Source organism: Lithobates pipiens, unplaced genomic scaffold (assembly GCF_037356315.1).
Source record: "Lithobates pipiens isolate NorthernLeopardFrog02 unplaced genomic scaffold, aLitPip1_a1.2 Scaffold_25, whole genome shotgun sequence".
Taxonomy (NCBI): Eukaryota; Metazoa; Chordata; class Amphibia; order Anura; family Ranidae; genus Lithobates; species Lithobates pipiens.
The window spans coordinates 143,623,136-143,767,314 of NW_027507787.1; the positions used below are offsets into that span (position 1 = coordinate 143,623,136).

Here is a 144,179-nt window from a genome sequence, read left to right on the forward strand (position 1 = left end):
AAGTATTCATGTACAGGATTGGAGAAAATCTTTTTGCCTAGGCATGTCAGGTACACTCAGCAATAGTAAACAGCCCAGAGCAAGAAGTAATTGAAGATGAATTCTCAAGTGTCTCACCGGTATCAGTGAAGTTTTCTCTTTGTTATATAACCTACCTGGATGTCAACCTTTCAACAAGATTAATTCAGCAATCCTTTCAGCGTGTCATTTAAAATAAATGAGGATTGGATACTTTTAAATCCCATGCATGCTAATAGTTAGTTAGGATAAAAATAGGCTTTTCTTTCACCTAAACAAATATGCACAAATTTTCCTAACACAACCACATGAACTCACACCATAATCCCCTTCCGGCAGCTATTTATTCGAAGCAGGTATATTGTGGCATCTGCTTTTACTAATGTGGCGCTCAAGGCCAATAACAGAGTTAAAGTGTTAATTTCACAAACCTGGACAATTTAAATATGTTTTGAATTTCACAGGTTTACTTTAAAGTTTATCAAAACCCAAAAACGGAAATGTAATATATTGCAGCTTACCGGCCCTTAGATGTGCTAGTTGCATTAACTCAATTTTGTAGACATTTTGCACTTTATTTAAACCTAGTAATCCTGCAAATGCCGCGCTTCCTGTCTGTCGGTGGTTATACTCACTCTTATGCTGTGTCTTTGAAGGGAGCCATGATTGCCCTTCACACTCGACATTAAAGCGGAGTTCCACCCATTTAAAAGTCAGCAGCTACAAAAAGTGTAGACAATCAGACACCAGGGGCGGACTGACCATTCGGCCACTCGGGCACTGCCCAGGGGCCCCATCAGGGTTGCCAGCCTCAGTAAAACCAGGGACAGTATGTAAAAATCTGTTTTTTTTTTTTACATCTGTCTCTGAAATGTCCCTTACCGACATCCTTTTGGTCTAAAAATCCAGAGATTATAGCTGCCTCACCTCTCCAGTACCTTCTCAGCCAAAAGAAACATGTCTCTGTATACTGTGTGATTGTATACTGTGTGGCCCCATAATCTCTGATTGCCTGGGGGCCCCATAATCTCCTATTGCCCGGGGGCCCCATGAGTTGTCAGTCCGCCCTTGTCAGACACTCACCTGTCCCATGGTCCAGCGATGTGGGCGCATGAAGGCCCGCTCCTCTTCCCTTCCTCTCAGTGGCGCGTCACAGCCGGGTGTGCACTGTGCATGCACAAGCCACTGACTTTGAATGGCCGGGCAATCTTCTGGGACCTGTGACGTGTCCCAGAACATTACAGGGAGGAAGAGGTGATCTTCCTTGCAGCGTCAGCTGGGTACCCACTCCCCCCCCCAAAAAAATGGCGCCAGCTGAGTACCTGCTCCCCCCCAAAAATATTACATGCCAAATGTGCCATGTCAAGGGGTCTCCAGTACTTAAAGCAGAAGTTCCATTTTGGGTGGAACTCCACTTTAACATGTCTGCCCCTTTGTTCATCTCCTTGGGGGCTAGACCAGGGGTCTCCAAACTTTCTAAAAAAAAAAGCCAGTTTACTGTCCTTCAGAGTTCACGGGGGCCAGATTGTGCCCAGTGGAAAAAACATTGCCAGATCTAGAGAAATAGTGTTGTTGGGAGGAATAGTGCCCCATTTTTGTTGTCAGTGGAAGGAATTATGCCCCATCATTGGTGTCAGTGGAAGGAATTATACCCCATGGTTGGTGTCAGTGGAAGGAGTAGTGCTCCATTTTTGGTGTCAGAGGAAGGAGTAGTGCTCCATTGTTGGTGTCAGTGGAAGGAGTAGTGCTCCATTGTTGGTGTCGGTGGCAGGAAAAATGATGCCTCAGGGGCCTGATAAAGGTAAGCAAAGGGCTGCAACCGGCCCCAGGGCCACAGTTTGTAGATCACAGAGTTGGACGAACAAAAATAAGATTGTTTTTGCTATCTCTTCTGCTCACAGGAAAGACAATGAATTTCTGGCAAAATCAGCTGATAATTGTATTTACTGAACAGAATATAAATCTGAAAAATGGAAAGTAATGCATCTACAGTATATTTAATCACTAATAAGTTGCAATATTTTTTTTTTCTTTTTAGTTAGGTTATCCTTTAAAGATACTTGTGTAGTGGTACCAAATATTGTGCATATACATTTACAAAAATAATAGGCAAACCTTTGTCTTTATAAGTTTTCAGGGCCATTGTCCCCAATATTAATCATTTATTATAGGAACAATAATTACATATTTTTTTGCTTTTAGGCCTTGTGATGTGGTTATAGTTGGTAAGGTTAAATAAAGACAACAGTCCATCCTTTGTGTGTGTGTTTGTACATGTCCCTACCATTTTTGAATATATCCCTAAAAAATGCATATATTAATTAATTATTCTAACACATTAGTTTATCAACAAAGCCTGCTGACACCACTAACTGTGGAAAGGGGTTCTACTTCGTTACTGCCTTAATGCCGCGTACAAACGATCAGAATTATGGTTGGAAAAAGCTTTGATGGTTTTCCCAACGGAATTCCGACGGGATTTCGCTCAAGCTGTCTTGCATACACACGGTCACACCAAATTCCAGTCAGGAATGCAGTGACGTACAAAACGCACGACGGGGCTAGAAAAAAGAAATTCAATAGCCAGTAGCCAACAGCTTCCTTCTCGTAGTTGAATCTGAGCATACGTGAGTTTTTGCACATCAGAATTGCATACACACGAACGCATTTTCGGTTAGGAACTTTTTCCGACCGAAAAATTGAGAACATGTTCTCAATCTTTTGCTGGCCGAAATTCGGGCAGCAAAAGTCAGATGGAGGAGAAAAAGAAAATAGAGGTAGGTGTGGCGCTGTTCATTTAAATAGCTTAAATAATTAGTGATATGACGTGCCTAGTACAATTAATTATAATAGCTTGTGAAAAAGAAATAATTTTTCAAGTCAGATGGAGCATACACATGATCTCTCATTGGTCTTTTGCTGCCCGAATTTCCGATCGTGTGTACACAGCATAACAGCAAAGAACCTCTTTACGCAGTTTAACCACTTTCAGACCGGACCATTTTGCTGGTAAATGACCAGAGGTCTTTTTACAATTTCGCACTGCGCTGCTTTAACTGGTAATTGCGCGGTCATGCAATGTTGTACCCAAACAAAATTTGCGTCCTTTTCTTCCCACAAATAGAGCTTTCTTTTGATGGTATTTGATTGCCTCTGCGATTTTTATTTTTTGCGATATAAATGGAAAAAGACCGCAAATTTTGAAAAAAAATGATATTTTCTACTTTTTGTTATTAGAAAAATCCAATAAATTCAATTTTAGTCATACATTTAGGCCAAAATGTATTCAGCCACATGTCTTTGGTAAAAAAAAAGTCAATAACTGTATATTTATTGGTTTGCGCAAAAGTTGTCACATCTACAAACTAAGGTACGTTTTCTGGAATTTACGCAGCTTTTAGTTTACGACTGCCTATCTCAGTTCTTGAGGTGCTAAAATGGCAGGGCAGTACAAAACCCCCCCAAATGACCCCATTTTGGAAAGTAGACCCCCTAAGGAAATTGATAAGTGGCATGTTGAGCCCATCGAATATTTTATTTTTTTGCCTCAAGCGATTGAATAATGACAAAAATATATATATTTTTTTTTTTTACACAAAGTTGACACTAAATGATATATTGCTCACACATGCTATGGGCATATGTGAAATGACACCCCAAAATAAATTCTGCTGCTTCTCCTGAGTACGGGGATACCACACGTGTGGGATTTTTTGGGAGCCTAGCCGCGTACGGGGCCCCGAAAGCCAAGAACCGCCTTCAGGTTTTCTAAGGGCGTAAATATTTGACTTCACTCCTCACTACCTATTACAGTTTTGAAGGCCATAAAATGCCAAGATGGCACAAAACCCCCACAAATGACCCCATTTTAGAAAGTAGACACCCCAAGCTATTTGCTGAGAGGCATTTTGAGTCCATGGAATATTTTATATTTTGCCACAAGTTGCGGGAAAATTACAAACTTTAATTTTTTTTTATTTTTTTTTCACAAAGTTGTCACTAAATGATATATTGCTCACACATGCTATGGGCATATGTGAAATGACACCCCAAAATAAATTCTGCTGCTTCTCCTGAGTACGGGGATACCACATATGTGGGACTTTTTGGGAGCCTAGCCACGTACGGGGCCCCGAAAACCAAGAACCGCCTTCAGGTTTTCTAAGGGCGTAAATATTTGACTTCACTCCTCACTACCTATTACAGTTTTGAAGGCCATAAAATGCCAAGATGGCACAAAACCCCCACAAATGACCCCATTTTAGAAAGTAGACACCCCAAGCTATTTGCTGAGAGGCATGTTGAGTCCATGGAATATTTTATATTTTGCCACAAGTTGCGGGAAAATTACAAACTTTTTTTTTTTTTTTCACAAAGTTGTCACTAAATGATATATTGCTCACGCATGCAATGGGCATATGTGAAATGACACCCCAAAATAAATTCTGCTGCTTCTCCTGAGTACGGGGATACCACATATGTGGGACTTTTTGGGAGCCTAGCCGCGTACGGGGCCCCGAAAACCAAGCACCGCCTTCAGGCTTTCTAAGGGCGTTACAGTTTTGAAGGCCATAAAATGCCAAGATGGCACAAACCCCCCCCAAATGACCCCATTTTGGAAAGTAGACACCCCTAAATTTAGGGGTACACTAGGTAATAAATGGCGGGTGCCCTGAAACTATAAAAAAAATAACTAACCAACCAGCGTCACCTGTAACAGTTATATGGTGATCACTGGTGAAAGGGTTAACTAGGGGGCAATCAGGGGGCTTTATGCGGTAGTATATGGGGGTCCCTGGCGCTATAAAAAGCTGCGGCGAACCTAAATACCTACCTGCCTAACTAGCGTCACCTGTGACACTAATACAGTGATCAGAAAAACGATCGCTTATTAGGCTGGGTTCACACTGGAGCGATGCGGGAACGCCACGAATGCGCGGCGGGTTCCCGCATCACATGCCTCCCGGCGGCAGTTCACACTGCCCTATGCGAACTGCTGGGAGTGTCAGTGAAATGTTAATGACACCCCCAGATCAGTTCGCATATCGCAGTGCGATCTGCAAACTCGGATCGCATGGTGTGAACACCCATGCGATCCGATTCTGCTGCGGACCAAAAAAAGGGTCCCGTGCGAGTTTGCGGCGGGTGCGACACGAATTCAGCCATACTATCTGTATGGCTGAACTCGAATCGCACAGAGATCGGATGTGATTTGCACTGCAGTGCGGTGCGAATCACATCCGTTCTCATAAACCGCTGCAATGTGAACCCAGCCTTAGTGACACTGGCGACGGGGGGTGATCACGGGGTTAAACCTTTATTGGGGGGGTTAGGGGGGTACCTTAGAACTAAAGGGGGCTAACCCTAACTGCCCTAACAGTTATTACAGTCACAAATGACACCCGCCGGGTGATCAGGGGGTTAAACCTTTATTAGGTAATAAATGGCGGGTGCCCTGAAACTATAAAAAAATAACTAACCAACCAGCGTCACCTGTAACAGTTATATGGTGATCACTGGTGAAAGGGTTAACTAGGGGGCAATCAGGGGGCTTTATGCGGTAGTATATGGGGGTCCCTGGCGCTATAAAAAGTTGCGGCGAACCTAAATACCTACCTGCCTAACTAGCGTCACCTGTGACACTAATACAGCGATCAGAAAAATGATCGCTTATTAGGCTGGGTTCACACTGGAGCGATGCGGGAACGCCACGAATCCGCGGCGGGTTCCCGCATCGCATGCCTCCCGGCGGCAGTTCACACTGCCCTATGCGAACTGCTGGGAGTGTCAGTGAAATGTTAATGACACCCCCAGATCAGTTCGCATATCGCAGTGCGATCTGCAAACTCGGATCGCATGGTGTGAACACCCATGCGATCCGATTCTGCTGCGGACCAAAAAAAGGGTCCCGTGCGAGTTTGCGACTATCTGTATGGCTGAACTCGAATCGCACAGAGATCGGATGTGATTTGCACTGCAGTGCGGTGCGAATCACATCCGTTCTCAAACCGCTGCAATGTGAACCCAGCCTTAGTGACACTGGCGACGGGGGGTGATCACGGGGTTAAACCTTTATTGGGGGGGTTAGGGGGGCACATTAGAACTAAAGGGGGCTAACCCTAACTGCCCTAACAGTTATTACAGTCACAAATGACACCAATGCAAAAAAAAAAAAAAAAAAAAAGCAATTGGTGTCACTGTGACTGGGGGGGCAGGGGTAATTGGGGGGGTGATCGGGGGGTAAAGGGGGGGTGTGAGTGTGCCTGGCATGTTCTACTGTATGTGTGGTGTGTTGGTGCAACTCACCGAACCTCTCTCCTCGGTGCCGGAACGAAAAATACCGACACGGAGGAAAGAATACATCACTTCCTCTCCTGTGTTTACATTACAGGAGAGGAAGTGATGTCACGGAGGATTTCCATTCGTCGAGAGCGATCGCGAGGGGGTGGCCATGAATGGATGGCCGCCCCCTCATCCCGAATCGCTCTCGAAGGAATGCCGACCGCCGCTGGCACCGGGGGGGGGCCCGATCGGGCCCCCCACCCGCGGGCAGGCAGGGACTTATATATACGCCCATATGCCTGCCCGTGCCATTCTGCCGACGTATATCGTCGTGCGGCGGTCGGCAAGTGGTTAAGATTCAACCTTAATTGAGTGTCTTCTTTACTGACCTTAGGTTAAATAGTTTTCTATGGATACTAGAGTCATCATTCACAGATTTGTATATTTCGCTATATTTCCCCTCTTAAAAGAGAATTACAGCCAAAGCTTGTTTGGCTGTACTTTCCTGTGGATCACAGGGGTGTAGTTTTGTTTTGCACTCCTGTGACCTGTTTTCAGCAGACAGTGAACGTCAAAGAGCAGCTCCAGGCTTGGGAAGGATGGCGACTATGCTGTCGGGATCCGCCCACATACCTGGACCAGCACCCACCTCTCAGTTTCCGCCCTTTCCACAGCCCAGCACTCCAGTGAGCGCAGCGGGGCAGAAAGCTGTGAGAACCGAGCAATCAGCAATGTTTGATCGCTCAGTTCTCGTTCGTAGAGTTGGCGGGGGACAGATGCAGCATCGGACTGATGCTGCATCCACCTAGATAAATATGATTCACAAAATGTGAATCTCATACTCCTCTTTTAGGTGTCTTTTTTTTTTCCAGGGAGAATAAGTTTAATGTTTGTTGTGGTTCTTCATATATAGCTTTGTTGCCCTTCTCTGGATTCGCTTCAGTTCAAGGACATCCTTCCTGAGGATTGAGTGGTATTGGTAGAATTATAGTTTTATCTGTAAATACCCTTTTTAATGCATGCTTGCTGCAACCTGGAATTGCATTATATTGCTGAGTCTGTGATCTACTAGAATGCTACCCACAAATCCCCCATGGATGGCGCTGTACATCTGCTGGAGGCTTAGTGGACTGTCTGTTGCAGTGGGTCAGCTTAAAGCGGGAGTCCACCGGGACTCCGCGTTTTTTTTTTTTTTTTTTTTTTAAAAGCCAGCAGCTACAAATACTGCAGCTGCTGACTTTTAAATAGTGACACTTACCTGTCCAGCGCGCCCGCGATGTCGGCACCCGAAGCCGATCGCTCGCTCGTGCCGCCGCCATCTTGGGTATGGGAATCAGGAAATGGAGCCTTTCGGCTTAATTTCCCGGTTCCCTACTGCGCATGCGCGAGCCGCGTGGCGCAATCCGGACGGTCCCCGCTGCCTCTGGGAGCTGTGTGTTTCCCAGCAGGCAGCGGGGCACTTGCTGAAGGGGGCGGGCGCTTGCAGAAAGGGGCGTAACGTACGCCCCTTTCCGCAGAGAGCTAGCCCGGAAGTGGGTGCAGTTACCTGGATTATCCAGGTAACTGCACTCCCCTCCCCCCTGAAAGGTGCCGATTGTGGCGCCGGAGGGGGGGGGGGATTCCGATGAGCGGAGGTCCATTTTAGGGTGGACCTCCGCTTTAACATATGAAGAGATACATAGTTACCATCTAGCATCGAGGTGCTGTATATCTTTTGGAGTGTTTCTATTGATCATGCTTTTTGTTATCAGCTTTGCAAATATGTACCTAGAGGAATAACTAGTTTCTAAAACAGAATCTGTCGCTGGTTACGGTTGGTACCATTAAGCCAGGTTACAATAATCTGTATTGGATTAAATATTCTGATACCATGATCCGGTTCCAGTGCTGATTTTCTCCTCTGTGATCCATTTGATTGGCGTATGCCAAATTTTCTTTGCGGTCAAGATATTAAGGTCCTGAAGAAGCAATGTTGGTGAAACGCGTCAAACTCTTGAAATATTAGCAAAGGAATATTGTTGGGTGTAATTATATGACCTGCATTATCCAAAAATGAGCATTGACCTTATGATTTTATGAATAAAATGCTTACATATTTTACGTTTTTGTAATAAATATATACTTTTTTATGAATTTCTGTGTTACAGTCCTTCTCTGGTACCAGTAAAGTCCACAAGGTTCTATATACATTCTTTAACCACTTCCCGTCCAGCCTATAGCAGAATGACGGCCAGGCGGTGGTTCAGTTATCCTGACTGGGCATCATATGATGCCCAGCAGGACAACTGCCAGTGCGACCATGGGGGCACGTATCGTGGCGATCGGTGGTGCGGCATGTCAGTCTGACTCACTGCTACACCGATCTCGGTAAAGAGCCTCTGACGGAAGCTCTTTACCATGTGATCAGCCGTGTCCCACCAGGGAAGCCCCCCAACAGACAGAAGGCCAAGTATGTCCCCCATGGCCACCAGGGATGCCACAGTGTGCCCAATATATGCCAGTGGCCACAAATTGTGCCAGTCAGTGCCCATTATGAATGCCTGCCAGATCAGTGATGCCCAGCAGTGCCACCCATGCTACCTATCAGTTCCACCCATAAGTACCCATCAGGGCAGCCTTTCAGTGCCACCTATCCACGCCCATCAGTGCTGCATACCAGTGCCACCTCATTGGAGCCACCTTATCAGTGCTCATCAGTGATGCCTTATCAGTGTCCATCACTGAAGGAGGAAACGTACTTATTTACAACATTTTATGACGGAAACAAAGAAAAACATATTTTTTTCAACATTTTCTGTCTTTTTTTTTTATTTGTTGTGCAAATAAAAACCCCAGCAGTGATAAAATACCACCAAAAGAAAGCTCTATTTGTGGTGACAAAATATTAAAAAATGTGTTTGGGTACAGTGTAGTATGACTGCGCAATTGTCATTCAAAGTGTGACAGCGCTGAAAGCAAAAAAAAATTGGCTTGGGCAGGAAGGGGGTGTACTTACATTGAAGTGTAATGGTATTGAAGTGGTTAAAGTGGTTGCAAACCCTTACATACCACTTTTACCTACAGCGAAGCCTATAATAATGCTTACCTGCAGGTACTGTAAATATCTCCTAAACCTGCACAGTTTAGGAGATATTTACCATACGAAGAAAGGGCACGATCGTGGCGTTCCTACAGGACCCGTGCCGTGACCGTTGGCTCCCATGTGCGGGAGTGACATCATGCGACTCCAGACAGTCACAGAGCCAGGGTCCACGGCCTCGGAAGGAAGAGGGGTGAAGATGGACGTGGCTACCAGTGGGGACATCGCAGGCTTCGTTTGCAGGTAAGTGGCACATAATGGGCTAGTATGCAATGCATAGTAGCCCATTATGCTTTTACTTTGCAGGAAACAAAAGAGGAAGTAAAACCCATCAGGGTTTACTTTCTCTTTAAGTGGACCAGAAAGACTTTAACTGCAGTTCAGACTGGCATGACTCATTAAGGCACTCGCCACTGAGCTAACAATTCTCTATATCACAGTACTAGTCATAATACTACATGAAATGGCTAACATTTGGCCAACTCAATTTTAGTCTTTGTCAGTGGCGGTGCGTCTATAGAGGGTGCAAGAGCGCCACCCCCTCCTCTCCTGCACCGCTCTGTCACCAATAGATAGATTCATGCATTGCATGAATCTATCTATTGTCGCCGCTGCCGCCCCCTATTCAGGTGTCCGGCCCCTTGTCGGGTGCCGTGCATCTGAATTACAGCGGCAGGGTTTCTTTAGAAGTGCCTGATTAGAGCTGTCGGTTCTGATAGGCGTCCTGATTAGAGCCGTGGGCTCTAATAGGCTTCCAAAAGGGTAAACAGCGGGCGCGCTGCCGTGCGTTCACTGTTTACACAGTGTTGTGTTAGAGAACCAAATACATTGCTTCCCTAACACTGACCCGCCTCTCAGCCAATCAGGTTGCCGGGTCTGTGTTACCTGTCACCTGATTAGCTGAGATCCCAGGCGCTGTGATTGGACACCTACCAGGCGTCCAATCATTGCAGAAGGCAAGAGGAGGAGCGCGGGAGAAGACATCGGGGCCTGATTTGGAGGACAACGGACATCGCTCGCCGCCTGCTGCCTTCACTCACTGCACAGTAAAGACAAGGTAAGTGCAGCACACACGGGGCACAGTGGCAACATTTGGGGTACAGTGGCAGCACACAAGGGGCACAGTGGCAACATTTGGGGCACAGTGGCTGTGTTTGATGGGCAAAGTGAGGCTGCAATTGATAGGGGTTTTTTTGTTTGTTTGTGCCCCCCCAAAAATCTTGAGCACCAGCCGCTACTGGTCTTTATAACATAACTATAGACATGCAACAAATTCCTAACGTGCAGAAACTGAGCTTCAAAACAAGTCCTCACTTAGCCCTGTACATGAAGACATTGTGGAAGATCAATTATATACCATGCCACTCATATTGTAATTCACAGAGTATGCTAATAAGTGTCAAAAATGTTTCTTTATTGCAATGTCACTGGCATGGTTTACAGGAAAACTGTTTATTCAGACATTGTTATGGCATATACAATTGCTACATAAGCCACGTTGTAATTAAATTTGATTATAAATTACCTTTTTATTTCAGTCTGCATCAACTATATTTCTCCAATACTGCCCATAAATTCAAGTGTACCCACAGTGACCTAGGGGCATTTTGTATACTGCTTGTAGAAAATGCCTCAAAAAATGAAATTGTCTACACGTGTGATTGGTTAACCTCTTTTCCTTGCAGTTTGAGGTCAAATTACAGGCATCCCCTGCAATAATTGTGGTTAAATCACCAGGGTGGCATTACACGTGGATGACAATCAAATCTTAAAAGGAGGCCATTCAATTAGACTAACCAGTCCTAAACAGGCACAGGGGTCAGTGACACCGTCTGTCACCCAGACCCAGGATTCAACATTACAGAACAAATTCTGTTGACTTGTAATACCATATACCACTGTATTTCTGATACAGCAAATGGTCATTCTAAAAGCTGGGTAAAAACTACACACTTGTGTTTGTTGCAAAGCTTACATCAAATTCCAAGTTTCATGATTTAGTATTAAAGTGGTACGAAAGGCAGAAGTTTTCTTTTCATATTAAAGTGTTACTAAACCCTCAACAGTAAAAATCGGTCTGTATATGCAGTGAAGCATGCTTGTTATACTCACTGTGGAACCTAAGGGGTTAATGATCTACATTGTGTAAAAAAGCTGTGGGATCCCCTTCTTCCACAGTCTCCAATCCTTTGCTGATAGCACAGAGCCTTGGAGGCACTCTGCACATGCTCAGTTTAGTGTGTATTTTCTAGAGGGTACATGTGATCAGAACAGGGCCAATCAGCACTGTCCAGTGTCAGGCAGCCTCAGAGAAGAATAAAAATGTCTCCTACAAGCTTTAACCAGTGCTTGGCCAGACACTGATAGAAGTCACAAGACTGCTATATATATACTGCTGATGAGAAAAAATATTTCATAGTTTATATTTACTATAATAATTGCATTTCCATGATTTGTGTGCTGTGGAAGACCAGATCTAGTGAATGCAGGGTCGAGGGTTTAGTAACACTTCAATGCATTCTATGTATTAAATTAAAAAACTGTCTGCATGCAGCTTCCCATCGAGTCCCTCATAAATACTTGCTTGAGCCTGATCCAGCGATGTGCACAAGAACAGAGGCTCTCTCTCTTTTCTCTCTCTCCTCATTGGACAGAGACAGCAGTGGGAGCCAATGGCTCCCGCTGCAGTCAATCACAGCTCGTGAGGAGTGAGAGGGGGCAGGCCAAGCCATGCTCTGTTCATCAATGTACACACAGCGTCGGTTGAGAGCGAGCATGCACGGATGCCCCTGAAGTAAGAGGCTTGCTCTGTGTGGGCACTTTGCTGGGAGGAGGGGCCAGGAGCACTGGTGGGGAATCCGAGAAGAGGAGGACCAAAACCAATGCACAGAGCAGGTACCGTATATACTCGAGTATAAGCCGAGATTTTCAGCCTCTTTTTTGAGGCTGAAAGTGCCCCCCTCGGCTTATACTCGAGTCATCGCTGTCTGCCCGCTCGATCAGCGTGTCGAGCAGACAGACAGCGGCCATTCTATTCAAAAGCCGCGCCTCCGGCTCCGCCTTCGCCTGTGATAGGCGGAACACTGAATTTCCCAGCAGCCTGTGTTCCGCCTATCACGGACATCGTATCATCCTCGTACTACGGACGAGGATGATACGACGTCTGTGATAGGCGGAACACAGGCTGCTGGGAAATTCAGTGTTCCGCCTATCACAGGCGAAGGCGGCGGCGCAGCTTTTGAACTTTACAATGGCCGCCGACGAAGAGGGCACGGGACGGCACGGCACGGGACGGGACGGGACGGGGGCAAGGCAAGGCACGACAGATGGATGCACGGATGCAAGGAGGCATGGACGGATGCAAGGAGGCAAGGCACGGCACGGGACGGAGGCAAGGCACGGGACGGAGGCTCGGGACAAAGGTAGGCTGGACACACACACACACACACACACACACACACACACACATGGATGGAGACACACACAGGGATGGATGGATGGATGGATGGAGACACACACACACAGGGATGGATGGATGGATGGATGGAGACACACACACACAGGGATGGATGGATGGATGGATGGAGACACACACACACAGGGATGGATGGATGGATGGACACACACACACACAGGGATGGATGGACGGACACACAGGGATGGACGGACACACAGGGATGGACGGACACACAGGGATGGACGGACACACAGGGATGGACGGACACACACACAGGGATGGACAGGCATGTCTCACCCTCGGCTTATACACGAGTCAATAAGTTTGCCAGTTTTTTTGGGGGTAAATTGGGGGCCTCGGCTTATATTCGGGTCGGCCTATACTCGAGTATATACGGTAAGTATAACATGTTTATTTTACAAAAAAAAATGTGCCTTTATAATCACTTTAAATCGGTATCTAAACCCTAAACCCTTGTTGCTCGATTTTGGACCTTTAAATATACCATTAAAATCACTGCATTGTATATTTAATGAGTGCAAAAATACCCATTGGCTGTGTCGAAAAATTCCGATCTGTCCTGTGCCTGGTGCACAATTTCTGGGTCATCTCAATGACTCCAATTAGCCTTCTTAGTTCTCATCTTGGACTACAGAACAATTATTACCTATGTTGTGGAGATGAAAGGGGGAGGTATTTAGAATTTAATCAAAAGACAACTGGGCAGGGCTGACATCATTCAGTCCATAAAAGTGTTTTCAAGCCTCCCCAAAAAATGGCAGACCAACATTTATTATTATACAGGATTTATATAGCGCCAACAGTTTACAACTTGAGGGTAGACAGTACAAATACAATACACTTTAATACAGTAGGAATCAGAGGGCCCTGCTATATATCTTCTGTACTTGCAGTTCATTAAACATAGGGAAATGTGCATTTATTGCTTAGATACACTACATATATATTTTTATATATTGCCCTGACATACATGTTAAAGCAGAGTTCCACCCAAAAGTGGAACTTCCGTTTTTGCACTCCTTGCCCCCGGACATGCCCCATCTGGCATGGAATTTTTTTGGGGGGTAGGGGTTCCTAGTTTTAACAGGTACTCAGCTCCCACTTCCTGCTTGGATTGCCTCGCCCCCTAGGCGACTCCTCCTCTCCCTCCCTCTCTCTGCAATCTTCTGGAACACATCACAGGTCCCAATAGATTGCCTGCCCACTAAAAGAGCGTAGCGTAACTAGCGCATGCGCACCCAGCTCTGAAGCCGCAAGCTGTCACAGCCTGGTGCCCAAACTTGCAATGCCGGTGTTTTGTCACAGTCGGCGATCCATCACATTTTGCGGGAGTGTGCATGTGAGACGCCACCATATGCGTTCCAACGCTGTTGTAAGACCGCTTTGCCACAGGGCCCCTCTCGGGCTCGCTTCGCTCGCCACGCTTCGGGCACGGCCTCACTTCGCTTGGAATAATTATAATCTGACTTTATGTTCAGTTGGATGGTGGGACTTGAACCTGGACTCAGTGGTGTGGCCACAAAATTCTGGAAAAAGAAAAAAAATTGGAACGCATATGGTGACGTCACGTGGTCCAGCAGGCAGCCATATGTGACGGGTCGCCATATGTGACGAAACACTGGTACTGGAGAGAGAAGGGGGAGAGGAGCGGGGCTCCGGGCGCCCGCATCGCTGGACCATAGTACAGGTGAATGTCTTTTTATTAAAAGTCAGCAGCTACACTTTTTGTAGCTGCTGACTTTTAATAAACGTATAAACGAGTGGAACTCCACTTTATTCTAAAATTGACATGCCAATGCATGAAAACGCCAAGGCTCTGTAACCTAACTTAATGTGCACTGTACAATAAATACAGTTGCAGCAGATGGTTATGTAATTTTGCCATGTTTTGGATTATTCTTTGGAGAAAGCCGCTTCAGATTCCGGGGCTGCTGATATGGCACTACCTCTATACCCTTGCATAAGGGCTGGAGTGGCATGTATTTTTCTACTCTATATTATAAATAGCCAGCACTTCCATCTTCAGATCTCATCCAGCTTGCCTGGCGTGACATTTGAAGATATTTGGAAGTGTGCACGGTTGTAAATTTCAGCTGTAGTAGATAAAAAAAATAGGTAGTGTTTTCACATGCCCTCCAAACCCATCATCCCTATCATTAAAAAAAAAAAAATCCCCCAAGTTATCAATCATCTTTGTGTTGTCGTAATATAAGATACTGGAATATCACAGCTGAACCTCGTTCCAAGTCTAGCATTCCACAAACAGGACTATTTAGTAAGCAAATACAAAGAAAGACGATAATGCAAAAACTGTCATTTTTGTCAGCAGCCAATCAGAAATCCTTTAAATGGACTATAGCAAACAGAAATCTGATTAATATGGGTTTTTGCATTTTTCACATTATCATTGTTCTCTACACTGCCTAATAAAAAAAAAAAGAAAAAAAAAAAAGAAAATTATAGTCAGCAGAAAAATAAATAACATCTGTAAATTATTGTTCCACACAGAACATCATGTAAAGACAGGCCAAGGGGGCCACAGTTTAACGACTGCTGCTCTCAGTGGCAGCTTCCACGCCTTTAATGGGATCCTGACTGCTTGATCTTCTTAGCAGCTTCAAGTATAGCCGTCAAGTTTGCCTTATCTCCAAATTCCTTCTCACGATGCTCCAGAAGAATTCCCTGGAAATAGTGAAACAAAATGTTATAAGAAACACAATCGTGCTATTTCAAGTATTTCTCCTTGAAGCCGTACACTCCGTCAGCTGCGTTTGCATTGAAATGATAATAATAAGCTCAATTCTCAAATGTTAAAGCAGAAATTAGTCACCAAGGATCCTTTTGTTAAAGCGGCTTTCAACACCTTTGGTAAACAAGATTGTGCCTTGAGGACAAGGAAAGCATGGAATGTTTGTGGGTGATCTTCCTCAAAATAGTCTGAACCCAACCTAAATATAAACTATTGTAGCAACAGTATCTAATGTATTTTTGTTACTACCAATAATGATGCGAATACGCTATTGAGGAGTAGTAGGTAGGGCTTTACTACATCTTGATGAGCACAACTTTCCATCTACCGAGTTTATAAAACCAAACAGAAAATGAAAGACTAAAATAATACACATTTGTTTAAGCAAGCATAAAACAATTCCTAAATTATATTTTTGTAACTCCCACCCACCTCATTGCATCGGCTGATTTTGGGTGTCAGCCTACAGTTCCACCATTAGTGGGTGCCACAGTGGTGTAGTGGTTAGCACTCTTGCCCAGCAGTAAGAAGGGTCGATGGTTCAAATCCCAAACACGACACTCCCTGTGCCTGCATGGGTTTCCTCTGGGTACTCCGGTTTCCTCCCCCACTCCAAAGACATGCAGGTAGGTTAATTGGCTTCTGTCCAAAATTGACCCTAGTATATGAATGGGGACCTGGCATTGTGGGCTCCTTGAGGGTAGGGACTGATGTGAGTGTGCAATGTACAGGGATAGGAACAATTGTAGACACTCACTCAGGTTGAACTGGATGGACTGGTGTCTTTGTTCAACCTTACTATGTAACGAGCTCAGGGGCAGACTGACCATTCGGGCACTGTCCGAGGGACCCATCAAGGTTGACAGCCTCAGTAAAACCAGGGACAGTATGTTAAAATCTGTGTTTTTTTTTTTACATCTGTCTCTGAAATGTCCTGAAATTATAGCTGCCCCACCTCTCCGGTACCTTCTCAGCCAATAGAAACAAGTCTGTGCATACTGTGTGTACATGAATGTATATACAGTGATTGTTTACTGTGCATGTATACTGTGTGGCCCCATAATCTGATTGCCAGGGGCCCCATAATCTCCTATTGCCTGGGGGCCTCATGAGTTGTCAGTCCGTCCCTGTATGAGCTATTGAGAAATTCTAGCTGACAACTCCCAGTACTATATTTATTATTTTATTCATTGTCAGTCACCTTGGCCTGACAGTACCCAGACCCATACAGAAGTGGCTTACAATTTTATGCCCCTACCATATATACAGTTCTAACAAGATGCCCTCAATGATAGTAGCCTATTAAATGTCCCGTAAGTTTTGAATTGTGCCCAGAAACATCAAATCAAAAAAGAAAATATGCAGACTCCATCCAGACTCCAAATTCCCGTTGCGATTTGAATTCAGGACCCCTGTACTAAAAACCCCCAGGGCTAATCACAACACCACACAGGAATTTGAAACTATTTTCAGTAGGTGCTCAACTTGAGTTAATATTGTAAAGAGAACAAAGTCATATTAATTTGATTTTCCGATTTTTCGCTTGATTTGAGATAGGGATCGATTTACTAAAACAGGAAAGTGCCAAATCGGGTGCAACTGTGCATGGTAGCCAATCAGCTTCTAACTTCAGCTTGTTCAAGCTTTGACAAAAAAAAAAAAAAAAAAAAAAAAAAAATCTAGAAACGTATTGGTTTCTATGTACAGCTGGGCCATATTTTGTACTCTCCAGTTTTAGTAAATCAACCCCATAGTACTGTAATTAAACAAAAAACTGTGGCAGCACAGTGGTGTAGTGGGTAGCTCTCTCGCTTAGCAGTAAGAAGGGTTGCTGGTTCAAATCCCAACCACAACACTACCTGCCTGGAGTTTGCATGTTCTCCCTGTACCTGCGTGGGCTTCGCCTGGGTACTCCGGTTTCCTCCCACAATCCAAAGACACGCAGGTAGGTTAATTGGCTTCTGTCCAAAATTGGTGAGGACCTTGGATTGTTGGCTCTTTGAGGGTAGGGACTGATGTGAGTGTGCAATGTACAGGGATAGGGACAATTGTAGACACTCACTAGGGTTGAACTGGATGGACTGGTATTCAACCTTACTAAATATGAAACTATGAATACTTTTTTGGTTCTGGCTGTGTTGGATATCTCTATGTAAGACAATACTATCAGCGTCTATCTAAGACACCCATTAGAATTTAGATGTGCCTCCACACGATAAATGTTGGTGCAGGGGACAAATTCATGTATCTGTTGTAAACCGGTACATAAATCTTGGGGGAATTCACATGCCCTAGTTCCCCATCAGGTCTGCTTCCCTTGTGACCAACATCAGGCAGTTAACAGATCCATAGCTAACAGACAGCCTGCTATTGGCTATAGAATCTGCCCAATGCATGTTATCACTCAAAAGGAGAGAGTAGACCTGATAAGAATTAGTGTGTGAGCTTTTCCACCAAGCTCCACCCACTGCCAGCATCCTTGGCTGCTTGGAGGCTGTTGGCTGTGAAGTCGACAGCATCCTTAACCCCTTCTCGCTGCCACCTCTCAGCCCTTCGGATGGAGGCGGGCATTTGGTTGGCTGTCACAGAAGTCACATAAAAAGTCACAGAAAGCTCCGTTTCCGTAACTGTGCTGGGAGAGCGCACAGCGCACGCTGTCAGCACGTAAAAGTGTTTACATAGGACTGCATATATGCTGTTTCTATGTTAAAGGGAAGAGGTTAACAAGTGACAGGTGGGGAGGGTAGTGGTGGCAAAAAAAACCATTAAAAAAATGGTACTCCGTCTGTCACTGTACGCCAACAAAAGACCAGTACACACATACCAAAATTCGGCAAGTTCAGCAGGAACTGGACGAGTATCAGTATGCGGTGTAACAACCGGCTTCTGATGAACATTCTTACTCCTCTTGTAAGAAGTGTACTTGAAAGAGAAACATCATGGTTGAAATTTTAAGAAAGGTTACCCTGGGGCTCTTTTTCTTTTTTTACAATCAATAAATAACACAACTCATTCCTGTGTAAAGCTATCTTCATGAGTGTTGGCCAAGAGCTGCACCAGCCTTTAGTCCAGTGTTGCTTTTCTGTCCCCTTCATCAGAAGAAAAAGTGCACAGTATAAAGCCACCCATGACTTTTGGTCAAGAGATGAGAAGAAGGCACAATCTTCATGCTAAAAATGTAAACAGGCATATTCACGATGCGCTGACATAGTCATCGTGGGATGGCTTACACGTTTTGACTATTGCACAGAAAAACATAAGCATGACCTATTCTCTTAACTGTATTATAATTAAACAAGCAACAGTTCATTAGTAGGATTTATTTACACTAGTTAGTCACCTGATTTCCAGAGCCAATCACAAACACCCCTCCAAGGATAAGACCTTCCCCTTCAAGGTTCCCTTCAAATCCAGCTTTCCAGGCCCTGCGGAAATTCTGCCAAACTCCCAATCGGATCAGTCCCAGGAACATCATCTTCCTCTTCTGAGGCCCATAGAATCTTTTCTGCAGAACACCAGAAAAAAAGATCTTAAGTTTTAAATAAAAAAATAAATAAAATGAATAATTGATATGTATTGCTTCTCTATCCAGCAGAACACAGAATGAATTCAAGTATTTATTAGTCAGCTGTTGGGGTCAATCTTGCCAACCAATTTGAGAACCTTCAGACATACCAATGTACAACAATTATTGTCTTCCAATACCTACACACAGACACTGGGACCAGCAGCATGTCTATTGATAAAGCCAACTTTTTGCCCAGATGGCTACAAAGAGCATGGTTTCCCATTGGGAAGAATAGCTGTGTGTAAGGTCACCTAAGAGCAGGTGACAGATGCACTCCGTAGGAATCGGAAGAGCACCGCTAAGATAGTGGACCCTAGGACTGACTGCTGCGGATTGTACCCAGGTAGATTCAGGAAGGAGGTCTACTGGATCACTAACACAGATCCCAGTGGGAGCTGGAGCATAGATTTCGCAGGGCGCGGAGTCTAAGAGCCAGCAGGTGTTCACCAGGGCCTCCAGTGGTGAGGATGGACTTTGCTGCAGTCTAGCTCCAGGTCGTGGCCCCTAAGGTCTTACAGCTCACGGTAGATTACAGGAGAAGGAAACAGCAGGTTGGAACAACAAGGATAGTAAAGGGATAAGGCAGAGGTCAGGGCAACTAGCAGACAGGAACAACAGAGTACACGCCAAAGGTTCAGGGTCACAGGCAGACAGGGATAGTCGGGGACATTCCAAAAAGGTCAAGGTCACAAGCAGACAGGAATAGTCGAGAACACGCCAAGGTTGGTAGCAGAGACAAACGTAGAGCACACGGCAAGCAGGAAATAGGAAGCCAAACATAGTGAATACACAATGGTTGATCAGCACCGCTGGCTTGCAGTGCACAGGTTAATATAGGGTTCCCTGATAGGGCCTGGGGTGGAGCCATGCTTAGAGGAGAGGTTATAAAAAACCACCAGGTGGAAGTGGCTGGCCTCTTAGTCTGAACACATGAGGAGAGGTAAGCAGACAGAGGAAGATTACTGCATAACCATGACACTGTGGTGTTAAAATTGAACTAAACTATATTAACAAACTGAAAATTCCATTTAATTAATTTTTAATATTCAAAGCAAACTCATCCATCCATGTCTCCATGCTCTATTTGTTGAGAAATCACTTTGAAAAATACCCCCCTCGCATTTCTAGCTCCTGCCATCTTGAGGGCAGAAGTCATAGCATTTACTTCCTGGAAGCCATCCCTTAGACCAGACCTGCATCCAGGACGGTGTGTTTAGCTGAGAAAATCCCTCCTCCTCTCCTCCAGATGAAAGAAACAAAAAAATGGCAATAAGACTTATGGGATGTAGGAGAACCTTTTTGACCTAGGCTAGAAACCAGGAAGCAACTGAAGAAATGTACAAAAAAAGTTTAACACAAGTAAATTTAAAGTGGAACGTTACAATTAAAATTAAGTCCAAGCTGGGTCTTTTCAGGCTGGCCCCTTTTGTTGGTATATCTATGTAAAACATTAAAAATAAGCACCTATGTGGTTTAAAATTCAATAATACAATGTCTCACCCCGCTCTGCACATGCTCAGTTGCTCTCTGTTTTTTGGCACTGTGGTGAATTTGTAGAGGCTGATCTACTGACAGCCTAAAGATTTTCTGCTGTTTAGGGGCTCTGGGCTTCTGCAAAATGGCAGCCTCTAGCAAGAAGAAACAGGAGCAATGCTGGAGGCACTTTACAGCACACATTAATTTTGGTAGCATAATTATTAACATGGAATGCATCTCAAAAAGAGAAGGTCAACCAAACTGATAAGCAGCATGGAGGAGCTCAGCTATGAGGAAAGATTAGAGGAACTCGATTTACTCACTCTTGAGAAGAGGAGATTAAGGGGGGATATGATCAACATGTACAAATATATAAGTGGTCCATATAGTGAACTTGGTGTTGAGTTATTCACTTTAAGGTCATCACAGAGGACAAGAGAGCACTCTTTACGTCTAGAGGAAAAGAGATTTCATCTCCAAATACGGAAAGGTTTCTTCACAGTAAGAGCTGTGAAAATGTGGAATAGACTCCCGCCAGAGGTGGTTCTGGCCAGCTCAGTAGATTGCTTTAACCACTTTCAGACCGGACCATTTTGCTGGTAAATGACCAGAGGTCTTTTTACACTTTGGCACTGCGCTGCTTTAACTGGTAATTGCGCGGTCATGCAATGTTGTACCCAAACAAAATTTGCGTCCTTTTCTTCCCACAAATAGAGCTTTCTTTTGATGGTATTTGATTGCCTCTGCGATTTTTATTTTTTGCGATATAAACGTAAAAAGACCGCAAATTTTGAAAAAAAATGATATTTTCTACTTTTTGTTATTAGAAAAATCCAATAAACTCAATTTTAGTCATACATTTAGGCCAAAATGTATTCAGCCACATGTCTTTGGTAAAAAAAAAGTCAATAATTGTATATTTATTGGTTTGCGCAAAAGTTGTCACATCTACAAACTAAGGTACGTTTTCTGGAATTTACGCAGCTTTTAGTTTACGACTGCCTATCTCATTTCTTGAGGTGCTAAAATGGCAGGGCAGTACAAAACCCCCCCAAATGACCCCATTTTGGAAAGTAGACCCCCTAAGGAAAATAATAAGAGGCATGTTGAGCCCATTGAATATTTTATTTTTTTGCCTCAAGCGATTGAATAATGACAAAAAAAAAAAATATTTTTTTTTTTTTTACACAAAGTTGTCACTAAATGATATATTGCTCACACATGCTATGGGCGTATGTGAAATGACACCCCAAAATAAATTCTGCTGCTTCTCCTGAGTACGGGGATACCACATATGTGGGACTTTTTGGGAGCCTAGCCGCGTACGGGGCCCCGAAAACCAAGCACCGCCTTCAGGCTTTCTAAGGGCGTAAATTTTTGAGTTCACTTCTCACTACCTATTACAGTTTTGAAGGCCATAAAATGCCAAGATGGCACAAAACCCCCACAAATGACCCCATTTTAGAAAGTAGACACCCCAAGCTATTTGCTGAGAGGCATGTTGAGTTCATGGCTTATTTTATATTTTGCCACAAGTTGCGGGAAAATTACAAACTTTTTTTTTTTTTTTTTTTTTTTCACAAAGTTGTCACTAAATGATATATTGCTCATGCATGCCATGGGCATATGTGAAATGACACCCCAAAATAAATTCTGCTGCTTCTCCTGAGTACGGGGATACCACATATGTGGGACTTTTTGGGAGCCTAGCCTTGTACGGGGCCCCGAAAACCAAGCACCGCCTTCAGGCTTTCTAAGGGCGTAAATTTTTGAGTTCACTTCTCACTACCTATTACAGTTTTGAAGGCCATAAAATGCCAAGATGGCACAAAACCCCCACAAATGACCCCATTTTAGAAAGTAGACACCCCAAGCTATTTGCTGAGAGGCATGTTGAGTCCATGGAATATTTTATATTTTGCCACAAGTTGCGGGAAAATTACAAACTTTTTTTTTTTTTTTCACAAAGTTGTCACTAAATGATATATTGCTCACGCATGCCATGTGCATATGTGAAATGACACCCCAAAATAAATTCTGCTGCTTCTCCAGAGTACGGGGATACCACATATGTGGGACTTTTTGGGAGCCTAGCCGCGTACGGGGCCCCGAAAACCAAGCACCGCCTTCAGGCTTTCTAAGGGCGTAAATTTTTGAGTTCACTTCTCACTACCTATTACAGTTTTGAAGGCCATAAAATGCCAAGATGGCACAAAACCCCCACAAATGACCCCATTTTAGAAAGTAGACACCCCAAGCTATTTGCTGAGAGGCATGTTGAGTTCATGGCTTATTTTATATTTTGCCACAAGTTGCGGGAAAATTACAAACTTTTTTTTTTTTTTTTTTTTTTTCACAAAGTTGTCACTAAATGATATATTGCTCATGCATGCCATGGGCATATGTGAAATGACACCCCAAAATAAATTCTGCTGCTTCTCCTGAGTACGGGGATACCACATATGTGGGACTTTTTGGGAGCCTAGCCGCGTACGGGGCCCCGAAAACCAAGCACCGCCTTCAGGCTTTCTAAGGGCGTAAATTTTTGAGTTCACTTCTCACTACCTATTACAGTTTTGAAGGCCATAAAATGCCAAGATGGCACAAAACCCCCACAAATGACCCCATTTTAGAAAGTAGACACCCCAAGCTATTTGCTGAGAGGCATGTTGAGTCCATGGAATATTTTATATTTTGCCACAAGTTGCGGGAAAATTACAAACTTTTTTTTTTTTTTTTCACAAAGTTGTCACTAAATGATATATTGCTCACGCATGCCATGGGCATATGTGAAATGACACCCCAAAATAAATTCTGCTGCTTCTCCAGAGTACGGGGATACCACATATGTGGGACTTTTTGGGAGCCTAGCCGCGTACGGGGCCCCGAAAACCAAGCACCGCCTTCAGGCTTTCTAAGGGCGTTACAGTTTTGAAGGCCATAAAATGCCAAGATGGCACAAACCCCCCCCAAATGACCCCATTTTGGAAAGTAGACACCCCTAAATTTAGGGGTACACTAGTGAGACTAGGTAATAAATGGCGGGTGCCCTGAAACTATAAAAAAATAACTAACCAACCAGCGTCACCTGTAACAGTTATATGGTGATCACTGGTGAAAGGGTTAACTAGGGGGCAATCAGGGGGCTTTATGCGGTAGTATATGGGGGTCCCTGGCGCTATAAAAAGCTGCAGCGAACCTAAATACCTACCTGCCTAACTAGCGTCACCTGTGACACTAATACAGCGATCAGAAAAACGATCGCTTATTAGGCTGGGTTCACACTGGAGCGATGCGGGAACGCCACAAATGCGCGGCGGGTTCCCGCATCGCATGCCTCCCGGCGGCAGTTCACACTGCCCTATGCGAACTGCTGGGAGTGTCGGTGAAATGTTACTGACACCCCCAGATCAGTTTGCATATCGCAGTGCGATCTGCAAACTCGGATCGCATGGTGTGAACACCCATGCGATCCGATTCTGCTGCGGGCCAAAAAAAGGGTCCCGTGCGAATTTGCGGCGGGTGCGGCGAATGGCTGAACTCGAATCGCACAGAGATCGGATGTGATTTGCACTGCAGTGCGGTGCGAATCACATCCGTTCTCATAAACCGCTGCAATGTGAACCCAGCCTTAGTGACACTGGCGATGGGGGGTGATCACGGGGTTAAACCTTTATTGGGGGGGTTAGGGGGGTACCTTAGAACTAAAGGGGGCTAACCCTAACTGCCCTAACAGTTATTAGTCACAAATGACACCCGCCGGGTGATCAGGGGGTTAAACCTTTATTAGGTAATAAATGGCGGGTGCCCTGAAACTATAAAAAAATAACTAACCAACCAGCGTCACCTGTAACAGTTATATGGTGATCACTGGTGAAAGGGTTAACTAGGGGGCAATCAGGGGGCTTTATGCGGTAGTATATGGGGGTCCCTGGCGCTATAAAAAGCTGCGGCGAACCTAAATACCTACCTGCCTAACTAGCGTCACCTGTGACACTAATACGGCGATCAGAAAAATGATCGCTTATTAGGCTGGGTTCACACTGGAGCGATGCGGAAACGCCGCGAATCCGCGGCGGGTTCCCGCATCGCATGCCTCCCGGCGGCAGTTCACACTGCCCTATGCGAACTGCTGGGAGTGTCAGTGAAATGTTACTGACACCCCCAGATCAGTTCGCATATCGCAGTGCGATCTGCAAACTCGGATCGCATGGTGTGAACACCCATGCGATCCGATTCTGCTGCGGGCCAAAAAAAGGGTCCCGTGCGAATTTGCGGCGGGTGCGGCGGTGTGGCGGGTGCGGCGAATGGCTGAATTCGAATCGCACAGAGATCGGATGTGATTTGCACTGCAGTGCGGTGCGAATCACATTCGTTCTCATAAACTGCTGCAATGTGAACCCAGCCTTAGTGACACTGGCGACGGGGGGTGATCACGGGGTTAAACCTTTATTGGGGGGGTTAGGGGGGTACATTAGAACTAAAGGGGGCTAACTCTAACTGCCCTAACAGTTATTACAGTCACAAATGACACCAATGCAAAAAAATAAAAAAATGACATTGGTGTCACTGTGACTGGGGGGCAGGGGTAATTGGGGGGGTGATCGGGGGGTAAAGGGGGGGTGTGAGTGTGCCTGGCATGTTCTACTGTGTGTGTAGAGTGTTGGTGCAACTCACCGATCCGCTCTCCTCCGTGTCGGAACGAAAAATACCGACACGGAGGAGAGAATACATCACTTCCTCTCCTGTGTTTACATTACAGGAGAGGAAGTGATGTCACGGGGGATTTCTATTCGTCGGGAGCGATCGCGAGGGGGTGGCCATGAATGAATGGCCGCCCCCTCGTCCCGGACGAAAACCGACCGCCGCAGGCACCGCGGGAGGCAAGGGACGTACATGTAAGTCCTTATGCCTGCCCGTGCCATTCTGCCGACGTACATCGGCGTGCGGCGGTCGGCAACTGGTTAAAAAGCACTGGATTCTTTCCTAGGTGTACATAATATAACTGGGAACTAACATTTATAGGTAAAGTTGATCCAGGGAATATCCGATTGGCTCTCCAGGGATCAGGAAGGAATTTTCTTCCCCTGCTGTAGCAAATTGGATCATGGCTTTGCTGGGTTTTTTTGCCTTCCTCTAGACCAACTGTGGGTATAGGATTGTGTATATGGAATTGTATGGTTGTTTTTTTTTTTTTTTTGGTTAAACTAGATGGACTTGTGTCTTTTCAACCCCACTATGTTTCTTGCTGTTGATATGGGTAAAGTTCCACTTTAATATACCTATCTATTTACTAATAAAAATAGTTATTGTTGATTGAGAGAGTTTAGTTCTGCTTTAGAACGCAAATTCTGTTGTGAACTACCAATACTTATCTACCCATCTTGGCTTGGCGATCAGATATGTGCAGTTCCTTTTTCAACAAAAAGAATTAAACATTCTTTGTGCAACCACAAAGATTTTCCTTGGTTGGAAAACATCTCCAGGTGATAATGAACACTTCCACTATTTACAAAGACTAACTGTTTCTTGGCTTAACTGTCAATAATTATACTCGAAAGGGTCAGAATGGATTCAAGAATTGTATGACTAATTTTAGTTTTACCAAGGTTATCTATGATCATTTTGTGGTACACAATACATTGCCAGGGGCGGACTGACCATTCGGGCACTCAGGCACTGCCCGAGGGCCCCATGCCACTAAGGGGCCCCCATCAGGGTTGCCAGCCTCAATAAAACCAGGGACAGTATGTAAAAATCTGTGTGTGTGTGTGTGTGTGTGTGTACTGTGTGGCTCCATAATCTATTTCCTGGGGGCCCCATAATCTCCTATTGCCCGGGGGCACCATAATCTTCTTCTCCTATTGCCCGGGAGCCCCATGAGTTGTCAGTCCGCCCCTGTACATTGCTAGTTTATTGTGTGAATGTCATCAAACTGTTCAGACAGGAATTTATTCTTTTAGTTTTTGTAACTTAAATATTACAAACTAACCACCCAAAACATGTTTTATAAAGCAGTTTGTTACAAAGTACTTAATGCCAGGAATCACCCCTGTGCCACAACTTTCATTAACAGTCTAATCAGTCCATGTTTTAGCTACAATTTCCTAGAAACAGATCCTGTTATTGTGGGAAAAAGATTGTGTATAATGATTTCAACTCACTGTGTTTCCATTTGGAAGGTTATATGGCTCTGCTGTGTTCTGTTAGCCTTACAGTTATACAGAATAGCTAATAAGACATTTATCATATACAATATAATCAACTAGAGATAGCAGAGAAGCACCGGAATTCACAACACAGGGACTTTGACACATAAATTTGAATGCAGAAAGTGACGATTGTGGATAACTTCCTAGTCCTCTGTATAGTGTATTCAGATTTGAAAACATTTTCAGAGGGGCTGGAAATTGCTCCAACAGTTCAACACAGGGGCCCAATGAATGCAGTTGGGAACATTGGCAAAATGTGAACATTTGAAGGGATTTCTTAGATGTGCTTCATGCATGGCGACAATTATATCATAACAAAAATGTTATTGCCCCTGCTACGAAGGGGGATAGATATATATATGCCTTGCGGCTTCACTTCCCGATACCCTACTGCGCATGCGAGTCGCGCAGCACAATGAGAATGGTCCGCACTGTCTCTGGGACCTGTGTGTGTCCCAGCAAATAGCGCAGCCGGACAGGAAGAGGCAGAGACTCCCATGGAAGTCTAGGTTATTGAACAAACTATACTATACATGTACCTTGTCATCAAGGAAAATCTCCCCTTTAAAGTAGGGCTGAAATTCTTCTACTTCAGTTCCAATCTTTTCCTTCACCACAGCATATAGCGGGATTTCAAGCTGGTCAAGATCTGACTTAAGTGACGACAACCCTGCAGCCTCCTGTAATGACACAAAAGCAATAAAAAAAAAAAAAAAAAAAAAGGTACATGAACAAAACATACTAAATTATTATGATAATAAACCATAACTGCTTCCCCTATGACAAATAATTACACATTCCTTAACTAAACTATGACATATAGGAAAAGGGGGGGGCGGGGGGGGCGACAATCGATCGCACCCGCTCCTGAACCATACCAAGCCACATGCCCTCAACATGGGGGGGTGCTTAGGGGCAAAGGCGGCTCTGCCCCCGAAACCACCTTGTCCCCTTGTTGATGTTGACAAGGGCCTCTTCCCCACAAACCTGGCCGGCAGTTGTGGGGGTCTTCAGGAAGGGGGCTTACCGGAATCTGGAAACCCGATACCCAGTCCACATGCCCTCAATATGGGCCCCCAACCCCACCCCAAAGCACCCTGTCCCCATGTTGATGGGAAACAAGGGCCCCTTCCTGACAACCCTGGCAGTGGTTGTGGGAGTCTGCCAGCAGGGGGCTTATCAGAATCTGGAAACAAGGGGGCCCCCAGATCCTGGACCCCCACCCTATGCGAATGAGATTGTACCCCTACCCATTCAACCCAAAAAAGTTAAAAAAAATAAATAAAACCAGTACACAGGTTTTTGAGTCCTTTATTAAAGTAGCTCCTGCATGTCTTCTCACTCAGATTTCTTCTCCCTTCGGTTCTTCTTCCTTTGCCAGTTCTTTTTCTGGTTCAACTGTCTCTGGCGTTTTTTCTTGGCACAGGATTTTTCCACAAAATCCATACCAGACCCGAAGGGTCATCATCTAAACTGATCTGACGTTGATGTGCTACTTGTACTCTGAGGATCTTGAAGGGGAACCCCACGCCATTATTTTTTCATTTATTTTGGCTTGGGGCTCCCCTTCAAGATCCTCGGAGCACAAGTAGCACACCAAAGTCGGATCAGCTTAGCTGATGATCTGACATTGATCCAACTTCAATGATGTTGAATGTGTTGAAGTCGGACCAAAGTTGGATCAAAGTAGTGCAGGAACCACTGTTAGCCTGGGTTCACACTAGCGTGATCTCAAAGAACGCATGTGATTGGCGCCAATCACATGCGATCTCTGAGCAATGCGAGTTCAGCCATACAGTTGTATGGCTGAACTCGCATTGGATTCCCACAGAAAATAGGGCAGGGACTTGTTTTTCCCCACACTAGAATCAGATCACATGGGTGTTTTCATCTATGCAAACCGATTCCTGTGCGAGTTCACAGTTCGCACTGCGATCTGTGAACCGATCTGGGATTGTCATTAACAATGTAATAACCATAGCGGTTCGCAGAAGGCAGTGTGAACTGCCTGCAGGAGAGGAGCGATGTGGGAACCAATGCTGTAATTGCGCTGGTTCCGGCATCGCATCAGTGTGAACCCAGTGTTAAAGTCAGACCAACTGATGTCGGATCAGTTAAAGTGGACCTTCAGTCATTTTGTTCAACTTTCCATCCATTAAATCTTCTGCCCTTGTTGTTTAAATAGTAATAGTATGAACAAAAAATAATTCTGCCAGTAAATACCTTATACACTTCCTCTTTCTTGTCTGGTCATTAGGCTAGGCTTAAGACATCATGCACAGCTCTCTCTCTCACTCTCCTGAGAGTTTGCCAGGAAGGGAGGGGCATGATTCATAAGAGGGCCAATGAGAGCCGCAGGGGCCGGGCTGCAGAGCTGGAGGTGCGCCTCTGTGTGTCTTTGTAAATCCAGGAAGTGAACAGGCAGCAGCTTCAGCTGCCCACAGTTAAAATGGTTGCAGCCAGACTCAGGGGAGGGAGATTTCTGCAGCATATTTGGCAAGTACAGAATCACAGTATATATAAAATAATATGCAAAGTGGTTGGAGGGGAAGCTTCAGAATGGCAAAGATGTTTTTTTTTTTTTTTACATATTAAGTAAATTAAGTGAGCAGACTGCAGTTCTTCTTTAAGACGGCTCTCTTAGCCCTTGTACACACGGTCGGAGATTCCGACAACCAAATCCATCGGATTTTGTCCGTATCCGACGGATTTTGTCCGAAACTGTTGCATACACACGGTCGGACAAAGTTGTCGAAAAATCTGACGTGATGACGTTATTTCGTTACGACGGGACTACGTTCACGCTAGTAGCCAATAGCTTTGGTGTAGGAATTTGATCTGAGCATGCGTGGCACTTTGTCCGATCGGAATTCTCTACACACGATCGGAGTATGTCCGATTGGAACATTGTCGGAAAATTTTACCAACAAGTTGGAAAACTTGGTCCGTCGGATACTCCGACGGAAACAGTCCGATGTAGACCACACACAGTCGGAATATCCGACAAAACGGTCCGATCGGACACATTCCGTCGGAATCTCCGACCGTGTGTACAAGGGCTAAGGGAACCCTTGATTTATACACGTCATGCGACATGTGCTCCCAAAGCCGGAGAGTATGTCGCACCAGTGTGAACTGGGCCTAAGCAAATCAACCCCATGGTCTTTACAAGTTTAATCTACTACAAAAAAAGTACTTTTTTCAAGCACAGTAAATCACCATTATGTTTTATCCTTTGCTGACTTACTATTTTGTACCCCTAAAGCCGCGTACACACGGGCGGACTGTCTGGCCTACTTAGTCCGCCGAAACACATTTCAGCGGACAGTCCGCTCGTGTGTGGGCTTCAGCTGACTTTTTCAGCGTGCAGTCTGGCGGACTAAGTATTTCAGAATTTCCGTAATACAGTCCGTCGGACTCGCATTTGGCCGGACAATCCGCCCGTGTGTGTGCCAGTCCGCTGTACTTTTAAAATAAGCGGGTATCCAGGTAGGCGGGGCCCGTGAAGGAGACGTCGCTGGCCCCGCCGCCTGGTTTGGACTTAAAGGGGAACCCCAACGCCGAAAAAAATCGGCGTGGGGGTCCCCCCAAGTCCACAACAGACCCTTGTCCGAGCACGCTACCCGGCCGGCCAGGAAAGGGGGGCGAGCGAGCGCCCCCCCCTCCTGAGCCGTACCAGGACGCGTGCCCTCAACATGGGGGGTGCATTGGGGAAGGGGGGGCCGCGCGGCCCCCCCACCCCAAAGCACCTTGTCCCCATGTTGATGAGGACAAGGGCCTCTTCCCGACAACCCTGGCCGTTGGTTGTTGGGGTCTGTGGGCGGGGGGCTTATCGAATCCGGGAGCCCCCTTTAATAAGGGGGCCCCCGGGTACCGGCCCCCCACCCTATGTGAATGAGTATGGGGTACAATGTACCCCTACCCATTCACCTGTGAAAAAAAGTACAAAAAAAACACAACACAGGGTTAAAATATTTTATTGCACAGCTCCGGGGGTCTTCCGTCTTCGGGGGTCTTCTCGCCGGACTCCTCCGCTATCTTCTTGTAGCTCTTCTGCTAGCGGAGGAGTCTGGCTTTCTTCCTCGCCGCCGGCCTCTTCTCCCGACTTCGGGGGTCTTGTCCCCCTCTTCGGTTCTTCTGCCGGGCCACCGCGCCTTCTTATAGCTCTTTTACAGGCGGTGGCCCGGTCTTCTGTCGCCGCCGCCTTGCGTTCTTCTTCTTCTTCCTCTCCAGGAGATGTTGCCTCGACGATCTCTCCGGCCGGAATGCCAGGGACGCACTGCGCGGCCACTTATATAGGGACAATGGGGCGGTGTCACATGGCTTTATGTCACATGGGTTGGTCACATGGTGACCCCGCCCCCTTACGATGTCATAGTCCCCATGTGACATCAACCCATGTGACCAACCCATGTGACATAAAGCCATGTGACACCGCCCCATTGTCCCTATATAAGTGGCCGCGCAGTGCATCCCTGGCATTCCGGCCGGAGAGATTGTCGAGGCAACATCTCCTGGAGGAGGAGAAGAAGAAGAAGAAGAAGAAGAACGCAAGGCGGCGGCGACGACAGAAGACCGGGCCACCGCCTGTAAAAGAGCTATAAGAAGGCGCGGTGGCCCGGCAGAAGAACCGAAGAGGGGGACAAGACCCCCGAAGTCGGGAGAAGAGGCCGGCGGCGAGGAAGAAAGCCGGAATCCTCCGCTAGCAAAAGAGCTACAAGAAGATAGCGGAGGAGTCCGGCGAGAAGACCCCCGAAGACGGAAGACCCCCGGAGCTGTGCAATAAAATATTTTAACCCTGTGCTGTGTTTTTTTTGTACTTTTTTTCACAGGTGAATGGGTAGGGGTACATTGTACCCCATACTCATTCACATAGGGTGGGGGGCCGGTATCCGGGGGCCCCCTCATTAAAGGGGGCTCCCGGATTCGATAAGCCCCCTGCCCGCAGACCCCGACAACCAACGGCCAGGGTTGTCGGGAAGAGGCCCTTGTCCTCATCAACATGGGGACAAGGTGCTTTGGGGTGGGGGGGCCGCGCGGCCCCCCCTTCCCCAATGCACCCCCCATGTTGAGGGCACGCGGCCTGGTACGGCTCAGGAGGGGGGGGGGGGCGCTCTCTCGCCCCCCTTTCCTGGCCGGCCGGGTAGCGTGCTCGGACAAGGGTCTGTTGTGGACTTGGGGGGGACCCCCACGCCGATTTTTTTCGGCAATGGGGTTCCCCTTTAAGTCCATTCCAGGCGGCGGGGTCAGCGACGTCTCCTTCGCGGGCCCCGCCTACCTGGAGACGCGCTCTAAATGAGCGGACTTTCCTCCGCGTGTGTGGGCGAGTCCGTTCATTTCAAAAGTAGGGCGGATAGTATGGCGGACTTAGTACACCGTATTAGTCCGCTCAAAAAGTGCCGTGTGTGGGCAAGTCCGTTCATTCGAAAGTATGACGGACTGTCCGTAGGAATGTCTGATGGACTAAGTTGGCCAGACAGTCCGCCCCGTGTGTACGCGGCTTTACTGTACATAAACTGTGTTCAAGGTTTTTTGCTTTAAATGCTTTTTTTTTTTTTTTTTTTTTTTTTTATACACATACAACATAGTTAAATAAAGCCTACAAAACAAGAATCCCTGTTTTGTTGAGCTACCTTCACAGAACTAGACGTAAGAAGTTCACCCCAGGTTACTAAGTTAAGAATTTACTAGCGGATCGTTTACCAAGTTCCCTCTGAATGAGCAGATTTCTGACATGCTTTTTCCTGACGTGCCTTTTTGTTGTCATAATCTCAGGTCTTTAGAGTAATAAAGGAGAAACACCGGTAATATCTTGCACAGTTCTTAAAATAAATCTCTTTCAGAATGTAATTTTTCTGGCATGTAAGCTATAAAGGGAACTCATAGTACCTGTTCTAGATGCCGCTCAAGGAAATCAACTGCTAGTAGGATAACCCAAATTGCCATGGTATAAATTGTTATGCCCTGTACACACGATAGGATTTTACGACAACAAAATCCATTTTTGTTTTTTTTCTGACGCATGTTGGCAACTTGTCTTGCATACACACGTTCACACAAATCTTGTCGCAAATTCTGAACGCCAAGAACGCGGTGACGTACAAGATATAAGATGAGCCGAGAAAAATTAAGTTCAATAGTCAGTGCAGCTCTGCTGCTTGATTGATTCTGAGCATGCGTAGAACTTTGTGCGTAGGAATTGTGTACACACGATCGGAATTTACGAGAAAGGGTTTTGTTGTCAGAAAATTTGAGATCCAGATCAATTTTGGGCGTCGGAAATTCCGATGGAAAATGTCCGATGGAGCCTACACATGGTCTGAATTTTCGGCAACAAGCTCCCATCGAACATTTTCCTTTGGAAAATCCGACTGTGTGTATGGGACATAAGTCTGAGCAGAGTTCGAGCCCTTTTACATTGTACAGTATGTACAGATTTGTCAATCTGCATGGAAAATATTCATATTTTATCAATGTTATGATTAACTTCAGGCATCGTTAAAAGCCTTTTGGATACAAATGCCATGAGTAAATTCTTGGTCAGGAGGTGCAAGAGCATAACTTAAGGACCGTTTACACCAGCAGCTGCATTAGAGCCTGGTGCGTGGGCAGCAGAGCTGCATCACACTGTTTACTTTTGTTGGGGGGAACTTTATTAAAAATGGCCCCAATGTGGTACAGTGGATTGCGTGGATTTTTCTACAGCTGCACTGCAATAGTGTTGTACTAGCAGATATTGGGGGGGTGGGGGATCATCTCCACGTGGGGCTGGAGCATCGTCTCGATGTTGGGGTGGAGGATCGTCTCGACGTTGGGGTGGAGGATCGTCTCTCTTTTTTTTTTCCCCTTTCTTCTTTCTTTACTTTGTGGAAGTAAATGTTGGGGGATATTCCCCATAAGGAAAGACATTATGGATAGAGGGCATAAGTGCATAACCTACATTTGGAAGCCCTAAAAATTGTATATAATATAACGGCTATATATATATATATATATATATATATATATATTTTTTTTTTAAAGTAATACACATTTTAATAATAAAATAATAAAGTCCATTTCAAACTAAATGAAAGATTATCCTATGAGTGAGACAATGCTGCGGTGTGATTTCAGTGCAATCCTAACAGCAATGTCAGTTGCAGTAGAGCTTCTCGCATTGCATTTGACTGGGGAAACAGAGGCTTTAATCCTCAAAATACTGACCCACACTGAACTGCATGCATTGCGCAATACTGCACAGTAGTTGGTGTCAAAGGGAAAAATCAGTATAAGCTGGGCAGAGGGCTAGCATTTAAAGAGGAGTTCCGCCCCCCCAGCAAATTAAGTCAGCAGCTACATACTGCATAGCTGCTGACTTATAATATTAGAACACTCCTGTAATCCAGCGATGTAAGCACCCCAGCCAATGCTCTCGGGTGCTGCCGCCGCCATTTGTAGTAAGGGATCCCTACTGCAAATGCGCAAAGCGCGCCGCGCTTTCTGAATGGCCCGATGGCGGGAAAAGGAGCCAAACTTCCGAGTGATCTCACTGCGTCAAGGTTTTGTTTGGGGACAGGTACCTGTCAAAAAGAGGTACCTGCCGCCCCCCTCCCCCCAAGGAGGAGGCTGCTAAGCAGAGCTTCCACTTTTGGGTGGAACTCCGCTTTAAGTACACATTGCTTTGCTCTGCATGGGACTTTAATATCCCTACATTGTAGTGTACACAGCACAATATTCCTATTATAATATTAGATTATAATGAACACAGGTAAGTAATGAATACAAAAGTATGATATGTAACTTGTGTTACTAGTCATTTACCTCTCTGCACAAAAAACACCCAGGTCTTCGTACAGCCATTATCACGGCTCCATTCCTCTCCCACAGTTCTTTAGCTTTGAAAGTCCTTGATTCTGCAGAGAAATGGGCAAGTTTAAGTTCCATTGTCTATCAATCATTTTAAAAGAGTTTCTATGGTCAAAATGTAAAGTCACATATTCATTTCCACATTGTATTTCACCGATTTCTAACCTACTCCTATTAATCGGACTCATCTTTAAATGAGTAAACTTACTTTGTGAAGAACCCCCACACACATTTACTTAAACTTCCTTGACTTCTGGGAGACGTAGTCACTATGCCCTGTGAGTAGGCACTGCTGTGTCACACATTTCAGAGACCTTCCATGTTGAATTATGAGTAGGACCTTGATAGGCTGGAACGCATTAGTGTTGGCTCTGTTTGGAACATGTGTACTTCTTGGATGAAATAAAGATACATTTTATTCAACTTCACCTGGTTGCCGACTTTATACACATGGAGGGACTCTTGTCTTGGGTGAAAACTGCAAGTCAAGCATGGTGAGTGGAAACAAAGAGCTCTTGCTGGCCCTGACTGCATTATTGGGTTGCAGTGCCATTATCTTGTATACAAATCTCACAGAGCCTGCCTTTTGAACTAGGAGCTGAGAGGAGGTGTCTCAGGAGGCGGAGTCAGTGAAGGAATCATGGCTTGCAGGTAGCAAGGTACCATGGGATGTGTAGTCCATAGAAATTGAAAGTAAACAGCAGAGGAGAAGCTGTATAGCATGCAATTCCAGGAGCTTGTGGAAAGAGAGGCCCAGCAGACAGGAGGAACTTACAACATTAAAAGGCATTTTCCCAAGTAGATTTATGTTGGCTTATCAAATATATATAATAATAATAATAATAATAATATAACAAATGTTTGTATTGCTATTATGCAGATGTTATAAAATGAAAGTGTATGCTCGATATTGCTGCGTGCTATTGTACCTCGTCTCCCCCAAACCCACATCGCCATCTTGCCTAGTAGATGCCAACAGGGACTGGCTTCTTCCAGTGGCTGGCTTCTTTGCGCCACAGCAATGTATAAACAATGTCAGGGCCACAAGTATTATGAAGTGACCCCATGGGATTGCGAGCCCCTAGGACAGTTTGGTAAAATTAATTAAAGCCCATTTTAGTTGTTGCTAGAGTTTTTGTACAGGGCAGTTTCTTGGCTTTCCTGTCGTCTGCTTCAGGTTACCCCTTTCCTGTATCCAGGCATGATTTCAGCTTACAGCTGTCGCTAGGCATATGAGCTAATTGCTCATCTTCCTTGGATTGGCTATGGTCTTTTGGAAGGAAACCTGTCACCCAATCTGGATTCTCATTCAAATTTAAATATCTACTTCCTGAGATCATTTTCAACAGATAGATCTTCAATCAAGACCAGGTCTCCTGGTTTCCCTTAGTCACAGCTATACTTTTTGGGGATAATGGCGCCCATTATATTAACCACTTTACTGCCAGAATATATACCCCCCTTAATGACCAGGCCATTTTTTGCTTTTTGGCACTGAGTTACTTTAGCTAACAATGCATTGTCATGCAATGCTGTACACAAATTAAATTTATAAAAAAATTTTTTTCCACAAATAGAACTTTCTTTTGTGGTATTTGATCATCGCTGTTTTTTTTTTTTTTGCACTATAAACTACAAAAAAACAAAAAATATGGAGAAAAAAAAATATTTTTTTTTTACTTTTTGCTTTTTGCTATAAAACATATCCAATAAAAAAAAAAAAAAAAAAAAAAAAAAAGGAAGTTCTTCCTAATACCTAGTACCAAGTATGTACAGTGCATCCGGAAAGTATTCACAGCACTTCCCTTTTTCCACATTTTGTTATGTTACAGCCTTATTCCAAAATGGATTAAATTCAATTATTTATATGAAAGAAGTTTGTTTGAAATCTTTGCAAATTTATAAACAAAAAAAAAAAAATCACATGTTCTTAAGTATTTACAGCCTTTGCCATGACGCTCAAACTTGAGCTCAGGTGCATCCTGTTTCCACTGATCATCCTTAAGATGTTTCTACAACTTGATTGGAGTCCACCGGTGGTAAATTCAGTCGATTGGACATGATTTGGAAAGGCACACACCTGTCTATATAAGGTCCCACAGTTAACAGTGCAAGCCAAGCCATGAAGTCCAAGGAATTGTCTGTAGACCTCTGAGACAGGATTGTTGTATCGAGGCACAGATCTGGGGAAGGATACAGAAAAATGTCTGCACCATTGAAGGTCCTAGTGAGCACAATGGCCTCCATCAGTTGGCCTGCATCAGATGGAAGAAGTTTGGAACCACTTCCTAGAGTAGGCCGTCTGGCTATACTGAGCGATCGCGGAAGAAGGGCCTTAGCCAGGGAGGTGACCAAGAACCTGATTGTCACTCTTACAGAGCTCCAGCATTTCTCTGTGGAGAGAGGAGAAACTTCCAGAAGAACAACCATCTCTGCAGCATTCCACCATCAGGCCAGTATGGTAGAGTGGCCAGATTGAAGCCACTCCTCAGTAAGGCACATGACAACCCGTCTGGAGTTTGCCAAAAAGGCACCTGAAGGACTCTCAGACCACGAGAAACAAAATCCTCTGGTCTGATGAAAAAAAGATTGAAATCTTTGGCCTGAATGGCAAGTGTCATGTCTTGAGGAAACCAGGCACCACTCATCACCTGGCCAATACCATCCCTACAGTGAAGCACGATGGCGGCAGAATCATGCTGTGGGAATGTTTTTTTAGCAGCAGGAACTGGGAGATTAGTCAGGATTCAGAGAAAGATGAATGCTGCAATTTACAGAAACATCCTTGATGAAAACCTGCTCTAGAGCCCTCTGGACCTCAGACTGTGGCGACGGTTCATCTTCCAACAGGACAACAAGCCTTCGCATACAGCCAAGATAACAAAGGAGTGGCTACAGCACAACTCTGTGAATGTCCAACTCTGTGAATGTCCTTGAGTGGCCCAGCCAGAGCCTAGACTTGAACCCAATTGAACATCTCTGGAGAAATCTGACAATGGCTGTGCATTGACGCTCCCCATCCAAACTGATGTAGCTTGAGAGGTCCTGCAAAGAAGAATGGGAAAAACTGCCCAAAAATAGCATCGTACTCAAAAAGACTTGATGCTGCAATTGGTCCAAAAGGTGCTTCTACAAAGTATTGAACAAAGGCTGTGAATACTTATGTTCATGGGATTTTTTTTTTTAAGTTTTTTTTAAATTTGCAAAGATTTCAAAACAAACTTCTTTCCCATTGTCCTTATGGGGTATTGTTGGTAGAATTTTGAGGAAAATAATGTAATCCATTGTGGAATAAGGTTGTAACATAACAAAATGTGAAAAAAGTGAAGCGCCGTGAATACTTTCTGGAAGCGCTGTATTCTGCTACAAATTTATGGTAAAAGAAAGCCTGAATAAGAGTATATTGATTAGCTTGCACGAAAGTTATAGCATCTATAAACTATGGTAAACTTACTGGAATTTTTATTTATTTTATACTAGTAATGGCAGTGATCAAGCAACTTATAGCAGACTGCGATAGTATGGCAGGGAATCTGACACTAACTGACGCTTTGTAGAAACGAGTGACACTAAATATCAGTAATAAAAATATACACTGTCACTGTACTAATGACACCATCTGGGAAAGGGTCAACATCTAGGGCAATCAAAGGGTTAAATGTTTGCCTAACACTGCTTGGTGCATTTACTGTGTGCTCTTTTTAATAAGGGATGAGCAGGTAAAAAAAACTGGCACATCCCCACTGACAGGACAGAGCCTTGTATTGTTTACATTCAGACCTCTGTCTTGTCATCCTCTTCGCCGATCAGTGGGTGTCAGTGGTCAATCATGGCCAACAACCGTTGATCTCACCCTCAACGTTCAGCTTGAGTCTTAGTGACTGAGCTTTGGTTTGTGAGGTTTATTTTAAAATTACTTGGTTTGTTTATGGTGATAAAGTTTCAAGAGAGGTTGATGAATTTCACGACCTAATAGTTTGTCTTTTGCGGTCTCATTTAATTAACCTTTTCCTATTTCAAGAGGCTCTTACTATTTGGTTAAAGGGGTGCTTGTGAGGTCTGAAATCTCATGACATTTTTCCACGAGATCTCCCAGTTTCCTTAAGAGCTCCCTGGAAAACGCCGATGATGTAGTATTGCTGGGTGGCCAGGAATAGGTCATAGTCCCTTGGGAAAGGCAGCAGTAAAGAGCTGATATTGTAAGTTTCCCGAAAACTGGATTTGAACAAAATTGTTCGTCTTGTTAGAGTGGAATTCAACTACTCCTCTTTAATTCTTTCTTGAAGAAGAAAATGAATTACGACTGTGGCCTAATCTTCTCAGAAGTGTTCATAAACTTACAAATTAAAGCCAAGCGCTATTGATTTATTTTATTTTATTTTGTGTTACAGGGAAAAGTCAGATCCTTTGTGATTTGTTGCCTAAGTCCCTGTTGTAGAGATCTTCAATCAAATCCTCTCATGACAAGAAGTGATGGCATATCTCTCAAGAGAAAAGACAAAAACATCCCGAGGGCAATTCATTAAGGAGTTACAACACTTTTCTAGCAGTACGAAAAATGGCCTACACCTATTTCAGAAAAGCACTGTAAAGCCCTGTATACACGGTCGGACATTCCGACCACAAAATCTGTCTGATTTTTTCCGACGGATTCTGGCCGAAACTTGTGTTGCATACACACGGTCGGACGAAGTTGTGGGAAAATCCGATCGTTCTGAACGTGGTGATGTTTGTTGCATACGCCGGCACAACGTAGAGGCCAGTAGCCAATAGCTTTCATCTCGTCATTTATTCTGAGCATGCGTGGAATTCTCTACAAATGATCAGAAAAAGTCCAATCGGATTTTATTGTCGGAAAATTTTAGATCCAGCTCTCAAACTTTTTCTGTCTGAATTTCCGATGGAAAAAGGCCAATAGAGCCCACACACGATCTGATTTTTCGACAACATAATCTGATCGGACCGTTTCCGTCTGAATTTCTGGCATAACAGTGCAGAAGACCGAACACATGTGTCAGATTCAGGTGGTTCTTATTTCCAGCAATTTAGGAATCTGGTTGTAACAGACTTGATAAAGATTACCACCAGTTCTCAGAAAAAAATGGCAGTTTTAAGGGAACCACTGATCTGGTTTACAGAAAGATACCTGGGCTCATAGGGAGGAATTTTGTGCTAGGAAGCGGTCATAACTGACAACTTCATGCACAGGGATCGTGGTGGCTATGTTTCCAGCGACCAATGGCATCTTAACACCCAATAACTCCCTCACTCGTTCAGCTGTCAGCTGAGGGATTCCATGGCCCAAACCTGAATGTATACAAATGGGCGGAGATGCTTGCCGACATCATTATCCAACTAGAACATTGACTTGGCCATATTTGGGCAATGACAGAAAACTTCTAGCTAGTAGCTAAAATGAGGTCATGGGGGCTTCAATGGTTGATACGATGATGCCATCTGCATAGCCGACAGAATCTAGCAACCAATGCTGTACTACTAGGGTCGAACATGTACTGGAGGACAAGAGTGTCTGCAATTTGGACATTCTACCCTCAGTGTCGCCCCCACCATGCTTCTGACCAATAAATGTCATGCACAGGAACAACAGGATTCTAAAGAGTGTTGTAGATCCTCTTTCTGAATTCCCCAGCCTATGTACTATCAGCATCTAAGTTACAGAGCAAACCATTTTACTACTAGTTATAGGAACATTTGGAGTTCTTATGAATAGCAATTATGATCTTGGATATTATAACCATCTAACTGCATATTATAATCTGCATCTATTCACACTTTTCATTACATTAGTAATCATTTTGAATTATGATAATGTTAAATCATGAGTTTTGCTAATATCTTTATGCATACGTTTTATTAACTATTATTTATATTTATCCATACATTTTATCAACTATTATTTATCGCAAACTACTGTATTTATTTATACTCTTTATCATTTTTTTGTATCCTCAATAGAATCACATTTTTATTATTTCATTATATTTTGCTATTCCTTTTGATCTTATAAAATGTTACATATACACTATACTGTATATACACACTATGATTATTTTGTATATAACATTGCATTTAGGTTATGTGCTAGGACATAATATAATGTGCCTGTCTTAACCACTTCCAGCCCAAGCCAATTCTGGCACTCCTCTCCTACAAGTAAAAATCTATTTATTTTTTGCAAGAAAATTTACTCAGCACCCCCAAATATTATATATGTTTTTTTAACAGAGATCCTATGGAATAAAATGGTGTTCGCTGCAACTTTTTATGTCATACGGTATTTGCGCAGCAATTTTTCAAACGTGTTTTTTGGGGAAAAACGGTTTCAGAAAAAATAAATAAATAAAATTCTAATGTTGGCCCGATTTTTTTGGGATAATATGAAAGATGATGTTACACCAAGTAAATAGATACCCAACATGTAATGCTTTATAATTGCGCACACTGGTGGAATGGCACCAAACTTCGGTACTTAAAAATCTCCATAGGCGACGCTTTAAAATTTTTTACAGGTTACCAGTTTAGAGTTACAGAGGGTATCTTGGGCTAGAATTATTGCTCCCACGTTCTTGGCGATACCTCACATGTGTGGTTTGAACTCCGTTTAGATATGCGGGGGGTGACATTCGTATGCATTAGCTTCTGAGTGTGAGCACGCAGGGATGGGGGGGGGGGGGGGGGGCGCTTTAAACATTTTTTTTTTTTTTTACACTTTCCCTTTAAATGTTTTTTTCTTTTTATCACTTTTATTCCTATTGCAAGGAATGTAAACATCCGCTGGTCCGCTTTAGAGAGAGATCTAGGGTCTCTAAGACCCCACATTTCTCCTCTAGGCCGCCGGCCGATTCATTCTCCGGCTTGCCGATAGCACGGGTGAGCCGGTAGAAGCTCCGGAGGGAAGGCACATTCCCTCCCACCACCTATAAAAACAATTAAAGAGGAAGTAAACCCTAATGGGTTTACTTCCTCTTTCATTCCCTGCAAAGGCAAAGCATAATAGACTACTATGCATCGCATAGTAGCCCATTATGTGTCACTTACCTGACACAGGAGCCAGCGATGTCACCGCTGTCCCCTGTAGTCCGGCGCATCCATCTTTTTGGTGGGGTCTTGCAGCTCCGCCGCTGTCATTCGGCGGAGCCGCGATGACGTCACTCCCGCGCATGCGCACGGGAGCCGACACGCGCGGCAGCTCCATTGTTGGAAATGCCGCGCTCAGTGTGCCTGCGCGCCGCTGTCTACGGCGCATGCGCCGTAGACAGCGGTGCCTGTCTTCGGGCAAATATCTCCTAAACCGTATAGGTTTAGGAGATATTTCTTGGACCTACAGGTAAGCCTTAATCTAGGCTTACCTGTAAGTCAAAGTGGTTTGTAAGGGTTTACAACCACTTTAAGCGGCTATGATTGTTTTTAATTTGCATGGAATCGCTGTCAGAAAAGAATGATATCTGAATGATGCCTGCAGCAGATTCAGATATCTCCAAAGTCTAGGATGTCATATGATGTCCTACGAACAGGAAGTGGTTAAAAAGATCCATATCTTACATTATTTTATGTTATCTTATACCCCAGCCTTGATGGAGGGGTGGATACTGAGCCGCAGAAACACGGTTTTCTATTTTGACTTGTGTTATATCTTTGGCACTTTTTATCACACAATTAGACTAGTCCTGGGACCCCCCCCCCCCCCCCCCAAGAAAAACCCAGCCAACAGAGAGCTGCCTCCAAAATTTCCATCTAAAGTCCTATCTCTCCTGCTTTGGATCCAGCACTCTACCAACAGGTCTATCATTGAAAACCTAGCACAGTGAACCTCAATATTTTTTTTTTATTTCTATCTGTGCCTTTCTGTCCATGTGATAACCACTCCTCTATATTTCTTGTACGGATTCCATAAGAAGAATCTCCCAATTAGCATCACAGACAGAAATAACAGACCAATATTTAATACAAAAATTGGAAATGTAAACTATTTTTGATTCTGTCCAAAAACTTTTGCATAGGGTGGGGAATGGTTAGAGCCCCTGTCAGGTTTTTTACTACTATCCGATGCTGTTAAAAGAGACATGTGACAATTGTTTGCCAAGGTAGTGAAAGGAAATCTCAGGGATAAAGACAGCAATAAAAAGCTCACAAGGGATTATGCCAACTTATCTGGTAAAAAAAAAACGTCACCAAGACAGTAGGTGAGAAGGAAACCTTTAACAGAGCTCCAATTATCAGTAAAGGCCACAGAGGAGCTCTAACACTTCCCCACTCTACTCTATCCAAAGATAACATACACATAATGGCTGGACATAGAATGAAAAAGGACAGGAGCCTGTACTACTGTGCAAGACTTGACGGTACAAAACTCTCTCAATTAACATTAACGACTGCATTGGTAAAAAGATAGATCCCCATGATTAAGCTACAACGGGCGGAGCGAAACCCGTTGTTGGTGTGGCCTGGTTGGAGTCCAGACTGTGGCTGCCATTCATCTCATTTCCCGCACATGGGTCTGCTTCATGATGTGCGGCTTATAGACCTTTTTCTTTTAAATAGATAGGAAGGTATATTCGATTTTCTTGTGTTAAACTTTTTTCTTTTTACATTTCGTCAATTGCGTCCTGGTTTCTGACCTAGGCCAAAATGATGTCATAGATCCCTGGACCATTCTCTTCTATGTACACACTGAAGGAACAGATTTAGTGTTCAAAGAAGAAAAAAATAAATAAAAAAAAAGCTAAAAAAAAAAGGTGCCCTGGTGGTTGAAACAACACTTTGCACAAGAGAAAATAGAGTTTGGGCCCAAACTATAAAGACTATATTTTGAACCATTTGCAAAGTCTGGATAGAGTAGAGAAACCTAAGATTGTTTTTTTGCTGGGGGGTGTGCAAAATGGAAAGCACCAAATGCAGAAACATATAACGTCCATACCCTTTGGACTGTAGGCTGGCCATACCAGCTGAATTTTGATTAATGTATGGGCAGAGAAGTTGCAGGGAGATTGACTTCTATACATCCACAATGCTGGAGGCTATAGCCGACAGTGCTGATCGGTGTATTTTGAGGGCGGGGAAGTCTCCACAATGTGAGAGTATAATGCCCTGTACACACGGTCGGAAAATGTGTGATCGGATCTTGTTGTCGGAAAATCGTGTGTGGGCTCCGTCTGACTTTTTCCTTCGGAATTTCCGACACACAAAGTGAGAGCAGGAGCTAAATTTTCTGACAACAAAATCTGATCATTTAAATTCCGTTCGTATGTAGACAATTCCGCCAGACAAAGTGCCACGCAGGCTCAGAATAAATTACGAGGCGAAAGCTGTTGGCTACTGCCCTCTTTATAGGCCCATCGTACGTGTTCTACATCACTGCGCTCTGAACGATCAGATTTTCCGACAACTTTATGTGAGCATGTGTATGCAAGACAAGTTTGGGCCAAAATCCGTCAGAAAAAATCCAACGGATTTTGTCGTTGGAATATCCGACCGTGTGTACAGGGCATAATAGCTCAACGGAGAGGATTCCCCCATCCACATTGAAGGGATGGGGGAATCAAGTCAGTTTTCTTTGTACAACTCGCTATCATCTATGGACTGGCGTAGTAAACCAACCCCACTCTGTACATACAGCCAAGAACAAAGACTTCTACGAACATAATGGAACTTAAGTGATTATGTTCCCTATGTCAGATTTTTATTGCAATTATGTCTCAACTAGGGGTCAACGATCCGTGATCCGAACGGGTCACCCTGCTCGGATTAGCACATGCCGCGATCCGCGGAGCGCTCCATGGTCTCGGCCTTAGGAAAGGCCGCGGCTTCAGCCTAGCTCCGAAGCGGTGGCCATCTTTCTACTCACAGGCCGTTTACAACTTGTAAACAAACCGGCATCATGTCATGACGCCGGTTCCTCTCTGTGCTAATCTGTACAGTGGAGGGGAGAAATCGGATGGAAGCAGCCATCCCTCCATACCCTGCCAATACCCAACAATACTCTGCCAATATTACAGTAGAGGAGATTGTGGCTATTACAGTGGGGACTATATGGTGGTGGAATTTTCACAGGTTGAAAATTAAATTTTATTATTTGCTGATCCGAAAAATTATCCGATCCGCGACTCTGATCCGAGGAACGATCTGATTAGTGAGTGTTTTGATCCGTTGCACCCCTAGTCTCAACTAGAGAGATTGTCATTTACTTCCTATCCTGGTGACACCTGGTACTGGGCCAGAAAGGAAAAGGAAATGATCACAGCAGCTATATGGCCATCTTTGTTCCTAATGGTGACATTTCTTCTCATTTCCTATCACCGTGACAACACAAGAAATCAGAGGAGATCTACACAGCGGGGACACTGACCAATCCAATTAAATATATTTGTGCCACTATATGCATTAGTTCACTGCATTAGTTCAAGTTCGGGATTGTGGCATACTATGTGTTAGATCTAGTGATGCACTAATATAATATACATATTTTCATTATTTATTGAATATTCTTTTTTAGGACTAGTTCCCTTTCAATAGAGAGCCAGGGCTGTAGTAGGCTCCATATTATGCAGGTCACTTCCAGATAGCAACAAAAAAGGGTATCTTTGATCTGCAGATCACACAGCCTATCCTAGCATGGATGAAGCACATATACCAAGCCAGATGTATTATTTTCTATACAAAGGGCCTTTAGAATGGAATTTGTTTAAATGTAAAGAGTGCTTGAGCATGCAGCAGCCCATTAATCAGGTAGAATAACAAGTTTTTGCTGAGTCAGTCAGTGACTGGATCACTGTTAATATTTAATAGAAAATTCACTCCGCCTGCAGCAATGGCGATTCTGCAGTTTTTGTTGGATTCCTATCAAAATGCAGCTTTCCACTAATCAGAGGTAGACTTTTACATTTATTGAATACTATCTGAGTTACAAAACAGTTATAAAATATAAAAAAAAAAAACTGTTGATTTTTCACACTTAAAGCAGTTGTAAACCCTCCTTTTTAGAATGCATTAAGAATAGAATTAGAATGCATTAAGGTGAAAAACCTCCTGTGATGCAGCAGCCCCTTAGAGCCCCCCTTTTACTTACCTGAACCGGATCTTTCCACTGATTGGATGGGCACATCGGTGTCTCGGTTCCTCACTGGATAGACTGATAGCAGCAGGAGCCCTTGGCTCCCACTGCTGTCAATCCAATGTCGTGGAAGACGGGGCTAGATCCTGCTGTCTGTATCAATAGACGCAGCAGTAGGACACAAGAGCACGCCCGCACGAGTGCCCCAGGAAAAGCACTTCTCTGACGGGGCACTCGAGAAGAGGAGGAGCCAGGAGCACCACAGAGGGACCCCAGAAGAGAAGGATGGGGGAACTCTGTGCAAAACCCTTGTAAGTAGGACATAGGGGGTAAGTATGACATGTTTGTTATTTTTATTTTATTGTTTAAACAAGACTTTACAACTTAAAAATGAAAAATAAATTTGAAAACGTATTCATGCTTTTTTACGACAATACTCCTAATAACATAACTAGTCTAAAAAATGCAAAAGTCCATTAGCACGTATCCTAAATCATTTTTATTAGACTAATTACAATAATTTACTAACTTGAAGCCCTTCCTGGGTGTGGTGGGTTGCTAGAGTAGAGAAACATTCTGTTTATATTGGTGACCATTGTCAAGGAAAAAGAAGGTGAGAGGAAATGCTAAATATTAGCATTGTCCCCAAAACAAAATGTTACGGGATAATACTGTAGGGACAACTGTCCAAGAATGGAATACCCCTCTCTTTGGGAGATTTCCTCCCACTTCCTGTTGCATCTCCGTCACAAGAACTAGAGGAAAATATCCCCAGCAAAAAAATAAAAATAAATAAAAATAAAAAAACCTGACAAGGGGATTTAATTATCTAAAACTACAAAACAAGTTTTAAAATATACCATACCCTAAGGCTACTTTCACACTGGGGCGTTGCGGGCGCTGGCGGTAAAGCGGCTCTGTATTTAGCAGTGCTTTACCGTCGTTTTAGTGGTCCTATGAGGCCGCTAGCGGGGCAGTTTTAACCTAGCGCCCAAAAAAGGGTTAAACTCGCCTGCAAAGCACTGCTAAGGAGGTGCTTTACAGTCAGGTTTGCAGCGCTGCCCCATTGTTTTCTATGGGAAGGGGCGCTTTAGGAGCAGTAAATACGCCGCTCCTACAGTGTCCAGAGATGCGACTTGCAGGACTTTTTTGACCATCCTGCCAGCGCACCGCTCCAGTGTGAAAGCCCTCGGGGCTTTCACACTGGAGAAACAGCAGCGGCTGTTTCAAGGTGCTTTGCAGGCGCTATTTTTAGTGATGTAGCGCCTGCAAAGCGCCCCAGTGTGAAAGGGGCCTTACTCCACGCTGTGAAGAAAAAAAATGGAAAATAATCCAATCCCTCTGTATGGCTGCTTTCACACTGGGGCGGTATTCAGGCGTTACAGCGCTAAAAATAGCACCTGTGTAGCGCCTGAAAAAAACCGGCCCCTTTCACTCCAGTGTGAAAGCCGGAGGGCTTTCACACTGGGGAGGTGCGCTGGCAGGACAGTGAAAAAAGTCCTGCTAGCCGCATCTTTGGAGCGGTGAAGGAGCGGTGTATTCACCGCTCCTACCCATTGAAATCAATGGGACAGCGCGGCAATACCGCCGGCAAAGCGCCGCTGCAGCGGCGCTTTGCGGGCGGGTTTAACCCTTTTTCGGCCGCTAGCGGGGGGGTTAAACCACCCCGCTAGCGCCTGCAGACCACCGCTAAAACGACGGTAAAGCACCGCTAAAAATAGCGGCGCTTTACCGCCGACGCCCGCACCGCCCCAGTGTGAAAGGGGCCTATGTAAACCAACAAAATGTCATTATTTTGTATCATTGGTGCTATAATAATTGAAGTGATTAAACAAAAACATTAAAAAATGCAGTGCTGTGATTATCCGCCATGCATTATCTCATTTAATATATTTTTCTTTTTTGTGTGGCGGAAGTATCATTATATAGAGCGCAGTAACAAGTGTTTTGGTGAGTTCCTGAATGCTGGGAGAGGTGGAGCACTGAAGCACGGGTGTGTTTGTCTGAAGATTTTTGTAGATTTCATGTCATTAGACACAAGATATTTCTACGCTGAACTTTGATTTTTGAAACATTCATTTACCTTTGGTAGCACATCTGTTGGACTAGAATATGAGATAATTCATGGCATATAATCACAGAACTACATGTGAATGTTTTTGTTCATACACACATTTTCAAAAAAAACATACCTGTAATAATAATAATTATAATAATAATCATCATATGGTATATACTTATTTTCACCTAAAGCAGAACTTAACTCCCAAAAAGGAAGTTAGTTCTGCTTTAAAATCCCCCTTCCCCAAGCAGAATTGCGGGAATATTTTCTCTTTCTGTTTTGCCTTTTTTTAAATTCTTAGCTCCACCCCTGCCACCATTCTGGCCTGACATGTACCTGGTCCTGCAGCCTCCTGGGATACTTGCATCACATCTCCCAGGAGGTTTCAGGATCGGCACACATAGTGACTGGGGGGATGCATCCAGTATGTCATTGGAGCTAGCGGCCTGCATCCAGAAGAGGCAGCCAGCTGAAGACAAAGATGGTGGCACAGGACCTACTGTGCTGTACAGGAACAACAAATTGCAGCGGCACAATGTTTGATTTGCTTTGAAGACCACTATAGCTAAATGGGAAACAAGAATGAGGAGGGGGATGGGCAGAGCTGAGTGCTGCTTTAAGTATAAAGATAAAGTGCCACATTTATGAAGATATCTAGGGACAAAATTCCTAACAGATAGTCTGTATTATGACTGCCCGTGAATGATTGATCAATTGAAGTGATGTTCCTGTTCTTGAGTAGAGATGAGCTCAGGCGTGTTTGGACTAGGATCCAAACCTACCCGGTAATGGTCACCTGTGCAGGCCAATCATCTGCTGCCAAAGCATTTCCTGCCCCGCAGCCACAGGTATGTACAACCCTTGCATCTGTGCGGCAACGGGGTCAGGATGTCCTGGTCTGAGATGATCAGCTCGTGTAGGTGACCGCTTCCTTTCAGGCTCAAACATGTGGCTTCAGATCCTAGTCCAACATGTCTGAGCTCATCACTAAACTTGAGAATCACTTGTGATTTTTGTGCTGCTTTTCCTCTCTTTGGTACGTTTTATCTCACAAGTAGATTTTCTAAGCATTAGAGCAGTGGTCTCCAAACTGCAGCCCTTTGCTTGCCTTTATCCGTCCCTTGGAGTACTTTCCCTCCCACTGATACAAGACGCTATCCATCCCCATGACACCAACAATGGGGTATAATTCCTGCTACTGACATCAACAATGGGGCATTATTTCTCAAATTGACACCAACGATGGGGAGCTATTCCTCCCACTGACACCAATGGTGGGACATTATTCCTTCCACTGATACCAATGACGGGGCACTATTTCTCCCACTGATGGGAAACTATTTCTCCCACTGATTCAAATGAATGGACCCCATTTCTCCCACTGATGGGACACTATTCCTCTCACTAACATCACTGATGGGCACTATTCATCCTACTGACACCAATGACAGGGCACTATCCCTCCCACTGACACTAAAGATGCACTGTTAACTTCCACAATTTGTATATCCAATGGAAGGGTACTCCTGGTGAGGATGGGTGCTGCTGTTGGTCTGACCCAGAGGGTCGAGTACCTGGCCTTCTGGCCTGGATTGGGGTAGTTCTAGCCCTGGACAGTCTTTTGGGAATTGGAACACTTGCTCCTCCTTGATGGGTGGGGAGGAGCGGTCAGTACTTTCCGAATGTAATTAGGTAGGAGTGATGGGAGTGACGGTGGAGCCTGATGGCAAAGGGCTCTCACCAAGCTTCCGGATCTTCATGCCTTCCTGCCTGGGGTGGGGGCTGCTGTGGTCAGGACCGTGGGTCAGGGCGGTCTTGAAAGCCTTTGGAGTATGTGCCCCTGGAGTGGCAGCCCAGGGGTGCCTTAAGATCACTGTGAGTGAGGGTCACATTGATTTTGGGCACCACAGTCACTGCACCAATAGTACGCTTTTTTAGCACCTGCCTCTTGGGCTGGGCCTTTTGGCTGGGACCAGAGGAATTTTTGATTCCTGGCTGGAGGGCCTGGTCATTGTGTTACACAATGGCCACTTCTTTTCACTCTCCTCTCCACTATCCCTTCCACACTTTATTTATTTTATTGTGTGTCACGTCTTGTTTTGTCACAATGCACGTTTGCTGTGATGAGTAGGGTCACAGATCCCAGGGCCTGTCCTGAAAGTTTGGGGAAGGGGTGGACATGGCCTTCTGGCTTAGTTCGCCCTCTTCCTTAGGGTTGGGGTCTCCCTTCGGGGGAGCCTCACCTAGTATTTGGGTGGGTCTGTTTCGGCAGACCTTCCAAAAAACAGAGTCTGCCTGGTTTCGGCCAGAAAGACCAAGTTTTAAGTGTCCTTGTCCCTGTCAGGAGCCTAATGCCCCAGGGGATTCAGGACAAGGCCCTCTGATTTTAAAGTGTGTGCACATTTTTTATACAACGGGTGAAGTTTTTGAGTGTGTTTTGCACGCCACAGGCTTTCAAAAAAATTAGTATTTCCAATGGTCAGTCTGACCCCTCTAAAGTCTGAAGGACATTAAACTGGCCCTTTCTTAGTTTGGAGACCCCTGCATTGGAGTGAACTATAAAAAGCAATACCCTGTACCACCTTTTCGAATAGGTGAGAATTATGGAGGTCCCAATGCTAACAGCAAACATTACTTTCCTTTTTTGAATGAAGTATGAGAATAAAAATTAAAATATGGAATGTATTACTATGCGCAATACAGACTGCCTGTGACATTTTTTCTTCTGGCACGGTTATACAGTGGTGTGAAAAAGTGTTTGCCCCCTTCCTCATTTCCTGTTCCTTTGCATGTTTGTCACACTTAAGTGTTTCGGAACATCAAACCAATTTAAACAATAGTCAAGGACAACACAAGTAAACACAAAATGCAATTTGTAAATGAAGGTGTTTATTATTAAAGGTGAAAAAAAATCCAAACCATCATGGCCCTGTGTGAAAAAGTGATTGCCCCCCTTGTTAAAACATACTATAACTGTGGTTGTCCACACCTGAGTTCAATTTCTCTAGCCACACCCAGGCCTGATTATTGCCACACCTGTTCACAATCAAGGCATCACTTAAATAGGAGCTGCTTGACACAGTAAGGTCCACCAGAAGATCCTTAAAAGCTACACATCATGCCGAGACCCAAAGAAATTCAGGAACAATTGAGAAAGAAAGTAATTGAGATCTATCAGTCTGGAAAGAGTTATAAAGCCATTTCCAAAGTTTTGGGAATCCAGCGAACCACAGTGAGAGCCATTATCCACAAATGGCGAAGACATGGAACAGTGGTGAACCTTCCCAGGAGTGGCCGGCCGCCCAAAATTACCCCAAGAGCGCAGCGACGACTCATCCAAGAGGTCACAAAAGACCCCACAACAATGTCCAAGAAACTGCAGGCCTCACTTGCCTCAGTTAAGGTCAGCGTTCATGCCTCCACCATCAGGAAAAGACTGGGCAAAAATGGCCTGCATGGCAGAGTTCCAAGGAGAAAACCACTGCTGAGCAAAAAGAACATCAAAGCTCGTCTCAATTTCTCCACAACACATCTTGATGATCCCCAAGACTTTTGGGACAACATTCTGTGGACCGATGAGACAAAAGTGGAACTCTTTGGAAGGTGTGTGTCCAAGTATATCTGGCGTAGAAGGAACACTGCATTTCATAAAAAGAACATTATACCAACAGTAAAATATGGTGGTGGTAGTGTGATGGTCTGGGGCTGTTTTGCTGCTTCAGGACCTGGAAGACTTGCCGTGATAAAAGGAACTATGAATTCTGCTGTCTACCAAGAGATCCTGAAGGAGAATGTCCGACCATCTGTTCGTGTACTCAAGCTGAAACGAACTTGGGTTCTGCAGCAGGACAATGATCCTAAACACACCAGCAAGTCCACCACCGAATGGCTGAAGAAAAACAAAATGAAGACTTTGGAGTGGCCTAGCCAAAGTCCTGACCTGAATCCTATTGAGATGTTGTGGTATGACCTTAAAAAGGCCGTTCATGCTCGAAAACCCTCTAATGTAACTGAATTAGGACAATTCTGCAAAGATGAGTGGGCCAAAATTCCTCCAGGACGCTGTAAAAGCCTCATTGCACGTTATCGCAAACGCTTGGTTGCAGTTGTTGCTGCTAAGGGTGGCCCAACCAGTTATTAGGTTTAGGGGGCAATCACTTTTTCACACAGGGCCATGATGGTTTGGATTTTTTTCACCTTTAATAATAAACACCTTCATTTACAAATTGCATTTTGTGTTTACTTGTGTTGTCCTTGACTATTGTTTAAATTGGTTTGATGTTCCGAAACACTTAAGTGTGACAAACATGCAAAGGAACAGGAAATGAGGAAGGGGGCAAACACTTTTTCACACCACTGTAAATAAAATCCATTATGTCTAATACAATATGTCACTGGTATGATGTGTTTTTGATGGAATATTCAGAAGCCATGAAACAGTTTTCTAGAACTTACAAACATTTTAAAAGCAAGGAAAAAAGGACAGTATCCATTAACATTACCATCTGATATAGTCTGTAGGTCGGCATCTCCTAGATATTCTACAGTGGCTTTTTCAGTTTTAGAAAGGAAATAATCGGTGTTGGCCAGTATTATTCCAGCTACTGCAGCTCCCAGGGCTCCGATGCTGAAGGACCACAATCCCATGCTGAAAATTTCAGATTCTGGAACAATCCACATCTCTGAAACATGAAATTGGTTACTAAGCTTATGCAATTAAACATCTAGACCTGGAAACAAGATAGTACAAGTAAAGTAAATAAAGTGTATCTAATGCCAATTTTTTTTATATACAGTAGTTTTAGGCTCGGTTTACACTAGCCCGACTCAAGTCGCGTGACTTTCAGTGCAACTTTGGATTACAACTTTGATACGACTTAAATGTCACAGAGTGTAAAAAGTCACATCAAAGTCAGACCAAGGTAGTGTAGGAATATTTTCTAAAGTCAGACAGACTTTTATAGCATTAGTTTGGACAGCTCTCATAGGGAAACATTACATTTCACATGTCATCCGACTTGAGGTCTCACAAGTTGAATCCTATGTCGTGCCAGCCTTCGATAGAGCGTTAAGGAGCTAGAACTCCAATAAGGTTTTTACTGCTGTATGCCCAATGTGGAAATTTACCCCTTCTTTTTTTCCTGGTGACCAAAGTCACCCAACCTGAAAGGGAGGGAAAGTCTTTCTATGGGGTACCTGTTTTGGAGACAAATGTCTAAAGGAGGATTTTCTTTACTTTAGAGTGATTTCCTTTCACTTTCTGTTGAGTCTAAATGACAAAAAATGAAGATAAATCTTCATAATGGGACATAGATGGCAGTGATTTTAACCAATCCTATTGCAAAATGGACACAAAAGTTTTTGCTTTAACAACAACTGCAGGTAACGATGGCAATATAATATATTCTTTAGATCAATGCAAAACCTATAAAACAATCACCACATGAAAATAGTCTTTATACCCAATTGAAACTTGCCTGCTAATATATGGAATCGGAGTTGGAGCAGAAGTACAGTACTTGTTTCTGCTTGGGAGATGTTCCTACAAGTGCTAACAAGAGGATCGGCACTTAGGAAGGCCTAAAATAGTGCTGATCAATAATAGTCCATAGAGAACAGTAGGTAGGATAGATTAAAAAAAAAAAAAAAGAGCATGTGCTTACTGGTTAAAAAAAAAAGTAAAAAAAAAATAAAAAAAAAAAAAGTGGCATGGTTTACCTTAATTTATGCAAACATCTGCAGAGTCACCACCTCAGTATGAATATAATTGAATGGAAATAGAAGCATGTCAGTCCTTGCACCTAGAACAAAATTCTACATTCTGTCCAACTGGAACTAAACAGCCATTGTACTGGGATGATTTTTATACCAGAAAGTTCTGAAATCTCACCATGCTCTTGGTCGCCACTAAATCATCTGTACTGGCACCATGTTCTCAGTTTATATTAACAAAACTGATAGTGAAAAATGCGACCAAAACCTCTACGGACATAATATGCACTTTATTATATATTGCAAAGATGGGCTTAAACCTCAAACTGGTTCCCAGAATTAAGTGTGTGGTCCAAGGTGGTTCTTATATTTAAAGCAGAAGTCATGGCAAAATTTGATTTAATTTGTAGCAGTCCTTACTCCTACTAAAACGTGCCTAAGCCTTTAGCTTTTTCTTGATATTGTGACAGTGCCAGGCCCTGCCACTTTGAAAATGTAGGAGAAAAGGACACAGGATTCACATTAAGGATTACTAGGAAACGCCAAACCAGCCTTTCTCAACCTTTTCAACAAAGAGGAACCTTTGAAATAGTTCTCCGGTCTCGGGGGAACCCCTTCTAAAAATTTTAAATCTACAACTCATAATACATTAGTGTGATGGTCAGTGGGAAGAATGGTCCTTACACTTGTGGTCATTGGGAAGAATTACCTCCTTACAGATGGCTAAAAAGATCAATGGTGTGGGAACTTATCTGAGAGGCAAAAATTGCCCAATGCTGAAGGAACCCCTAGCAACCTCTAGAGCAGTGATGGCAAACCTTGGCATCCCAGGTGTTTTGGAACTACATTTCCCATGATGCTCAACTACACTTCAGAGTGCCTGAGTATCATGGGAAATGTAGTTCCAAAACATCTGGGGTGCCAAGGTTCGCCATCACTGCTCTAGAGGAACCCTAGGGTGGAGAATGCTGTGTTTTTGGTTTTCTCTGGATTGTGTAGTCCCGGATCGGGGCCAGAAGCTTGAAGGTTCCAAAGTCTATTGGGTGGAATGGAACCTTCAATTCTGTGTCCAGATTTTACAGCATTCCTGCAGCTTGTTTAGTAAGTACACAGGTGTACAGGGTCATTATATACTCAAGCTTGAGGATAGCCCAGAGCTCCTAGTTTGGAGACACCCAGGAGTCAGAAGAGGTCCAGCCAGGAGTCAAGAGACAGAAGGTCTAACCCAGGGGTCAGAGGAGCCCCAGTCAGGAGTCAAGAGACAAGAGGTCTTGTTTCAGGAGGCAGGTGGGCACCTATCAGGATGTCAGGAGAACCCCTATCCAGAGGTCAGGAGTGGGCTGTTTGCAGGGTGCTGCAAATAAAGTCTAAGTGAGCCAAGTGAACCAGGAGAGCTGGGCAACACAGTCAGAGGAAATGATAAGATGAGCAGTTGCGCTGCTGAGAAGGGAAGCACGTGGCTCTGCATTTTCAGTTGTCTGTTCCTGATGATGTGGAAGAACCCCTGCATGGGCAACTAATGTTATATGAAATTCCTGTTTTGTTAAATAAAACTGGGCTGCCATGCCCTAAAATACAGTTTGGATTGGCACAACTCATTGGAAAAGCACCTACCACATAGTATAATCATCCCAATAAATAAAATACCAAATCTTAGATAATGTTTCATATGGGCTTTACTGGTGGCACTACAATAAAATAGCAACAATTTTGTAACGTCCAGTGCCACCACGACTCATCAAGTACACTAAAGTTGAAACCCTCAAGTGACACTGTTCCCTCCATCCATACAGGTCGACTCATAGCAAAATATCTCTGTGTGTCCTGCCTAAAAAGTGGAGCAAATCTACTCCGTGCCATTAGACTATATCATATGCTACCAACTTGAGCCTCTGTAATGACCCCTTTTCCATCTTTTGAAATAAGATCAGGACAACCAAATCATGTTCCCTTATTTTAGTAGATTATTTTGTATAAGGCCGCGTACACACGGGCGGACTGTTCGTCCAACTTTGTCCGCTGAACAGTGTTTCAGCGGACAGTCCGCTCGTGTGTGGGCTTCAGCGGACAGTTTCAGCGGACAGTCCGCTCGTGTGTAGGCTTGTTCGACAAACTAAGTTTCGCACATGCTCAGAAAGGATTTACACGGCGAAGGTTGCATTGCAGTGTATTGGACGTCGAATTTCTCGTCCCGTCGTACGTGCCGTTCACGTCATCGCGCACGCTTTCAGCGGACTGTTCGTTCTTCGTGTGTGGTCAAGTCCGCTCATGCAAATTTTGAGCGGACTGTTTGTCGGATTGTTTGACAAACTAAGTTGGGCGAACAGTCCGCCCGTGTGTACGCGGCCTTACTTTCACAATTTGTATAAGTAAAGGATTCTACTACACACACAGGGTGTTTTTCTACCAAACTATATCCTTAGTCTGCTGCCGTGAGTTACACTTTAGAGAGAAGTAAGGAGCTGTTACTTAACCACTTCCCATCCGGCCAATGCATATATACGGCCGGGTGGGAGCCGTCTACTCCTGATAGGACGTTCAGGAACGTCATTCAGGAGTAGCGGGATCGCGCGCGCCCGCGCAGCGGCGCGATCCCGATGTGCTCGTGTCACCCGGACACGGCACATCTCAGATCGGCAGGAGGGCTCTGTGATTGGCCCTCCTGATCACATGACGGCCGTGTCCAATCACGGCCGTCATGTGATGTAAACAAACAGCCGGTTGCTAGGCAATCGGCTCTCCTCTCCTCACACGGAAGTCACCGCTGAGGAGAGGAGAGCAGAACGCTGCAGCCGGCTGATGATCAGTGAGTATGGGCTGCTTTTTACAGCTTTTTACTCACTGATCATCAGTGTAGTGTAAACACACAACACACCACACAGTACAAACACAGTCCCCACACATGTCCCCAAAACACACATGTCCCCAAAACATACATGTCCCCAAATAATAAAAACACATGTCCCTAATAATAAAAACATGTCCCCCACATATGTCCCACTAAAATCACATGTCCCAATGATTATCTGCACACATATGTACGTGATCACCTGCACACATATGTACATGATCATTTGCATACATATGTCCGTGATCACACAAACCAATTATTATACACTTAACGGAATTTTTTTTACCAAAAACATGTAGCAGAATACATTTTGGCTTAAATTTATGAAAAAATTTGATTTTATTGGATTTCTTTTCAAATAGAAAAAAGAAAATATTGTTTTTTTTTCCAAATTTCCGCTATTTTTGCGCTTATATCGCAAAAAAAAAAAAACGGAGTCGTGAATAAATAACACCAAAATAAAGCTCTATTTGTGCGAACAAAATGATAACAATTTCATTTGGGTACAGTGTAGCATGACCGCGCAATTGTCACTGAAAGCGCTAGAGCGCTGAAAGCTGAAAATTGGGCTGGGAAGGAAGGGGGCGAAAGTGCCCTGTATTGTAGTGGTTAAAGAAACTGCTCAGATCCTCAAACCCCCAATATGAACATAACAGCTGGAATTTGATCATTATGGCAAATGTCCAACTTTTTCGATTCCTTCTATTTTACAGACAACCCTTCTTCAGCATTAGATCATAAAATCATCTAACAATGAATGGAAAGGTTATGGGTAGTGGTGTCGCTAGGGGGTGGCTTTTGGGGCTATAGCCCTGAATCTGGGGCCCATAGCCCCGAATCTCTGCAGGGGACCCCAAGGGGAGGAGATACTCTCTGGGGACCCTGATGTAAGTGGGAGGCTCTCTGGGGACCTAGATTTTAAGGGGGAGGCTCTCTGGGGACCCAGATTTTAAGGGGGAGGCTCTCTGGGGACCCTAATGTAAGTGGGGAGGCTCTCTGGGGACCCTAATGTAAGTGGGGAGGCTCTCTGGGGACCCTGATGTAAGTGGGGAGGCTCTATGGGGACCCTGATGTAAGTGGGGAGGCTCTCTGGGGACCCTGATGTAAGCGGGGGGCTCTCTGGGGACCCTGATGTAAGCAGGGGGCTCTCTGGGGACCCTGATGTAAGCGGGGGGCTCTCTGGGGACCCTGATGTAAGCGGGGGGCTCTCTGGGGACCCTGATGTAAGCGGGGGGCTCTCTGGGGACCCTGATGTAAGCGGGGGGCTCTCTGGGGACCCTGATGTAAGCGGGGGGCTCTCTGGGGATATATACACACACATATACATATGTTACTGTATATACATGTGTATGCCCGCCCAAACGTATGACTTTCTTTACTACGCTGCTATGGGCTCTAGCCCCAGATCTTTTGTAGACCTAGCAACGCCCCTGGTTATGGGTATAAATCTGGTGGGTTTCTCATAAACCATATCAGCGGTTTGTGGAGCTCCAATGACATTTGACTGAAAAAACACAAAGAAGGATCAGATGACAATAGGGGTCTTCAGAGGATTAGATAGTTTGAAGGGAAAAAAGGTGACCAACTGAAGTCCTGTAGTGGAATATTGTTTCCAAAGGAAGTTTCCAAAACTCCAGGCCAGTGTGATGTTCTGGATTTTTGCTTGTTACCACAGGTACCTCTGCAGTAAGTCTTCTCCTCTCATGTTCATGACTTGCTTAGTCATGAAGAGTCATATAATTCAAAAAAAAAAAAAAAAAAGGTGTAAAAGCACCTTTCCAGATTAATGTGTGTTCAGCTGCACGTGTGGGTGAACAAAAATTGTCAAAGTTGAAAATGACATCCTGACGTGTTTAGCCAAGGTGGATTAAGCTGTCGAAGTACAACCAAGGTAAACAGCATTCATTCTGATTAAATCATTTCACTGATCAACATTACAGATATAGATCATCTATATTTTACTTGGATTTCAATAATTATCTTAAAATAAAACTCCCGGGAAATAGCTAAACACAAAGATTAAACACAGCTGTTTTTTTCGTTAAAATAATAAACACATTATACTTTCCTGTTCTGTGTAATGGTTTTACACAGTGCAGTCCCGATCCTCCTCTTCTCGGGTTTCCCGCAGGCGCTTCTGGACCCTCCCTCTTGTGAAGAGGGGGGCACTCATGCATGCTTCCTCTTGAGGTGCCCCTGTGTGTCTATGGGACACTCAGAGCGTGGCTCAGTCCTGGCCCCTACTCCCTCCTCACTGGTTGTAATTGAAAGCAGTGGGTTCTGTCTCAGCCAATCAGGAGAAAGAGTCCAAGGAGAGCCTAGGCCAGTGATGGCAGAACTTGGCACCCCAGATGTTTTGGAACTACATTTCCCATGATGCTCAGCTACACTGCAGAGTGCATGAACATCATGGGAAATGTAGTTCCAAAACATCTGGGGTGCCAAGTTCTGCCATCACTGGCCTAGGCTCTCGTGCATATAGCTGCATTGGGGAGCTGAGCCCTGAAGGTTTTTTACTTTCATGCACACTTACAGGTCTAGTCCGCCCCCCAGCCTGTGACTGGACAGTGAAATGAGAAACAAAAGACTGATACGTTTACCTATTCTCAGCCTGCTCCGGTATGATCAAGGGATCCCCTGTGTCAGCCAGTGGTAGCTGCAGAGGAATGGAGAGGGCACCCAACAATGGCTGGGTAAACCAGAAGCGATGATGTCCACCAGAGGCTCCCATGGTGCAGCAATTGTCGGCAGTCCATCCTCTCCCCTGCAGCTGCCACTGGCTGAAACAGGGGAACTGGATCACGTGACTGGACCAGAGGGGGCTGAAAACAGGTAAACATATAGATCTTAGTTAGTATAGATGTTAGGCGGCTGAGAGGGCATTTTTAAAACTATTTAGGCTTTAGCTGGCATTCTACTTTAAAGGGATTTTTATAAGCAAACAGGGAAGTTAGGAGGAAGTGCTTTGCAAAATCTTATTACTGAAGAAGCAGTAGCACATGTGATTCATGGCTGATGATAACGACAGATAATGATCTGCACACACTAGTTCATACAAGATTCAAATTTGCAAATCGTTACACTAGAATATGGTAAACTCTTCCATATATGGGCTCCTTCATCAAGTAAAATCCTTGATGACCTGATCTTTGGAATGATCACCATCCACCTGAAACAACCACAAAGTAAATTGATGACTTCATCAATCTTCCTCTTGACGTTTTCAGAAGGATTATCAAAGAGAAAGCCTCAAAGACGTGGACAACTGAGTTGTGCTCCTTCTGTTTATTCCTTGTCATTTAACAGTACAATAGTGAATCAGTGATGGCCAGATCTGTTCTAATATTACTGAATAAAACAAGAAATGTGGAACTTCTTTTGAATGATGGGGGTCTACAGGGCTTTTTTTTTTTCAGAGGGAACGTGGGGGAATGCAGTTCCGGCACCTCCAGCACTGAATGCATGTAATAGCATGGGGTGTAAGGTGTGCTGGAGGGTCTGTTGATGTTGGCTTCTGGGGGATCTATTGTCCTTGATGGGGATATGCTTTTGTGTGAGGGTCTATTGTTGCTAATGCGGAATCTATTGTTGCTGGGGGGTCTTATGTTTACTGGAAGGGATCTACTGTTGAGGGATAGGTCTATTTTTACTGGCTACTGGAGGATCTATTGATGCTGGCTGCTGGGAGATCTAATGTTGCTTGGGTGGATATTTCATTACTGGGTGTGATATTTTGTAGTGGGTAGTTCACTGTTGCTGCAGGGAATCTATTGTTGTTGGGGGAGTCTATTGTTGTGTGGGGATCTATTGCTGGGATTCTATTGTTCCTGGCTGCAGGGGATCAATTTAAACATTTTCTTTTTATCATCAACATGTTCCATACAAATGATTTAGCACCACAAAATGATACTTGGTTCTGTATTCTCCAAACGGGGCAGTACTGGTAGGTGGGTAGGGGATTAAATCAAGGGACGGTGGTCAGAGGTGGGTAGGGGGCAGAGACAAGGGGTGACTCAGACGGGGGGGGGAGTTCCTGCACCTATTCTCCATGAAAAAAAAAATCCCTGGGGATCCAATTTAAAAGGCTTTCAAGGCAAAAAGCTACCACTGTTGCCCGTCAAACATGGCATCTGGGCTGATTATTGCCTTATTGTAGAACCTTGATCAAACTATTAAAGCGGGCTCCACCAACATATTAAAAAAACAATTCTACAGGCATCAGTTAAAGAGGAGTTCCCCTTAAAAAAAAAAAAAAGTCAGCAGCTACAAATACTGCAGCTGCTGACTTTTAATACTCAGACACTTACCTGTCCCAGGGTCCAGCGGTGCGGGGGAACGAAGCCCCGCTCGTCCGCCCCTCCGCTCGGCGGAACCAGCATTGCAACTGTGGGCACCTGGCTGTGGCTTCACAGCCGGGCACCCACTGTGCATGCGGGAGTGGCGGCCGCGCAGTGACCTGGGACCTGTCACGTGTCCCAGATGACTGACAGGAGGGAGGGGGCAGAGCCAAGCTCTTCCTGTGCTGAGGGGAAGTGATGTCACCAGCCCAGGCACTGACGGAGGCAGACTACGAGGGACCCCCTAGCAACAGGCATTTAGAGGTGAGTTAAAAAAAAAATCCAAATGTTTTTATTTTATTAGGAATTTAATCTTTTTTTTTTTTGTGTGGAACATTAAAATTACCTTAATGCAATGCTGCAATCCCTATTCTTACTAATAGCGCCGCTATATTTGTTATTATTTTTTTTTTAAACTAACTTTATATTTCCCTGTCTTGCGCGGTTTCATGTTGTTTGTGGGCATACGAAGCCCACAAGCATAGAGCAAAGCAATTTCTCACACATGCGCAGTAAGCTCTCAGGTTGCCATCACGACGGGCGGTGTCGGGGGATGTGCCCGCCCCATTGTGATGGCAACCACGATAAGCCTATTAAATACCGGGATTCTAGCTCTTGGCGCTGCCCAGTGACTCCTGGGAAAAGATGACCCATCTCCCAGGAGCACTAGCAAACACAGGCGCCGAGGGAAGTGACGTGAGGCGCCATGGAGAGGAAGGGGCAGATTACAAGAGACCCCATAGCAACAGCCCTGAACAAGTATGTACAAAAAAAAAATGTTTTTCCAGTTAATTAATATAAAGTTAATTTTGTGGGTGGAACTCCACTTTAAGTACTGTCCCTGCTACTATTTCTACTGGTGAGCTTACTATTCTCTGCCTCTCAGTACAGTGATCCCCTGTGAGACACCCAGCGTTCCAGTGCAAGTAGCTCCTCAGCCGCAACGGAGATATTTGAACCGTCTCCATAGAGAGCTGCAATCTCCTGTCATGTGAATTGGATGCAGGGAAAACCTGAATCCAATTCCCATAGGTTAATTCACCCCCAAATCGGTATGCAGAATGCAGTGTGAACTGTGAAATCGGATGGAATCGGTTCGCATGGGTCTAAACACCCATGTGATTCAATTCCAGTGCAGACAAAAAAAGGATCCTGCACCATATTGGTCCGAATGCGATGCGATTTCAGCCATAAAAACTGTATGGCTGGAATTCGCACTGCACAGACATTGCAAGTGATGTGCACAGGCATGCAGTGCAAATCACATTTGATGTGTGGGATTGCACAAGTGTGAACCCAGTCTTAGAGCTGCGTTTTAAAAACAAAACATTTGTATTTTTTTTAACAAAATATTTTTCAGCATTTTGCATCTAAGTCCCGGTTCACATATATGCAATGCGGGAACCAGCGCAAATCCAGTGCAGGTTCCCGCATCGCATGTCACCTGCCAGTGGTTCACACCGACACCTGCGAACCACTGCGGAGTGTCATTGCAAAGTTAATGACACACCCAGATTGGTTTGCAGATCGCAGTGCGCACTACCAAATGGTGCGGGAATCTGACGGCATGGGTGTTTCCAGTGCGCACCAAAAGAAGGGTCCAGCACCATTTTGGTGTGAATGCGATGCAAATTCAGCCGTACAATCTGTATCGCTGAATTCGCATGGCACAGACATCGCATGTGACTTGCACAGCAGATGAGAACCCACCCTCAGTGTTGATCTTCTGCAGTACCTTTCTTTTTCCATGCATGAACTCCATGACATTTACAAGGTTGGGCTTCTAGACCACATCAGACTGTGGCTGACTAATGGTCTCCATCATGTGTCACCGAGCAAATCATCATCACCTAGGCAAGGAGTAAAAAAGTGGGAGCAAGTACCCGATGAAGACTTTCCAAATGTGTAACCAAGAGGAGGAGGTGTTGAGGGTTATGCAATCTATAAAAGGAGACTGAAGGTCCACTTTAAGAATTAGTAAGCGTTGCTTGTTATTAAAGCATGTCTGACAGTCTAAGGAGTATAAATAGAAAGAAAACGTCATACAAACAAAAAAGACCATCTGGGTTTATTCTCAATCTAAACCTCAAGATTTAACAGATAGCAGATGTGTTTAAAAATCAATTACCCCTACCTATTTCCTGTCAGTAAACAAAATAGAAGTCACACATTGTTGTTCAAGTCTTGGTCAGCCTTAGAGGAAACTACAGTCAGGTCCATAAATATTGGGACATCAACATAGTTCTAATCTTTTTGACTCTATCCACCACCACAATGGATTTGAAATGAAACGAACTGCAGACTTTCAGCTTTAAATTTGAGGGAAATTTACAAATCAGGTGAACGGTGTAGGAATTACAACAGTTTGTATATGTGCCTCCCACTTTTTAAAGGGACCAAAAGTAATGGGACAATTTGCTGCTCAGCTGCTCCATGGCCAGGTGTGTGTTATTCCTTCATTATCCCATTTACATAAAAGGTCCAGAGTTCATTTCAAGTGTGCTATTTGCATTTGGAATCGGTTACTGTCAACTCTCAATATGAGATCCAAAGAGCTGTCACTATCAGTGAAGCAAACCATCATTAGGCTGAAAAAACAAAACAAACCCATCAGAGAGATAGCAAAAACATTAGGTGTGGCCAAATTAACTGTTTGGAACATCCTTAAAAAGAAAGAACGCACCGGGGAGCTCAGCAACATCAAAAAACCCAGAAGACCACGGAAAACAACTGTGGTGGATGACCGAAGAATTCTTTCCCTGGTGAAGAAAACACCCTTCACAACAGTTGGCCAGATCAAGAACATTCTCCAGGAGGTAGGTGTATGTGTGTCAAAGTCAAAAATCAAGAGAAGACTTCACCAGAATGAATACAGAGGGTTCACAACATGTAAACCATTGGTGAGCCTCAAACAGGAAGGCCAGATTAGAGTTTGCCAAACAATTTCTAAAAAAAGCCTTCACAGTTCTGGAACAACATCCTATGGACAGATGAGACCAAGATCAACTTGTACCAGAGTTATGGGAAGTGAAGAGTATGGAGAAGGAAAGGAACTGCTCATGATCCAAAGCATACCACCTCATCAGTGAAGCGTGGTGGTGGTAGTGTCATGGCATGGGCATGTATAGCTGCCAATGGAACTGGTTCTCTTGTATTTATTGATGATGTGGCTGCTGACAAAAGCAGCAGGATGAATTCTGAAGTGTTTTGGGCAATATCATCTGCTCATATTCAGCAAAATGCTTCAGAACTCACTGGATGGTGCATCACAGTGCAGATGGACAATGACCCGAAGCATACTGTAAAAGCAACCAAAGAGTTTTTTAAGTGAAAGAAGTAGAATGTTATGCAATGGCCAAGCCAATCACCTGACCTGAATCCGATCGAGCAAGACTTTCACTTGCTGAAGACAAAACTAAAGGGAAAATGCCCCAAGAACAAGCAGGAACTGAAGACAGTTGCAGTAGAGGCCTGGCAGAGCATCACCAGGGATGAAACCCAGCGTTTGGTAATGTCTATGCGTTCCACACTTCAGGCTGTAATTGACTGCAAAGGATTTGCAACCAAGTATTAAAAAATGAAAGTTTGACGGATGATTGTTAATCTGTCCCATTGCTTTTGGTCCCTTAAAAAGTGGGAGGCACATGTACAAACTGTTGTAATTCATACACTGTTCACCTGATTTGGATATAAATACCCTTAAATTAAAGCTGAAAGTCTGCAGTTTAAGCACATCTTGTCTGTTTCATTTCAAATCCATTGTGTTGGTGACTAGAGCCAAAAATATTAGAATTGTATCAATGTCCCAATATTTATGGACCTGACTGTATAAGGTTAGGTTCACACTCTGTGTATGTTGGGAAAAACGCACAAGCATCATTTGATTACAAAAAGGCTAAAGTGGATTATTTTTTAAGTATATTCTAGAATTTAACGTGGACGCTTTTTTAAGTGAAGGAAACGAATTAGGGTATATATTGTACGCATCAATCTGTTCATTCAAGAGGACAAAAGTTCAGCCAGAACTTGGCCTTTTTGATTCAGTTCTGTCATTGTAACAAGACTGACGTTTGCTAATTGGCAAACTCACACAGCACCTGCCCTGGCCTACTTTATGGCTTTCCAGCTGACAAGTACAAATCAAAATGGTGTCCACATGATATGAGTGGGTGACATGAAAGATGAGGTGTATGGAGGTGGAAGCTCTCCCATCATCAGCAATATCAGTGGAAGTACAATATATAGTGGGAGGACATCTACTGGACCTGCTGATTTAACATTGTCCAACTCATCCAACTGGCTCCTTGAGTTCATCTGATGAAAAAGAATTCCCTGACTGAAAAGAAAAAAAGTGTTTGGAAAATATGGAGAGTGCCACTGTTTAGTGCCCTGGTAGCCGTGCTGATCCAATGGCTTTAAAGTGTGGCACAAGTATTGCATTTTGATTTTCTGACCTTTTAATCTCCATGGTAGTTCTGGGTAAGTGATTTGAAGGGGGGAATTTACTAAAACTGGTGCGCATAGAATCTGCAGGGTAACCAATCAGCTTCTAACTTTAGCATGTTCAATTAAGTTTTGACAATAAAACCTAGAACCTAGAAGCTGATTGGCTACCATGCACAGCTGTACCAGTTTTGATAAATCTCCCCTGAAAAGTACTAAAATGGCAGCCCCATCTTTCTCCCATGTTTGCTTGAAATGCTTATAGGGCCTCCTATCCCTTTAAATAAATGACCATAATGCCATACACATGAGGTTGGTACGAGTTGGAGCACCTTCCTAGGGCTGCTATTAACTGGAGTTACATAACTGGATGTGTAAACCTACCTGAGTAAAAATGTTAGAACAGCTCTGCAAGATGGTGATGAGTGCTGTTGCAGCGAAGCAAGGTTGTTCCCATTTGATATACAGTAGATTGCCTCCTTCACTTTTTCCAGCTGCCGCTATTATCCTTACCTTGAGTTGGCTGGTGCCCTGTCATCCCCAGTGATGCCTACAGCCTCACACTGATCACAGCTGCTTGGTCTCAGATGTTCCCCATCTATGCTGTTTCATGCTAACTTCAATGTAAGTGTGTTGTTTATTTTAAAGAGATTTTTATTTTCTACTGACCTCAGCATACAATTTTTGGATTCTTTAGGCCTTTCACACGAGCGCCTTACATTCAGATCAGCGGGGGCCTGTGAGCTGATCCCCTCCTGATTGGAGCAGAGCTGGACAGGTCAAAAAGAGCAGACATAAACAGCCCCGCTCTGCTCTATGAGCGGCCGAGTGTAAACAGACATCCCTGCTGTTCCTTTTCTTCTGCTTTTATAGAGAAACCTGTGTCCAGTCCTATCAATACTCAATGTTCATAAATAAGTAAACATTTTCTAATTTTTATTCAAAAATAAGCCTGCTCAAGTACTAATATAGGAGATTTCACTGGTGACGTTTCTTAACGTGACACTGGTTTTACTCATCCTAGACTGATCGCCGCAGTATGTTCTCCACCATGCTCCAGAGGTCTAAGGTCTTGATGTCATCAAGGCCAATGGCTGGTTAAAAGCCATGAATTGTATGTGAGGACACCAAGGAATAGTCCGCTGGCAGAGCATGGGGGTGGGGAGGGGTGGGGGGGTGCAGGCGTCAGCTGAGGAAGAAGAGGATCAGGTAAGTAAAAGTACTTTGTTTTTCCCTAAACTAGCAGTTTACCCAAGAGGTGCAGGCTTAGATTAATAATACATACTTGAATAGAATTTGCTTTTAAACCAAAGTTTAGTGTCACTAAGACCCAATTCAACTTTTGTTGATTATTTATTTAAATTTTTTTTACGTATGCCCATTCCAGAATGGGTACGTTTTGGGATATAGAAAACTATGCTCTAAAACAAGGGAAGGCAACCTCGGCAATCCAGCTGTGGTGAAACTACAAATCCCATCATGTCTCTGCCTCTAGGAGTCATGCCTGTGATTGACAGGGTCTTGGAATGTCTCATGGGACTTGTAGTTTCAGCACAGCTGGAGGGCCGAGGTTGCTTAACCCTGTTATAGAAGTATCCTGGGGGGCAAAATATAATGGAGAGAGTTTAGTTGGGCTATAAAGGAAACGTACAGAGGGAATATGAAGGCTGCCATTGCTAATCTCTTTCCTGAAAATACCATCTCTCTGGCTGTTATGGTGATCCAATGGATTCGGTACTTCCTGAGACCCCTTTCACACAGGACGAACTCTGTTCAGTGTGTACGCCTACTCAGCAGGGGATCTCTCTGCTGATCCCCGCTGTGCAGGCGGATGACTGGTCTATGTTCACTCCGCTATGCAAAGCGGACACAGACACAGCCTGCTCTACTCTCTACGGCTGATAAAACTGGATGACAGCCAGATGGAAACGGACATGTGACTGTCATCTAATCCACCACACAGATGGGGAATTCCCATCCGTCTTTTTTTGGCGGCCTGGATTGGATCGGATGCCAATGGCTGTCATCGGAGTCCGCTGACATCCGTTGCTCAGTAGAGAGCTATGGATGGTCCGGTATGCCTGTAAAACAGACATGTGGACCCAAAATATTTGTGTGAAAGGGGCCTTATTCACTGTCCGGGAACGAACAAGCAAATTAGGAGATCTGGCTTGACAAATTATTGTAGCTAAGAAAATAAAGGTGACAGAAAAAAAAAAATACATGTACAAATAATGTATATTCTGCCTCTTTTTTGCCAAGTTTTTGCCTCTCCTTTTGGCCAAGTTTCTGCCTCTCCTTATTGCCAATAATAAAGTTATTTCTATTTCTGAAGAACAAGGTTATGCTGAGGAACAAAGCAAACAATGATGATGCCATATCAGCTGCCAAATAATTTCCATCTACATGCATTTTAACAGAAGAACACGCCTTAGAGGTTAAGCGCAATCTGCCTTATTTATACTGATATAAACATGGCTTGCATCAGAGCACATTTGTCTTTCCTCAAGCTCAAAGTAATTAGCAAAGAAACAAAAATAATTTCACATGCACCAACAGATATTTGATTTATATACAGTATAGCTATCTTTACATGCAAAGCCATATAAATAAAATGACGGCTCAAAAGATGACAGTGATTGGGCGCCCTCTTTATAGTGACATAGAAGGAGCACCCATCTTCTACACATAAAGGGGACCACGGTCTCACATTTGGTTACAGGGTTGAGGAGAATGGTGCGACCTCCAGATCTAAATGTCTGGTGCCACCACTGGCCATGTTAACTCACATTTGGTAGGCAGGACTGCCGCCAAACGCAACCCAATCAACTGAATGGGGTGGAGCTGTGCCGCCATGGAACCTCAGTCCTATCTTGGTCCTCTTCCAGGTTCAGGCAGCCCAGCCTCTGATGGTGTGTCAGCTCACTCCTGAGATGGACTATGTGATTTATGGTGTACATACAGCAGCGTACATGACCGCAACTAATGTGTACAGCTTGCTTCACACAAACCAAAGTGAATGGAAAGGGAGAGGTTGGAGAACTTATGGAGGATGTTCCAAGGAGGCAGAAAAATGCAGTAAGAAGTGATTTAGAGAAAAACTGATTACAGAACCATAAAAGGAACTTTACCCATAACGTTTTGAGATAAATTAATGTTCTTTAGCAAAAGGACAAACATTCCACGTTAATAATTATGTTACCAAAAAAAATTGTGCTTACTGGAAATTGCCTCCAGCATTGCTCCTGTTCCTGCTTGCTAAAGGCCGCCATTATGTTGAAGCCTAGAAAAGTTACTTCCTTATTAGAAAACCTCCCCCTCTCCTTGGCCTCAAAAGCTATATGTCACCTTTTTCAATTAACATTTCCAGTCTTGATTGTATCTATGTCTTGGCTTAGCTAGAGAGGAAGGCTGACAGAAGCTTTACTGTGCTGATGTTCACAGGTTGCTTTGAGGAAGAAAGGAGAGAATATCAGGGAGATAAGATAAGACACTATCCTTGTAAGTAAAGCTGGTCATACATGGAATAAAATGCGGCCAGTGTTCTGCCAAAACAGCACATCAAAATCTCCAACCACGTCACTTCCGTTGACTCTCCAACCACGTCACTTCCGTTGACTCTCCAACCACGTCACTTCCGTTGACTCTCCAACCACGTCACTTCCGTTGACTCTCCAACCACGTCACTTCCGTTGACTCTCCAACCACGTCACTTCCGTTGACTCTCCAACCACGTCACTTCCGTTGACTCTCCAACAGCAGTAACTGCTGATTTTGATGACTTGGCTGTTTTGACAGAACACCAGTAGCATATAAACAATGGTACATGACCAGTTGGCTGTTTTGATAGAACACCGGCTAAAAAGTAAAAAAAAAAAAAAAAGAAGATGTTGCTGCCATGTTGTTGGTTACTAGCAGGCGGACTAACAATGTCCCCTCATTATATTGTGTACAGTAGTGTATACGCTGCTGGTGTTCTGGGAAAAGAGCCAAGTCGTCAAAATCTGCAATTACTACTGCTGGAGAGTCACCGGAGTGTGACATGGTTGGAGATTTTGGCGAGTTTGCTGTTCTGGCAGATCACGATCTACTGATCAACTTGGGTAAAACCAGCCAGTCAGATTTTTCTACATGTGATCATGTGCTATAGCCGCTAGCAGTAATCATTGTGTTCTGAGAGTCAGGAAGGCTCCCCGCTGGCATTACACAATAGCGCTGTCATGAAAATCGCATGAAGAGATTGTCCTCCAGGTCTTCTGATTTACGATCGTCGCGGGTACGCACGATCGTACGAACGCCCTTACGTTCGTACACAGGTGCGCGTGCACGTGCGCGGTCGCGTGCGTCCGTGTTGGCGCCAAACGGCCTATTTAAACTAGCCTCTTGCCAATAGTCTTTGCTGTCTGCTCTACAGCGTTATACCTGTGAGACCTGATCCGTATTGTTTGTTCCTGTTTGACCCGGCCTGCCTGTGACCCATCTGCTATCCGCCTGCACCCGACCCCGGCTTGTTGTGACGATTCTCCTGCCTGTTCCCTTGTACTTCGTTCCTGTCTGATATCCAATCCGGCTTGCTTTGACCATCTGTCTGCTAAAGGTGAACCTGCTTATACTGAACTGTGTCATCTGCTGCAAGTAACCTGCTTGTATTGAACTGTTCACCTGCTGTAAGTGCCTGCTTATATTGAACTGCTTATCTGCTGCAAGTACCTGCTTATATTGCGCTGTTGTCTGCTTCAAGTCACTTGTCATATTGCGCTGTTCATCTGCTTCAAGTCACCTGTCTTATTGAACTGTTCACCTGCTGCAAGTGCCTGCTCATATTGAACTGTTTATCTGCTGCAAGTACTTGTGTATATTGCACTGTTCATCTGCTACAAGTTGCCTGCTTCCCTGCACTGCTTATCATCAAGTTACCTGCTCCATTGAACTGTGTTATCTGCTATAAACTACCTGCTGATCCATTCACTGTGATTACCTGCTCCACTGAACTTCACCTACCCATCCTACCCATCTGTTGATCCTGCCAGACACCTGTACCCCTCCTTACTCCTGTGTTCCCTGTTACATTGCCAGGAAACCGGTAGTGGGAGTCGTAAGGGAGGCCTCTCTCCGCAATCCGGGCTCGCTACTAGAAGGTACGTGACAAGCGCTGCAGGAGGAATTCCCCCATCAACACTGATGGGGAATTGAGCAATTTTCTCTTTCTTTCTTTCCACCCATCAAATTATCTGTGGGCTGTCGGACTCTTTTGTGTCTCCCTGCCAGCAGGTTTGTCCTGTCACTTATGCTTTTCTTTTTTTCCTGCCTAATCTGTGTTCCCTCAGCACAGTCTGTGTCATTCCTGATGATTTCCTCCCCCTTCAGCAACAGTAAATCTTAAAGTGGTTGTAAACCCTTACAGCACACTTTCACCTAAGGTAATCCTAGATTAAGGTGCTATAAATGCTGTAGGTGCTGTAAATATTTCCTAAACCTACATGGTTTAGGAGATATTTACAATTCCCCGTACAAGGATTCCTTCTGCGCATGTGTCAATGTATTCGGTGCATGAGCACTTTAGAAGGGTCACGGCATGGCGTTTTCATTAAAGGACATGCCATGGCTGGCGGCTGCTGCGCGCATGCGTGACGTCACGTCACGTGACTCCGACCAGTCACAGAGCCGGAGTCCGTGACCCCGGTAGGAAGATGGACGCTTCCAGCCAGCGAAGGAAATTGGGGGACATCGCTTGCTCCTGTGTCAGGTAAGTAACACATAATGGGTTACTATGCGAAGCATTGTAGCCCATTATGCTTTGCCTTTGCAGGGAAACAAAGAGGATGTAAACTCATCAGGGTTTACTTCCTCTTTAACCACTTCCCGACCAGCGCACGACGATGTACGTCGACAGAATGGCACAGGCAGGCATATTGGCGTACAGGTACGTCCAATATTCAATGCCGCCCTGCCATCGGGAGCGCGCCGCCGGCGGCACGCTCCCGCGCTGGTCGGGACCCCCGTGAGTCCGGTCGTGGGACCCGCGGACTCGATCGCCGCGGGCATCCCCGCGATCGTCTCACGGAGCGGCCGAATAGAGCAAATGCTGTGTAAACAACATTTGTCTATTCTGCCTAGCAACTAGTGACACTGATCTCTGCTCCATGTGATTGGAGCAGAGATCAGTGTACACTAAATGAAAGCCCAACCCCCCCACAGTTAGTAACACTCCCCTAGGAACACTTAACCCCTACACTGCCACCCACTGGTTAACCCTTTCACTGCCAGTGTCATTTACACAGGAATCACTGCATTTATATAGCAGTGATTACTGTATAAATGACAATGGTCCCAAAAATGTGTCAAAAATGTCCGATGTGTCCGCCATAATGTCACAGTTACAATAAAAATCGCAGATCGCCGCCATTACTAGTAAAAAAAATAAAAAATTATTAATAAAAATGCTATAAAACTATCCCTATTTTGTAAATGCTATAACTTTTGCGCAAACCAATCAATAATCGCTTATTGCGATTTTTTTTACCAAAAATATGTAGAAGAATACGTATCGGCCTAAACTGAGGGAAAAAATGATTTTTTTATATATTTTTGGGGGATATTTATTATAACAAAAAGTAAAAAATAATGCGTTTTTTTCAAAATTGTCGCTCTATTTTTGTTTATAGCGCAAAAAATAAAAACCGCAGGGGTGATCAAATACCACCAAAAGAAAGCTCTATTTGTGGGAAAAAAAGGACGTCAATTTTGTTTGGGAGCCACGTCGCACGACCGCGCAATTGTCAGTTAAAGCGACGCAGTGCCGAATCGCAAAAAGTGGTCTGGTCTTTGACCAGCAAATTGGTCCGGTCTGAAAGTGGTTAAAGCTGTCAGCAGATCGGCCTCTAGCGACTGATATTAGGCACAGTGCAGAGAATAGAGAGCAATTGAGCATGTGCTGGGGTGAGACAGTGTATTACTGGATTTTAAACAGTATAGGCACTTGTAAAGTTTTACACCTGCAAAAGATGCCAGCCTGGAGTGATCTAGCAGAACTTAAAGCGTAGCTGCACCCAAAAGGAAAAGCTCCACTTGTCTGCACCCTCCACTGCCAATTTTTTATTTATTTTTTTGGGGTGGGGGGGGGGGGGGGTCAGTGAGTACCTGGTTTTGACAGGTACCCACTCCCACTTCCAAGTAAGATTGCCAATCGGCGAGGCGATCTATTAGATTTCTGTTCCCTCTTTTTTGTTTTTTGTTTTCTTTACAGACTGGAGCTCCTCTTTAATTTTCTGACTAATGTTCCACTTTGAGCAGTGTATGAATTATTTTATGAGAATAAGGATATCATTTAGTGGCACTTTAATTAACCACTTGCCGACCACACTATAGACGAAAAGGTGGTTATAGCGCCGTCCTCCAGTTCTGGGAGGGAGCCCATGGATGCCCTCCCAGAATCCTGCCCTCGGGTGTGCTCTACCAGCACTGTGCCCCTTGGACACAGCTGATCACAGATAGGGGTAAATGACCAATAACAGTGCCTCCTCACCATAAGATAATCTGTGTCCAATCACAGCTGATCACATCTAAACAGACTTGCCGATTATCAGAAGTTCTTTCCTCACGCGCTGTGTCTGTGTTAGGAAAGGAGAGCCGATAACCGGCAAGGGTGTCAGTGCTTTGTTTACACTGATAATCAGAACTCTGATGATCATCAGTGCAGCCCTATCAGTGCCAATCAGCGCCCATCAGTGCCCATCAGTGCAGCCTCATCAGCACACTTCAGTGAAGAAGAAAAATTACTTGTTTGCAAAATTGTATAACAGAAACTAAGAAAGACATTTTTCTAAAATGTTTGTCTTTTTTTCATTTGTTTACCAAAAAATAAAAAAACCCGGTAGTGATTGAATACCACCAAAAGAAAGCTCTGTCTCAAAAATTTTATACGGGCACAGTGTTGCATGACTGTGCAATTGTCAAAGTGTAACAGCGTTAAAAGGTGAAAATTGGCCTGGGCAGGAAGTGCGTGAAAAAGTGTGCCATTTGTTTAACCACTTCCCGCCCAAAGACGTCATATGAATTTAGGCATCATTCAGATATCCTTGTTTTCAGCCCGCGATTCTGTGCACCTGAGTTCTGAGTAATTTTCTAGTAGAAAAAAATGATGATTTTTACATGTAGGAGAGAAGTGCCAGAATAGGCCTGGTATGGAAGTGGTTAAAAAGGAAACATTCTTATGAATTCCTACAAAACTCTAGGGGCCTGGCAATGAGCCTGTCACCGTAATACAGGTCACCAGAGCATTCCAATGAATTAACGTCTTTGTTAGAATGCGGACATTCTTGTTGCAGCCAATAATGTGTGGGAAAGTCTCACATAACAAATCATCATTTCAGCAACATGCTTCGGCTACAACACAAATGGCCGGGCACACAACTGACAAAAACAAAAAAAAACTTTCCTGATGTTATGTTGTGTCTGCCCATGGTAGACTTCAGATGGTGGTTGGATGACAGCCAATAATCTGAAGGCCAAAGCAGCTTCTTCTACTCACACAGATTTGTGTTACACAAGATTATGTATATTGGAGGCACTTACCTCAAAGAAACCATAGGCTACTTCTGAAATATTCCAACACATCCTGAAACCCAGGAAAGAGTAAACTGAGACAACTATCTAATATCTACAAACACTTTGAGAAGATTTACCCCTCCTATAACAAAGGCACGAACCCTAAGGTCTACAATATAGCCGAAGGGGGCCGTTCACACACTTTATGTGGTGTCTAATTGAATGTAGCATGCCCATTCAAGTCCTTGGGGCCTAACCGCAACCATTACAGCACATTGGCTTCATTGAAAATTGCCATTTAGCAAAAATAAATAAAAAAAAGGCATTCAGGAGGCAGATGGATTACCTCCTGAATGCCTGGCAGCTGCTACTTAGCTACACCCTGAAAAGCGATCAACCACAGATTGCATTTCAGAGGATAGGTAACTTAGTCCCCTTGTATATGGGGCCATCCAGCTGCAGTGTACTCATCACAGACAGGTGCAGCGTCCACCCCTGTTGCAGGCATTCTGTCATGGTCTGTAGCAGGATGCGGTTGGTTCGGGCCATACACTGGGTCAAGTGGTACCAGCATATAGGGCCCTGTCCTAGGGCTGTGGGAAAAAATAAATAAATCGATTTTAAATCTTGAATCGAGTTGAGAGGTCAAATAGATTCAACATTTGAGCAAATAGATTTTTTAGATTTTTAATTTTTTTTCACCAGGACCAGCGCTAACACTGCGCCGGTCCTGAGGGGCTGCGGGCAGGAGTTTTTAGGCGCGGCGGCGGCTTTGGCCTAGTCTGCAAGGCGGGACACCGCAGACTAGGCCGAAGCTGCGGCCTCGCCTGAAAACTCCTGCCCGCAGCTCCACAGGACCGGCACGGTGTCCATCAAAAAAAAAAAAATCTATTTGAATCGTGAATCACCCCTCTTTTTTTTTTTTTTTTTTTTTTTTTAGAAAATCGCCCAGCTCTACCCTGTCCATTCAGGGATGAAAGTTCAAAATGCAAGTCATTCCGGACCTTTGTCCCTGAACAGACCCGGCCCTAAATGCAATGTCGGCTTTCGTTTTAAATAGTGGAGAGTGGAGAGGGATTAGAACGTCAGTCAGGTTTTTATTGTCGTCTGTGCCCCCGTTAGGGTGATTCACTTTCTATCTAGTCAACCGAATATTTTTCTTGGTAAATTATTTGGTCAGAAATCAGTATTAGGATTTACCGTATTTATCGGCATATAACACACGCAGGTGTATAACACGCACCCCAAGTTTAGGAGGGAATTTTAAGGAAAAAAAAACTTACATTTAAATGCCCATCATTGTAGCCTTGTCAATGTAATTTGCAGCCTTGTCAGTGTCATTTGCAGCCTTGTCAGTGTCATTTGCAGCCTTGTCATTGCAGCCTTGTCAGCGTCATTTGCAGCCTTGTCAGTGAAGCTTTGCCGTTTAAAAATGGTGCCGCCGAGATACAGAGCCAGATGTCCTGTGTATCTCGGCGGCGTTCGATAGCTTTCGACCGATCTCGGACGCTTTCAGCGGAACTGTGAGAGCAGCCGAGAGGCTCACAAACGGCAGTGGATCGACGTATAACACACACCCACGATTTCCCCGATTTAAAAAAAAAAGTGCGTGTTATACGCCGATAAATACGGTACATAAGATATAGCACCAACATCCCGTCTAGGGCGCCCTCTGTCGAAGTCGGAAGTGACAAAACGCGTCAGGGTGTGGCTTACACAACGTTCCCCGGAAGTGACAGCTGCGTTCCACCGCTAACCAGACCCAGGAAGTGACACAGTGTCAGCAGGGAAACACATGGGGAAAGTTCCTGGCGTCCATATAATACGGTGACAGAACACACTGTTGTTCATATGCTTTTTCTTCTTTATTAAATGTACACAGATTATTATAGGGGCTTTATGCTTGTGTGACCATTAACCAAATAAAATAGAATTACGCTATGTGCAAATCTTTTTGTATTCTATGACGTTTTTGGAAGCACTTATGGCAGTTGGACCCTGGTGGATGATAATGGAATTATGGTAGACAAGAGAGGGACTATTCCCTTAAAGGCGCTTGTTTCAGATTTGTCTGGTGAGTTTAACCCCCTGAGGGGATACGAGCTACACGTGGTGAAATACTGGTGCAATCCTGGTGGATGGAGTATTTACAGCACTTATGACGAACACCACTATCACCTTACAACGCTGATCAAACCACCATTGTCACCCTTTCTGCACAGCTTAATGATTTTATGTATATGCTGCTATTTTGGACATCACTTTTAGCGCTGTTTTAGTACTGATATTAGCAGGACTTGGACTGATTTTTATTTGTGTACTACTTGTTTTACGATTGTTTTAATTTTAAACGGCTGCTGCTCTATAGACCTTTGCGATTACTTTGATTAATTCGATAGGTCATATATTTTTACTATTATTAATCTTTGGAAATTTTGGGTCTGCTGAAATAGGCGCTGAGTGGGGTATTGTGGGCCTTTTTAATGCACCTTTGTTTCATGTAAAAATATATATACAAAATAAATTAAGAAAATGTGTATATATTTTTTACATATTGTTGTTTCAATGCTTTGCACCTATAAAGTCCCATATCTCCTAAATGTTTCTTCTCGACTATTTTTCCTGTTTACTGTTATCACTGAAAGTCAAAGTAAAAGAAGATTGTGTTGTCCTTTGGAGGGATTTCCTTTCACTTCCTGTTTTGGCTAAGGGACAGGAAGTGAAGATGACCCGGGTGGCAAAAAAACAAAACTGGCAGGGGTCATAAACCCCCCCCACCCCCCCTTACTCTATCCAAAACAACCAAAAAAACTGTATGCAAAGATGTAAGAAGATTGAAAAAAAAACAGACCCCCCCCAGCCAATAGTGTGAGCCTAGGCTTCATTTACATGGTCGTAAAAAGTCACTGATGTTATTAAATGTGTTTTCTCGGATGAAATTTCCTGCATAATGATTAGTAAAATACTTTTGTATAGATGTGTTTGAGAATTAATTTTCCCCTTTGTTTAGACTTACTTTATGCACTTACAAACGTGTATACGTGCGTTTATATGCGAAAGCGCATAAAAGGGCATGTTCTTAGATGCAGATTTTTGGGCTCTGTTATGGATCTGAAAGCAGCTCAGGTTTACACACCTGTGTGAATGACTCCATTGAAAACAATGCAACTGTGTTCAGATTTGTAATGAAAAAACAACAACTCTATATGCGGTTTTTATGGCCGTGTGAATGAAGCCTAAAGCCGCGTACACACGGGCGGACTGTATGGCCTACTTAGTCCGTCGAAACACATTTCAGCGGACAGTCCGCTCATGTGTGGGCTTCAGCGGACTTTTTCAGCGTGCAGTCTGGCGTACTAAGTATTTCGGATTTTTCGAAATTCTGTCCGTCATACTTTGGTTTCAGCGGACAATCCGCTCGTTAGTAGGCTAGTTCGACGGACTAAGAATGGCGCATGCTCAGAAAGGATTTACACGGCGGAAGGTTGCATTGCTGTGTATTCGACTTCCTATTTCTAGTCCCGTCGCACGTGCTGTACACGTCATCGCGCAAGCTTTCGACGGACTGTTTGGCTATCCGTGTGTGGTCAAGTCCGTTCATTCGAAAGTAGGACGGACTGTCCGTCGGATTGTGTGACGGACTAAGCAGGCCATACAGTCCGCCCGTGTGTACGCGGCTTTAGTATACAGTGCCTTGAAAAAGTATTCAAACCCCTTGACATTTTCCACATTTTGTCATGTTACAACCAAAAGCGTAAATTTATTTTATTGGGATTGTATGTGATAGACCAACACAAAGTGGCACATAATTCTGAAGTGGAAGGACAATGATAAATGGTTTTCAACATTTTTTACAAATAAATATGTGAAAAGTGTGGTGTACATTTGTATTCAGTCCCCCCCTGAGTCAATACTTTGTAGAACCTCCTTTCAATGCAATTACAGCTGAAAGTCTTTTTGGGGATGTCTCTACCAGCTTTTCACATCTAGAGAGTAGAGCTAGGCGATTATCTAAAAAAAAAAAAAAAACACACTAGATTCACTATTCTAATTTATTTTTATTTTTTTGATGGACACCGCGTCGGTCCTGTGGAGCTGCGGCCAGGAGTTTTTAGGCGAGGCCGTGGCTTCGGCCTAGTCCACGGCGTCCGACCTCGTGGACTAGGCCGAAGCCACGGGCTCACCTAAAATACTCCTGCCAGCAGCACCTCAGGACCGGCGCGGTGTCAGCGCCGGTCCTGGTGGAAACAAAAAAAATAGATTTGCTTACATTTTGAATCGATTTGAGCTCGCAACTCGATTCAAGATTTAAAACGATTTTTTCCCCAGCCCTACTAGAGAGTGAACTTTTTTCCCATTCTGTTTTGCAAAATTGCTCAAGCTCTGTCAGATTGGATGGAGAGTGTCTGAACAGCAATTTTCAAATTTTGGCTTAGATTCTCAATTGGATTTAGGTCTGGGTTTTGACTGGGCCATTCTAACGAATGAATATGCTTTGATCTAAACCAATGATTGTGAACCTTGGCACCCCGGATGTTGTTGGGAAATGTAGTTCCAAAACATCTGGGGTGCCAAGGCTTGCCATCACTGATCTAAAACATTCCATTGAAGCTCTGGCTGCACGTTTAGAGCCCTTGTCCTACTGGAAGGTGAACCTCTACCCCAGTCTCAAGTCTTTTGCAAACTCTGACAGGGTTTTGTCTAAGATTGCCCTGTATTTAGCTCCATCTATCTTCCCATCAACTCTGACCAGCTGAAGAAAAGCATCCCCACAATATTATGCTGCCACCACCATGTTTCATGGTGGGGATGGCGTGTTCGGGGTGATTTGCAGTTTTAGTTTTATGCCACTCATAGCGTTTTGCTTTTAGGCCACAAAGTTAAATTTTGGTCTCATCTGACCAGAGCACCTTCTTCCACGTTTGCTGTGTCCTCCACATGGCTTCTCGCAAACTGCAAACAGGACTGCTTATGGCTTTCTTTCAACAATGGCTTTCTACTTGCCACTCTTCCATAAAGGCCAGACTTGGAGCCCACGATTAATAGTTGTCCTGTGGACAGATTCTCCCACCTGAGCTGTGGATCTCTGCAGCTCTTCCAGAGTTACCATGGGCCTCTTGGCTACTTCTCTGATTAATGCTCTTCTTGCTCGGCCTGTCAGTTTAGGCGAACGGCCACGTAGTAGGTAGGTTTGCAGTTGTGCCATACTCTTTCCATTTTCAGATGATGGATTGAACAGTGCTCCATGAGATGTTCACAGCTTGGGAATTTTTATTTTTCTCTACAACTTTATCCCTGACCTGTCTGGTGTGTTCTTTGGCCTTCATGATGCTGTTTGTTCACTAAGGTTCTCTAACAAAGCTCTGAGGGATTCACAGAACAGCTGTATTTATACTGAGATTAAATTACACACAGGTGGACTCTATTTACTAATTAGGTGACTTCTGAAGCCAATTGGTTCCACTAGACACCACACTTTTCAGATATTTATTTGTAAAAAAATGTTTAAAACATTTATCATTTTCTTTCCACTTCTCAATTATGTGCCGCTTTATGTTGGTCTATTACATAAAATCCCAATAAAATACATTTACGTTTTTGGTTGTAACATGACAAAATGTGGAAAATTGCAAGGGGTTTGAATACTTTAAGGCAGTGGTCATCAACCCTGTCCTCAGGGCCCACTAACAGGCCAGGTTTTATGTATTACCTTGGGGAGATGAAGACTAGAATACTGCAATCACTGAGCAGCAAATGATATCACCTGTGATGTATTTCAGTTATCTTACAAACCTGGCCTGTTAGGCCCCTTTCACACTGGGACGGGAACGGCGTTGGCGGTAAAGCGGCGCTACTTTACCGCCGTTTTAGCAACAGTATGCGGCCACTAGCAGGGCGTTTTTAACCTCTGCTAGCGGGCGAAAAAGGGTTTAAACCGCCCGCAATGTGCCGCTTTGCGGGCGGTATGGCTGCGCTGCCCTATTGATTTCAATGGGTAGGAGCGGTGAATACACCGCTCCTTCATCGCTCCAAAGACTTTTTTCACCGTCCTGCTAGCGCACCGCTCCAGTGTGAAAGCCCTCCGGCTTTCACACTGGAGTGAAAGGGGCCAGATTTTTTCAGGCGCTATTTTTAGCGCTGTAGAGCCTGAAAAACACCCCAGTGTGAAAGGGGCTTTAGACCCCTTTCACACTGGGTCATTTTCAGGCACTATTGCGCTAAAAATAGTGCCTGCAAAGTGCCCTGAAACAGCCGCTGCTGTGTCTCCAGTGTGAAAGCCCCAAGGGCTTTCACACTGGAGCGGTGCTCTGGCAGGAAGGTAAACAAAGTCCTGCTAGCAGCTTCTTTGGAGTGGTGTAGATACCGCTCCTGTCTGTTGAAATCAATGGGGCAGCGCTGCTATACCGCCAGCAAAGCGCCTCTGTAGAGGTGCTTTGCAGTGGCTTTTTACCCTTTCTCGGCCGCTAGCAGGGGGTAAAACCGCCCCGCTAGTGGCTGAATAGCGCCACAAATCCGATGGTAAATCGCCGCTAAAAAAAGTGACAGGTGGACCTGGTTGGACCCTATGTATAAAAGGGACTTTAAGCCCCATACACACTATCAGATTATCTGCTGATTTTTCCTTCAGATTTACCAAAACCATATAATATGAGGACAAACCTTAGGAGTTTCAATGTGTATGCAATCAGGCAGGCCCTTCTACTACACGGTTTTGGTAAATCTGAAGGAAAAACTCAGCAGATAATCTAATAGTGTGTATGGGGCTTTAGACTTCTGGTTCACAATAGGGATGAGCTCAGGCGTGTTCGCATGGAACACGTGCAGAGCCTGCCAGGAAGTCGGCGCATCGCTGCGCTAATCACAGGCAGTGAGACATTGCCCCCGATGCGTGGCTGCAAAGATCAGGGCAATGTCTCACTGCCTGTGATTAGCGCAGCGCTGTGCTGACTTCCTGGCGGTCTCTGCACGTGTTCCATGCGAACATGCCTGAGCTCATCCCTAGTTCACAAGATAATACAAACGTCTGTGAGAACATCTGTGAACAAGTTTTGCATGCTGACAAATAACTCAAACTGAAAATAAAGTTACATTCATAGATATGCAAATGTTATTTCTTTGGTCACAAAGGAGCCTGGCATAACAATATGCTTGTGTTCTGTGGAAGCTTATCACCGTTATCACTGATGTCAGTGTACACAACCAACAACATGCTTGGCTTTCGCACTCTTGTCCTTTTCTGGTATGCACTAATATGTACAGCTCAGCAGACACAGAAGATTCCAAACAAGAATCCTTGGTATGCTGGCAAAGATGTCCATTTACCCACATGGGAATGGACAGGTGTTCTGGGCATCTTCACACAGCTAGCCCCATTGATGTCAACTGGAACGCAGTGGCTGCACAGATTTGACATCTGTGGGCATGTGGGTACACGGCCTTGAACACTGACTGTGTGCACTCGGGGCTGTGCACTCGCACAGATGCCAAATTGGGAGCAGCATCCCTATCGACATTAATGGGACTACCTGCAGGGCCCCGTTTATCCCACACGGGGAGGGGGGTTTTGACAGGTACCCATCCCCATTTCCGGGAGACCTGGCTGTGACGAGAAAACCCCCAGAAATTCCCCCCCCCCCCCACTCCTTCCTCCGCTGCCTGGCCATTCACAAAGCCCAGCGTGTTTCGTGCATGCGCAGTGGGGAACCAGGTGGAAACATTGGCTGGTGTGCCGACATTGCTGATATCTAGGACAGGTATGTGTCCTAATATTAAACGTCAGCGGCTACAAACACATAATTTTTTTCTGTGAGGGGGCTGGACCTCCTGTTTAACCTACCGTAAAAATGGTCAGTCAGTAGAGCAGTGTAAAGTGTTAGTAGGGGAGTGGATGTGTCCATAGGGCAGAGAACAGTATCTGTAGTTTATTTTTATTATTTATTTATTTTTGGAATTTTATTTTTGTTTACAATACTATTTATTATTATTATTTTTATTATTATTATTATTATTATTATTTATTTTTTTAGGAGCCTTGTTTAGTTGTTGCTTTGGTGAAAGGGGAGCCACGGGGCCCGGGCAGCAGAAAATTGGAACAAGGACAGGAGACGACGCAGTGGAGGGGGCATTTACTGGAACCGCTCCCCTGGATTTTCCTCCTGCATCAGCTGAATGTCGGTGGAAGGGAGAAGAAAAGCTAACTTTGCTAGGCCTGCCCTGCGTCCAAGCAACCAATCACCTGACAGTTAACATTAAAGCGGGAGTTCCGCCGTTTTTTTTTTTAAAAGCCAGCAGCTACAAATACTGCAGCTGCTGACTTTTAAAATAAGGACACTTATCGCCCGCGATGTCGGCACCCGAAGCCGATCTCTCGATCATCTCTCGGGTGCTGCCGCCGCCATCTTGGGTGTGGGAATCAGGAAGTGGAGCCTTGCGGCTTCATTTCCCAGTTCCCTACTGCGCATGCACGAGTCACGCTGCGTAATAAGGATGGTCCCCGCTGTCTCTGGGATCCGTGCGTTTCCCAGCAGACAGCGGGGGACCCGCAGGGAGTGGCGTAAATATCCGCAGATTCTGCGGATATCTATGCCGGAAGTGGGTACAGATACCTGTACTGTACAGGTATCTGCACCCCCCTCCCCCCTGAAAGGTGCCAATTGTGGCGCCGGAGGGGGGGGGGGGGTTCCAATGAGCAGAAGTTCCACTTTAGGGTGGAGCTCCACTTTAAAGGTAACTTGGGCAGCTGTCCTGACTCCCGCTCTCCTCCTCCATGAGGATAAGACCAGCAGTGGTGTGTGCAGTACTGTAAGTGGCCAGAGGTGCGGGGGGGCTGGTGTATGCAGTACTGTATGTGGCCAGAGGTGCGGGGGGCTGGTGTATGCAGTACTGTATGTGGCCAGAGGTGCGGGGGCTGGTGTATGCAGTGCTGTATGTGGCCAGAGGTGCGGCGGGGCTGGTGTATGCAGTGCTGTATGTGGCCAGAGGTGCGGCGGGGCTGGTGTATGCAGTGCTGTATGTGGCCAGAGGTGCAGGGAGGCTGGTGTATGCAGTCCTGTATGTGGCCAGAGGTGCGGGGGGGCTGGTGTATACAGTGCTGTATTGTGGCCAGAGGTGCAGGGAGGCTGGTGTATGCAGGCCTGTATGTGGCCAGAGGCGCGGGGGGGGGGGGGGGGCTGGTGTATGCCGTGCTGTATGTGGCCAGAGGTGCGGGGGGGCTGGTGTATGCCGTGCTGTATGTGGCCAGAGGTGCGGGGGGGCTGGTGTATGCCGTGCTGTATATGGCCAGAGGTTCGGGGGCACTGGTGTATGCAGTACTGTATGTGGCCAGAGGTGCTGGTGGCTCCCAGCGCTTCATTGAGAATTCGGAGACACTTGGGAACTGTTGACACTTTTGGGTGCGGGGGCGCTAGTGTATGCAGTACTGTATATGGCCAGAGGTGCGGGGGGCTGGTCTATGCAGTGCTGTATGTGGCCAGAGGTGCGTGGGGGCTGGTGTTTGCAGTGCTGTATGTGGCCAGAGGTGCGGGGGGGCTGGTGTATGCAGTGCTGTATATGGCCAGACCAGAGGGGCAGGGAGGCTGGTGTATGCAGTCCTGTATGTGGCCAGAGGTGCGGGGGGCTGGTGTATGCAGTGCTGTATGTGGCCAGAGGTGCGGGGGGGCTGGTGTATGCAGTGCTGTATGTGGCCAGAGGTGCGGGGGGGGGGGGGCTGGTGTATGCAGTGCTGTATGTGGCCAGAGGTGCGGGGGGCTGGTGTTTGCAGTGCTGTATGTGGCCAGAGGTGCGGGGGGGCTGGTGTATGCAGTGCTGTATGTGGCCAGAGGTGCGGGGGGGGGGCTGGTGTATGCAGTGCTGTATGTGGCCAGAGGTGCGGGGGGGGGCTGGTGTTTGCAGTGCTGTATGTGGCCAGAGGTGCGGGGGGGCTGGTGTATGCAGTGCTGTATGTGGCCAGAGGTGCGGGGGGGGGGGCTGGTGTATGCAGTGCTGTATGTGGCCAGAGGTGCGGGGGGGGCTGGTGTATGCAGTGCTGTATGTGGCCAGAGGTGCGGGGGGGGGGGGGGGGGGGAGGCTGGTGTATGCAGTCCTGTATATGGCCAGAGGTGCAAGGAGGCTAGTGTATGCAGTCTGTATGTGGCCAGAGGTGCGGGGGGGGGGGGGGGGGGGGAGGCTGGTGTATGCAGTGCTGTATGTGGCCAGAGGTGCGGGGGGGGGCTGGTGTATGCAGTGCTGTATATGCAGTGCTGTATGTGGCCAGAGGTGCGGGGGCACTGGTGTATGTAGCGCTGTATATGGCCAGAGGTTTGAGGGGGGGGGGGCTGGTGGCTCCCAGCGCTTCATTGAGAATTCTGAGACACTTGGAAACTGTTGACACTTTCGGGGCGCTCCGCACGTTACGCCTGCCCCATCCAGCTGAGAGTCTCCGAGTTCTCCATGAAGCGCTGGGGGCCACCAGACACCCCCTGACCATTGGCCACATGTAGTACTGCATACATCAGCAGCTTTACTACATGGATTGTACTGCACATATATAAAGTCAAAATAAAAAAGTCATCTTTCAAACCGCTCATATACCGCGTTACTCGCAAACCGAGGTATTACTGTATGTTTTTTACCTACAGCTGTATTGTCTATAAAGCCACCAGGTGCAGAGTTTCAGGAATCATGTTAGTTCTTTTTTTTTCTTTTGCTATATTTTTAGAACAGAGATGCGGGCACGTGTTCTTCTCATTTTCTAGAGTTGACCTCCATCCTACGTGTCTCAGTGTCTTTAGTCCATTTTACCTAGAAATGCCTGATGACTGGGGATAGTCGTTTCACTTTTATAGGGATATATATTGATGGTTGTAGTCCGTGTTCACTGCAATCTGACCACATATAGGGAAGCTCTCTGGACATGTTACTCAAATGTCCACCACACCAGAAATAGGCCTGTTGGAATCTGGTGTTCAGGCCGGCATCACAACATGCTGCTTCTACTCCGGCTCATAGGATGTAGCTAGGACATCCTTGTGTATGATATGGGCAACTATATGATATGGGCAACGATATGATATGGGTAACAACAGACTGAACTCCAGATGGATAAGAAAATGCAAATTGTGCATGTCTTTAAAAATATTTATAACGTTATTACTGCAGAGTTTATATGTTCTTCCCACTCTCCAGATGTTCAATTATTCCCCAACAAACTGAATATGCGATTTTCTTTCCTTCGCCACAAGTGGACAACGCTGATTGTGTTGATGGGGGAATTCCTCCTGCAACATTATTGTGCTTTGCTGTCGGGGAGCCTTTCCTGCATGCAGAACACAATTAGGGTTCCCAGCTTCAGCTATAGCCGGCGGGACTAATCATTTGGGTAAAACCCGACAGGCTGGTTGTACAGAAGTCAAACAATAGACTCGTGTACAGCCAGGGAGCCCACACATTAGATCGAAATTTGTCCGGTTCCTGCAGAAACAGACAAATTGAGATTCATGTATAGCTGAATTTACTAGTATTTGGCAAAATCCAGTTCCAAGCAGAGTTGGGATGGAAGTAGCTAGGACACCCACCTAATATCCTAACTCAATAAAATTTGACAAGTTGCCTGAAGCTGGCCATGCACATGTAGGTGAATGAAAAACTAATTTATAGCGTGGATGGATGAATCGTATGCTGCAGCTATTGTATTTTGACAGCTGTACCCGCTGGCTGTCAAAATACCCAAACAGCAGCTGCATCTGACAGAATGCAGCCACTGTTTAGCCAACAATATTCTGCCAGGCTCCTTTGATTAGGACTGGCAGGGAATAAAAAGATCACGAATCTCGTGGCATAAAATCTTTCACATTATACAAAAAAAAAAAAAATTGGGCTAACTTTACTGGTTAGTTTTCCCTAAAAATTGCATTTGAACGACCACTGCACAAATACATTGTGACATAAAATATTGCAACAACCACCATTTTATTCTCTAGGGTCTCTATACACACACACATACATACACTGTATATATATATATATATATATATATATATATATATAAAAAAAAGAATTCTGTATATATATATATATATATATATATATATATATATATATATATATATATATATATATATATATATATATATATAAGCCTTTAGCGGGGTAAAAGCGCCCCGCTAGCGTCCGACATGCGCCGCAAAAATGCCGCTAAAAATAGCGACGTTTTACAGTCGATGCAATGGGCGGTGTGGTGTGAAAGGGGTCTAACATGCAAGGAAAGTACAAATACCCCCCCAAATGACCCCTTTTTGGAAAGTAGACATTCCAAGGTATTTAGAAAGAGGCATGGCGAGGTTTTTGAAGTTGTCATTTCTTTCCCACAATTCTTTGCAAAATCAAGTTATTTTATTTTTATTTTTTTTCCCACACAATTGTCATATTATCAGGTTATTTCTCACACACAGCATATGCATACCACAAATTACACCCCAAAACACATTCTGCTATTACTCCAGAGTATGGTGATACCACATATGTGAGACTTTTACACTGCCTGGCCACATACAGAGGCCCAACATGCAGGGAGCGCCATCAGGCGTTCTAGGGGCATACATTTCAAGTCTAATTTGATTATCTAATTACACTTTTAGGCACTGTAGTAGCATGGATGTGAACTGATGTGGCATGGATGAGCTATGGATGGCTGAGTGTGGGTGGGATGGCTGGGTATGGCTGAGTACGGATGGATGAGTATTGCAGAGTACGGATGGATGAGTATTGCAGAGTACGGATGGATGAGTATTGCAGAGTACGGATGGATGAGTATTGCAGAGTACGGATGGATGAGTATTGCAGAGTACGGATGGATGAGTATTGCAGAGTACGGATGGATGAGTATTGCAGAGTACGGATGGATGAGTATTGCAGAGTACGGATGGATGAGTATTGCAGAGTACGGATGGATGAGTATTGCAGAGTACGGATGGATGAGTATTGCAGAGTACGGATGGATAAGTATTGCAGAGTACGGATGGATGAGTATTGCAGAGGATGGATGGATGGATGAGTACCGCAGAGGATGGATGGATGAGTACTGCAGAGGATGGATGGATGGATGAGTACTGCAGAGGATGGATGGATGGATGAGTACTGCAGAGGATGGATGGATGGATGAGTACTGCAGAGGATGGATGGATGGATGAGTACTGCAGAGGATGGATGGATGGATGAGTACTGCAGAGTATGGATGGATGGATGAGTACTGCAGAGTATGGATGGATGGATGAGTACTGCAGAGTATGGATGGATGAGTACTGTAGAGGATGGATGGATGATTACTGCAGAGTATGGATGGATGGATGAGTACTGCAGAGTATGGATGAATGGATGAGTACTGCAGAGTATGGATGGATGCATGAGTATTGCAGAGTATGGATGGATGCATGAGTATTGCAGAGTATGGATGGATGCATGAGTATTGCAGAGTATGAATGGATGATTACTTCAGAGTATGGATGGATGGATGGATGAGTATTGCAGAGGATGAATGGATGGATGAGTATTGCAGAGGATGAATGGATGGATGAGTATTGCAGAGGATGAATGGATGGATGAGTATTGCAGAGGATGAATGGATGGATGAGTATTGCAGAGGATGAATGGATGGATGAGTATTGCAGAGTACGGATGGATGAGTACTGCAGAGTACGGAGGGATGAGTACTGCAGAGTATGGATGGATGAGTACTGCAGAGGATGGATGGATGAGTACTGCAGAGGATGGATGGATGAGTACTGCAGAGGATGGATGGATGAGTACTGCAGAGGATGGATGGATGGATGAGTACTGCAGAGGATGGATGGATGAGTACTGCAGAGTATGGATGGATGGATGAGTACTGCAGAGTATGGATGGATGGATGAGTACTGCAGAGTATGGATGGATGAGTACTGCAGAGTATGGATGGATGAGTACTGCAGAGTATGGATGGATGAGTACTGCAGAGTATGGATGGATGAGTACTGTAGAAGATGGATGGATGATTACTGCAGAGTATGGATGGATGGATGATTACTGCAGAGTATGGATGGATGGATGAGTATTGCAGAGTATGGATGGATGAGTATTGCAGAGTATGGATGGATGAGTATTGCAGAGTATGGATGGATGAGTATTGCAGAGTATGGATGGATGAGTATTGCAGTGTATGAATGGATGGATGAGTATTGAAGAGTATGGATTGATGGGCATTGCAGAGTATGAATGGATGGATGAGCATTGCAGAGTATGGATGGGTGGGATGGATGAGTATTGCAGAGTATGAATGGATGAGTATTGCAGAGTATGAATGGATGAGTATTGCAGAGTATGAATGGATGAGTATTGCAGAGTATGAATGGATGAGTATTGCAGAGTATGAATGGATGAGTATTGCAGAGTATGAATGGATGAGTATTGCAGAGTATGAATGGATGAGTATTGCAGAGGATGGATGGATGAGTATTGCAGAGTATGAATGGATGAGTATTGCAGAGGATGGATGGATGAGTATTGCAGAGGATGGATGGATGAGTATTGCAGAGGATGGATGGATGAGTATTGCAGAGGATGGATGGATGAGTATTGCAGAGGATGGATGGATGAGTATTGCAGAGGATGGATGGATGAGTATTGCAGAGGATGGATGGATGAGTATTGCAGAGGATGAATGGATGAGTATTGAAGAGGATGGATGGATGAGTATTGCAGAGGATGGATGGATGAGTATTGCAGAAGATGGATGGATGAGTATTGCAGAGTATGAATGGATGAGTATTGAAGAGTATGAATGGATGGATGAGTATTGCAGGGTATGAATGAATGGATGGATGAGTATGGCAGGGTATTGGCAGAGTATTTCAGGGTATGGGCAGAGTCTGGATTTGGCTGGAATGGGCACTACACACCACAGCGCTGCTGCAAATGATCTCTCCCCTCTCACTGTACCGATCGGTACAGAGAGGGGAGGGAGGAGCCGGATGTGAACCTGTAGTTGTGATCGCCCTGTCATTTGACGGAGCGATCACGTGGTAAATGGATGCTATCAGCGGCCGTTTACCGTGATCCGTGATGCGCCGGGACCCAGCGGTCATGGATGTTTCCGTGTGCGCGCCTCAGGGGGAGAACCGACCACACTGTAGCGTCTTTCAGCTATGGCCCAGTCGGCATGTGGTCAAGTGGTTAAACTTCCCTCATTTACACACCAAAGTGTATTCCTTTGATCTAGATTCTAAAGGACAAATCGTTACAAGGTTTATACTTAAGTTCAACTGCTAAAGAATATTGTGATTATTGGCAGACTGTCCATATTTCTTTATCCCTTTCTTTTGACAGCTGTGGCTTCAGCAGAGCAGAGAGAATTCTCTGCATAGAAAGAATCGGAAAATACTTTGCCAAGATCGCAAACGGGGAAAAAAAATAAAATCCCGATAACGTTTCTTAACGATTAATCGTGCAGCTCTAGTACACACAATCAGTTTTCCGCTGTACTAACTATGTGATGTTAGTACAAGAATCTCCCTGCTGAGCTATTGTGTTCTGACAGAGCGCTGATCTGAAGCTGGCTTTCCAGAAGGCCTGTTCAGAAGCCAGGCCGATATGCACACGGGCTCAATGTTGGCCGGGTTTCTGTTAAACTGACCAATACTCGGCCCGTATGTACCAGCCTTAAGAGAATTGGCTGGTTCCTTGGGAACTGGATACAATTTGTACATTGTGTGGCCAACTTTAGGAGGAACGTTGTGGGGACTGAGCCAAAACAAAAGCAGTTATTTACTTGGGGGGGCAATATATCAAAACTGGAGTGGCAACAATCTGGGTAAGCTGTGCAATCAATCGGCTTCTAATGGAAAACAGAAGACGCTGATTGCTAACCATGCCCAGCTGCTCCAATTTTGATAAATTCCCCTCCCTGTGACCTGCTCTTCTCCCATTACCTCCAGTGCTTCCCTGTATTGCGCCTCTTCGAGAATCCTTCTGTACCATGCCCCAGCCCCCCATTGCTTCTTCACCACCTACTTACCCCTCCTGTGCAGTACCCGACCTGTCTATAATGTCCCTCTTCTCCACCATCTGTGTCCTCCCTTTGGTCTCCCCCTAGAATTGTGCCTCTCTTCCCCCATTGTACTGAACCTGCAAAGCCAGATTCACATCTATCCATGTCGTTAGGCCTGGTTTATACCTATGTGCTTTTCAGAAACGCACTACAGTCCATTTAACCACTAAAGGACAGAAAGGATTTACCCCCTTAATGACGAAGCCATTTTTTTTTTTTTTTTTTGCGATTTCGGCACTGTGACGCTTTAACTGACAATTGTGCGGTCGTGTGACGTTGTACCCAAACAAAATGGACGTGGGTTTCCCCCCCCCCATAAGTAGAGGTTTCTTTTGGTGGTAATTTGATCACCTCTGTGTTTGTTTTTTTTTGCGATAAAAAAAAAAAGACAGATTTTGGAAAAAAAAAAAAAAATATATGAATATGTATGTATATATATATATATATATATATATATATATATATATATATATATATATATATATATATATATTGTTTACTTTTTATGCTATAATAAATATCCCCCCCCCCAAAAAAAAGAAAATAAAAAAAAAGTCTTATGCCCCGTACACACGAGAGGACTTATGTCCGACAGACTTCCAAAGGAGTTCCGCCGGAGTTCCGCCGGAGTTCTGACAGACTTTTCGGCCGAACGGACTTGGCCACACACGATCACACTAAACTCCGACGGATTCGAACGTGATGACGTACGACCTGACTCGAATAAGGAAGTTCATAGCCAGTAGCCAATAGCTGCCCTAGCGTCGGAGTAGCACACACACGAGCGGAGTTTTCGAAGGGGACCGGGTCCGGCGGAGTTCCTTCGGGAAAATTTGAAGCATGCTTCATTTCTAAAGTCCGTCAGACTTTGGCGAATCAAAAGTCCGTTGCAGCCCACACACGATCGGATAGTCTGACGGACTCGGTCCTTCGGACTTTGGATGTTGAAAAGTCCGCTCGTGTGTACGGGGCATTAGTTTAGGCCAATAATGTATTCTTCTACATATTTTTGGTAAAAAAAATGCCATAAATATTAGACGCTATAACTTTTGTGCAAACCAATCAATATACGCATATTGCGATATTTATTTTTTCTTTTTTCCCAAAAATATCGCAATAAGCGTATATCGATTGGCTTGCACAAAAGTTATAGCGTCTAATATTTATGGCTTTTTTTTTACTAGTAATGGTGGTGATCAGCGTTTTTTTTTTCTCTTTTTTTTGGGACTGCGACATTGCAGCAGAAAGACACTTGACACTTTTTGGGACCACTGACATTTATACAGAAATCAGAGCTAAAAAAAAAAAGCCACTTATTAGTTGCATAGTTGGTAAGGTTGAATAAAGACATTCAGTCCATCCCTGTACATTGCACACTCACATCGGTCCCTACCCTCAAGGAGCCCACAATCCAAGGTCCCCACTCATATACTAGGGCCAATTTTTTTGGGGACAGAAGCCAATTAACCTACCTGCATATCTTTGTCTATTATTATAATACACGATTTATATAGTGCCAACAGTTTACGTAGCGCTTTACAATGTAGAGGGGGGGACAGCACAACTGCAGTACAATTCAATACAGAATGCTCGTAAAGCTTACATTCTAAAGGGAGGGGGTGGGTGTACAAAAGGTAATAGATGCAGGGAATGATTTGATGGGGGTTTACTGATTACTGTATAAATGTTGCTGGCAAGGAGGGGGTGATCAATGGGTTAAGTGTTTGCTAGGGAGTATTTCTAACTGTGGGGGGGGGGGGGGGGGTACTGACATGGAGTAGAGAGAGAGAGAGAGAGATTGCTGTTCCTAATCACTAGGAAAAGATCTCTCTGTAATTCCTTGACAGAACGGGGATCTGTCTGTTTACATTGACAGATCCCCGTTCTGGCTCACTGAGAAGTAATCCCGGTTTCGCTGGCGGACATCGCGGTCGCCGGCCATGCGCATAGGCTCCGGCGTTGCGCGCGTACCGGTAGACCTCTTAAAGCGGCCGCGCCAGCCTGGTGATTCGCACAGCCGTGCCAACCTGCCGTATAACGGCAGCAGCTGGTCGGCAAGTGGTTAACATTTTTTCCTATGGGTCACCTTCACATATGTGCTTTTTTCACCAGTGTGTTTTTTGGAAAAGATCAGGGACTTTTTTTTTTTTTTTTTTTACTGCAGCAGGTTGCGTTTTTGGCTCCATAGACTTCAATGGAAACGCATAAAAAAAAAAAAAATGTATTTCTGCTACATTTGTGCTGGTTTCTCATGCAAGACAGACACCTCCCAAAAACGCAAAACGCATTAAAAACGTGTGGGGAAAAAAAAACACCCAGAAAATTCGTCAAATGCAATCTGCATCAATGTGAACCAGGCCTTGGTGCATTGTAGCGTGTTTTCACAATTGTTTCCACACTTTTTCATGATTCTATTGGGAATCGCAGCAAAAAAAAATACACAGAAAAAAACGGACATGGCTCCTTTTTCAAACCACAGTTTGGCACACTGCTAGGGTTGCCACCTCATCCCTTTAACCGTTTCCTGACCAGCGCACGCGAATGTACATGGCACAGACAGGCAACTGGGCATACAGGTACGGCCCTTTAAATTTGTCCCTGTGCCATCGCGTGCGCACGCCGGCTGGGACCTCCGTGAGTCGAGTCGTGGGTCCCACGATGTCTCACGGGGAGATGCTAACATAAACCGTTAAACTGGGTAATCCCCCAGTTCTGCCTAGTGACAATGTCACTGATCTCTGCTCCCTGTGATCGGGAGCAGTGATCAGTGACATATCACATGTAGCCACGCCCCAGGAAACACTTAACCCTTACCTTGCCCCCTAGTGGTTAACCCCTTCACTGCCAGTGTCATTTACACAGGAATCCGTGCATTTGTATAGCACTGATTGCTGTATAAATGAAAAAGGTCCCGAAAATGTGTTAAAAATGTCCAATGTGTCTGCCATAATGTCGCAGTCACAATAAAAAAAAAAAAAAAAAAAAAAAAAAAAAAAAAATCGCAAATCACCGCCATTACTAGTAAAAAAAATAAAAAATTCATAAAAATGCCATAAAACTATCCCCTATTTTATAAACACTAAACTTGTAAAACTATCCCCTATTTTGTAAACTTTTGCGCAAACCAGGACATCAATTTTGTTTGGGAGCCACGTTGCACGACCGCGCAATTGTCAGTTAAAGCGATGCAGTGCAAAATCGCAAAAAGTGCTCTGGTTAGGAAGAGGGTAAAATCATCCGGGGCTGAATCGGTTAAACCCAAACTCATATTAATTACTCAGGTTCTGTGGCAATTAAACTCACATGGTCCCTCATCTGCATTAAATTAGCCTCAGAACTTGTGTAATTTATGTGCGTTCGGGTTTAAAGGGATGAGGTGGCAACCCTATAAGAGAGCACAGAGCTGCCTCATTGCATAACACTGCTTGGCATTACCCACACATGCTAAAACTGAAAGCTGTGAACAGGCCCCAGGGCATCCTGCAATGGAGTTTTTGGCATGCCAGCCACAAGCTAGTGAGAAGAATAGATCTGCTTGCCAGGCAGTGGAGACGTGATGTGAAATGTCTTATTTTCTATGCCCCCTGCCCCAGAAAGACCCCTGTGGTCTGTAGGAGCGTGTGGCTGAGGACAGTAGTCTGTGTACAGGTCTGGCACACCCTGTGCCTCATCACCATCACAGCAATTATCACATCGCCCACTCCCTGCACCGCAGTAGTAATGACAAAGCTGTGGGTGTATCAGACCTGTGCAGAGGCCGCTCGCTGTGCCAACTATACCTGCCAGCCATGGGAGTTTTCTGGTGGGGCCAACATTCAAAACAAACAATAAGACAATTAGCACTTTCCCTTTTTTTTCCCCAACCTGATTTACTTTCTAAAATTGATGGCTATTATACACTTAATTATTTTAAATCACAACTGGAATTTAATGAGCTGGTATGCAGTAACAAGCATTCCCTGACTTGGATGCTGTGGTAGCACTTCATATATAGGAATTCTATATTTTACAGAAGAAGTCCAGGAATGGCATTTTTACATAACTAGATTGGCCCAGTTTGCATAAACCATACCCGTGAGATCCCTCTAGAACAATGCTTCTCAACCTGCGAATGGAATGCCAGGGGGTCACCGAATCCTGGGCTGTTCCTGTAGCCCGCAGCCGCCCATTCGGTTCATGGGGGGGGGGGGGGGGCAGAGACTGGTGAGGAACGTGAAGTGGAAGGGGCTGGGGGAGACCCCATCTCATAACTTTTGGCATAGGTGTCACTGCGTCAAAACGTCACTTCCGCCCATAGCTCTTAAAAGGGACATTTTTTTTTTTTAATTACATTTATTTATTTATTTTTTATATTGCATTTTAGTGTAAATATGAGATCTGAGTTTTTTTGACTACAGATTTACAAGGTCCTGTCATGCTTTTTTTCTATTACGAGGGATGTTTACATTCCTTGTAGAGCTGCACGATTCTGGCCAAAATGAGAATCACTATTTTTTTTGCTTAGAATAAAAAGGTCACGATTCTCTCACGATATTCTCACGATATCTCACGGACGCAAAATCTTTCACATTATAAAAAAAAAAAAAAAAAAAAAAAAAGGGGGATAACTTTACTGGTTCGTTTTTTTTTTAAATTCATTAAAGTAATAATAAAAGAAAAAAATTGCATTTGAAAGACTGCTGTGCAAATACATTGTGACATAAAATATTGCAACAACCACCATTTTATTCTCTAGGGTTTACTAAAAAATATATAGAATGTTAGGGGGTTCTAAGTCATTTTCTAGCAAATAAAAAAATTATTTTAACTTGAAACCAACAAATGTCAGAAAAAGGTTTAGTGTTTAAGTGGTTAAACTTTCTTCACTTACACACAAAGTCTATTCCATTGACAAATTGTTACAATGTTTGTACTCAAGTTCAACTGATAGGCCCCTTTCACACATGCGGATGGTATGTCCGTATTTCATCCATCCGTTTGCGGATGAAATACGGACATACATTCATCCCTATGGGATAGCGGGTGTCTGCGGATGAGCATCCGCAGACACTCGATTTCGTCCGCCTCCGCAACAGTCCGATTCTGCAGACGGAGGAAAATCCTATTTTTCTATCCGTCTGCAGAGCGGATCGGACGAACACGGACACACGGTCCGTGCTCGTCCGATCCCCATAGAGGAGAGCGGAGATCTGACAGGGCGGTCCCTGCACAGTGTGCGGAGACCGCCCTGTCCGCAGCCGGCTCAGCGGGGACAATGGAGCCAACCCCCGCTGAGCGAGCGGATCTTCACGGGGCGGATCATTACTGATCCGCCCCGTGTGAAAGAGGCCATAAATGTTTTGATTTTTGGCAGACTGCCCAGTTTCTCTCTTCCATTTCTTTGAGGGCTGTGGCTTCAGAAGAGCAGAGAGAATTCTTTGCATAGAAAGAATTGTGAAACACTTTAGTCAAGATCGTGATAACAATTCTTGAGATTAATTGTGCAGCCCTAATTCCTTGTAATAGGAATAAAAGTGACCTTTTTTTTTTTTTTTTTAAACGCTCCCTGTCCCGTCGAGCCCGTGTGCAGAAGCGATAGCATACGTGAGTAGCACCCGCATATGAAAAACGGTGTTCAAACCACACATGTGAGGTATCTCCACATTCATTAGAGCAAGAGCAATAATTCTAGCCCTAGACCTCCCCTGTAACTCAAAATATGCAACCTGTAGAATTTTTTCAACGTTGCCGATGGTGATTTTTAAGGGTAAAAGTTTATCGCCATTCCACGATCAGGCACAATTTTGAAGCGTGACATGTTGGGTATCAATTTACTGGGTGTAACATTATCTTTCACGATATAAAAAAAAAAAATTGGGCTAACTTTATTGATGTCTTCTTTTTTTAATTAAAAAAAATAAATTTTTCCCAAAAAAGTGCGCTTGAAGACAAATACTGTGTGACAGAAAGTATTGCAACGGCCGCCATTTTATTCTCTAGGGTGTTAGAAAAAAATATATATACTTTTAGGGGTTCTAAGTGTAGCACCCTCTACCAATAGGTAGGTGCTAGTAAGGTATTTTTGCTAGGTTATCCAGCACAGGTAAATTTAGGCAGGCTTATGCTGCGCGCTAGGCCTGTCTGTTTTGATCTGAGGGCTGGGAGTGGTCAAAATAGCTGTGGGCATTACCACCTGTGCTCTGGCTCTGGGGCGCCTCCCCCTGTTCCACTGAGAATGTTCTGGAAAGGGGGCTGGGCCTGGAACTGGAGTGGCAGGCAGCTTATGTGTGTGAGCCCTGACCAATCCCCATCGAGATTGGCAGGGGGAAGGCCTCATATATAAGCGGAGGTGAGTCTCCACAGGGGACAGAGTCGGCTGGGGGAAGTGAGGAATGGCATGTTAGTCATCTGGGGGGGGGGGGTGTACCGGGGGGTGTACCGATCGCAGGAGTGGCCTGGGGAGAGCTGTGAAGGAACACTGCCTCTACATGGTCACTGGCAATGTCTCTGCCACCACACGGTTGGATGGCAAGGAACTCCTGGAGCAGAAGAACAGGTGAAACTGGCGGTACACACGGTCCAGTCAAAGGTCCTCATCGAGGACTCAGGGCTGTTGGAAGTTTGGCGAGTGTTACCACACTGGGGCTGGAGGTTCCAAGGGGTCTGTGAGTCCTGGATCAGAAAAGAGACTCTGGGGATCTGTGTCAAGTCGATGTTGCCTGAGAGCTCATGAGTTGCAAGTTGGGCTGGCTGGGAACAGTAGTCCATATTTCCTAGAAGTTATGCTTTGAACCCACTAGGCCTCCGGGGAGAGGTTCTGCAGGCCTCTGGCCTAGTGGCAGCAAGCAACAAGAGCCATAGGAGAGAGGCTTATTCAGATTGGGCCCCTACTATACAATAGAAGAGGATGTGTCCTATTTCAATACAGTAACTGCAAGTTTGTGCAGGAGGAACCAAGTGTACAGGAGGAAACAAGTTATGTGCAGGAGGTGAAAGATCTAAGAACATTACTTTTACATGGTCATTAGTGATGTCTCTGCCACCACCCAACGGATGGCTAGAGAACTCTTAAGCCCCGTACACACGAGCGGACTTATGTCCGACAGACTTCCGAAGGAGTTCTGCCGGAGTTCCGACAGAGTTCTGACGGATTTTTCGAATGAGCGGACTTGGCCACACACAATTACACCAAACTCCGACGGATTCGAACGTGATGACGTACGACTGGACTCGAATAAGGAAGTTCATAGCCAGTAGCCAATAGCTGCCCTAGCGTCGGTTTTAGTCCATCGGAATAGCATACACACAAGCAAATTTTTCGGTAGGAACTGGGTCCGGCGGAGTTCCCGCGGAAAAATTTGAAACATGTTCCATTTTCTAAAGTCTGTCAGACTTTTGCGAATCAAAAGTCCGTTGCAGCCCACACACGATCGAATAGTCTGACGGAATCATTCCGTCAGACTTTGGATGTCGAAAAGTCCGCTCGTGTGTACGGGGCTTTAGATGGAATAGTCTACAGGGGTTGAGCCGCAGGAGGAGCACCAGTCTGCATGGAGATGCAGGAGGAAACTAATACTAAATCCAAGTTTAGCCTGGCAGTGGGGCGATTTGGCGGATTGTTTGTTACTATGTAGTTGCAACACCATGGCTACACAAGTAATTTTCTAGCAAAAAAAAAAAAGTTTTTAACTTGTAAAGACCAAATCTCAGAAAGGCTCTGTCCTTAAGTGGTTAACATGATTTCCTATGGGTCACGGTCACATCTGGGTATTTTCAACCAGTGTGTTTTTTTGGAAAGGGTCAGGGACTCTGGATTTTTGGTTCCATAGACTGCAATGGAAACACATCAAAAAGCAGCGCTTGCGTTTTTTTTTTTTATGTGGGCCCCTCCCACAGCTCTGCTCTCTGCACTGACTATGTACAGCACAGTGATGATGTCACCGAGACCTTTACAGGGTAAGAGCTGGCTTCACAAAGACATTTGGTGCACACAAAGTGGGTTTATATCATTTGTGGCTATTGAGGAATATATTTAACCACTAAGGGCCGGTTCACACTGCAGGCGAGGCGACTCCGACTTGCCTCGCCGCGACCTGCCGCGACCTCAGCGGCAACTTGCAGATGACTTCTGTATAGAAGTCAATGCAAGTCGCCCCGAGGTCGCCCAAAAGTAGTACAGGAACCTTTTTTCTGAGTCGGAGCGACTCGAGTCGCTCCTCTCAGAACGGTTCCATTGTACAGAACGGGGGCGACTTGCGAGAGCGAGGCGAGGCGAGTCGTGTCGCCTCGCATCGCCCGCTGTGTGAACCGGCTCTTAAGGACCGAGCCTCTTTTTAATACTTGTTGTTTACAAGTTAAAAAATTGGGGGTTTTTTTTGGCTAAAAAATTACTTAGAAGCCCCCAAAACATTATATCTTTTTTTTTCAGACACCCTAGGGAATAAAATGGTGGCCATTGCAATACTTTGACATGCGCATTAGCTTTAAGGCCTCATGCACCTGGGACGTCAAAATAACATTATAAAAATGCCAGTAGCTTTGTGGTGAGTTTTTCAACATTTTTACAACAGCATTTTTTAGTGTTTATTCACGGTTTTTAGCGTTTTTCCGCATTAGCGACTTTATTTTTTGATGTTAGAGCATTTTTACAGCTGAAAAACTATTTTCAGAACCCATTAGATTTTATTTTATTTTTTTAAAGCCAAACACTGCTGATAACAGACACATAGGATAACATTATGGGGAGTTTAATAACTGTAGAAAAAAAAAGTCTGACGCCAAAAACAGCTGTTGTTAAACCATCCAAAAACGTCCAGCGTGCCTGAGGCCTAATAAAGCAGGCCGGTAAAGGTCTAATTTAGGCTGGGTTCACACTGCAGAGATGCGGGAACGCCGCGAATCCGCTGCGGGTTCCCACATCGCATGCCTCCCGGCAGCAGTTCACACTGCCCTATGCAAACTGCTGGGAGTGTCAGTGAAACGTTAATGACACCCCCAGATCAGTTCGCATATCGCAGTGCCATCTGCAAACTCGGACAGGAATCGGATCGCATGGTGTGAACACCCATGCGATCCGATTCTGCTGCGGACCAAAAAAAGGGTCCTGTGCGAGTTTGGGGCGGGTGTGATGCGAATTTAGCCATACTATCGGTATGGCTGAACTCGCATCGCAGAGATCGGATGTGATTTGCACTGCAGTGCAGTGCGAATCACATCCGGTTCTCGTAGCCGCAGCAGTGTGAACCCAGCCTTACGGTCCATTCGTGTATCTCCGTATCAGCGTTTTCCTGTGGTGGGTATGGCCTGGTGTTCCCGATTAGTTGCTCAATATACAAATCAATGACAGACTGGTAGGCACCCCAGCTGTCTGCATGTAATTGCACATGGAGTGACTGCCTGCAGGTAGAAACATAGGAGTGTCTATGGATGAAAAACAAGTCCACATACAGAGCCACTCATCTGTCTATATCCACGTGTAATCACAATTGCTCACGTGGACAGCTGCAGAACCTGTCCTGGACTTGTACAGCCTCAGGGCTCATTTACACAAGCAGACTCTGCCAGCAGATATGCCCCGTTGGGGGGGGGGGGATAGTTGTTTATCGTAGTAGCTTAAAGTGGTTGTAAACCCTCCTGTGTCACTTTTACCTATAGGTAGTGGAAATATCTCCTAAACAAGGGCCGTTTAGGAGATATTTACCTTGCAGTGTGCCGATTATGTAATTGGCGCATGCGTGTGAAGAAACAGACCTCCGTGCCGTTTCTTCACACGTACAGTATGTGCCGTGACTGATGGCTCCCGAGCATGCACGGGAGTGAGGGACACTGCTCCGGCCAGTCACAGAGCTGGAGTCCGGGGCCCCGGATGGAAAAGAGCAGAAGATGGGTGCTTCCACCAGCGGGGACAGCGCGGGCTTCAATTGCAGGTAAGTGCCACATAATGGGCTAGTATGTGATGCATACTAGCCCATTGTGCTTTTACATTGCAGGGAACAACAGAGGAACTAAAACCCATTAGGGTTTACTTCCTCTTTAAATCAGTGCATTTAGTGACACTAAACCAGAGTGGATAAAAAAAAAAAAAAAAAAAAAAATCAAAAAAAAAATCAATGATTTATTTTTTAAATATATAAAAAAAAATTATTGTGTGTGTGTTTGTGTGTGTGATATATATATATATATATATATATACACACACACACACACACACATACACATACATACACTTTTTTTTAAATCAAATTTATTTTAATAAAATGCTTCTGGAGTAAAAATCTGTCTAAAAGATAGTTCTATTTATGATACATTAATAATTGCATTTATTCAGCATGAAATGGAGCTTAGTTATGTAGCATGAGGCTGTATATTCTACAATATTTACATTTTTGGTAAACTCATTCAACGAATCCAAGCTCTGCAAGCTGAGATAATATGCAAGTTAATGTTTTAATTAAATAAAATATAATTTTAGCAGTTTTCCAACTATGTGTGATTGGCCAATTAGGCTTGTCCATGTACGGACTCTGCTTTGCTCAGCAGGGAACGATTGGCTCATCCCCGCTGATCAGGCAGATGACAGGTCTGTCTCCGCTCACTGTGCAGAGATGGACCTGTCAAAGCCCTGCTGTCCTCTATGGAGATCGGATGAAAACAAACCACCTGTCCATTTTCATCAGATCCGATCTGATTCTCCAGACAGATGGAAAATAGGGTTTCCATCCATATGGATGTTACGGACAGGATCAGATTGGATGTCCGTTGACATCCGCCGCTCCATAAGGGTGAATGTAGCGTCCATTCAGGTCTGCCTGAAAAACTGACAGGCGGAACTGATCGGAAAGCATGTGTGAAAGGGGCCTTAACCTAAAATTGGTTCTGATATCGCTGTTTTACTAACCTGACAGCTTATTATTCTAAATGGGAAACCTTCATTTTGTTTGCAAATATTAAAGATTATAACTACCAGCAAGAATAAGTCCTTACATTTAAAGAGCACCTGTCATTCCAGGTCCATCATGGCAGCGCCTATTAGCGGGTATCCACTCATCTGCTGCCGCCACGTCCCTCACCTTGTTGTGTTCCTGCCGCATCACCAGCCGTCCCATTAAAGTGAATGGGACTGTTGGCAAGTCAACAGCGGATCAGAGGAGGAGCCTCTGCAAGACAGAGATGACAGTTGCCCTTTAAAAATGATGATTTAAATCAGATCCACCCTGCACTAAACAATACTCCTATTCTCCAAAAATAACCCATCCACATCCCTTACTTAAAGTATAACTAAAGGCAAAACTTTGAAGGGATTCCCATTCATTTCCTGTTTGGCTATAGGACAGGAAGTGAAGGGAAATCCCCCCCAATAGGACACAGATGGCAAAAACAAAATTGACACATTCTATACTGCATAGTTCATCTCAGGAGCCCACAAGAGAAGGTGACTACGTTTCTACATACAGCGGGACCATGGAGTACCAACGTAGCCCACCCTCTAACAGGAAGTGACATCACAGTGACAAAATAAATGGAAGGATGCTAACAACTATAGAAGAGACTTTTACAGTTAATATACATAGCGGAATAGAATCTGTTTTTATTTCTACACCAAAGTTTGCCTTCTAACACAATATACTATGGAACCGGACAACCTGCAGGCAGAGGAGAAAATGGAAAGCACACGTGCCGAGAAACACAGAAAAATATCCATCAACGCACAAAACATCAGATTGTTTCACAAGACAACGCTGGAATCCAGCTATAAACAGAGTTTGGATTGTCGCTCCTCTACACATTAGGAATGCCTGTTCTCCTTCACAATATAAATGCTGAATTCTTCATATTGTGGAGGTAACGCACTTATCACTCATCCTCTATATAAAGAAAATACATTTTATGATCTGTCCCCCCTTCTCCATAATCCACACACTGATCTGTCCACCCTTCTTCAGAATCCATAGACTGATTTGTCCCCCCTTCTCCAGAATCCATAGACTGATATGTCCCCCCTTCTCCAGAATCCATAGACTGATATGTCCCCCCTTCTCCAGAATCCATAGACTGGTCTGTCCCCCCTTCTCCAGAATCCATAGACTGGTCTGTCCCCCCTTCTCCAGGATCCATAGAATGATCTGTCCCCCCTTCTCCAGGATCCATAGAATGATCTGTCCCCACTTCTCCAGGATCCATATACTGATCTGTCCCCCCTTCTCCAGGATCCCTAGACTGATCTGCCCCCCCTTCTCCAGGATCCCTAGACTGATCTGCCCCCCCTTCTCCAGGATTCATAGACTGATCTGCCCCCCTTCTCCAGGATCCATAGACTGATCTGTCCCCCCTTCTCCAGGATCCATAGACTGATCTGTCCCCCTTCTCCAGAATCCATAGAATGATCTGTCCCCCCTTCTCCAGGATCCATAGACTGATCTGCCCTCCTTCTCCAGGATCCAAAGACTGATCTGCCCTCCCCTTCTCCAGGATCCATAGACTGATCTGCCCTCCCCTTCTCCAGGATCCATAGACTGATCTGCCCCCCCCCCCTTCTCCAGGATCCAAAGACTGATCTGTCCCCCCTTCTCCAGGATCCATAGACTGATCTGTCCCCCCTTCTCCAGAATCCATAGACTGATCTGCCCCCCCCTTCTCCAGGATCCATAGACTGATCTGTCCCCCCTTCTCCAGGATCCATAGACTGATCTGTCCCCCTCTTCTCCAGGATCCATAGACTGATCTGTCCCCCTCTTCTCCAGGATCCATAGACTGATCTGTCCCCCCTTCTCCAGGATCCATAGACTGATCTGCCCCCCCCCTTCTCCAGGATCCATAGACTGATCTGCCCCCCCCCCCTTCTCCAGGATCCATAGACTGATCTGTCCCCCCTTCTCCAGGATCCATAGACTGATCTGTCCCCCCTTCTCCAGGATCCATAGACTGATCTGTCCCCCCTTCTCCAGGATCCATAGACTGATCTGTCCCCCCTTCTCCAGGATCCATAGACTGATCTGTCCCCCCTTCTCCAGGATCCATAGACTGACCTGTACCTTTCCAGAGCCCAGCACTGTTCTTAGAGTACTGGTGACATGCAGAGTAATCTTTGAACCCTGTGAATAATGATAAGGGATAACACTACAGGGAGATTTCAATGGATCGGAATAGAACACACAACCTCCCTGGAGACAGCAATGACTATAGATCCTCCCATGTATTCTACTTACACAAGTGATGCTGTGCAGAAGAGCAGAGCTGCATATCCTGTGATCGGAGGTGTCAGTGTGGATAGACGTGCACCCTCCTCTCCTCTCCCAGGACAAGGTTACACAGCACCTGACACCCTCCCTGTACATTTAATAGAGCTTATTCAGGGGGCGGGGCCATCCACACTGACACTCACATGATCCGGAAGTTCAATCCATGAATTGAAATGTATATACATAGAGTGTGCTGGAAAGAGATCGACACTCCGGTGTACATAGTGTGTGCTGGAAAGAGAGAGAGATCAGCACTCAAGTGTACATAGAGTGTGCTAAAGGGAGAGAGATCAGCACTCCAGTCACAGTGTACATAGCGTGTGCTGGGGAGAGAGATCAGCACTCCAGTGTACATAGCGTGTGCTAAAGAGAGAGAGAGAGAGATCAGCACTCCAGTGTACATAGCGTGTGCTAAAGAGAGAGAGAGAGAGATCAGCACTCCAGTGTACATAGCGTGTGCTAAAGAGAGAGAGAGAGAGAGATCAGCACTCCAGTGTACATAGTGTGTGCTGAGGAGAGAGCAGCACTTCAGTGTACATAGAGTGTGCTGGAGAGAGATCAGCACTCCAGTGTACATAGTGTGCTAGAGAGAGAGAGATCAGCACTCCAGTGTACATAGTGTGTGCTGAGGAGAGAGCAGCACTCCAGTGTACATAGTATGTGCTGAGGAGAGAGCAGCACTCCAGTGTACATAGTGTGTGCTGAGGAGAGAGCAGCACTTCAGTGTACATAGTGTGTGCTGAGGAGAGAGCAGCACTCCAGTGTACATAGTGTGTGCTGAGGAGAGAGCAGCACTTCAGTGTACATAGTGTGTGCTGAGGAGAGAGCAGCACTCCAGTGTACATAGTATGTGCTAAGGAGAGAGCAGCACTCCAGTGTACATAGTATGTGCTAAGGAGAGAGCAGCACTCCAGTGTACATAGTATGTGCTGAGGAGAGAGCAGCACTCCAGTGTACATAGTGTGTGCTGAGGAGAGAGCAGCACTTCAGTGTACATAGTGTGTGCTGAGGAGAGAGATATCAGCACTTCAGTGTACATAGTGTGTGCTGAGGAGAGAGCAGCACTCCAGTGTACATAGTGTGTGCTGAGGAGAGAGCAGCACTTCAGTGTACATAGTGTGTGCTGAGGAGAGAGCAGCACTCCAGTGTACATAGTGTGTGCTGAGGAGAGAGCAGCACTCCAGTGTACATAGTGTGTGCTGAGGAGAGAGCAGCACTTCAGTGTACATAGTGTGTGCTGGAGAGAGAGCAGCACTTCAGTGTACATAGTGTGTGCTGAGGAGAGAGCAGCACTTCAGTGTACATAGTGTGTGCTGGAGAGAGAGCAGCACTTCAGTGTACATAGTGTGTGCTGAGGAGAGAGCAGCACTTCAGTGTACATAGTGTGTGCTGGAAAGAGAGCATCACTCCAGTGTTTTTTAGTTCAGTTTGCAGAAACGCTCTACAGTTCATATAACATGGTTTCCTTATGAAACAAGTTCACATCTATGCGTTTTGCGGGCGGTACATTTTTGGAAGGGTTGGGGACTTTTTTCCAGCGGGTAATAGACTTCAATGGAACCAGACCAGAAACACAAGTGTTGTGTTTGTGATTTTTTGATATGTTTTGCGTTTTTTATTTTAACACTGTATATAGCTGGTTGCTAAGCAGGCAGGCGCGCCCTTAACAACCAAGGAGTTGTACAGCTGAATGTTAAAAAGAAAAATTGCCAGCAAAAAAAAAAAAAAATTGCTAAAAAAACAGGGTCCCCCACCCAGGTTAATACCAAGCCCTTCGGGGTCTAGTATGGATTTGGAAGGGGACGCCCCTGGCAAAAAAAGAAACATTTCCAGCAAAAAAAAAAATTGCTAAAAATAACGGTGTCCCCCCCCCCCAAAATCCATATCAGACCCCTATTCAAACATACCACCCAGCAGGTTAGGAAAGGGAGGGGACAAGCGAGCGCCCCCCCCCCCTCCTGAACCTTACAAGGCCGCATGCCCTCAACATGGGGGAGATGGGTGCTTTGATAGGCACCCCCCCCCCCCCAAAGCACCTTGCCTCTATGTTGATGGGGACAAGGGAGTCTTCCCAACAACCCTGGCTGGTAGTTGTCTGGGTCTGTGGGCAGGGGGCTTATAGGAATCTGGAAGCCCCCCTTTTAAGAAGGGGGCCCCCAGATCCCCTACGCCCCTTCACATGGGTATCGGGTACATCGTACCCCTACCCATTCACCTCAAAAAGCAGTGAAATGTAAAAAAAAAAAAATAGAATATATTTTTTGACAAGTCCTTTATTAATAAAATAGCTCTGCACTGTCTTCTCCTGCCACCATCTCTCCCACCACCGTCTTCTCCCCGAGCCGTCTTCTCCCGCCCCGTCTCTCTTACATAGCCATAGGGCATGGCCATCCGATGACATCACCCAGAGAGCTATCTGGGTGATGTTGTCGGATGGTCACGCCCCATGCCTATATAAGAGATGTCACACAGCGGGCCAAAACACAATGGAGGAAGACGGCCACAGAAGAAGAGTGGCTTTATTTTGTGGGTAACTGATGGTACGAAAGAAGTCAGCAGTGGGAAAAGATAGTACAAGAAGACAGCTCAGGGAGAAGACAGCACCGGGAAAAAGTCAGCCCGGAAAGAGACAGCAGCAGGAGAAGACAGCTCGGGGAGAAGACAGCAGCAGGAAACAGCGGTGGGAGAAGTCGGCACTGGAAGAGACAGCGGCGGGTGAAGACAGCACTGGGAGAGACGGCTGCAGGAGAAGACAGCTCTGAGATATTTTATTAATAAAGGACTTGTCAAAAAACATTTTTTTTTTTTTTTTTTTACATTTCACTGCTTTTTTAGGTGAATGTGTAGGGTTTTGATGTATACCCAATCACATGGGGTGGCGGAATCTGGGGGCCCCCTCTTGAAGGGGGGCTTCCAGATTCCGATAAGCCCCCCCGCCCGCAGACCCCAACAACCACCAGCCAGAGTTTTTGGGAAGAGGCCCTTGTCCCCATCAACATGGGGGCAAGGTGCATTGGGGAGTCCCCTCCGAATCCATACTAGACCCAAAGGTCCTGGTATAGACCTGTGGGGGGGTGGGACCAAGCCGTTTTTTTTTTTTTCGATTTGGCGGTCATTTTTTATTATTTTTTTCATTCAGCTGTCAGCTGATGACTTATCGATTGTTAAGGTTGTGGCGGCTGCCTAGCCCCCTTCTTAGCAACCAGCTATATACAGTGTGTTTACAGTGCTATTAAGGAGAAAAAAAAAGTAAAACACAAAATGCATGAAAACTGCATGCAAAATGCATAAAAACCGCAACCTTAAAAATTCACAATGTACTGCAAAACGTGCTTGAAAACTGTATCAAGCGCAGCCTCTTAGATTTGAACCTACACTTACACTGCACTGCTGTGCACTGGAATAAATAGTACAGGTGCTTTTTTCTTTTTACATCAGCACCTGTTTGCCTCCACCCCCCCCCCCTTCATAGCATACAACCCCCTATTTTATTTGACATTCAGTCTCGGTTCACACTGGTGTGATGCGGGAATCAGCGCGATTCCTTTGCGGGTTCCCGCATCGCATCTGACTCGCAGGCAGCTCACACTGCTCTCTGAAACCGATGCGGGTGTCAAGGTAAAGTTAACGACAACCCCAAACCGGTTCACAGAACACAGTGCAAACTGTAAAATCAGATGGAATCAGATCGCATGGGTTTGAACACCCATGCGATCCAAATCCAGTGCACACCAAAAAAAAGGTCCTGCACCAGTTTGGTGCTAATGCAATGCGATTTCAAACATACAAACTGGCTGAATTTGCACAGAGATCGCATATGATGCGCACAGCAATGCGGTGCGAATCACATGTGATGTCTGTCATTGCATAAGTGTGAACCCAGCCTAAATGGCCAAATGAAAAGCTGTATAATGTTTGTTAAAATGCACATAAAAAATACCCAAAACTGCATCAAAATGCAGATGCGTGTGCACCTAGTCTGGAGGAGACAATGAGGCTACATTACTAAAGGAGTTGAGATTTTTCACTGAAAATATGGTGTGACTATTCATTTACATATTTACATAGTCAATCTGGCTGAAAAAAGACACCAGTTCATCCAGTTCAACCAATAAATGCCAGTTCACACCAGTGCGTGCTGCGAGCTTGCATGTGATTCGCACTGCAGTGCAAATCAAATGCGTATCCGTGCAAAGTGATATCAGCCATAGTATCTGTATGGCTGAAATATCACATTTGGACTAAACTCGCACAGGACCCTTTTTTGCTCCGCATCAGAATCAGATTTCATGGGTGTTCACACCCATGCGATCTGATTCATGTCTGAACTGTCAGTTTACAGCGTGGTATTCGAGCGGAAATGTGGGTGTCATTAACATTGTATTGACACCCCAGCAGTTTGCATATGGCAGTGTGAACTGCCATGCAAATCAGGTGCGATGCTGGAACCCACAGTGGATTCGCAGTGTTCCCGCATCTAACCTAGGTGAACCGGCCCTACAAGGGAGAATTTTTTTTTTAAACCATATAATCTTATATACACAATCCTACACTCATAGTTGATCCAGAGGAAGGCAAAAACCCCAGCAAAGCATGACCCCATTTGCTACAGCAGGGAAAAAAAATCCTTCCTGTTCAAATCATGTGAAATATCTGCACATGATTGGATATTCTAAGAAAGCCAAAATGTGCTTTTCACGTGATTGAATGAATGGATTGAATATTTTTTTGTTGGAGATTTTTGTAACAGAATCACTTCCTACACTCCGCTTGAGTGCTTCCGTCATATACCACTTCCTCCAGTCTGAGGACAGATATCAGATATTATAGCCGCATATTGCAAACCAAGAACCAGGCAGGACTCATTTGGCTGCATAGATGGAACACCTTCAGACAATGGGAGATCTACTTTCAATAAACACATTATGGCAGGGGGCCCCAGACAGATGACTTGCTGATAACATCAGCATCGGCTAATGTCACAGTGTGAAGCAGTCACTATTTTTAACGAGGCAACTAGGCCCTAATTAGGGACCCTGGGTCTAGAGTCCCTTCCTAAAGCCACCCAAGTCCGTGACAATTTTCACCTTTTTTTTTTTTTTAAGTAAATCAGCCTCTTTGTATATCTTTTCTGTCCGATCTGGTCACGTGATCTCTCCAGTGGCCAGCTTCAGGAGGGAGGAGAAAGCAGCAACAATAGCTACAGAGCCTGGGCAGTGACATCACCCATAAACTTACTATGGGGCATACATTGTCCCTACTCCTCTGCCTGCCCTCTTGCCTGAAGGCGGCACTGGGAGCTGATCATGTGACCAGACAGGAGCGCCTTTACACATCTTTAGAGAGCAGTCATTGTAGAGCTTAGAATGGGGGTGGGAGCAAGTTTAAGCTTAGTTAGGTTTTGACCGGACTTCACACCTGCTTAATCTCTAAAAAAGCATTCTGCAATAGAATGCGGAATGTGGCTAGGCAGCTGCTGTCATGCATTCAGGAGGTGATCCTGTCGCTTGGCTCATGGTTGTGATGCGGCCCCATTGCCTTGAATAATCCAGTTTGACAGGGGATGCAGAGAGTGAGGCCAGATGCTTTTATATTGGACCTTCATGAAGGAAGGCATTGTATTTGCAAGAAGCAGCAGAGGAGATGGCAACAGCAGCAAGAATGAACACAGCTCTGGAGAAGTGCAAATATACTTTCACATGCTCAGGAAGCCCCATGTTCTGCTTTAACATCTATGTACATTATCTGACAAAAGTGAGTACACCCCTCACATTTCTGTAAATATTTTATTATATCTTTTCATGTGACAACTCTGCAGAAATGACACATTGCTACAATGTAAAGTAGTGAGTGTGCAGCTTGTATAAAAGTGTACATTTTCTGCCCCCTCAAAATAACTCAATACACAGCCATTAATGTCTAAACCGCTGGCAACAAAAGTGAGTAAACCCCAAAGTGAAAATTTCCAAATTGAGCCCAAAGTTGTCAATATTTTGTGTGGCCACCATTATTTTCCAGCACTGCCTTAACCCTCTTAGGCATGGAGTTCACCAGAGCTTCACAGGTTGTCACAGGAGTCCTCTTCCACTCCTCCATGACGATATCACTGAGCTGGTGGATGTTAGAGATCTTGCACTCCTCCACCTTCCATTTGAGGATGCCCCACAGAAGCTCAATAGGGTTTACATCTGGAGACATGCTTGGTCAGTCCATCACCTTTACCTTCAGCTTCTTTAGCAAGGCAGTGGTCTTCTTGGAGGTGTGTTTGGGGTTGTTATCACATTGGAATACTGCCGTGCGTCCCAGTCTCCGAAGGAAGGGGATCATGCTCTGACAGGCTGACCCCCCACCCTTTCAACCTCTGCAGCAATGCTGGAAGCACTCATACGTCTATTTCCCAAAGACAACCTCTGGATATGACATTGAGCATGTGCACTCAACTTCTTTGGTCGACCATGACGAGGCCTGTTCTGAGTGGAACCTGTCCTGTTAAAGCACTGTATGGTCTTGGCCACTGTGCTGCAGCTCAGTTTCAGGGTCTTGACAATCTTCTTATGGCCTAGGCCATCTTTATGTAGAGCAACAATTCTTTTTTTCAGATCCTCAGAGAGTTCTTTACCATGAGGTGTCATGTTGAACTTCCAGTGACCAGTATGAGAGAATGAGAGCAATAACACCAAATTTAACACACCTTGCCCCTAGTCACACCTGAGACCTTGTAACACTAACAAGTCAGATGACACCGGGGAGGGAAATGGCTAAGTGGGCCCAATTTGGACATTTTCACTTAGGGGTGTACTCACTTTTGTTTCCAGCAGTTTAGACATTAATGGATGTGTGTTGAGTTATTTTGAGGGGACAGCACATTTACACTATTATACAAGCTGTACACTCACTACTTTACATTTTAGCAAAGTGCAATTTCTTCAGTGTTGTCACATGAAAAGATAGCATAAAATATTTACAAAAATGTGAGGGGTGTACTCACTTTTGTTAGATACTGTATATGTGTTCCCTCTTTTCTTTTCTTTTTTTTTTTGTTTCCTTTTTTCCATTTTTTACTCGCTGAGCTGTAGGAGCAAAGAAACTAAACCAAATTTTCACTTCGACAGAGTCAACAATTTCCAAAAGTAGGGTATCCCATTGGATACATGTCCTTCATTGATTGCTAGGGGGGGTTATTAGCACACCCGGACTGACCATAGGGCACACAGGCATCTGCCCGGTGTGCCGGGGCTCTGCCGGGCTCAACCTCGGGGCCACGGTCCGATGCCTGTTGATGACCGGGCCGCACAGCGGGAGGTAAGCAGCGACCGCAGCCTGGAGAGGGTTAACACCGTCCGCGGTCGCCACTCACCCCCCCCCCTGCTATGTGGCCATGCCTGTGTCTCCTCTTCAGGAGGAGCCGGAGATCTGTACACTGAGTGCAGGGATCCATGGTTGCTAGGCAGCAGGTCGGATCCAATTAAAACAGTGATTGCTGGACGAGCTGCGGCCGGTAGTGATGGACGAACTTCCGACGGGACGTTTCGCGAACGCGAAACGCGAACGGACACAAACGTTCGCGAAAACGACCGTTCGCCGCGGGCTCCATTGACTTCAATGGGAGGCGAATTTCGCAAACCTTTAGGTCGAATTTGCGGCCACGGGGTAATTATTAGGGGGTAGCACGTAGTCCCACCACCTGGACAATAGCATAATACATGTATGAGGTGAATTTGGGATCGATAACTACAAGCATTTTTTTTTTATTTGGGAAATTGTTCTGACAATTCAGGACTATGGAGCTAATGAAGGCAATGGAGGAGAGGGAAGGTCAGGGACCAGGGTAGGCAAACAAGAGGGTGCAGGAGATACAGAGCACTGACAGCAGCACCGTAATACAGAGCACTGACATCAGCACCGTGACATACAGCGCTGACAGCAGCTCCGTGACATACAGCGCTGACAGCAGCTCCGTGACATACAGCGCTGACAGCAGCTCCGTGACATACAGCGCTGACAGCAGCTCCGTGACATACAGCGCTGACAGCAGCTCCGTGACATACAGCGCTGACAGCAGCACCGTGACATACAGCGCTGACAGCAGCTCCGTGACATACAGCGCTGACAGCAGCTCCGTGACATACAGCGCTGACAGCAGCTCCGTGACATACAGCACTGACAGCAGCTCCGTGACATACAGCGCTGACAGCAGCTCCGTGACATACAGCGCTGACAGCAGCACCGTGACATACAGCGCTGACAGCAGCTCCGTGACATACAGCGCTGACAGCAGCTCCGTGACATACAGCGCTGACAGCAGCTCCGTGACATACAGCGCTGACAGCAGCTCCGTGACATACAGCGCTGACAGCAGCTCCGTGACATACAGCGCTGACAGCAGCACCGTGACATACAGCGCTGACAGCAGCTCCGTGACATACAGCGCTGACAGCAGCTCCGTGACATACAGCGCTGACAGCAGCTCCGTGACATACAGCACTGACAGCAGCTCCGTGACATACAGCGCTGACAGCAGCTCCGTGACATACAGCGCTGACAGCAGCACCGTGACATACAGCGCTGACAGCAGCTCCGTGACATACAGCGCTGACAGCAGCTCCGTGACATACAGCGCTGACAGCAGCTCCGTGACATACAGCGCTGACAGCAGCTCCGTGACATACAGCGCTGACAGCAGCTCCGTGACATACAGCGCTGACAGCAGCTCCGTGACATACAGCGCTGACAGCAGCTCCGTGACATACAGCGCTGACAGCAGCTCCGTGACATACAGCGCTGACAGCAGCTCCGTGACATACAGCGCTGACAGCAGCTCCGTGACATACAGCGCTGACAGCAGCTCCGTGACATACAGCGCTGACAGCAGCTCCGTGACATACAGCGCTGACAGCAGCACCGTAAGCAGCCCCAGGAGGAAGTCAGCACAGCACAGGGATGGTGTGATCCCCTCATAATAAGAACCCCCAGGAGGAAGTCAGCACAGCACAGGGATGGTGGGAGCCCCTCATAATAAGAACACCCAGGAGGAAGTCAGCACAGCACAGGGATGGTGGGAACCCCTCATAATAAGCAGCCCCAGTAGAAATATGACACCGCTCAACCTCTTCAAAGAGGAGGGTAGGGGCATATAGTACGGTGTGCTTTTTTGGGTCAGGGAAGTGAGCCAAATGAATTAAGAAGGTCTGTGTGCTTGATTCCAAAAATTGTTTATAGACATATACATGGTCTACTGATCACATGTGTTGAATTCCTCCGAGATCCATGCCTCATTCATTTTTAGAAATGTGAGGTAGTTAACACTGTGGTGAGCTAGGCGAGTACGCTTATCGGTCACAATCCCCCCTGCTGCGCTGAACGTCCTTTCGGACAGGACACTGGATGAGGGGCAAGCCAACAGTTCGATTGCAAATTGGGCAAGCTCTGGCCAGAGGTCAAGCCTGCCCACCCAGTAGTCTAGGGGTTCATCACTCCTCAGAGCGTCCACATCGGCCGTTAACCCAATGTAGTCGGACACCTGACGGTCTAGGCGTTCCCTGATGCTGGATCCGGATGACACCTGTCGATGGGTCGGCTGAAAGAATGACCTCATATCCGAAGTCACCAACACATCTTCAAACCGGCCTCTTCTTGCAGGCGCTGTTGGATTGGTACCCGCAAATCCTTCTCTGGGAGTGGGAATTGCTCCTCTGCCAGCGCACGCAAAAGCAGAATGCAGCATTTCTCGAAGCAAGGCCTGGAAGTGCTGCATTCTGACAGCCCTCTGCGACGGCGGTAACATTTCCGCCATTTTGTGTTTGTACCGGGGGTCTAAGTACGTTGCCACCCAGTACTGGTCCTTGACCCTCATGCTTTTTATACGGGGGTCCCTATTAAAACACTGGAGCATGAAGGCCCCCATTTGCACTAAAGTGGAAGCGGTGTGGTGGCCTGGCTCCTGCTCATCATCCAGGATAATGTCGTCCTCTTCATTCTCCTCTCCCCATCCTCGCACAACAGGGATCCCAGAAAGGTTTAAAGCATGCTCTTCTTGCTCCTGCTCATCCGCCCCGGCACCATCCTCCTCTGACTCCTCATCAGACTCCTGTTGTTGACTTGTCTCAGATAGAGTAGCCCCCCCTGGGAATTCATCCAGCATTGCGACTTCCTCATCTTCCCGCTCCTGCTCCTCCACAGCCTGATCAATGACACGACGCAATGCACGCTCCAGAAAGAAGGCATAAGGTACCATGTCACTGATGGCGCCATGGCTGCGACTGACCAGTTTGGTGATCTCCTCAAATGGCCGCAGAAGTCTGCATGTGTCGCGCATGAGCAGCCACTGGCGCGGTGAAAAAAAACCCAGCTCCCCAGAACCGTTTCTTTCGCAGAGTTCATACAGGTAGACGTTAACTGCACGTTTCTGCTGGAGCAGCCTATCAAGCATATAGAAGGTTGAGTTCCATCGCGTCGGGCAATCGCAAATAAGACGTCTGACCGGCAGATGGTGTCGCCGCTGAATGTCAGCAAGGCGAGCCATGGCCGTGTAAGATCTTCTGAAATGGGCCGAGATTTTCCTTGCCTGCCGCAAGATGTCCTGGACCCCAGGGTATTTGACAAGGAATCGCTGCACGACCAAGTTTAAGACGTGTGCCATGCACGGCACGTGCGTGATTTTGCCCTGTTTCAATGCGCTAAGCAGATTGGCACCGTTGTCACACACCACTTTACCAACTGTCAAATTGAGCGGTGTTAGCCACTCATCTGCCTGTGAACGCAAAGCTGAAAGGAGTGCCGGGCCAGTGTGGCTCTTTGCTTCCAGGCACAACAGACGCAGCACGGCATGGCAACGTCTCACCTGGCATGTGGAATAGGTTCTGGGGAGCTTGGGCGGTGCAGTGGAAGAGACGCTAGCAGCGGAAAAGGAGGAGGCAGCTGAGGAGGAGAGGGAGGAGGATGGAGTAGGAGGAGGAGAAGAAGAGTCAGGCCTGCATGCAATCCGTGGCGGTAAAACCAAATCTACACGGGTGCCACGGGTTACATGCTTGACGGCCGTCAGAAGGTTCACCCAGTGGGCAGTAAAACTGATATACCTTCCCTGCCCGTGTTTGCTAGACCACGTGTCTGTGGTCAGATGTATCTTGGCACCGACACTGTGTGCCAGAGATACATTCACTTGCCGCTGAACATGGCCATATAGCTCTGGGATGCCCTTCTCTGAGAAATACTTCCTTCCTGGGACCTTCCATTGTGGTGTTCCAATGGCCACAAATTTGCGAAAGGCCTCCGAGTCCACCAGTTTATATGGCAGTAGTTGGCGGGCTATGAGTTCTGACAAGCCAGCCGCCAACCGTTGGGCAAGAGGGTTATCCGGCGTCATCATTTTTTTACGCTCAAACATTAGGCCCACGGAAGCCTGCCTTTTTGCAGAAAAATGTGAGCTTGGCGTGATGGAAGGTGGAGTGGAGGACAATTGTGAGGAGAGAGGAGAAGGAGAAGTAGAAGACGAGGCTGGACGGTGAGAGCCTGCAGTGTGGCTTTGTGTGTTCCGTTGCTCCCACTGGGCTCGGTGATGGCTGCTCATGTGCCTTCTTAAGGCGGTCGTCCCTAGGTGAGTATTGGGCTTACCGCGACTAACGCGTTGACTGCAAAGATTGCAGATGGCAACGCTATTGTCAGCAGCGGACACGTTAAAAAAAGCCCACACTGCGGAGCCATGTGCCGGTGTCCTGGGAGCGCCAGATGTGACCGTACATGGTCGATGACTCGCTCCTGATACATTTGCAGTCTGCTTTGTCCCTGCTGTGCAATGTAAGTCATTGCTGCTTCTCCTCCCTATCTGCTGGTCCATATCTCCCTCTGAACTCCCCTCCTCTTCCTCTCTTGTGGGCACCCACGTGACATCACTAGACACGTCATCATCAACGTCACCTTCCCCACCGCTATAAGTAGAGTAGGCAGCAACACCGGGGACCAACCTCCTCCTTGGGCTGATCTGGGTACTGGCGTCAGACTGCTGAGTAGCGCTTGTTGCTACCTCCTCTTCCTGATCCAATACCAAGAGTGGCTGCGCATCAGAAATGTCCTCTTGATATGGATCGGAAAATAATTCCAGTGACTCAAGCGGAAGGTATGTGGTGGTGGTGGTGGTGGTCGTGTTGTTGGTGGTAGTGTCTTTGGGGGTGCACATAGCAGAGAGTGAAGAAGAGGGTGCAGATCGAGAGGATGAGGAGGGTGCAGAAGAGTAAGGCTGAGCGAGCCACTCAACCAAGTCTGGTGCATCCTTTAAAGTAATTGAACGCACCTTCTGCAACTTCCCACTTTGGCTCAAGCCTGTTGCTCCTGCCCTACCCCTACCACCCCTGCGGAAGGGCCTGCCTCTTCCTCTGCATGTCATTTTTTAAATGACCCTGTGACAAAACTCTTAGTCCCTATACCGCTGAAGGACTGCTGCAGTATAGGGCAGCGGTCAGCAGTGGTGCACGTCAACCCTATCTATTGTGGACCGATAGCGGTCCTTACAGAACAGCAGACTGTACCGCACTCAAGCCTATGTACCGTAGCACCCTATACCAAGTTACCAGTCCTTATAAGAACTTTTGTGGAACAAGCAGGTTGTGTGTTAGTGATTAGCAGACTGTACGTCAGTCCCTATACCAATGAAGGACTGCTGCAGTATAGGGCAGCGGTCAGCAGTAGTGCACGGCAACCCTATGTATTGTGGACCGATAGCGGTCCTTACAGAACAGCAGACTGTACCGCACTCAAGCCTATGTACCGTAGCACCCTATACCAAGTTACCAGTCCTTATAAGAACTTTTGTGGACCAAGCAGGTTGTGTATTAGTGTTTAGCAGACTGTACGTCAGTCCCTATACCGCTGAAGGACTGCTGCAGTATAGGGCAGCGGTCAGCAGTGGTGCACGTCAACCCTATCTATTGTGGACCGATAGCGGTCCTTACAGAACAGCAGACTGTACCGCACTCAAGCCTATGTACCGTAGCACCCTATACCAAGTTACCAGTCCTTATAAGAACTTTTGTGGACCAAGCAGGTTGTGTATTAGTGTTTAGCAGACTGTACGTCAGTCCCTATACCGCTGAAGGACTGCTGCAGTATAGGGCAGCGGTCAGCAGTGGTGCACGTCAACCCTATCTATTGTGGACCGATAGCGGTCCTTACAGAACAGCAGACTGTACCGCACTCAAGCCTATGTACCGTAGCACCCTATACCAAGTTACCAGTCCTTATAAGAACTTTTGTGGAACAAGCAGGTTGTGTGTTAGTGATTAGCAGACTGTACGTCAGTCCCTATACCAATGAAGGACTGCTGCAGTATAGGGCAGCGGTCAGCAGTAGTGCACGGCAACCCTATGTATTGTGGACCGATAGCGGTCCTTACAGAACAGCAGACTGTACCGCACTCAAGCCTATGTACCGTAGCACCCTATACCAAGTTACCAGTCCTTATAAGAACTTTTGTGGACCAAGCAGGTTGTGTATTAGTGTTTAGCAGACTGTACGTCAGTCCCTATACCGCTGAAGGACTGCTGCAGTATAGGGCAGCGGTCAGCAGTGGTGCACGTCAACCCTATGTATTGTGGACCGATAGCGGTCCTTACAGAACAGCAGACTGTAACGCACTCAGGCCTATGTACCGTAGCACCCTATACCAAGTTACCAGTCCTTATAAGAACTTTTGTGGACCAAGCAGGTTGTGTGTTAGTGATTAGCAGACTGTACGTCAGTCCCTATACCAATGAAGGACTGCTGCAGTATAGGGCAGCGGTCAGCAGTAGTGCACGGCAACCCTATGTATTGTGGACCGATAGCGGTCCTTACAGAACAGCAGACTGTAACGCACTCAGGCCTATGTACCGTAGCACCCTATACCAAGTTACCAGTCCTTATAAAAACTTTTGTGGACCAAGCAGGTTGTGTGTTAGTGTTTAGCAGACTGTGCGTCAGTCCCTATACCGCTGAAGGACTGCTGCAGTATAGGGCAGCGGTCAGCAGTGGTGCACGTCAACCCTATCTATTGTGGACCGATAGCGGTCCTTACAGAACAGCAGACTGTACCGCACTCAAGCCTATGTACCGTAGCACCCTATACCAAGTTACCAGTCCTTATAAGAACTTTTGTGGACCAAGCAGGTTGTGTATTAGTGTTTAGCAGACTGTACGTCAGTCCCTATACCGCTGAAGGACTGCTGCAGTATAGGGCAGCGGTCAGCAGTGGTGCACGTCAACCCTATGTATTGTGGACCGATAGCGGTCCTTACAGAACAGCAGACTGTAACGCACTCAGGCCTATGTACCGTAGCACCCTATACCAAGTTACCAGTCCTTATAAGAACTTTTGTGGACCAAGCAGGTTGTGTGTTAGTGATTAGCAGACTGTACGTCAGTCCCTATACCAATGAAGGACTGCTGCAGTATAGGGCAGCGGTCAGCAGTAGTGCACGGCAACCCTATGTATTGTGGACCGATAGCGGTCCTTACAGAACAGCAGACTGTACTGCACTCAGGCCTATGTACCGTAGCACCCTATACCAAGTTACCAGTCCTTATAAAAACTTTTGTGGACCAAGCAGGTTGTGTGTTAGTGTTTAGCAGACTGTGCGTCAGTCCCTATACCGCTGAAGGACTGCTGCAGTATAGGGCAGCGGTCAGCAGTAGTGCACGGCAACCCTATGTATTGTGGACCGATAGCGGTCCTTACAGAACAGCAGACTGTAACGCACTCAGGCCTATGTACCGTAGCACCCTATACCAAGTTACCAGTCCTTATAAGAACTTTTGTGGACCAAGCAGGTTGTGTGTTAGTGATTAGCAGACTGTACGTCAGTCCCTATACCAATGAAGGACTGCTGCAGTATAGGGCAGCGGTCAGCAGTAGTGCACGGCAACCCTATGTATTGTGGACCGATAGCGGTCCTTACAGAACAGCAGACTGTACCGCACCCAAGCCTATGTACCGTAGCACCCTAGACAGACCAAGTTACCAGTCCTGATAAAGAGCTTTGTGGAACAAGTGAGTTGTGAATGATTAGCAGACTGCAGCAGAAGGGCAGCAGTCAAGTATAATATTCTTTCTATATTTGGAAGAAAGAATATTATACGTGTACAAGCCTATTACCGTACCACTGATACCAGTCCTGAAAAGAACCTTTGTGGAACTAATAGTAACAGCAAGTCTTTAAAATTATCCTCACTGCCTGACACACTGCTTCCTGCCTGTCCCTATACAAATTGGCAAAAAAGAGTAGGCTGGAACGATTAGCTGGAACAGCTCTTTTGTGGACCTGATAGTAACAGCTAATGATGATGATGATGATGATGATGAAGAAAGACTAATCTGGCTGAGCTGTCCCTAAAATAGCAGCATACAGCGCTCTGTCCCTTTATCTAAACTGACAAAAGAAACTCAGGCTGCTGACCTAACACCTATACCAGTCCTGAAAAGAACTTTTGTGTACCAAATAGCTAGCGTTTTCTCTGTCCCTACTCCACACAGGATCCTTTCCCTACAGTGACAGAAGAAAGAATGTAAAATGGCCACCGGATCGGGTGTATTTATAGGTTAGGGGGAATGTCCAAGTGTCCATGAGCTGTCATGTCTCAATTGGTTGTCCTGTAACACATGATAAACGTGTCACGAAAGGTTAAAGTTCTTGTATACATTAAACACGTAAGTCCGCCGGGGCGAACGACGGAAAAAGGCGTTCGAACCCGCGGACGGCGAAAGTCGGAAATTCGCCGCGAAACGACCGCCGGGCGAACCGTTCGGCCATCACTAGCGGCCGGCAATAGCAAGGCAACAGGGGATGCTGCCAGGGCTGGGAGCACTGATGTCATGGAAATGTATGATGTCAGGAGACCCCACCCACCTAGGCAGATTACATCCATTCAAAAAAACCAAGGGGAGTGAAGGAGACAGTAAACATAAGAAGTGTAAGTGCACAGAGAGAAGACATCAGATCGGGGAGTGCATACAAGGAAAGGAGACACAGAAGGAAAACTGGTATATGAGAAAAGGCAGACCAAGGAGTAATGGAGGACACCGGATAGATAAAGATGAATGGCGACAAAAAGGAAAAAAGAAAGGGGGAAGAAGAGAGGAAGGAGGGAAGAAGAATGGATAGAAAAAAAGGGCAGGCTGATCAATCAACTTGGGCACACGTCATACATACGTTGTACATATCAGATTTTTATACAAATGGTTATTGCCAGTGGTTATATCCACTAGCAGTAACCATTGTATTCTGCCAGCCAGGAATGCTCCCTACGCCCCCCCGCATGGAGAATACAATAGCACAGTGGGCGGCATCCTGTGTTGATGGGGGAATCCAGCGATTTTCTTTCCACCAAAGAAAATTGTATCTATGGCCAGCCATAGTCATGGAAGGAATTCTTCGATTATCTATTACAGCCTAATCTTTGCTCCCCCTAGAGTTGTGCAAAAAAAAGTTTTGATTGAGTGAGGATGGATTGAGTGGAGACCCGTTTATAGGTTGCTGCTGGGTGGTCATTAAGTGCTGTGCAGCATTTGTTAAACATTTACCCCTAAACAAGCTAGGAGGATCAGTGGCTCCTTTGGAGGTACCACTCAAGAATGAAACATGACTAATGCACCTCATAGAATGTTTAATTAAAAAGGAGCATTGCTGAATATCAGCACTACCTATTTCATTTTGAAATGTAGTTGTTTTGACTACAATTCTGTTTCCAAAATCTAATTTCAAGAATACTGTCAATTTTTTGCAACGTAATGATGGGTGTAGGTATCATTAGATGACTTACATGCTGTGACTCATCGCTTAAATTAAGCACTTGCATTTTTGCCTTAAGGTATGCTTTCATACTTTCATATGCAGTGACCATTTTCTGGGTATAATTTCAAGTGTATCTTGGATCATAGGCTTCTCCAAATGTACTTTAAAAAATAAAAAAAATTGAGTTTAGTTACAGTTAAAGATGTATCCATTTTTCCTGTCTGACAAAACATTGTCACCAGGGATGGTAGAGAGGAGAAATACTGTAATTCTAATGGAGCCCCATATAGCAGTAAAAAACATAAAGATGGATTCTTATCCTTCCCAACTATATGCAAAACTATAAAAAAAAAAAAATATTTGGTCGGACATACACTTTAACCACTTGCCTACTGGACACTTTCACCCCCTTCCTGCTCAGGCCAATTTTCAGCTTTCATCGCTGTCACACTTTGAATGACAATTGCGCGTCATGCAACACTGTACCCAAACAAAATATTGATCATTTTTTGAGACAAATATACCTTTCTTTTGGTGGTATTCAATCACCACTGGGTTTTCTTTATTCTTTGCCTAAAAAATCCCCCAAGAAAGACTAAAAATATTTTGCTTAGTTTCTGGTTTACATTTTGTAAATATAGTAAGTAATTTTTTGGCTTCAATGACTGTGAAATTACTGTGCATGATTGGCCAGAAAACTCGCCTGACCTGAACCCCATAGAGAATTTATGGGGCATTGCTAAGAGAAAGATGAGACATCAGAGCGAACAATACAGAAGAGCTGAAGGCCGCTATTGAAGCATCCTGGTCTTCCATAACACCTCAGCAGTGCCACAGGCTGATGGCTTCAATGCCACGCTGCATTGAGGCAGTAATTGCTGCAAAAGGGGCCCAAACCAAGTACTGAGTACATATGCATGCATATACTTTTCCGAGGTCCGATATTGTTCTATGTACAATCCTTGTTTTATTGATTGCATGTAATATTCTAATTTTCTGAGATTTTGGATTTGGGGTTTTCATGAGCTGTAAGCCATAATCATCACAATTATGACAAATCACGGCTTGAACTATCTTGTTTTGCATGTAATGAGTCTATCTCATATATTAGTTTCACCTTTTTTTTTTTTTTCCGTAAAGAATTTTCTTTTATTTCTGAAAATGCAAAACAATACAGATACGCCTTTACAGTACAAAACAGCTCCAATCGGAGAACCAGTACAGAGTACACTTTAACATGCAGATTCATAAGCCTCCAAATCTATACAGTCAAGAACATCCTCCAAGAGTTACATTTACGTGGCGTCTTCAAAAAAAAAAAATTAAAATAAAAAAATAATAATAAAACGTTCCCAGCCTGAGGATGGTGTATGATTACAGTTCTTCCTACCCAATTATCTACTGCACCCCCAGGATGGGTCTCTGCTCAAAAATAGAATATATCTTCCGCGTGTTTATTATGGAAGGTGGCATGCACTAAGGGAGCCGACCCCAAGGTCCTCCCCCCAGCCCATGCCCCCGACCCTTATTGGTGAATGTAAGAGCGGAAAGAGAGAAAATAAAGGGGATAGAAATAGTATAAAATAAAAGAAAAAAGAAGGGGGGGGGGGGACGGGGGAGAGAGCAGGAATGAGAAGAGAAATGGGGGATGAGTGAAACAAAGGGAAGCTGGGGGGGGGGGGGATAGGTGAAAGGTAAACAGTTATTAGGGGAGGGGGTGGAAAGGCCACCAACTGCCCTCCCCATCTGCTCCTCGTTAGTTTCACCTTTTAAGTTGCATTAGTGAAATAAATGAACTTTTACGCAATTTTCTAATTTTTCGAGTATCACCTGTATGTAGCTGCTGGGGGTGGAGTGAAGGGGAATACTATAGGTTGTTACTTTAGTGACAGCTCTGGAGCTGCTGACATCCCAGATGGTGGTGCTCAGCATCAGCCTACAGGCTTTTGCATGTCTACATCAGGGAGGCTTTTACAGGTAAATTCCATGCCTAAATATGTTTAAGTAGAAGGAAAGTAAAATCAACATTTACTCCCCATTTCCCTTATGCTTGCTGCAATTTGTAAGAAATATCAAAGGAAATATATTTTTTTAACCCTTTTTACTGCTGTCAATGTAGAAACTACATCGGGGCAGTGGGGGTGTTTTACACATCGCATAGTTAGTACAACAACCTCTCTGTTTTTTTTTTTTAGCTCGCTGGGTTGAACAAAAAAAAAAAGTAACATTTGTACCAGGCTTAAGGCATTGTCTTCCATGAAAGAGTCAATGCCCACCAGCCAACAGAAACACCCTGAGCCTAAGCTTTGTAGTCATTTGACAGATTGAAAGAAGATTTAAAAAAGGTACACATTTTCTACAGTAAGGCCGCGTACACACGCGGGGACTGTTCGCTCAACTTTGTCCGTCAAACAGTTTCAGCAAACAGTCCGCTCAAAATTAGCATGGACGGACTTGCCCACACACGACGAACGAACAGTTTGCTGAAACCGTGCACGATGACGTGAACGGCACGTACGACGGGACGGAAAATACGACGTCCTATACACTGCATTACAACTTTTGGCGTATAAATCCTTTCTGAGCATGCGCGGAACTTAGTTTGACGAACAAGCCTACACACGAGGGGACTGTTCGCTGAAACCAAGTTTCAGCGGACAGTTTTTCGGAATTTCCGAAAAACTTTGTTCAGCAGACTGTTCGCTGAAACTGTCCGCTGAAAGCCCACACACGGGCGGACTGTCCGCCGAAACACTGTTCAGCGGACAAAGTTGGGCGAACAGTCCCCGCGTGTGTACGCGGCCTAAGAGCAGTGGGGAGGCTGCTGATTTTAGTCTTTCCTTCAACTTTAAATGCCCATATAATTGTATGGGAAGATTGTTGTTGAAATGAGTGGCTTAGCAACAGAGTCTCTTTAACAAAAATGCAAATTCAGTATAAGGTTCAATCTGCCATATGCAGTTTGATAAAATGCCTCCTTATCACTGCCATTATACAGTATATGCCCTTCCATGTCCATAGATGGGCACATAATAGTCCTAGTAAATGCTGTAGGGATCTGCTGTCCTCTACTCTTAGCTGCAAATATCACAGCGATATGTATAATTATGTATTACCAATTCCTGTCTCCTGGAGGATGAAAGCGGAAGTGGAGTAACATTCTTTTGCTAACAGATGGAAGGCCTCACTTTTGCCATTCATTGCATGAGCTGCTAGTAATACGTGGCCACGTCAGCGCTTCAAAGGGGGCAAATTGTTGGCGCTCGTTTAGTTGGTGCCTCTGTGACTGAAGTTGCCAATTTATTTGCGGTGTCATGGGGTACAGTATCAAAGGTTATGACGGCATATACTGTTTCTGGGAAAACGTCGTCTGATAAGCGGCCGACATGCTCAACTGACCGAAAGAGTAATTTGCAGCTCAACTGTGAATGTTTTGCTTATGAAGCTCTGTCTAGATAGATTTTGTGGACACGAGCTTTGGAAGACTGCTGCAGGAACTTTTGCAGCAGTTGTTTTCTTATTCCTGGTCACAATCCTGCACAATGTCCTTTTGCCTCTTTCGGTCAGCTGACCATGTCCATTGTGCGTATGCTTATCAGATGAAATTTTCCTAGAAACACCGTCATAACCTTTGATACAGTCCCTCGTGACACCACAAATAAATTGGCAACTTCAGTCACAGAGGCTTCCCACCTGTTAGATAGGTGTCTCATCATATAGCGGTAGCAAAAGAATGTTAATCACTTCTGCTTTTACCACGAAACATGCCATCGCTTTCACACCTGCAAATCATGTAATGTTTCCATATTTTTGTCCAGCCCTTGTAGGTGAACCTGTTTTTTTGCAATAGAGTTTATATATAACTCTTGGTATTTTAGTTGACCCTGTCCCTTCTAGTCTAGGATTCTATAGCTAGTTTTAGTTTAGGACACAATAACCAGCATGGGCTAGAGCCAGGTTAGGCATCGGACAGACACGTGGTAGTAAGATGTTCAGTTGCATGACAGATCAGAAACCGCTATTGACATAGAGGCAGAGTAGATAGGCTGACTCTGAGTTCCAGTGCTTCACCACAGTTTCTGCTAGTGAGAAGCTGAATTCCAGGCCGGTTAGACAACAGTTGTGGGCTTAACATTACCTGTGATTTAGTCTTTAGGTCTCCGACACAAAGACAGACAGTGCATCAATATCATCCTCAGGGGCCCCTGGAGATGGATTTTGCTGCAAAGTTCATCTGGAGGTAGTGCCCAGGTTTTACAAATGTACATGTAGCAGCAGGCTCCTGAAGAGCATGCGCTATGTTTTTTACAGTTTGGTTTGGGCCTATTTGACTAAATTTGGCTCTGTGTTAGTCTGACTGGACTGTGGGATGTTCAGCCTTGCCACAGGGGGCACTGTCTCTGGTGGCAGGCGTGGAACTATGTTCTGATTAGGTGCTTGAATTATTCCCTCTCAGAGTCAGGTCAGTGGGAGTGGCCCTCCTGCTGTGCCCTCTGCGAGAGGGTATTTAAGACACAGACGTCACATGGTTCTGGTTACCGGTCCAGTATGCTGTGCTGAGTATATGGGCCTGGTCTTCCTGACCAGCCCCCAGGAAGGCTATGACCTGGGGTGTGGTTCCACCCGACTTTGATGCCTCGGGGCTCGCTAGCCCAAGGCAGGGGAATTGAGGAAGGACTCTGAGGTGGATGGGTGCTGTCTCTGGTCTGGGAGAGACCCAGTATACTTTGAGCATTCCAGGGGAGGACTCTTTAGAAGAATACCACGTGTGAGGTTGGTTGCTTAACAAGAGCCTGGAAGGGCTGAAGTAACTGAGAGAATCCGGTCTTGGAGATATCGCCAAGTGGCTGAAAGATCCAGGTATCCTACAAGTGTTCTACAGCTTAGTTTCCCTATGTGTTCTGCTACAACGTAAGTGATAAAGACTTTGTTCCTGAGTAAGCACCTTGTTGGCTGCTAGGCCCTGTGAGATAGAGACTGTCCAACCTAAGTGCTCATCCAGCTGCGAATGGCTATTCTCTGGATGCAGTCGAAGTAAGCAAGTTCCTTAACGTTTATAGACTCTGACATTGAGAGTACCTGAGCTTTCCTTTCCAACCCTCTGATCCCAAGTTAAAAGACTGTTCAATGGTTGACGTTTGCAAATAAAATCCATTCAACAGGATATATTGTCAGTCTCAAGTTACTGGACCATCTATCACGGGACATCCCCTAGACGTGTCACAAGGAGACCGAAAGGTAACGGTAAGCCCAAAAATAACCAGCAGCTCCTTCGGGGGTTAGTGCTACATACATGTACAGTATGTACTGTTAATCGCTTCTTAACTAAAGCTTGTATTATTTCCATAATAATGTGCCTCTATATACTTATGGGTAATGTTGCACTAGTTCCTCGGCTTCCAATTACTTTGGTTAGATTACAGATTAATTTCCCAGAAAGTGGACCCCCCTTGTTTACAGAGGCCCTACCCTGGCTGGAAGCGCTGGAAACTTTATTATCAAACCCACTATTCCAATTAGCGAAGATTGTGGTTCTCTTATTTACAGGTTTACAGCCCCAAAAGAGGGCTACATACTGAACAAGTGCAAAGAAAAAATCAAGGCCTCTTTTATTAATGGTATAAGAAAAAAAAAGGTGTACTATCTCTTTAAAATATTAAACAATAGTGCAAAAACAGCTAATTATCAGAATCAGCACAAACCATATGCAAATATACAGCGCCTTGTAAAAGTATTCATACCGCTTGAAATGTTCCACATTTTATTATGTTACAACCAAAAACATAAATGTATTGTATTGCGATTTTACAGTATGTGATAGACTAACACAAAGTGGCACATAATTGTGAAGCGGAAGGAAAATTATCAATGGTTTTCAATTTTTTTTACAAATAAATATGTGAAAAGTGTGGCGTGCATTTGTATTCAGCCCCCCTGAGTCAATACTTTGTAGAACCATCTTTTGCTGCCATTACAGCTGCAAGTCTTTTTGGGGATGTCTCTACTAGGGATGAGCTTCCTGTTCGAGTCGAACGTACGTTCGACTCGAACATTGGCTGTTCGTCCGTTCAGCGAAATCCGAACACTTGGTCCGTTCGCGTCAAAATTCGCGTGGCGCTCACGGCCCACAATGCACTGCGATGGCGCAGTGCATTGCTGGCTCATGATTGGCCAAGCATGCACTGTGACCCTGCATGCTTGGCCAATCGCAGCGCCAGCAGCGAGGAGAGCCATGATTGGCCACAGGCAGGATGCCTGTGGCCAATCATAGCTCAGGCTGTGTAGTGCACGCCCCACACTATATAAGGCCGCCATTAAGGCGGCCTCGTGTAGTGTGTTGGCATCTGAAGCAGTGGGTGTTCTGTGTACCTTCAACACAGTACACACCGATCGTTTTTGGCTGATTTCCTATCTTGCTGTTGTGTAGTGGTTATTGTCTGTGCCCTGACCGCAGTATACACCACTATATTCACCTCACCTATATAGCTAGTGATCTATCTTTAATAATAGAGCTTGCAGTCAGTAGTGTTAGGAGATAGTGCGTGCTGTCTGCGTGCTCTGTACCCAGTACATACCGCTATAATCCACCTACATAGCTGTTCTCTATTTGAGCCCAATTGCCATCTGCAGGAGTTATTGGAAGTTGTGTGTGCCTCCAGCACAGCACAGTATACATCTGTATATACCCCTTTATCTCTGCTGTTTTCTGGTTATTGTCTGCGTGCCCTGACCGCAGTATACACCACGATATTCACCTCACCTATATAGCTAGTGATCTATCTTTAATAATAGAGCTTGCAGTCAGTAGTGTTAGGAGATAGTGCGTGCTGTCTGCGTGCTCTGTACCCAGTACATACCGCTATAATCCACCTACATAGCTGTTCTCTATTTGAGCCCAATTGCCATCTGTAGGAGTTATTGGAAGTTGTGTGTGCCTCCAGCACAATATAAACTACCCAACTGCTGTTTTACCCAACTCCCTTCAGGCCATTACCATGTCTGGAAGGCCAGCAAGGAGAGGCAGACAGGCGCGAGCCGATAAAAGAGGGCAAGCAGGCTCTGTGTCTAGAGACAACAGTGCTGGTCGTGGACGCGGTGCATTGTCATCAGCACCTGGCCATGGGACATGCTTGTCCTTTTCGGCAGCTGGACATGTTGAACCGCAACATGCCAACGACTTGATAGAGTGGATGACCAAGCCCTCTTCATCCTCCTCATCCTCTCTCACCCAGTCTCAGGGTAGTCGCAAAGCAGCTGCCAACGCATCGTCTTCCCTCCTCTCAATGTCATCATCAGTGACTCCTTCCCTAGACCCACCACGTCCTCCTGAGGAGTCTCCTGAACTCTTTGAGCACAGTGTTGGGTACATGCTCCAGGAGGATGCCCAGTGTTTGGTGGGCTCTGATGATGACCCTCAGCTAGAGGAAGGCAGTAGCGTGAGCGCAGAGAGAGGGGATGCTCAAGAAGGACAGCAATCTGGCAGTCATGTTCCACAAGCTGCAGCATACTGCCAGGTTTGCTACAGCGATGAAGAGGGAGGGGATGATGAGGACACTGACTCCACGTGGGTGCCTGGAAGGAAGGAGGAGGAGGAGGAGGAGGAGGCACATGTCCAACGAGGGGGCCAGCTTAGGGGCAGCACACCGACTGAATCACACCGCAGAGCTCCGCCTGTGCAGAGCGCTGCCTCTGCGCGTTATTCTAAAAGTTCTTTGGTGTGGGCCTTTTTTGAGACGAGTGCATCAGATCGCACCGCTGCTATTTGCAACATATGTCTCAAGCGTATCTCACGTGGCCAAAACATCAGCCGCTTGGGCACCACATGCTTGACCAGACATATGTTGACCTGCCATGCAGCTCGTTGGCAAGCGTACCTCAAAGACCCACACCAAAGAACAAAGCGGACCTCTCCTTGCTCCTCATCAGCTGGCATCTCCAACCCCACTAGACCTTCAGTCCTCTCTGAAACCTGCTCTGAGAGGAATGAAGGTGTAGAATTAGGTGTGTCACAGCCAAGTGCTTCCGGGAACTCTGCTAGCGGTACACCCACGTCCGATTATAGCAGGCAAATGTCCCTGCCCCAGCTGCTGGACCGGGGCAGGGCCGGGTTTACTCCCAGCCATCCACATGCCCAGCGGTTGAATGCTAGCTTGGCTAAATTGCTAGCACTTCAACTGTTGCCTTTTCAGTTGGTAGACTCGGCCCCCTTCCGTGAGTTTGTACAATGTGCGGTTCCTCAGTGGCAGGTCCCCAAACGCCACTTTTTCTCACGGAAGGCGATTCCGGCTCTCTACCGGCATGTGGAAGGCAATGTCCTTGCCTCGCTGGACAGGGCGGTCAGCGGTAAGGTGCATATTACCGCTGACTCATGGTCCAGCAGGCATGGACAGGGACGTTACCTGTCTTTCACGGGCCATTAGGTCACTCTTCTGGCTGCTGGGAAGGATGCAGGACAAGGTGCAGTAGTGTTGGAGGTTGTTCCGCCACCACGCCTCCAAAATGCTACTATTGGTTGTGACACACCTCTCTCCTCCACCCCCTCCTCTTCTTCTTCCTCCATGGCCTCTTCCAGTGCTCTGTCCTCAGAACCAGCGGTGCTCCGTAGGCGTTCCAGGGGCTACGCAAGTACGCAGGCAAAACTATGCCATGCCGTGCTTGCGCTGGTTTGTTTGGGGGACAGGAGCCACACTGGGGCGGATGTTTTGTCAGCTCTGCAGGGGCAGGCCGAGAGGTGGTTGACGCCACGCCAGCTTAAGCCAGGAATTGTGGTTTGCGACAATGGCACCAACCTCCTCTCCGCCCTCCGACAGGGACAACTGACCCATGTGCCCTGGTGGTGCAGCGGTTCTTGGGCAGGTACCCCGGCTTACAGGATGTCCTGAAGCAGGCCAGGAAAGTCTGTGTGCATTTCCGCCGATCATTTAATGCCTGTGCTCGGCTGGCTGAGCTCCAAAAGGAGTTGAACCTGCCCAAGAACCGCCTTATATGTGACATGCCCACCAGATGGAACTCAACATTGGCCATGCTGCAGCGGCTGCACACGCAGCAGAGGGCCATCAATGAGTACCTGTGCGACTACGGCACCAGGACAGGGTCAGGGGAGCTTGTTTTTTTCTCACCACGCCAGTGGGGCATGATCAGGGATGCATGCACTGTCCTGTCACCGTTTGAGGAGGCCACAAGGATGGTGAGCAGTGACAGTGCATGCATCAGTGACACTGTACCTCTTGTCCACCTCTTGGAGCATACGCTGCATGGAATAATGGACAGGGCACTTGAGGCAGAACAGAGGCAGGAAGAGGAGGACTTCCTTGCCTCTCAAGGCCCCCTTTATCCAGACAGTGTTCCTGCTGTGCCACCCATCACACAGGAAGAGGATGAGGAGGAGGAAGAGGAGGAGGAGGATGATTGTGTCAGCATGGAGGTGGAGGCTGGCACTCAGCATCAGCAGCAGCAGCAGCAGTCTTATAGGGATGATTTACAGTCCCAAGAAACACGTGGACTTGTACGTGGCTGGGAGGAGGTAGCTGCGGATCATGTTGTCCTTACTGACCCAGAGGACTCCGGACCGAATGCCTCAGCTAACCTACACTGCATGGCCTCCCTGATCCTGCAAAGCCTGCGGAAGGATCCTCGTATTCTTCGGATCAAGGAGAGGGACCATTACTGGCTGGCCACTCTCCTTGATCCACGGTACAAGGGTAAGGTTGCCGACCTTATCTTGCCATCGCAGAGGGAGCAGAGGATGAGACATCTCCGGGAGGCCTTGCAGAAAGGTCTGTGCAACGCGTTCCCAGAGACTGGGAGGTTACAAACTCCTGGTCCTGGACAATGTGTTGCTGAGGCATCGGTCAGAAGGAGCGGTGGAGAAGGTGGCCGTCTGACTGATGCTTTCAGACAATTTTTTAGTCCGCAGCCCCAAGGTATGATTGGTTCCAGCACCCATCGCCAGCGTCTGATTTACATGGTGCAGGAATACCTAGGGGCAAGGTCAGACTTGGACACCTTTCCCACCGAAAATCCTCTGGCTTACTGGGTCTTGAGGATGGATCACTGGCCAGAGCTTGCACAGTATGCAATTGAGCTACTGGCCTGTCCTGCATCCAGCGTTCTTTCGGAACGCACCTTCAGTGCTGCTGGTGGCTTTGTTACCGATCACAGGGTGCGCCTGTCCACCGAATTAGTTGATCGACTGACCTTCATCAAGATGAATCAGTCTTGGATCACCCACAGCTACCAAGCACCTGAAGCTGATGTAACCGAATAATTTTTTTTGAAATACCACATCCCTTCAAGACTGCCTATGCTGATGCTGAGTGACTGTCCTGTTATGTTGATTGTCTATCCTCTTCCTCCTCCGCTGATATGTTGGAAGAACATTTTTGGTTCTGGGTGATGCCAGCAGCCCAATTTTTCTGCCCCTGTTTAACAGGGGCGTTTAATTAAAATTTTTGATGCAATGCTTTGCAGCAGGGCTAATTCCTGCAATAAAACTAGAGTATATGGCAGAGGTTGCAGTGTGGTGGCACCAGCACCAGTGCCTAAGGCCCAATTTTTCTGCCCCTGTTTAACAGGGGCGTTTAAGTACAATTTTTGATGCAATGCTTTGCAGCAGGGCTAATTCCAGCAAAAAAACTAGAGTATATGGGAGAGGTTGCAGTGTGGTGGCACCAGCAGCAGTGCCTAAGGCCAAATTTTTCTGCCCCTGTTTAACAGGGACATGTAATTACAATTCTTGATAAAATATTTCACAGGAGGGCCCCTTCCTGTGCCCACCCAGAGTAACGGTGAGGACTTATAGTGTTGTGGCACCAGCACCACAACCACCAAAGGTCAATTTTTCTACCACTGTTCAACAATGGCATGTAATTACAATTCTTGATATAATCATTCACAGCAGGGCGCTCCAGCGCCCACCAAGAGTCACTTTGAGGGCTTACAATGTTGTGGCAAAACCAACACCTTGTTCCGCCATTTCTGCAGAGCATATAGGGCAGGCCCCTACTTTCAAACATCTAACTTACAAACATCTCCTACTTGCAAACGCAAGGAGACAGCAGCAAGTGAGATGAAAAAAGATGGACGACAAAACAAATTATACAGGGGTGATAACCCTTCCCTATGTTTTCCAAAAAGCTTTAAAAAATTTTTTTGACTGGAGCTACACTTTAAAAATGTACCAGTTGAAAATTACAAACAGATTCAACTTAACACAACAAACCTACACAGTCCCTGTCTTGTTTGCACCGCCTGTATACTGCTGTTCTGAGTATATAGGGCCTGGGGGCCACACGCATTTCCTTTTTTTAATATGGGTACAGGGTTCCCCTTAATATGCGTACAAGACCCAAATAGGCTGGTAATGGGCAGGGAGGGCTACCCATGCCATTTTTCTCAATGATTTTCAACCATATTGCAGGAACCAGATATAACATTAAAACCGCAAGCAGTTTTAAATGGTGTTATTTCCGTTAAATGTCATTTTGTGCAGGGACTGTTCTAAACACGGGAAACACGTGGCACTTCACAGGCATACTACAGACACCCCACAGGCACCATATTTAAAGGAATATTTCACTTTTTTTTTTCACTTTAATCGTCATTAAAATCAGTGCTCCCGCCAAAACGGCCGTTTTTAAAACTTTTTTTTGCATTGACCCATGTCCCCTGGGGCAGGAGCCAGGTCTCTAAACCCTTTTTAGGACAGTATCTTGCATATTAGCCGTTAAAATTAGCACTTTCCATTTCGAACGTTCGAGTCCCATAGACTTCAATGGGGTTCTAACGTTCGTAACGAACGTGGGGTCCGTTCGAAAGTTCTGGTGCGAACCGAACCGGGGGGGTGTTCGGCTCATCCCTAGTCTCTGCCAGCATTGCACATCTAGAGAGTGAACTTTTTGCCCATTCTTCTTTGCAAAATAGCCCAAGCTCTGTCAGATTGGTGGGTGAACGTCTGTGAACAGCAATCTTCAAGTCTTGCCACATATTCTCAATTGGATTTAGGTCTGGACTTTGACTGGGCCTTTCTAGCACATGAATATGCTTTGATCAAAGCCATTCCATTGTAGCTCTGGCTGTGTGTTTAGGGTCGTTGTCCTGCTGGAAGGTGAACCTCTGACCCAGTCTCAAGTCTTTTGCAGGCTCTAACAGGTTTTTTTCTAAGATTGCCCTGTATTTGGCTCCATCCATCTTCCCATCAACTCTGACCAGCTTCCCTGTCCCTGCTGAAGAAAAGTATCCCCACAACATGATGCTGCCACCACCATGTTTCACAGTGGGGATGGTGTGTTCAGGGTGCAGTGTTAGTTTTCCAGCACCCATGGCTTTTTGCTTTTAGGCCAAAAAGTTCAATTCAAAATGGAGTTCCACCCAGAAATGGAACTTCCGCTGATATGATTCACCCCCCCTCCCCTCCGGTGTCACATTTGGCACCTTTCAGGGGGAGTGGGGAGCAGATACCTGTCTAATACAAGTATTTGCTCCCACTTCCTTCTTTGGGACACACAGGTCCCAGAAGACAGAAGGGACCACTCAGAATGCACAGCACGGCTCGCGCATGCTCAGTAGGCAACCAGGCTGTGAAGCTGCAAGGCTTCACTTCCTGATTCCCTTACTGAAGATGCCGGCTTCTCCACTCAAGGCCAAGGGATGCATCGGCGGACCCATCTGCTTCAGGTGAGGACATTGCGGGCTCCCTGGACAGGTAAGTGTCCTTATTTTAATAGTGAGCAGCTACAGTAATTGTAGCTGCTGACTCCGCTTTAAGTCTCATCTGACCAGAGCACCCTCTACCAGTGTCCCCCACATGGCTAAATTATCATCTCTCTATGGAACTCCTTTTTGCCAAATCACAGATGAAAGTGAATAAATTCTATGATCACTGGTAATATTGGCTGTCAGATCCCCAAGCTGCACCATGTTCTTAACCACTTGCATGGCCACCAGTTCCTTTTTATTATCAGATAACCCTCCCTATAGAGCAGGGATATGCAATTAGCGGACCTCCAGCTGTTGCAGAACTACAAGTCCCATGAGGCATAGCAAGATTCTGACAGCCACAAGCATGACACCCAGGGGCAGAGGCATGATGGGACTTGTAGTTTTGCAACAGCTGGAGGTCCGCTAATTGCATATCCCTGCTATAGAGGATCATCTATCTGCCTAATTACCCGCCCCCAATTGAGTCATCTGGGAAAGTACACTGCAGAGCATAAGATGATATTGCTAAAACTTTTACACACTGTCTCACTCCATTCCATTACCACTTTCCTGATCTCCTTCTTTCCCCTCCCTTATCCCTATTACCCCTCCCATTAAAGGAAAAAAAAAATACCCGACCTACTAGACCCTTACTATTTTGGGTCAGACCTGATACTGTCAATCTCCTTGTATTGTTTGCAAGTTCTCTGCTACAATTCAAAATCAAAAAAAAAAAATGGACTATTCAGTGAAAAGTGAATGCTGAAACACACTGTAGATGCAGGAATACAGGCAGCTAAAATGATATGCTGGTAAATACAGCATTTTCTTTCTCTTCTAATTTATTGAGCCTCCTTACTGGTTAAAGAGGTCAAGTAAGCAGAACAAAACTCTGGATAGCCGTGCACTGGAGAAAGACTTGAAATCCCGTCTTTTATTAAAACAACGTAGGTCACATCAAATCAAATAATCCACAGCAAGAAGATAACAGGGTACAAAAAATGTTGACGCATTTCGCACCGTAATCAGTGCTTACTCATAGCTCATAGCTGATTAAAGAGGTCACCCATAGCATTATTAGACCAATAAATATGGATAGTATAAATGCAGGTGGATTCTATCTCTGGATCTTCTGATCATTTCAACATATGTATTTATGCATTTGTTGTCAACATATTCTCAGTTTAAACAGCTCAGGTTTATGGCAGGTTTCACAATAAACCACATAATTGTGTATAGGTCCAATACAGGCATACTCATCCTGGCACCAACAACAAGGAACAAATGCCCATCTCTTTATCAGAAGACACATTGTGATTTTCACATACTGTATAATTTAGTATTTATGCAAAGTACAAAACTGCACAAAAGATTTCTGAATCGATGCATTAACCATCCCCCCCAAGTCCACAACAGACCCTTGTCCGAGCACGCTACCCGGCCGGCCAGGAAAGGGGGGCAAGCGAGCGCCCCCCCTCCTGAGCCGTACCAGGCCGCATGCCCTCAACATGGGGGGGTGCCTTGGGGAAGGGGGGGCCGCGCGGCCCCCCCACCCCAAAGCACCTTGTCCCCATATTGATGAGGACAAGGGCCTCTTCCCGACAACCCTGGCCGTTGGTTGTCGGGGTCTGCGGGCGGGGGGCTTATCGGAATCCGGGAGCCCCCTTTAATAAGGGGGCCCCCGGATACCGGCCCCCCACCCTATGTGAATGAGTATGGGGTACAATGTACCCCTACCCATTCACCTGTGAAAAAAAGTACAAAAAAAACACAACACAGGGTTAAAATATTTTATTGCACAGCTCCGGGGGTCTTCCGTCTTCGGGGGTCTTCTCGCCGGACTCCTCCGCTATCTTCTTGTAGCTCTTTTGCTAGCGGAGGAGTCCGGCTTTCTTCCTCCCCGCCGGCCTCTTCTCCCGACTTCGGGGGTCTTGTCCCCCTCTTCGGTTCTTCTGCCGGGCCACCGCGCCTTCTTATAGCTCTTTTACAGGCGGTGGCCCGGTCTTCTGTCGCCGCCGTCACGGCCGCCTTCCGTTCTTCTTCTTCTTCTTCTCCAGGAGATGTTGCCTCGACGATCTCTCCGGCCGGAATGCCAGGGACGCACTACGCGGCCACTTATATAGGGACAATGGAGCAGTGTCACATGGCTTTATGTCACATGGGTTGGTCACATGGTGACCCCGCCCCCTTACGATGTCATAGTCCCCATGTGACATCAACCCATGTGACCAACCCATGTGACATAAAGCCATGTGACACAGAGAGGCAACATCTCCTGGAGAAGAAGAAGAAGAAAAAGAAGAAAAAGAACGGAAGGCGGCCGTGACGGCGGCGACAGAAGACTGGGCCACCGCCTGTAAAAGAGCTATAAGAAGGCGCGGTGGCCCGGCAGAAGAACCGAAGAGGGGGACAAGACCCCCGAAGTCGGGAGAAGAGGCCGGCGGCGAGGAAGAAAGCCGGACTCCTCCGCTAGCAAAAGAGCTACAAGAAGATAGCGGAGGAGTCCAGCGAGAAGACCCCCGAAGATGGAAGACCCCCGGAGCTGTGTAATAAAATATTTTAACCCTGTGTTGTGTTTTTTTTGTACTTTTTTTCACAGGTGAATGGGTAGGGGTACATTGTACCCCATACTAATTCACATAGGGTGGGGGGCCGGTATCCGGGGGCCCCCTTATTAAAGGGGGCTCCCGGATTCCGATAAGCCCCCCGCCCGCAGACCCCGACAACCAACGGCCAGGGTTGTCGGGAAGAGGCCCTTGTCCTCATCAACATGGGGACAAGGTGCTTTGGGGTGGGGGTGCCGCGCGGCTCCCCCTTCCCCAAGGCATCCCCCCATGTTGAGGGCATGCGGCCGGGTACGGCTCAGGAGGGGGGGCACTCGCTCGCCCCCCTTTCCTGGCCGGCCGGGTAGCGTGCTCGGACAAGGGTCTGTTGTGGACTTGGGGGGGACCCCTACGCCGATTTTTTTCGGCGTTGGGGTTCCCCTTTAAGTCCATACCAGGCGGCGGGGCCAGCGACATCTCCGTCGCGGGCCCCGCCTACCTGGATACCCACTCGAAATGAGCGGACTTTTCTCCGGGGGGGAAAAGTCCGCTCATTTCAAAAGTACGGCGGACTGGCACACACACGGTCGGATTGTCCGCCGAAATGCGAGTCCAACGGACTGTATTACGGAAATTCCGAAATAGTCCGCCAGACTGCACGCTGAAAAAGTCAGCTGAAGCCCACACACGAGCGGACTGTCCGCTGAAATGTGTTTCGGCGGACTAAGTAGGCCAGACAGTCCACCCGTGTGTACGCGGCTTAAGGGTAACTCTGCTGTATGCAATGGTTAGGGATCATACTAATGTTTTTAAATGTGGACATATCCTAAGTTATACACATTTGTTAATAATTACAGTGTTTTCCCTAAAGGTAGTCAGCCACAAAACCAGTGTAATGCATATGCATCAGTAATTAACATTATATATTGCCAACCTTGGTTGCATGTAAAGTGAAAGACAAGCTAGGGTTCTACTGAATCATGTTATAAATGGCAGGACTGGTTTTATATGTTCTTCAATCCTAGGCTGTCATGTAATCATCTTGCCCAAGATCAGACGTAAGGGCATTGTGTAAAGGTGGGAGTGCCTTCATTCCAAAATTTTATAGGAAAAGAATACCCTCCAAGGAATAGGGACTATTGGTGGGCACAACAGACAATCGGGCTCCAGAGTTAAAAATACAAATCTTTACTACAAAATACAATTTTGAAATGTAAAACATTACCGCGGCTAAAACATTGTAGAGATCACACAGCATAGTTTTGATCGCAACATAAATAGATAGAAAGCATTTAAAATTATTAACCATATCTACTGATTAAACAGTCTTTCAGTCGTAACATAAAAGCTAAGGCGGAAAATCCAATTTACATAGGTGTCAGTTGGGTGATTAAATAAGTCAAAACGAACACATATATCCATATATACCAAGTATGGGGGGGAAAAGGGAGGAAGGAAAAATATGAATAAAATCAGAATTCATGACATGAAAATGAAAAAAGGGATGGGGAAAGGGGGGGGGGGGGGGGGGTGGAGAGGAGGAAGGGAAGGAAGTGGGAAAAGGGAAGGGGGGGGGACAGAGGGGGAAAGGAAATGAAAAGAGAAAAAGGGAAGAGAAAATTGGGGAAGAGAGGGAAAAAAGGAAAACATTTAAAGGGAGAGACCAGCAATGTCAATCAGATAGATATATGTTAATATTATAGGAAAGGTTTAAAGCTTAGCATTTAATTCAGTCCAGGATAGACTGTCGCTTTTAATAAGTAAATCCATTGTGAGCTTTTGATCATTACTACACTCTCTGACATCAGTAGGGGGTAGCTTTTTTCACTTTGCTCCTTGGAATGGAGATCTGTCCACTGCTCATAATTAGACAAAATTGTATCTATCTTACCATTTATTCAGTTGGTCCTTGAATGCCCCCTATGGTCGCCTCTAGCATATGGTTATCTGGATGCATATAGATACTGATGACCTATGACTGGCTCAATAGATTTTTTTCAAGAGACTAAGGTAAGGAGTGTTATCCTGATGACAGACACGCAAATGTATAGATTTTATTTGTTAAACCTTTAAAATCATTCTAAGTTTAAAATTTTAAATTAACGTTTTATGTATACGACATTATGGTTGTAAACTGATTGTTGATATAACTATAATCATTTTATGTATGTGCTTCTTAATAGAAGGCTTGTACCGCTAACTGGACAGCATCCCCGGAAGAAGCCCGATATATGGGGGAAACATGTTGGGAACTCTATCTATGCTGTATCCACAAGCACTTATTGATCTGTACACTCCCTATACGTTTTGGAACACTCAAGGTCCCAATCTGAAATGACAAAATCCAGAGAAAACCTAAAGGAGAACTATGGCAAAAGCTTTTTTTGGCTATACTTCTCCCGTGGGCCACAGAAGTGCAGTTAGTTCTGCACTCCTGTGACCCATTTTCAGCCCGCTGTTGGCTCAGGCTCAGGAAAAATCCTTATTTTACAGTTGGGTTCCACCCAGATGTCTGGTCTAGCAGCTGGCTCAGTCTCTCAGAGTGCCACAGAGAGACTGAGCCAGCCGTTCCCACCCCCTCCACAGCCCAATGCTCCAGTGAGAGGGGCAGAACAGAGAGCTGGTGACTAACAGTCTAAGGCCATGTATAGGATTTTCCGACAACAAAACCGTGGATTTTTTTCCAAAGGATGTTGGCTCAAACTTGTCTTGCATACACACGGTCAAACAAATGTTGTCGGAAATTCAGAAAGTCAAGAACGTGGTGACGTACAACGAACCGAGCCGAGAAAAATTAAGTTCAATAGCCAGTACGGGTCTTCTGCTTGATTCCGAGCATGTGTGGACTTTTGTGTGTCAGACTTATGTACACTCAGAATTTCCGACAAGTTTTGTTGTCGGAAATTTAAGAACCTGCTCTCAAACATTTGTTGGCGGGGGTCAGCTGCAGCTGTGACCAGTGCTGCAGCCATCTAGGTGATCCTGATTTTATTTTTATTTTTTTGATTCCAAAACGTATCTTTTAAGACACATTTCTCTCTGCTCACAAAATACCTGCTGGAGCTTCTCAAACTGACTCTTTGAGAGTCCCGTGTCATTTTTATCTTCATAACCTAAATTCACATAGTTGCAGGTACTCGCACTGTCACAGTATGTGTAGAAGAAGCCTTATCCTTGCAAGTATTGCTTGAACTAAGAAAAATGCTTGTTGCTCTTAAAGACTGGGTTCACACTTATGCAAATTGGATGTGGGCTTCCTCGCATCCAATTCGCATGACATGCAAGTGTGAACCACACAATGGAGCCAGTTCACACACCTCCGTGGGTGGTCGCGGTCCACATTTGTAAAGGGTCCTGTGCTTCTTTGGCTCTGAATCAGGTCCAAATTCAGGCAAAAATTCAGACCTGATTTGCTCCTGAATCGGTGAACAGGGACGCACCGGACCTCTGTTGTGAGCCGCGTCCGGAACATGTGTGAACCCAGCCAAAGTGTAAAGCCCAGATCAGATTTTCTGTTGATTTTTTTCCTTCAGATTTACCAAAACCATATAATATGAGGTCAAACTTTAGGAGTTTCAATTTGTATGCAATCAGGCAGGCCCTTGCACTAAATGGTTTTGGTAAATCTGAAGGAAAAAATCAGCAGAAAATCTGATAGTGTGTATGGGGCTTTAGGCTGAATTCACATCTATGCAGTTTTAGTGCTTTTTGCATTTTGCAGATTTGCACTACAGTCCATTTAACATGGTTTCCTATGGAACACTTTTTGTAGCGCAAATCTGCAAAATGCAAACAACACTAAAACTGCATAGGTGTGAATCCAGCCTTAGGCTGGCAATACATGTTACATTTTCTCGCACAATTTTCAAATGCCCCATACACACGATAAGATTTTCCGATGGAAAATGTGTGATAGGAGCTTGTTGTCGGAAATACCGACCGTGTGTGGGCTCCATCTAATATTTTGCATCGGAATTTCCATCACACAAAATTTGAGAGCTGGTTCTCAAATTTTCCGACAACAAAATCTGTTGTCAGAAATTTCGATCGTGTGTACACAATTCCAAAGCACAAAGTGCCAGGCATGCTCGGAAACAAGCAGAAGAGCAGCACTGGCTATTGAACTTCATTTTTCTCGGCTCGTCGTATGTCATCGCGTTCTTGAGGTTTGGAAATTCCCACAACTTTGTGTGGCCTTATGTATGCAAGACAAGTTTGAGCCAACATCCATCGGAAAAAATCCCATGGATTTTGTTGTCGGAATGTCCGATCAATGTCCGATCGTGTGTACGGGGCATAATGCACCGTACACATGATAGGATTTTCCGATGGAAAATGTGTGATAGGAGCTTGTTGTCGGAAATTCCGACCGTGTGTAGGCTCCATCAGATATTTTGCATTGGAATTTCCGTCACATGATAGGATTTTCCGATGGAAAATGTGTGATAGGAGCTTGTTGTCAGAAATTCCGACCGGGTGTAGGCTCCATCGGATATTTTGCATCGGAATTTCCTTCACACAAAATTTGAGAGCTGGTTCTCAAATTTTCCGACAACAAAATCTGTTGTCAGAAATTCCGATCGCGTGTACACAATTGCGAAGCCCAAAGTGCCAGGCATGCTCGGAAACAAGCAGAAGAGCAGCACTGGCTATTGAACTTCATTTTGCTTGGCTCGTCGTAGGTCACCATCTTCTTGACGTTTGGAATTTCTGACCAACTTTGTGTGACCGTGTGTATGCAAGACAAGTTTGAGCCAACATCCGTCGGAAAAAATCCATGGATTTTGTTGTCGGAAAATCCTATCGTGTGTATGGGGCATTAGACTGTTAAAAGGAAATGTATTGCTACTGAGTGCAAAAAGTTAGTAATTGTAATGTCTTTGGATGAAGCCTTATCATGATGCTTTAACATACAGGTGATCACAAATATGTCATCATGAGAAAACTTCCTCTTGCATACCTACAGCCACCGTCACATTCCAGATCAAGTGCGTTTCCAGCGTTCCCTCAGCTTTACTCATAAAAAAAAACTAATGACCCATAGATGGAATGCACCTGGGAAATACCAAGAAATGATGCAAGAAATACACAGCTTTATTGATTTGCATAGCAACATACAGCGAATAAAATAAGTATTGAACATGTCACCATTCTTCTAGATAAATATATTTCTAAAGGTGCTATTGACATAACATTTACATCACATGTCGGTAACAACCCACGCAATCCATACATACAAAGAAACCAAAACAAATAATTTCAGAAATTATATTATGTGTAATAACATGGAATGACACAGGAAAAAAAGTATCAAACATGTAAAGAAAAGGAGGTGCAAAAAGGCATGGAAAGCCAAGACATCAGCTGAAATCCATCAGTAATTAGAAAGCAATCTTGCCCCTTGTCAATGCAAATGAATATCAGCTGGTCTAGTCTCAATTGATGGCCTATAAAAAGGTGTCTCATTACCAAGATGTCACACAAGAAACATCTCATGATGGGTAGAAGCAAAGAGCTCTCTCACTACCTTCGCAACCTTATTGTTTCAAAACATACTGATTGCATTGGTTACAGAAGGATTTCAAAACTTCTGAATGCTCCAATGAGCACTGTTGGGGACCATGATCTCAAAGGGGAAAGAACATGATTTCACAATATATATTTGAGAACTGAGTGACAAGAAATCAGAATTCGGTATCACATACCATTCATATATGAATAAAGAGAAAAGGGGTAGGCGGGATTTTTAAGGTACCAAGATGTAAAATTTGAAAAATATACATTTTATTTAAACAATTCTTCAAAATTGCAGTAAGCATTTACAAGAGTCATGTATTAATTGTGTTGAACATATACAGCCACTTTTTACTCTACATGTTTCGCTCAGAGGAGCTTCTTCATGAGCAAACAAATAAAACATTTTATAGAGTACATTTTATACAAAATAATGATGATGAACTGAAGAGCAATGCCTACTGGATGAGGTAGGGAGAAAAGATGGAGGAAAGAGGGAAAAAAAGAGAGAGGAAAAGGAGGAGGTTAAGAGCCCACAGGGATCAGATGGTATTAAAATTCCCACAGGCTCTGTACAAACCTCCCATCTCTTACCTGCATAGGCAGGTTTTACCTGCATAGCAGGTCACTGAACATCCAAGGCAATCAACCCAATCAACATAGCGGTTAAAGCGAGGAAGGGTTTTTTCCCTAAGAATACTTACTGATAATAGAAGAGGTCACAATAAAGCTGGACTGAAGGGGGAAGAAGAGAGCTAAAGAACCAGTCTCTCTCTTACGGATCTCATTACTGTACCCTGTCAGTGCTCGAACGACATCACGCTGGACCTCTGCAGTCAAAAAAATGGGGCTGCCTCGGCTGGGAAGCTGAGATAATTTTTTTATTTTTTTATTTCAGGCTTTCCAGCCTAGAGGTGAGATGTGGGGTCTTATTGACCAGATATCTCACTGTAAAGTGGACCTGTCATGCTTATTACTATTACAAGGGATGTAATAGGAATAAGCATGACTAAAAGTGAACAAAAAAAGACATTAAAAAAAGTCAAACTAAACTAAACTAAATAAAGTAAAATTAACAATAAAAAATAAATAAATTAAAATGTCCCTGTCCCCGTGTGCTCATACACAGAAGCGAACGCAATTGCAAGTCACGCCCACATATGTAAAAATTGTTCAAATCACACATGTGAGGTATCGCTGCGAATGTTATGCCGCGTACACACGGTCAAACTGTACGACGTACTTAGTCTGGCGGAAAAGTACGCCAGACTGTCCGTCGGAATTTCCGAACGGACTACTTGCCCACACACGGCACTTTTTGAGCGGACTAATACGGCGTACTAAGTCCGCCGTACTATCCGCCCCAACTTTTGAAATGAACGGACTCGCCCACACACGCGGAGGAAAGTCCGCTCATTTCGAGCGCGTCTCCAGGTAGGCGGGGCCCGCGAAGGAGACGTCGCTGGCCCCGCCGCCTGGTATGGACTTAAAGGGGAACCCCTACGCCGAAAAAAATCGGCGTGGGGGTCCCCCCCAAGTCCACAACAGACCCTTGTTCGAGCACGCTACCCGGCCGGCCAGGAAAGGGGGGCGAGCGAGCGCCCCCCCTCCTGAGCCGTACCAGGCCGCGTGCCCTCAACATGGGGGGGTGCCACCCCAAAGCACCTTGTCCCCATGTTGATGAGGACAAGGGCCTCTTCCCGACAACCCTGGCCCATGTGACATAAAGCCATGTGACACCGCCCCTTGACCCTATATAAGTGGCCGCGCAGCGCGGCCCTGGCATTGTGACCGGAGAGAGCGTCAAGTCAACATCTCCTGGAGAAGAAGGAGAAGAAGAAGAAGAAGAACGGAAGGCGGCGGCGGCGACAGAAGACCGGGCCACCGCCTGTAAAAGAGCTATAAGTAGGCGCGGTGGCCCGGCAGAAGAACCGAAGAGGGGGACAAGACCCCCGAAGTCGGGAGAAGAGGCTGGCGGCGAGGAAGAAAGCCGGACTCCTCCGCTAGCAAAAGAGCTACAAGAAGATAGCGGAGGAGTCCGGCGAGAAGACTCCCGAAGACGGAAGACCCCCGGAGCTGTGCAATAAAGTATTTTATCTCGTGTGTTGTGTTTTTTTTGTACTTTTATTTTACAGGTGAATGGGTAGGGGTACATTGTACCCCATATTCATTCACATAGGGTGGGGGGCCGGTATCCGGGGGCCCCCTTATTAAAGGGGGCTCCCGGATTCCGATAAGCCCCCCGCCCGCAGACCCCGACAACCAACGGCCAGGGTTGTCGGGAAGAGGCCCTTGTCCTCATCAACATGGGGACAAGGTGCTTTGGGGTGGGGGGGCCACGCGGCCCCCCCTTCCCCAAGGCACCCCCCCATGTTGAGGGCATGCGGCCTGGTACGGCTCAGGAGGGGGGGCGCTCGCTCGCCCCCCTTTCCTGGCCGGCCGGGTAGCGTGCTCGGACAAGGGTCTGTTGTGGACTTGGGGGGGACCCCCACGCCGATTTTTTTCAGCGTTGGGGTTCCCCTTTAAGTCCATACCAGGCGGCGGGGCCAGCGACGTCTCCTTCGCGGGCCCCACCTACCTGGATACCCGCTCTAAATGAGCGGACTTTTCTCCGGGCGGGAAAAGTCCGCTCATTCCAAAAGTACGGCGGACTGGCATACACACGGCCGGATTGTCCGCCAAAATGCGAGTACGACGGACAGAATTTGGAAAAAAACGAAATTCTTAGTACGCCGGACTGCACGCTGAAAAAGTCAGCTGAAGCCCACACACGAGCAGACTGTCTGCTGAAATGTGTTTTGGCAGACTAAGTAGGCCATACAGTCCGCTCGTGTGTACGCGGCATTAGAGCGAGACCTCCTGTAACTCAAAACATGTAACCAGCAACATTTTTTAAAGCGTCGCCTATTGGGATTTTTAAGTACCAAATTTTGTCACCATTCCACGAGCGTGTGCAATTTTGAAACATGACATGTTAGGTATCTATTTACTCAGCGTAACATCATCTTTCACATTTTTCAAAAACGTTGGGCTAACCTTTACTGTTTTTTTTTTTTATCATTAACCTCTTTTTTTCCCAAAAAAGACGTGTTTCAAAAATTGCTGCACAAATACCGTGCAAAATAAAAAGTTTTATTCTCTAGGGTGTCTGCTAAAAAAACAGATATAATGTTTGGGATAAGGATCTGGTAAAGATTTTGGGGGGGACCCCACGTCAAGTATTTTTAAAACTTTGGTGTTGAGTTCCCCTTAACATCTATGCTTTTTTTTTTATTTTGGCATGGCGTTTCCATTAAAATCTATACCAGACCCAAAGGGCCTGGTATGGATTTTGGGGGGGGACCCCATGCCATTTTTTTAAATTAATTCTGTCATAGGGTTCCCCTTAATCACTTCAATACATTATATTATATACTCTGCACTGCACTATATACCCTATACCCTGCATTGTATAATATATACTACACTGACAGCACTATACACTCTGAACTGCAGTATATATACTATACGGTCTGCACTATATACTCTGAACTGCAGTATATATACTATACGGACTGCAATATATACCCTGAACTGCAGTATATTTACTATACGGACTCCACTATATACTCTGAACTGCAGTATATATATATATATATATATATATATATATATATATA

The 144,179-nt window shown here is 45.5% G+C and overlaps 1 protein-coding gene across 2 annotated transcripts; it reads right to left on the reverse strand.

Moving 5' to 3' along the window:
• Positions 1-13,625: 13,625 nt before the first annotated feature.
• Positions 13,626-103,131, reverse strand: PRXL2A (peroxiredoxin like 2A). Of its 2 annotated transcripts, none has more exons than XM_077454909.1 (6): positions 102,975-103,131; positions 52,346-52,525; positions 34,666-34,757; positions 27,402-27,542; positions 18,947-19,111; positions 13,626-15,539 (listed from the first exon to the last, which is right to left on the reverse strand). In XM_077454909.1, exons 2-6 carry the CDS (start codon positions 52,521-52,523, stop codon positions 15,438-15,440), a joined length of 678 nt encoding a protein of 225 aa, XP_077311035.1. In that variant the 5' UTR covers positions 52,524-52,525; positions 102,975-103,131; the 3' UTR covers positions 13,626-15,437. The 2 variants fall into 2 exon arrangements, with proteins under 2 accessions (XP_077311035.1, XP_077311036.1); XM_077454910.1 differs by lacking the exon at positions 102,975-103,131 and adding an exon at positions 102,795-102,812.
• Between the last annotated feature and the right edge of the window lie 41,048 nt (positions 103,132-144,179).

Excerpts from the sequence above, each read along its gene's own strand:
- PRXL2A (XM_077454909.1), bottom strand. The coding sequence starts at position 52,523 with ATGTGGATTGTTCCAGAATCTGAAATTTTCAGCATGGGATTGTGGTCC. Across the intron at positions 27,543-34,665 it reads GGTGTTTTTTGTGCAGAGAG|GAGGCTGCAGGGTTGTCGTC; the intron begins GTAAATGACTAG and ends GTGTCATTACAG. Across the intron at positions 15,540-18,946 it reads TGATTGGCTCTGGAAATCAG|GGAATTCTTCTGGAGCATCG; the intron begins GTGACTAACTAG and ends CACTATTTCCAG.